Here is a 144,179-nt window from a genome sequence, read left to right as displayed (position 1 = left end):
CGCACTTCGTGGCTAAATGGTCAATGGTCATTGCCTTACTTTTACAGTTATTACACTGTTTCCGTTGTGAGAATAACCTGTCTGATCGGGGAGAGTCATTCCCATATTTCAGCCACGTTGATGACGACGATATGTCAATTTGCGGGTTGTCAAGGCGATGACTCGCTATCCTAATGCTCGTGTTTTTCGGAACACGGAGGGTATCCTGACGGCTTAACCACAGCGCGAGTCCTCCCCTGCGAGCCAGGAGGAGGGATTTTGTTCAGCTTCTTCAGTGAATTCATTGATAGGTTCAAGCTAAGGCGTCGATCGATGCACTGAAGCAGGGTAGGCCACCCATTCCTGGGTATCCTGGAAGCTCTTTTCGACACATGGGAAAAAACGGATTTAACCTATTCCTCACAGGTCGTGCGACGCAAGAATAAAAAACTTAAATAAATGATTAATGCTATGTAAATTTTTCTAAACTCGCTGTCAATCAGTGTTCTATCGTGTTAATAATTGTTTTAATCCTTTTATAAGTGTTTAAGTATTTTTCAAAATTAAAATCTGATAAAGGAAGCAGACACCGAGGCCGTTTTGTCTATCAAATGAATATTGCAACGAGATATAATTGTTTAATTTTCCAGCATGAAAATTCAAAGGAAGAGAATATGATTCAATGTCTGACTATTTCAAAGATTAGCGTAAATTTAACGGCGTCTTTGAAGTATGAACAGTACCCGTATCATCCTCAGCCAGAAAATTCTACAAGACCACGATAAGTAATTCTCGGCAAACACAGTCAAGAGCTTCGAAGATGGTCGTGGCTCTTTTTAGTGCACTTCTATAGAGAAAATAAAGAAACTCAGGACTGAATTATAATCAAATAGACTATATACTATGTAAGCGTTCAATGGTATAAGTATAATTCTTAGTAGAATTTTATAACTCGTGCCTTTTCTTGAACCGGTCGAGTCATTTGTTTGATGCTTTAAATCAGGGGTTCTCAACCTTTTTTTTACTTGTCAACCCCCTGATTTTTTTGACCCCCCTAATATTTAATCGACCCCCTTAAAAATTTTATATACAACACAGTATGATGTCGGAAAATAGAGTAGCAATCGTGCTTTTCGTTGCACAATTTTGGATAAGTCTCTTTCACTTTGATATTTTGCCAAAAAATAACTGACGTTTTTGAATTTTCATAGTATAGTTTTAAGTCTGGATTGAATTTTAAAGTAATTAATTCCTCTTGAATATTTCCTTTTTCTTCTTCTGGCTTCGACAAAAAAGGATTAATCATCCAAGATGGAATTTCTAATTTAAAAATATCTTGGAATAGGAGAATCAAATCTTTTCCTATATTTAATAAATGTTGCAAAAAGTTGTTAATATCTTCATAATCAAATGTTTGATAAATTGATTGGAATTCGGGAATTAGTTTAGATGATTTATCTTGTGTAGAAGCTTGATTATTTAGATCGCATAATTTTTTGTTTCGATCGCATTCAGTTAAATTATTTTTGTTTTTAAAAAAAAACAAATTTTGGAAAAATTATTTCAACTATAACAACATCGTTTAATTAATAAAATATTAGTAAACATAAAATGTCACCGTCCAGACCGGCCGGGGCGCCAGATCGGTCAGGTCAATTATCTAAATACAAAACAAATATTTTTCCTACAAAACATTTCATTGCAAAAAAATATTGATAATAAAAAAATAAAATCTTATTAATAAAAAAGTTCTAAAAAGTTGAAAAGATTAGCATTAATCAATGGTTTTAGTTGAATTAACTCGAGACACCCTCGAAAAAATTAGGGAGTATTTGGAATCAGGCCACCCTGATGATTCCTTGAGTTCGGAAGAAAGGGCATGAATACGGAGATATGCCAAAAAATTTAGTTTCAAGGAGAACAACACCTACATTTCTAAAAATGGCTCAAAGTTGCGTTTTTTTTGTATCGAAGACACAGAACTTAAGAAACTACAAAACAAAGGCCTTTTGATCTCTTGTTCGGAACTGATTTGGAGAAACCAAATAAAAAACTAACAAATTCTGAGGTCGTGAAAAAAAAGAAAAAAGCCCTTGAAAATATTGTAAAATCGGAAGAAAAAATGAAAAGGCGGAGAAAATGGAAATATGATGAAGTTTAAAGTGGCGATGAAATTTTAATACGCCATGATGGGGATGCAAACCCGGGTTATAGAAAATACCCATTATACGACGAGATATCTGCACAAAAATATATTGTGAAAAATAGGGATCGAGAACTCGTAACGATAATTAATGAAGAGGATGAAAAAGATCAAAGGATACATATTAGCAGAGTAAAAAAACTTTAACTGCAAATATTCATGGGGTTCGTTCTGTGTTTTTTCTCGTGCCATATTTACTTAATTGTGAAATAATTGTGCCATTGTTACAAATTCGACGCGGCCGAAGGCCGCATAGGGAAAAATATTCACATTGAATCATCCGGCCGTAGGCCGGATTGTATTTTAGAGTTTTAATGATAAAAATAGAAATTTACAACATTTTTAAAAATTAAAAATGGATTTTTCTAATAAACTTTATTGTTGAAAATTGTTTGGCTAACCTTGGTTAAAGCGTTTTTAAATAAAATGCAAAATCAATACGGTAATTATCTGGAAATGACTGGATGTTGGTTTTTTATGAACTCAGTAACTTCAATATTTTTGCAAAAATAATATTAAAATCAACAAAAGAATGACCAGAAAAAGAAAATAACTTCCGAAAGGTAGTTTTTATTAAAAATTTTATACATAACCGATCTGGCGCCCCGACCTATCTGGACGGTGACATAAAATAACCGGGAAAATACAGTCCTAAAAATATAGAACAAAATAATATCAGCATCCTTAATAACTAATTTCTCTTAAAACGAATTAACACATTATAGGTAAAAGGCAAAGAAAAAAACACCCGAACAAAGAATTAAATAACTAAACGTTATAATTCCTGATTAGCCTAAATCAGATTAATACAGAAAACCTCAGTAACAGGATCAGCAGTGATGTCAGCGTCCTCTGGTTGAGGCAAGCTGTCAGCCATTGATGGTTCAAAAATCTTATTAGACGTATCCCCCTCCGATGTAACATCTACTGAATTTTCGATATCGTCATCAATTAAAAACAACTAAAAAACACTAAAATACTTAAAAACTACTTCATTGGAAAAATCGTCATCATTCACTTGCAAACTATTTTTCAAATGTTTTTCGGCACGATTAGCAAATCCAATCGAATCACGCGGGGTATATTGAGACCTCATCATGCAGATCTGATAAAAAAACTTTAGAGTGTCCACCCACTCGGTATCATTACCACCATGAACCTACAAATTATCAACACCAAGTACATCAAAGTCACTCTTCAACTTCTTGACAAGTGAGCTATATGGATTTATTTCCAAAATCTTTTTCATTTGCATATAATATCTACCAATCCTCAATCCTTGTCTCTCACCTGGCAGTTGGATCCTGAGCCCTGTGAGCGGTCTGTGCCGTCATTATCCTCTCCATATTTCCAGTCAGTCCGTCTGTGTCGGCCACAACCACACACGACGTATTGACCAATCGGTGTGACAATTTCACTTTGGAAATCAAGACGTTAAGAATTGACTTAATTCTGTCTCCAAATTCCTTATACTCGACTTCCAACTGTGCTCTGCGCTCGGCGACTTGATCCGACTCAGATATCTCAATATCTCCTTTAGCAATATTCTGGAATCTTTTTCCCTTGTGTTCCGTCAGATGCCCCACTGCATATTCATCCACGGGATCCAACAAATATAGTATCTCATAATTCCTCCGCATAAGTCGTTCCACGAATGGGGACTTTTGGACAGTTTGGAGGGAATCTCCGCCAATGTAGTAAATTGCGGGTTGTTTCGGATCCATTCTGTCCACATAGTCATCCAGGGTTGTCATCGTCTCGTTCGAGATTGAAGAGTAGAAATGAGTTATTTTTGCAAGCCGATTTCTGTTTCCAGTGTCTTCATTAATTCCCATTTTAATTCTGAAATAAAAAACAACAAAAGCTACTGAATTCCATATTCCTTCCAAAACTCCTGTCTTTTTTCTTCTGGGAGTTTGGAAACAGTTTCAATAAATTTTCTGATTATTTTCTTTCGGATTATTTTGAGCAAGTTGCTCTCCTGCAATTGATCACGAGAGACGTTGAGTGGGAGATCGTCAGAATCGATCAAAATGACAAGAAAACGCAAATATGAAGGCATAAACTCATTATCATTGAAAATGTCTGAAATAAAAACACGGCGAACATATAACTTAAGATCAACCACCAAATGTACAAACTCTAACATTGTTCTTTGGCAAGTTTTCAAGCACAAGCTTGGAAGGGACAAAGATCATTGCCGAAAAGCTGACATCCCCCTCTGCCTTAAAGTGACTGTAGAACATGACAGGGCTGCTATCTTTTGTCAAATGCTGGTAGAATTCGTTGTATTCACTCTCCTCTACTTCACTCGGACTTAAATAATTTGTGGGGGACAAACTTTCTTTGCCAAAGAGGTTTTACCGTGTTGACATGTTTCCAATATTCTTCGGTCCTCGGTTCCTTGTTTTCAGACTCATCCGAATCGTACACGTTTTTTTTGTCGCGTAAATATATCGGAAAAGACAAGAATTGAGAGAACTTTCTACACATCGAATCCAATTTGAAGACTTCAAGGAACTCACGACTTTCCTCACGGAGGAATAGAATAATTTTAGTTCCTCGTCCCAAAGTATTCCCACTCGGATCGGGGACCACGGTGTATGAGGAGGCGTCAGATGTCCAAATGTACTGTTGGTCGTCGTTGTGTTTCGAGATGACCGCCACTTTCTCAGAAACGAGGAAAGAAGAGTAAAATCCGACCCCAAATTTTCCAATTAAGTCATTTTGGCCCTCAGTGTCAGAATTTTCAAATTTTTTGAAAAACTCTGAAGTTCCAGAGTCGGCAATGGTTCCCAAATGTTTTATGAGGTCTTCCTTAGTCATCCCAATTCCTGTGTCTCTTATTTCCAAAGTTCCAGCCTCGGGATCGGCCTATTTTATTATTATAGCGGGGAAAACTTTGATGTAAATTGCCATTTCAGTGTTTCCCTCAAGCACTTGTGGTTCTTTCAAAGAGAGAAATCTGATCTTGTCCAGGGCATCAGAAGCATTAGAGATTAGTTCTCTGAAGAAGACCTAAATGTCTAATTTCCACAAATTTGCCTCTTTGTTGCGATATAGTGAATTGATAATCAAATACATTATTCGTTCCACGTGGGCATCAAACTGCATCGACTGGCCTGACTTGCTCAGGTCAGCAAGACTTCCAAGATCGTAATTAGTACTTTGACTATTACCTGAAGAAATCAAACCTTGGTTCGCTCATTGTTCCAGTAGATGGAGGAGGGATTGGTCTCTCGATCGACTTGGATTCTTCCTGTCTGCCTAATCCTACTTCTGAATAAATTTAAATATTTATTAAGTTTATTCACCGAAGACGAGAATAATGAAGAAGAGACTTGACGACACAAAAAAGAGTGACCGCATGTGCAGACACGTATTACTCTTTATTGAATGTATTTATATTTGTTATTAAGGTTAGCCACATAATTAGATTAATTACAGTTCTAAAAACAATTAATATTATTAAACTAAGGTGTTCTATTTTCTCTCTTTTCTTGGAAATTTAAGTAATTTACTTTAATTCTTTTTTAATTTTTTTTGTTTACATATGTATCTTTTTCAAAGCTTTGGTTTTATCTAATCTCATTATTTTTAATTATTAAAAAATAATTGAATAGAATTTCTATCGATGACTTCCTGGTGGGAGAAATATTGCAAAGGCATAATCAATAACAAAGAATCTAAAACAAATTTTAGATTAATGGGAAACACTTCCAACAAAAGCGTCCCCAATGTAACTCTTAGTGGTCAACTAAATCTATCAAAAACAAATTTAAAACGCTTCCCCACTAACTTAATCGAAAACAAGGAAAATTATATACGAAACCTTGACCTTTCAGACAACAAACTTTATTCAATTCCAACCCAAATCAGTTCTCTGAAGAAATTGACAATTCTCCACCTAAATAACTGCGCTTTGACGGATCTTCCTCAAGAAATCGGATCTTTGACTTGTCTTACATACTTATCTCTGAGACAAAATCGAATTTGTCAACTTCCATCCACGTTTACGGGGTTAAAACAATTAATTTCTGTGGATCTCTCCAACAATCAGTTCGAAGACATTCCTCAAGTCTTAAACGAAGTTGAGTCTCTCGAATTTCTTGACATTTCTAGAAATGTGGTTAAAAAGGTTGATTTTTACCACAAAAATTAAAGATTGGGGATTTGAGTTGTGTTCAGGCATTGGAGGTGAAGGCGGATCATAATTTAATTAGCGAGATTGGATGGGGAGTCTCCGAGAAATGCAAAGTCAAGATTCTTCGGTTGGAGTCCAATAGACTAACAAACAAGTCATTTTCGGTGGACATGTTGGAGAAGTCATCTGTGCATACTATTCTTATTGGCGATAATCCTCTCTCTGAGGATGGCTTTCGTCGTGTGAAGGGATACCCCGAGTATGAGAAGAGATTTACCGCAAATAAAATGAAATTTTGAGAAAAATAATTATATTTTTGTCGTCTAATATTTTTAATAATATATTTTTATTGTACAACGAGCTCGGCAGCTCGCTTCGAGGACCGTGACCTAGCTCCTGCGGAGGGCCTGTTTCATAAAAAAACTATAAGTTAATGTAGATATATTGAACGACCTGGTTTGATGTAACCCTATTCTAACGTCTGTTGATAGAAGATATTTTTTGTCCGTCCTCCACGGCATATATGAAGGTAAAAGGCCCACGTGATTTACGAAGCAAGGAGTACTTCTTAGGGTTAATAGTAACTTAGGGATTGCGAAGCAGTTTTTCAATTGAAATAGGGCGGCGTGGAAATTGGTTGCCGTGAGTTTACTATAAATGGGCATGAGGTCGGAAATTTTTTCGGACAGGGTTTGGTCTACTCCCGTGTTAAATATAAGGGAGCATAAAATCCTGAAATTCGACGGCGTGGTGACTTGAGTGTTGAATAGAAGCGAGTTAAAGGAACGGAGAATATCGGGAAAATGGTGTGGGTCGTAACTGATACTCATGATTTCAAATTTGTTGAAATTTACTCCGAGACCGATGGTGTGGAAGGAGGGAATTAGGATTCTCAAATTGTCAAGGACAGATTTAAATGAGTCACTTAGGGTGGCGTCGTCCAAATATCAGACGTTAAAATAGGATGAGACGTTATCAACAGCCAAGAGGAAAAGGAGAGGGTCCAGAGGGTCACCTTGCTGTACTCCATTGCTGGACGGGGTTGTCTGTCTGATTGCCGGCAATGAAGAGGCTGGGCTGGTTGTAGGCCAAGGCGATGAGGCGGGAGATTGCTGGGCAGCGAGGGGTAACAAATTCGAAGAAAGTGTCACGACGTACAAATTTAAAAGCATTAGCCAAGTCTATCTTGATAAGAAGACAGGGCTTGTCTTGATGATCTAGTAAAGAAAGAACAAGTTTTCTTGTGGCGTGGACTGCTGCTTCGCAGCCTCCCCAACCCCTTACGCCGAGTTGTATTGGGCGTAATTCGGGTCCCAGCAACTTAATGGCTTGTCTTCATGATACTTTTGACGTCAGTCGGCGGAAGAGCCAATCCACAGCGATGGGACGAACACCGCTTTCTTTTTTTTCTGAAGGCGGTGAGATTGGCGGCAAAAAATAAGTCACGGGCATACTCGGAGATCTCTCCGTTCAAAATACGGTTCGTAAGAGCCGTTAGAGAAAATAGGAGGCGATGAGCAGCTTCAAAGGTTTGTGGAGAGAACATGTCTTTACGTGTCCGGGTCGGAGACCGTCTATACCGCCACAGCTACCGGTTGGAAAAAAATTGATTGCATCAAGTACTTCCTTTTATGAGGCAAGCAAGATTGGAAGATCGGAACGGGTGATGAGGGGGCGTTGGTCAACCAATGAATTGAGGTCCTACGCTTTGAGTTCTGTAAGGAGTTCGGAGGTTATTTCGAGGGTTTTGGAATCGGATGCCAGTACTCGCACAGCGCCAGCGACATTACCTTCAAATAGTTGGGCGTTTACATGTTCACGTAGGCGTATAGCGTCGCGGTCAATAGTCTCGTCGTTTTGTAGGACGTGGGGCTGGTGTTTCTGACTCTTCGTTTAGGCCTTCCCTGGGACACCTAACCAACTAGGGAAATCCGAGGGACAAGACATGCAGGCCGATATGTTAGCCTTAAATTTCAACGAAGTTGAAATGAGATGGATGTTATGTCCTCTGGACTTCTGGACTGTTTATAATATTTCCCTGAAGTCTTTGGATTGCTGTGAGTAGATTTCCTATGATGATATTATCAGCTAAGAGAGTGAGATGTCATCCTGGTGAGTAAGAATTGGAATGTCGCTCATATAAAGATTGAAAAGAATTGAGATAGTGATGAACCTTGAGGGAAACCATTTGGTAACAGTTTAGAAACAGAGTTTGTTCAGCCAAAGGCCTCAACGTCCACTAAAAAAGTTTGCTAGCTATATTTTGAGGTTTGGTTGAATATCTGAAGTAAAAATCTTGCGGATAAAGTTCCTTTCTGGGGACTGAATCAAACGCATTTGGTATGTCTACTGACCTAAGAGTTTTTTTCTGGATAGGCTTGGTTTTAATGCCATCGTGGATAAAGTTAAAGTTTTTTCTGTTATGAGGATGTACGTAGTCCTTTCTTAAAACCATGTCGAAACGGTAAAAGTGGGAGAGATGATTGGATCAGTTTTATTATTTGTTTCTCCAGAATTCTGGATGGGACGCATAATAAAGAGATGGGTCTATGTGAGGCAGGATTGTCCTTAGGCTTTCCGGGATTCAGAATTAAGTGGATCTGTGACATTTTCCATGTTATTGGAATGGTATTTTAGTTGATAGAATAGTTTTATATTATTGTCAGCGGTATAATGGCCACAGTAAAAAAAGTTTCATTAGAATAGTGGGGATTTTGTCAGGTTCGCATGAATTTTTATTTTTTAGTCGTATGATCACGTCGGAGAGTTCATTAGGATGTATATGGAAAGCAGGAGTTTGTCTTTTTGTTTTAATCTTTGATATCGGTGCGATTTTGATTTTTGTGTGGAATGTGACTGATTTAGCAATAGTGTTTCATTAGTCTGTTGAGGTTTGATTTGAGTATGATCTATTCATTCTTATTGGTTTTTCCAAATTTTTTAAAAGTCTCAACATTTTCCATAAACAAGAGAGGGGAAATTACTTACACCTGTTTTAAGTTGTGTGAGTTTTCTTGCTTTTAATATTCTTCACTACTTTGACCAAATTATTAGAACTTTAAATATATTTTAGATATTTGGAATCGGATGCCAGTACTCGCAAACACCCCCAAGCTCCCACCGACCTCCGTGCAACACCGACGTTAGTTTCGGCTCCGTCCAACCCGATAACCTCGTCTGAGGTTTCGGCCGCTCTCGGGTCTTTTGCGCCCAGTAGCAGCGGCGGGATAGACGGTGTAAAGGCCATCCACCTACGCGATCTCCTGAGCCCATTGACCCACGAATCCGGAAAAGACCTGCTATCTTCTGTCACTCGTCTTTGTTCGCACATTGTCTCGGGCGAGATTCCAACCGTCGCCAGAGATCTTCTTTTCTCTGCTGGCCTCATTGCCCTGTCGAAAGCCGATGGTGGCGTGAGGCCCATTGCGGTCGGTAACGTTTTCAGGAGACTCTCGGCCAAGATAATGTCCCGCAGGGTGGTTCCCCCCTCCGAGTCTGGAGTTTCTCCCTTTCCAGTACGGTGTCGGCGTCCAAGGTGCCTGCGAAATTCTCGCGCACGGCACTCGCCAACTTGTCCAGTCAAAGCCAGAAGACTGCAAGTTCATCGTGAAGCTGGACGTCAGCAACGCATTCAACTGAGTCCGCCGGGACCATCTGCTCGAAGTGGTCTCGGCACGTTGCCCCGTTCTCTTCCCAATTGTAAAGCTGGCATACAAGCTGCCTTCTGATCTATGATCAGATCATCATGTCAGAATGCGGCATTCAGCAGGGTGACCCACTGGGCCCATTGCTGTTTGCCCTCTCTGTTGACCACATTGCACGGAACCTTTCTTCCACTGTTAACTTCTGGTACCTGGACGACGTGACGATTGGTGGACCTACAGAGGTCGTTATGGAAGACGTTAAGAGAATCACTTCCGGTTTCTCCAAGATCGGACTATCTCTTAACGGCGAAAAATGCGAACTCGTAAACATTTCTCTTGCCCCCGCCGCTCTCCGCAACACATTCTCCTCTCTCAGCAGCCTGATCGTTGGGTTAAGGCTAACGCCCACCAGCGATCTAGTTATCTTGGGCTCTCCAATTTCCGCTGTTGGCATAGAAAATGCCTTATCGTCTAAATGGGACGAAATTAAACTACTCACTGATCGGATCCGTGGGCTTGGCTCGCATCTTGCGTTTTTCTTGTTGAAGAACTTTCTTTTCGTCCCCAGACTGACCTATATTCTCCGTTCCTCCCCGTGTTTCGCTGCCACAGACTCATTATCCAGAATCGATAATCTTGTCCACCAATCGCTAACATTCCACCTCAATTTGAGGTTCACTGGTGACGGTTTTACCCGTGCCAGTTTACCAACTCGCTTCGGGGGGATCGGGATCCGCTCTTGTGCGGACCTGGCCCTACCCTGCTATCTCTCATCCATGTCGGCTTCCAGGAATTCCGTTTGCTCAGTTCTACTACCCTCTCTCGAACTTAATGAGCTCTCGGAATTCTCATCTGCATGCCGTATGTGGTGCTCACTCGACCTTGATTTTCCCACGATCCCTTCAGTTCAAAGGGGCTGGGACGAAATTCTCTGCTTGAACACATTACGAAAACTCCGCTCCAAGTCGGACCAACTCCAGCTGGCCACCCTTAACTGCGCCTGTCAGCCGCACACGGGTGACTGGCTCAAAGCTCTCCCCACTCCTAGTACGGGGTTACTACTGGACGACGAATCCTTGCGGATTGGGATCAGCTTACGATTGGGTTTGGACATCTGCCAGCCCCACCCTTGCCGGTGCGGGTCCTCAATTTCGTCAAACGGCTTGCACGCCTTGTCGTGTAAGAAGAGTGCCGGGAGAATTCCCCGTCACACTCATCTGAATGACGTTGTGAGGAGGGCTCTAGAGTCGGCTGGTTTCCCTTCCACCCTAGAGCCAGTCGGCCTTTCCCGGAGCGACGGCAAGCGTCCCGACGGGATGACGACCTTTCCTTTTAGGGAAGGCAAGTCCCTGGTTTGGGATGCCACGTGTGTCGACTCTTTTTCGACGACAATGCTTCCCAGGACTGTCGCAAACCCGGGTTCCGCCAGTGCGCTGGCTGAAGAGACAAAGATGACGAAATACCGGTGTATTTCGGACGCTTTTGAGTTTGCCCCCCTCGCCTTCGAAACCTCTGGAATCGTCGGAAAGGCTGCGACTCAACTCCTCACCGCCATTGGTAGAAAAATCTACACAAAAACAAACGACCGGAGGGAGACGAGCTGGCTGTTCCAGCGAATCTCGGTTGCTGTGCTCCGCGGAAACTGCCACTCAATACGCAGCGCGGCATCGTTGAGCTGACCCTCAGGCTCTCGACAATTCCCTTAGCCACCCAATTGCTTACTTTTTTCTTTCTTTCTTTCTAAAATTAACACCTTTATCTGGTTTTAGATATTTAGAAAATATTTGATGCTTATTAAATTGAACGATAATTAAAATTTCTGACTTTATAATAAAAATAACGATTTAAATAAATAGCGCGCCTTCTTAACAATCCTTGTTGTGATTAAGTAAATTTTGTTTCATGATATAATTCTCTATTATTTTGAACTGTTTTACTTTAGTTTAATGGATAGTCTATTTTTCGGAAGATACAATATAGGAGACACGATTGGATCAGGAGCTTTCGGAAAGGTGAAGGTGGCCATTCACATGCTCACTGGAGAGCGCGTGGCAATAAAAATCATGCGAAAAAACCGACTGGGAGTAAATTCAGTTTATTCTATAAGCAGGATGAGATTAAAAGAGTAATCATAGAAGTTGAAGCTCAATCACACCTCGTACATCAAAATATTTGCAAAATTTACGAATTGATCGAAACAAAAAATCATTTCTACCTTGTTGTTGAAGTTTAAATAACAATACTCTAAATTTTTAGTATTGTGCCGGAGGAGAGCTTTTTGATTACATTGTCGAAAAAAAGAGACTTGGAGAGCCGGAGGCTCGTAGACTTTTCCGTCAAGTGATCTCTGCGGTCGGTTATATGCACCAAAACGGATACTCCCATAGAGATCTTAAACCAGTAAATCATTCTTTTCTGATTTGTAGGAAAATATTCTTCTCAGCTCACATCAAGTCATAAAATTGATAGATTTCGGACTTTGTGCGAAAAATCGAGTTGGCCTCAATCCATCCATAACTTAGAATGACGGTAAGTGGCTGGAAACTGCTTGTGGAAGCCCAGCATACGCGGCCCCGGAGATTATTTCTGGAAATAGCTACTTGGGCACATTGGTTTCTGTTTTTTGTGAACTGTAGGCTGATATTTGGAGTTTGGGCGTAATTCTCTACGCACTTATCACTGGAAAATTGCCATTTGATGAGCCTAACATCAGTAAAATGTACGGAAAGATTCTGGTTATGTTCTATATTGATATCCTAGTCGGGGGTCTTTAGTATTCCACATTTTCTATCTAAAGAGGCTGGGAATTTGATCACCTCAATGCTGAGACTGACCCCGGCAGAAAGGTTGAGTATCTCCGAGATTTGCAATCATCCGTGGCTGGTGGGTGATTATCATGAAAATGTAGAATGTGCTAGTGATTATTCGGTTTTTTGCTTTTTACCATTTAATCGGTAGATGGATGATCTGGACGAGGAATGTCTGCAATTAATGGCATGTGAACTCAATTGTAAGGTTGAAGCACTTACCCGCGTTTTAAAATTGGTTGTTTTGTTTTTTTAAACACTAGCGTAAAATGGGGTATCTGACATCTACTTATATGATTCTTTTGGACAGGAAGTGTCGTGGAAAGACATTGAGGATTAACAACCAGGCAGACATGTCCCCACAAGTGATGGTTTAGTTGTTTTGTTAATGCTAAAGGGGGAAGAGTACGCAGAACTAAAGAAGGAAGCCCTTAAAGATGTGAAACATCACGCCCCTCTCCGTCTAATGAACAGAGAAATCCACCACAAAAAAGATGTGTTTAAAGTACCACCGATTCCACAGAAGGTGCATTTTTATACCTGTAATATATCAGAAAATCGAGAATGTTTGCAATATTGTGAAAACTCGAGAACCACATGGTCCTGCTACGCCATATCCTCGTTTTACTGTGCCGGTGTCACCCTTCAAACATGTGAGTCGTTCTCGAGAGTTTTCGTCTCCTTCTCGTTCTGTGGAGACTAATGTGAATAAGACAAAAATCTCCAGTCCACGTGCTGCATCAGTAGATAGTCCACGAAGAAGGGATCCTTACTACGAGGATGAGTGCCACACTCCAACTCGTTCCCGGGTGTTGGATAGTCTGGAAAAGGGACTCAACCGTGTTGTAGATTTCCTCACACCCAGAAAGAAGCCCGCTTTGCCAGTTCTGCCCAGAAAATCAAAGGTTTGTGTCTTTTTTTAGAATTCTAGGAAAAATATAACGTTATTATGACTAACTACGTCAATCCTGATCTACTTCTTGTAAAACTGAACGATGCCGCCAAAAAAAACTTTTTGGAAGTCACTGAGACAGGGTTTGGATTTGAATAGTCGATTGGTAGATATTCTCTTCGTTGTGTATTGAGGGGAAAGCACGGGCGGATTAGTGTGGCTTTTGATTTGGAGATTATGCAGTTGGCGGAGCCTCACCGTCCTGGTGCTCACGGAGTGAGACCAAAGAGAGTGAAGGGGAATGCTTGGATGTATAAGAACATTTGTTTTGAAACTGTCAAAATGGCCCGTGATAGTTGGACCAAGGAACTGGATGTATAGACTGTTTAATTTTCTTTTTGTTTGATCAAATTTTACTTTTTGTTAAATTATGATGTAGTTTAGTTTTAGTTTCTTTAAGATACGTTTAGGGGATATTAATGGAACAAGAAAGCCAGGTTAATGTCTTATGCGGAATTGATATATAATTTGATCCTGTTTTTAATTAAATCATTAATTTCTCGGTATACGAGTTATTCATTTTTAAAAAAACAGTGTGTTTGATTCTCCAGATGGTTAAATGTGCATGCAACATGCAAAAGCATTCAAATAGGTCAGTGTTTCCCGGCCAGTGTTCTGCAACCCCCAGTGCTGCGAGAAAGATAATTATTGATGGGATCGATCGACCCCAATGTATGCTTTGTGATGCAATTTTTTTGAATTCTAATTTGCACGGGGGAATAAAAAGTTCAGGAAATTATTTCAAATTTTGAAGGCTAAAAGGGTTCGATACGATATCAAAGGAACGCTTCCGAAGCATGGATTTACTTCTATGGACAAACCGCTACTTTTAGCATCATTTCAAGTACCATATGAAATTTTAAAATCAAAGAAGTTGCATACTATTACGGAGATTCTTATTAAACTGTGTGCATTGGAAATTGTGAAAACAGTTATGGATCTAGACCCCTCATCAAAAGTGCAGCAGATTCCTTCGTCAAATAATTCCATCTCGGATAGAATTAATTTTATCAGTGAATATATTCTTAATCAAGTTGACTCGGACATAAAAATTCTTCCATCTAGATTTTAATTCAGTTGGATGAATCTACTGATGTTGATAATTGGAGTCAACTAATTGCTTTTGTTCGTTATATGCAAGAAAATTTAATTGCCGAAGAGTTTCTTTTTTGTAAACCTCTTGAAAAAGAAGCCTCTGTAAAAATGTTTTCCATATACTTGAGACTTTTTTAATGAGCATGATATTTCGTGTTTCGACGCCCAGATGACTTTCTTTCTACCGAAGGCTCTTGGAGACTCGAAAATAATACCGAGAGGTTAAAGACTAACAAATACCATTATTTATTAATAAAAATGTAAAAAAGAATGTAGAATTCTACAATTCCGAAGATATATCCAGCGAAAACGTCCAGCAAAAAGTGTCTCCGAGCAATGACTCTCGTTAAACAAATAGAAAAAACACACAGTTCAAATGCCAACAATCCCCAACCTAATTGTCCTCCAAAATAATATAGAGAAATAAAAGAAAACAATGAAATCCTTGTGGAATGCCCAGAAGGAAAAGAATAGCAGTCGACAAAAATATCAATTACTGACGGGGAAGTAGGTCTCACTCGTTTGAATAATGATTTCAATACAGATACATTGCAGACATCGAATATCAGCACTATTTGGTTTGTTTGGGAGGAGATATACCGAATAGAATTTTAAAAGCAAGAATTCTACTTTTTGTAAATAAAATAAGTAGAGAAATAAATACCCAAGTGAACCCGTTAAATATTATTCCTGGAATCCAACAAAATAAATAAACAAATTTTCGTGGCAGGAAATCTTCAGCTAATTGGGCTAATGAATTCGATAAATGGGCATCCCACAACAACAAAGAAAGTAGCATTTATTCTAATCATATTTTCGCATAAATCAATTAATTCAAAAGTTATTCTAAGTTTTGTTGGAAAATGTCTTCATAATCACGTTAGCTCAATGATCCTCGTCTCCTGGAATTTTTCTCCTCTTGGGAGAGCTTTCCACCAACGCACCATCAGCACTTTCATTCTCCGAACACAAGATTTTCCCGTTTGCTTCATCCGAAGGGTCCTCGCAAGATTGATTTGCCACTTCAGCCAACTGACTGGTTGCCGTAATGAATTCCTCTTGAGACGTATGGATTCCATGCCTATGTTCCACCACAATTGCCTCCAATGTCTTCTTCATGACAAGTCCCTGAATGTACGTTCTTGTCGGGCCTTCAACGGATAACTTCTCCATATATTTTCGCATAATATTTGAATGATTTTATAAATCAATTATTCACAAAAATTTGAGATAATTTAACTAATGATCTCACGAAGCGCTCGGCCAGTTTCGCGAATAGTGAATCACGGCGATCAACAGACGTTCCAAGAGCCAGGATGACTCTCTGGAATCGTGTCTTACTCTTGAAATCCGTCGGCCGAGGGAGCAAAGAAAGCGGAGCGTCTTGAGGCCGAAGATCCTCAAAGACTCCAAAGCGATTGGGGTGAAAAGGAGAAAATTCAAGAGGTGGCCGTTCTTGAGAATTTTGGGATCCTCGGCCAACCTCGAAGCGTGCCCAGGAGCCGAGTAATCTTCAGACAATTTCCGTTCGGGAGAGTTTCTGAGAACGATGTCTAAGAGAGAACGGGAAGCAGAGGGAGCGGATAGGAATGCCGGAGAGGCCAAATCGGAATAAAATCTCATGCCAAAGCCGTTCCAGCACACAGGTAAAGATGGCTGGGTCTAGGAAGGATTGTCAAAAGTCAGATTGCAGAGTGAGCTCGTACCGAGGCTGATGATATGGTCAAAGTTCGAAAAAAAGTCACGCCTGTGAAAACAGAGCGCATATCTCAGCGTGTAAGAGATTTTGGGGCCGTAAAAGTAGTTTCAGAGAAGGAAAAAAGTCACATGAGACTTTATGTCTATGAGCTTCTCAATCACTTTGGATAGATTCGAGATTTTGCCAGACATGAAGTTTTCAAAGGCAAAAGGACCCAAAGGAGCACCGAGAATCGTCAGATTCAGTTTGGCAGTAATTCGGGCGTCGGAAAGAATACTTTGGCATGTGGAAGTTGTGGCAATGAACAGAGTTGGATTTAGATTAATGTTCACGATTTCGGATTTGTCCGCATTTATAGATAGGCCGATGTCCGAAAGGGAAGGGAGATTAGAGCGGAGGTCGTCGAAAACGACATCAGGAAAACCACAAATAGTTGCGTCATCCAGATACCAAATGTTAATAGGGGATCGGACAGAGTAAGCGATACTATTAACGCCCTGAGCAAAAAGCACAGGGCCCAGGGGATAACCCTGCTGGACGCCGGTGGACGAAGAGATAGGAACATGGTAGAACATAAGAATGCTTGAAGAAGCATATGAGAGATGCACTAGAGAATATGCAAAAAGAACAATTTCGCGGCAGCGCTTCAGCAAGTGATGACGTCTGATGGAATTAAAGGCGTTCGAAACGTCGAGTTTAACTATGATAAACTCCTCTAACGATTCGATTAGTTAACGAATCGAATAAACTGCCGCTTCGCAGCCATTTAAGACACCGACCCCGAGTTGGGCAGGTAGAAACTCCGAGGACAAGCAGGGGACAATAGGTTGACACAGAAGCTTAGCAGAGAGCCTCCGGAAAACATTTCCCACGGCAATGGGTCTGATGCCGTTGTCCTTTTTCCCGAGGGTAGCAAGGTTAGCAGAAAAGAAGATCTCGCGTGCGAAATCAGAAGGGAATTGGAAATAAAACGGTTACGAGCGAAATCAGGAAGAGACCCGCAGGTTGCACGTTGTTGTTCTTTTCCTCTAATTTCTAATTTCTTTTTGTAATTCCTTTTCATATTAATTCTTTCTCTCTAAATCATTTCTATATCAATTTCTAATTTTCTTTCCAATCCTCAATCTTTCATTTCTGCTTCTAATTCCTTTTATATCAATTCTTTTTCTATAGTTCGTCCGATTTCATCCCCCCGCATGGTTATCTCCCATCCGGGCCCCATTGCCGTTCCCATGTGCAGATTCTGCAACGTGGTTAACAAAAGAATGAAGGGCCAACTCTGTTTTTCCTACTATCTGTTTTTTCATCTCTCTTGCATCTCCCTCCTTTGCCGCTTTTCGGAACGTATCCATGCATTCCACGCCGCATCTACTGATGCAGCACGTGGACTGGAGATTTTTGTCTTATTCACATTAGTCTTCACAGAACGAGAAGGAGTCTGCCGCAAGGCGACGAGTCCTTTTGGCACGAAACAGTTAAAAAATGAGGATCTCTTACCTTCTCTCTGGTCTTAGCGTGGCGTTATGGGGTCCAACATGTCACTTGGAACTTCCAATCAGATATGGAAACGCTCAGGAGGCACTTAATGCCTACCGAAAAATGATTTCTAAAACTCTGACCCTGGGACATCGTCGTCTCAGTTTGATCATTGTGGGCAGGCTCGTACCTTTCAGAAGAATTTACTTCGCTTGCAATATGAATCGGAGATCACGGGGGATTATATTTAACTGGCTTACCCTGGTTCTTTGGTCAATAAAATCTCTTTACAAATCTCTTCCTCCTCTTCTCTGGCACTGTAGACCTTCGGAAAAGTGCAGCGAGCATCAAACAAGACACTCTCGAGAGTCCTCTTAAGAACAGTTGACCATATAAGCCTGTAGGAACTTATCTACACCCAACTGTATTAAGTACCGCTTGTGGTATTTGGTGACCAGTCCATCCCATGTCATCATACACGGAATGACATGGACTTTGCATTGGTGCATCAGTCCTACAAGGAGGTAGCTCGTTTGCAAGGAGGTCATACTTCTTCCTTTTCTCCATTTCCACTATCTGCAAACTGTCTAAGCACGTGATGCCCACCTCCACGCTAACAATCTCCCCGATGACCCCATCGTAGATTACAATATCGGGTTTGTTGTGCTAGACAACAATCGAGGTGCGTATGTGGGTATCCACTTTAATCCACACCTTCGAGTTCTCACACACCAATTGAACTCGATGGGTTCGCAACTTTCTGAACCGCCTCAAGACATACTTATTGTAGAGCAAAAGATGGAGGAATCTCACCACCTCGTTATGCCTCCATGTGTAATCATGGTAAAGCATACTCCCGCACTTCTTGACAAAATGGTCAACGGTCATTGCCTTACTTTTACAGTGGTTACACTGTTTCCGTTGACCATTAAAAAAGTTTTTATCCTGCAAACATTTTATATTAGTAGTGAATCCTGTTTTTAGCAAATATGTACAGATTACCTTCGAGCGCGACGCTAAATTACCTTTGATTTTTGTTACAGGGGAATAATTTTTTTTAATCTATAATTTTTTTGCGAAAAGAAAATCAATCGTTTTAATTATCGTAACTGCTAATTTTGAAAATCATGATTCGCCATTGATCGCATTGCGGATAGCAAGCGAGTTACTATCGATATCCTCTGGTAAGGTCAGGTTGTTTCCCGGGAGTCATTTGTCCTCTTTCCAATGAGCTTCCCGATTGACAAATAAATCCTCATTCACTCGGGTTCAATCACGCCGCTCGTCTCTGAGGCAATAATCTCTTGATTAATAAAACAGCCAATAAAATAAAAGCAATAGGTCAAAAACACATTAAAATAATAAAACAAATTTTAATCCTTTTTAAAACGTTTTGCCTTGTTCGCAGTACCGACATGTTTTCTTTTGGCGGGAAAATCCAACCCTTTCCTGAACTTCCCCACTGACCTGACTTTTTTAGTCCGTTTCCCGTCATTTTTTTCGCTGACAGGAAATACCTGATTACTTGTATCTTCACTAAATAATAATTAAATCATAACAAACATATTTTTTGATTTTTTAGTGACATTCTTAAGTGAGACTGTCGTTATTTCATCCACCATTGATAAATGGCGTTTTTTCTCTGCTATAAAATCCCCAGACATTGAACCAATCTTCAAAATAAAAAATAAATAAATAACGGAATCACGCCTCCTTTGCTTGTTCCGCGGATTCTTTTCGCCCCTCATAGTGTCCGTGAATTTACCCAAAGAGGCAGTGGATTCACGAACAATATTCATAGTTTGTCTTATTTGCTCACTTGAGCACTTGCTCTGCTGGAAATTAGCAGGAAGAGCTATTTTTGCAAATAAATTAAAAAACCACTCTTCCCGGCTCTGGTCAAATTTGCAAGACGTTTCCGCTCATTTTTGTCGCTTCGTTCTTTTTTGAGTTTTTTTTCTTCAGAAAATTTATCCGTAAATTGACCTAAAATAAAAAAATTGCCAAACTTTGGTCATTTGGTAATTCGACGACCCACTTTTTTGGAGCTTCTTTATTTTTATCTGCCCTTTTTATCCACTGTTTGGTATCGTTGTTCCAAATTTGTTTTTCTTTTGACTTAATTCCCTTAAGTCTGGCAAATTCCTGCCATTTTGTGGGAGGTTTGGGTTCAGGGATTGGCATTTGGCGGGGAATTTTGCTCGTGCATTTTGGAAGCTTTTTTTATACGTAAAAATTATACTTGTATAAATGAAGTGTTGTCCTTTGTTATTTTTGGGAGCTAAACATGCTTAATTAAATTTTTACTTTCCAGAGTTCGTTAAAAATACGTTGAACGTCTTTTGTGGCAGATTCAAGATATTTTGTCTCGTCATGTCTTTTTTATTAAAATTATCTAAATAACTGTTCTATGTCGTAACGATTCGAGACAAGTAAATTTCCTAGGTCAAAATCCACTTCATAGTTAAAAAAATCTGTATCTGCTTGTATCACGTCACGATCAACCATGTTTTGTTAATTATAATATATTAAATGATTAAACTAAGATTAAATTATAATAAATATGTTTATAACATTTATTTTAACTTTGCTAAATCATTTTAATAAAAAAGATTAAGAACTGTACTATATTTAAAAAAATAACAAGTAAAATAGAGAAGTTAACTAAATTAGATGAGTCGCCGAGCGGATGGACAGGCAATTTCCACGTAATATCGCGAACGATATCCGCTGAAAAAGCCAGCTCGTTTCACGACTATTGTGACTCCTCCTCAAGATGATTAAACCAATCTCTGAGAGGAGTTTGAGGGCTTTGGGTCCAATTATCCCACTGGTCTCGAAAGCCAGAGGAATGAAACAGCAGGTATCGGTCAAAGAGCCATATTTTGCAGTTTTCCTAGATTCGGCAAGGGCAGATGCAGATCCAGGACGAGAAGCGGAGTCAACCAACGATGATGAGGACAATGAGTAGGGCGAACTAAGTTAAAAAAGTTAAAATTTAATAATAGTAAATAAATAATAATTTAAATGATTTTTTAACTATATTTTATTATAAATAAATGCATATTAAACATTATTATTAGGTTAAAAAGTTAAAATTTAAAATTATAAGGTTAAAATTATTTTAACCTTATATTTTTTGATATAATTTATTAATTTTTTAAATTAACAATTAATAATACATTCTGTAACAAAAATTTTTGGTTGACATGCCTAAGATAGCAAAATCGTATCAAATCAAAGCTAAAGCCATTGTTAAGGATTATCCTCAAGAATTTATGATTCTTGAGGATGGTGTATTATATTGTCGTCTCTGTTTGTGTAATATTAAATGCGAAAAAAGGCATTTTGTAAATTCTCATCGATCCTCACAGAAACATCAAAATTCATTGAGTTTATTCGAAATAAAAATTATTTTTTGTAGATTATCTGACCACATCACACCAAACAAATATTGACCAATATGCCAAAAATGATGATTGGGCTCTACAAGTAACCAGAGCATTCATTAAATCCGATATTCCGCTAAACAAACTATCTATGCCATGGCTTAGAGAATTGTTTTACGGAGGTTCTGTGCGAGTACCCTCACCATCGAAGGCTAGAAGCTGTGTCAATCAAATCGCAATTGATCAAAAATTGATAATTCAACAAAAAATTGTGTATAAAAATTTACTTTATTTCGTAGCGATCAAAAGGTTTTTGCTATTGCGGATGAAACACAAATTCGTGGCCAAAGATACGTTGCTGTGATGATTGGATCGTTAAATTCTCCTGAAACAACATATCTGATATCGTTTAAGCCCGTAGAATCTGCTCCTAACAAGAACATCATTGCTCAAATAGTCGACGATGTACTTCGGAATAATTTGGTTCAAAGGGAAAATTTCCTTTTGTTAATTTCGGATGCCGCAAATTATATGAAATCGGGTAAAATTTCATGTTTAAGTTTTAGCTGGCAAAATACTTAAAAATCTGTACCCCAAGTTATTCCATGTCACATGTACTGTTCATCTATTACACAATTGTTGTGAGAAAATAAAAGCTTCCTATCCGGAAATTGATTTGATGATTGCTACTGTACAAGCAGCAATTAACAAGAACAATACAAGAAAACGAATATTTAAAGACAGAAACATCGCCATTCCACCTCGTGTGCATTTGACAAGATGGGGGAGTTGGCTTAAGGCCGCTACTTACTATTCAGAAAATCTGATCGGAGTACAAAATATTTTCGCATCATTCGCGGATGATGGATATCTAGTTCGAACAGCCAAAGAAAGTCTTCGAAACCATGTATTAGTGAGCAGTCTATGTGACCTTATCCGAAGCTATTCAAACATTCCAGGTTTTCGAGTAAATGTCGCTATTGCAGATATTATTACGAAATTTGAAAGTACGCGCTTCACAATTGAACAGGCATATTATTGTTTAGAATCGTTGGAATTTGGGAATGACAACAAATTTATCAAAGAATACATAATTCAAAGGCTTAAAACAAACGATATTTCGAACATAATTAGAATGACTAATTCACAAATATCTCCTGCCGAGTATGCATTACTTCTGAATTGTAAGCCGACCTCTTGCTCGGTTGAAAGAACTTTCTCTCTAATAAAGAGTTTTCTAAGATCCAACCGAAATTTTCTACAAGAAAATTTAGAAAATCATGTAATTTGTATGTGCAACAAACATTTTTAGTGTTTTTATTGTTTATTTATAAAGTTAAATTTTTGGGTTAATTTTTTTAGTTTTTAGGTTAATAAAGTTAAAGTTTTTAGGTTAAAATTTTTATTTTTCAGGTTAAAAAAAAATCGCCCTAACAATGAGTCTACGCAGGTAACATCCCACACGAGTGCCATTCCCTTCCTGAACGGGAATTAAGTCGACCCGTCAGGGCGTTTTCCATCTCCACGGTCTAGTCCTATCGGTTCTAACATCGAGGGGAATCCAGCGGCGTCAAGCGCGCACTTCACAACGTCGTTCAATGAGGCGTGCCTGGGGATCCTGCCGGCACTGAGGCGACAAGAGAGAGGGTGTAAACCTCTTCTGTCAATGAGTTGTCCACATCTGCAATGGTGCGGCTGGCAAATCTCTATCCAAGCCGTAAACAGATTCCGATGCGGACCGATTCGTCGTCCAGGAACATGCCCGCTGACGAGATCGGTAACGCATTCAACCAATCTCCCGAATGCGGTTGACAAGCACAATTAATGCTTGCCAACTGAAACTGATCGGCGTGTGACCGGATATCTTCAATTGTGTGAGAACAATAAATGTTGTCCCGGTTCTTTTGAGCCGACGGAATGTCCGGGACTTTAAGCCCCCAAGAAACCCACACGTTGACACCAGCCGCATATTCCAACAACTCGCACTGTTCAGAAGAGGAAAAAAGAACAGAGTTGACGAAATTAGTTGAAGCGGACAACGATGATAGGTAACACGGAAGGGATAAGTCGCGACAAGAGCGAATACCGATGCCCCCATAACGGATGGGCAAATTAGCACGCACCATATCATCAGATTTGAGTTTTATGTTTACCAGAACCCCAAGGGCTTTGGAAACCAGATTATCCAGGTGAGATAAGTATTCTTGTTCTCGGAAGCACGGCGTAGAGCGCATGAGAAAAGTAAGTTTCGGAATAAAGAGATAGTTCTTGAGTAGACAAAGCCCCAGGTGTGATTCGAGTTTACAGATACGCGAAATGAGGATTTTTATCTCCTCTTCCTTGTTAGCCAGAGCCTTCTTAGTACCCTTACCACTGATTGAATGAATGAATGAATATGGTTTATTTATTACAATAGGTCCAAAAGAAAAGTGGCCGAGGAATTAGAGCTTAGGGGGCTTGATAACGAGAGCCACGAAGGTCTCAACTTCGGTTTTGCCCCAGGAGACTGTCTTATCTCCCTCAGCGAGTTCGAGTTTTTGCCAGGATCGCGTCAATCGTGTCAACACTCCGCTCATGCAGGTCTTCCAGCGGACTGCTGAACTTCAGGCCGAATGCCAGTTTGATGGCAAATCGTCTGGTTTTTTCGAGTTTGGCGATTAGAAGGTCCCTTTCATCAGTTTGGTACCAGCCCTCCGAGCCATAGATTATTAGTGGCTGAACACAAGTCTGGTAGATGTGTAGAAACGTTTCTGCGCTTAGACAAAAACGCCTCAGTTTTTTTAGGATTTTCGCTCCTTGTTTCCGCTTTGCATGCACATGGGGTTTGTATGACCCGGTGGGGTCTATAGTTACTCCCAGGTAACGTAGGTTCTTCGATATAATCAGGTTCCCATAATCCTCGAAAGTCGGTTTTTTGTCACGACCCATTGAAATCCAACAAATGGTACTTTTGTCCAGAGCGAGATTCAAGCCTTTACCATTGCACCAGATTTCAAGTTCCTCCAAGTACGGTTCTAGTCTGCTCCAGGACAGCCTTCTTCTGTGTCGGGGTCCCCACATCGAGACATCCGTAACCAAGATATCGTCTGCGTAGATAATTAGTCTGCTCGTAGGAAAATGTGGTTTCGGGACGTCGGCCAGAAATATATTAAAGAGCAAGGGGCTGAGAACCGATCCCTGAGGAACACCTCTCCTCAGATTCACGGCCTTCGATAGCAAATTTCCACAACGAATGAACGATTTTCTCTCGCACAAGAAGTTCTTAAGCCATCCGACAGTTTTTCCCTTACCACTGATTGGTGATCCGAGGATAATAAGGTCGTCAAAAGCGGTGATGCTCAAATGCTCAATACGATGAGCCAAAGTTGAGAAGATAGATTTAAATTCAAGTGGATTTGCAGACAGGCGGATTAGTTCAGATTTAGATCCGTTGAGAACGAGTCCGATAGAAGCAAATCCAGAAATAATTCTTGTGACATCATTTTTCACGACCTCCAAATCTCCACCAAGTGTGACGTCATCAAGATACCAAAGATTGACTTTGGAAGATAATTGAGACGCAATATGATGTACTCCTAGGGAGAACAGAAGAGGCCCCAATGGGTCACCTTGTTGAATCCCCGATTCAGACATAATAACGTTGTCAGCAAACAGGAGACAACTTGGGGAGGCATATGATAGATGTACGATGGGATATAATGAGGGAAAGCGATTACGAACAGATTCTAAAATATGATCTCGACGGATAGAATTGAATGCATTCTTGACATCCAGTTTAAGGAGGAAAGGGACTCCATTATTTTCGGAAGAAGCCAGCTGCCGTATACCGTGGGCGGCTGCTTCACAATCACCTTTCACACCTACGCCCAGTTGGATCGGCATTAAAAGTTTACTTGCTTCACAGACTACCGAATGGCAAATAATTTTAGCTCCCAGGCGTCTAAAGACACTCCCAACAGCAATGGGTCTCCACCATCACATTTGTTTAGAGCCGTCAGATTTGCGGAGAAAAGTAAATCCCTTGCGAAAGGAAGGATCTTACCAGAGATAATTCTTGTGCATAGGCGCATGATGGCCAACATTAGGCGTCTTCCCGCCTCAGCAGTTACCGGAGAAAACTGTACTTGTATTCATATATTTGTGGTTTGGCATTTGAATATCACAAAACTTTCCATAATCCTTTCTAAATGCCTCAAAAAAGAACAAAAATACCATTCTCGAATTTCTGTTTCATATTATATTCGATGAAAGACTTTATGTTATTAAGAAAAGTGGTACTCTGATGGACTAGGTAAAGAAATATTCCAAACTATAAAGAAATAGAACAATATTTATTGAAAATGCATTCATTTTAAAATTGATGACTACAATGAATTCTACTTGTGTACATGAATTTCCATTTTCATCAATAAATGCAATCATTCCAACTAAACGATCAGAAAACAGGTTATACGCACAAATTCTAAACTACTAAGCTCAATTATTATTCAAGTTGAAAGGTTTGATCTTAAAGCAGACTTTGATCATATTTGCTAATAAACACGTTGTCTTGATTCAGTTTTACTCAAAGTTGATTATCGATCGGCTTTAATAAATGGCGTTTATTCTAGCAATATAAATACGTTGACCGCTTTATTTACAAAATGAATGATTTCAATAATAATTTGTTAAAGCAAGAAACTTTGGAGAAGGATCAGAGTTCCTCTAAACAAACATCAATGGAAATCAATGAGCAGTTTTTTAAGTACAAATCAGATGCAAATTCGTCTCCATGTAGTCCGTTTCGATCCACATCTCAAAAAGACCTTTCAAAAACTATGCTTTTGTTTAAAAATAATGCTTTTTCGACTTTTTCAAACGATTTTGAGAAAAAAATTTGTTTTTTTTGATTATTCTGAATTATTTAAAGGGAATGATGATACACCTCCAACTAAAATATCCAAAGAACTTTGCCAAAGCAGAAAGCAGTTATCAAACATGACCAAAAAAACAAAAACATTAAGGTAATAATATTCTATAATTATCATTTGTGAAATGAGTTTACATTCGTAGTCTTGTAAATACAAAAAAGAAAAGGCAGGGGCCTCGAGTAGCAATAGAACGCGTGGTGGAGGAAATAAAAAAATACAAAATTCAGAATCCTTACTTATATGTAAGAGAGATCCGATCTCTTTTGATATCCAACAAAGTCTGTCCTGTGAACAAAGTGCCCAGCACAAGTACAATCAGCAGGCACTTTTCCCATTTAAATGCACAGAGTTCTCCATCAATTCTTCGGTCGCCAGAATCAGGCCAAGGAGCACCTCAAAGCGAGCAAACAAAACACAATTGACCAACAATTTGTCCCCACCGCCTCACACAAGTTTTCGCTGAATGACGAATTTGACCATTATCAGGTTAAAATTTTTTGTTAGTCGCAGTTTAAAAATTTTATGATTTTTCCATTGTATTTACAGAATTTTGAAAACCCATGGATGTTTAATTATATACCGTTTTATGAAGGATTTCCCCCGGTTGACTATAATTACTATTCAAATTTTCTAAACATGAATTACCATGAGATTTTATGTCCCTTTTCGTACGAAAACCCCTATCAACCGATTTTTCCTTACAGTTCAGAGATGTTACAGTCAAATGAAAAAACGTGGACAGATTACTACATGAATTAATAAAAAAGAAATAGTTTTTTTGCTTATTTTCATTCTTTCAAAATTAAAAAATGTTTTGTTTTTTTTGTGTTCAGATCTCTCTGATGATGACTCAGATGCAATTCTGAACTAGCAATACCAAATTTACTTAATGTGTCAGAATTCGCATTCCTCTGCAGGCGTATCACACAAATTCGGTAAATTGATTTGACATCATTTGCGAGATCTAGATATTATATACTTTTCAATGAGAGATTCAAATGATTTCAAATGGTTTCCTCCATAAACAGAAATAGTTTGACGACGTCAATTTGGAAAACCATTCGGGAGATATGGTGTGATGAAAAATCTATCGGAAGGTGACTACACCGAAAAAGAGTTCAACACCCTTATGAAGTTATACTCAAAAATCTTGCACAAGGACCATCAAAGGTCTGCTTTCCCAGTATCAGTGTGCAAAAAACTAAAACGGGAACCGGAAACAACAGTTTTTTGTGGATAACGATGTGATTTATTTATTTATTAAATCACCAAGACCACGCTAAAAACCGAACAAACGTCACGTAATTCCGATGCACTCAACCAGGGACCTCATCCTCGCTCGGTGATCTTTCCACGAGCCCACACAAGATCGCACTGGGCAGCAGGCCGTTTTTGGCGGAGCATTCGCTGACGGGCCCAGGTTCAGCTTGATGAGGTCTTCCAGAGAAGCTGCACCGGGGCATTGGCTATCATGTGACCAACGATCGGTTAATCTGAGGGCCCTTTGTTGGGCCTTCTCGATTCGCCTCCTGTTGGACCACGATAGCCGTGGACCCCATGATCCGCAAGCGTAGGCAATACAAGGTTTGAAGTACTGGCGGCAGATATTCGCCAGTACCGGGTGCGACCCGTTTTTCCATATTCCGGATAGAGTTCGTAATATGTTCAATTTTTGTTCGCATTTGCGAAGGAGGTTGTCCGCATGTGGGGAGAAACAGAGATGCATGTCGAGGGTTACTCCTAGCACCGTCTGACTCCTGCAGAAGGGAACGGATATATTATTCAGCTTTAAGTCGACTGACGTCCTTCCCAATCTTTTATCCGAACTGAAGAGGGACGTGGCGGACTTCGCCGCGTTTACCACGAGCCGGTTGTCCGTCAGCCATAGGTTCAGCCGATCCAAGTTAGCTTGGAGCCTTTCAGAGGCCTTCTGGATGTCCCGGTCCCGTGAGGCTAGTACGATGTCGTCCGCGTATGAGAGAACAATGTCATTGTTGTCGAGGGAGTGAGGGAGGTCTTCCAAAAATAGGTTGAAGAGGGCCGGCGATAAGGGGGATCCCTGAGGTACAGTATAACCTCCATTTGGGGCATCAATTTTGAAAAATTGCCCCAAAAATAGAGGTTTCCCCAAAAATGGAGGTCTGAAATTTTCTTTATTTTTATAAAAATTTTAATAGTTTTAGCATATTTTTCATTAATTTATAAATAAATAAAGTATTTTTAAGAACATTTAAACATGTTTTAAAAGAGGACCGGACACAGGAATAAATTCTTCCCTTGTCTTGGTGAAAGCCTCAAAAACAATTTTATCCAATTTTTGGGATAAAGTATGAGGAGAGCGTTGAATATTTCTGGGAAAATCTGTTTGAACAGCCCCAGTATTAAAAAAATTGAGATAATTTTTTTTAATACGTGACACAGCGCCTAAAAACTTACATTAATAAAAAACCTTTACTAATTTTGTACTTATCTACAATATCTCGTTCAGTAAGATGTTTATTTTCACTTAATTCCTTGGCAATTTTGATCTTTAACTCAAGACTAAGCTTACGAGCCATAACAACAAGAATACAAAAATTACACGAGGCTTCCAAATGAAATTTTATATAATTAATTTTAATTTTAATAGCAAATATGTATATAAATTAAAAATCCTGTGCCCCACTTAGAGGTTCCGGTAATTTCTAAATTTGGAAATTACCGCATAAAAATTATATCCTTTTCAAACTACCCCAAAAATAGAGGTTTCCCCAAAAATAGAGGTTCCCCAAGCCAGAGGTCTGCCCCAAATGGAGGTTATACTGTACTCCGTTGGGTAGAAGACGAGATTTGGACTTCAGACCACCGAGGCACACCCTTCCCCTTCGTCCACTTAGGAAGTTGGTAATCCATATTTTTAGCTTCAGAGGAAAATCGGATTGGAATATCTTTTTTGAGAGGAGCTTTTTCGAGACGGAATCGAAGGGTTTATTGATGTCGACGGAACAGAGCACGGTCTTTTGGTGCCTCGGTTTGCTGGCAAAACCGGTACAGATGAAGTTTGACAAGGATTGGAGGTACGAAGACGTGGACTTGCCTTCTTAAACCCATGTTGAAAATGTCTTTCGGGTAAGAAATCTTCTATTCTGCCAAGAACCAGTCTTTCCAGGATTTTTGACTTCGAACATAACAGGGAAATCGGCCTGAAAGATGCCGGGTCCCCTCTTGGTCTTCCAGGCTTCAGTATCGGCCTTATTAAGGCCTGTTATTAAGGATGGAAATACTTAAAATCGTTAAGTCACCATTACCCAGTGATACGGAATCTCAATAATTCTACGGCTCTGACAAAAACCTCAATCACTCTATTAATAAAAATTTTATTCTTTCACTGTGGAAAATGGCCCACCTCGCTTAATTCTACAACTAGGAAAATCTAAAAAGGAACCATGCTCTTACAGACCAGTCGCCCTACTTTATTCCATGTCGAAGTTCTTTAGAAAAACTTGTTCTCTTGAAGATCAAAGGCTATCTTTTCGACAAGCCTTTCAGCATAATTTTAAAATAGAGATTTACTCTGACAAACTTATCCACTTTGATTAATTTTGTTCAGCTTGGATTCTTACGAGAACTCGAACATCAAAAAACCGTTCTTTGTACTATTGACTTACAAAAAGTCTTCGACTCAGTATCGAGAAAAATCTTTATTCAGAAGATATTTATATCAAAAATGCCTGCAAATTTCAAGCTTTAGCTATCAAACTTCCTAAGTGGTCGGAAAGATATATGGGAAAATCGACTCGAAGGTCCGCAAGGTTCCTCGCTTTCGCCCGTTCTGTTTAACCTCTTCATCGCTAATCTGCCTCTAATGGATAATGAAAATTAAATCTGATTTCTTACGCCGATGACATCGTCATTGCTTCGAAAGCTTTGAACATCCTGGCTGCTTCATCAACGCTACAATGAAACTTGAATATATTAAATAACTGGATCACTGTTAATCGCATATCAACTTTAGGAAAGTCGGCGACTTTCCTGTTTACCTCCGATAAAAGACTTCGGAAGAAGTCAATGCGTTTTACACTAGACAAAAAAAATCAGTTTTGCCGGACCAAGAAGATTCCATGAATTATGTTCGATACTCACATGTGCTTCTCCCCTCACATCGTCAATGTCTTAATGAAACATGAAAAGGAAACCAACGTCTTAAAATGTTTCTTCGGCCTTTGGAATTTTCGAAAACACCCCATACTTGGCTGTTTATACAAGTACATCGTGCCCTGCTGCTCCTACGTATCTACGGTATGGGGTAAATCAGTTTCCTGGACCAACAAAATATAGATCGAGGTGAACCTGAAAAGAGCCTTTACCTCCACGGAGCGCTGGACTAGAGGGAGGTCCTCAGCTCCTACGAACATGGAAATCCTCATGATTTCATATGGACGAAAGTATAATGCAATCCCCGTGACCAGGGTTACACGTATAAGACGCACTTTGGTGGGCTCACGTGAGGAAAATCAGGCAAAGATGAAGACCCTCTTGAAGTATTTTAAATCATCTTTTTAGACAAGTGTTTTGTAAATTTTTGAATGTTTTTAGCACCTTAAATGCTAAATACAAGACTTTCGAGCGGAATTGTTCGCGTCGATAAAAATTCAAATTATTAATACAGTATAATTTCTCGAATCCGGCGATTTTGGGACCGACCAAAAAAATCGGTGGATTTACTGTATTTAAAATAAACAAATAGTGATGAGCAACTAGGGATTAGCTACTGGCCTATTTATGAGACATTTGTTTGCATCTCCCCAAATTTGACTTTACCCTAATTGATTTACTTTAAATAAAAAGCTTTCCTTCTTCTCAATTAAATTATTGAAGCAATCTACCGAATTGTTTTCTGACTTAGTCAATGCCGTGTCAAATTTCCTTCTAAAAACTAACTTCAATGCATATCTCTTGTTGTTAAACAGGTTAACGATGCTATCATTTACATCAAAAATTTCGCATCCATATAATCAGATTATTTTCACCAGATTTGTGAATGAAAATGGCAGTTTTCGCATTCCATCAAAATGAATTGGACCCATCAAAATTTTGGTCGCCCTTTTCTTCCTAATTGTAAATTCCATAAGTATTTTTTAATTATTTTAAAATACCACTCTAAGTCATTTCGTTTCCAGATTTTGTTTGAATTTAGATAGTAAAATTTTAGCTTGTCTATCATTTTCTTCCTAGGTCAGAAATATACTTTTTTCTGGGCACTAGGATCTTATTTAATCAACCAGTTTGATCAATCTGCTTGGATGCCACGATCTATCCGTTATTAGGATATAATCGCCATAGATAATTAAACTGCAGTCATGATTTGGTGGTTTTGGAATATCTGCCACCTAAGTGTTTCGCGGTTGAGACTCCCGGTTCCTTGGGCAGTAAGGCAATCAGCTTCGTTCAGGAGATCGGGTCCCGCATGTCTGCTATCACAGGCGACGCCCGCGAATCGAGATGGTTTTTCGAGCGGATATCCCTTGCGACAGTACGCTCTAACTCTTTCTCGATCGCGTTGGCTTCCCGCCCATGAAGCTTTTATTAATTAACTTGTAGTTATCATAAATTTAATTTAAATATAAATAATTTAACAAAAAAAAGTGTTAAATAGCTGAGGATTTGGCTGAGATCCCAGTGGGACCAATTTATTAAGTGGCAGTTTTCAATACATTGATCTTTAAAAAATTTCTGATCGAATTAAAGATGCTAAGTTTAATTTTAGCACAGCGACTCTTATCAAAAGTTCTAAATGCCATAAACTGTCAAACTGATTTTGGCCCCGAAAGTGTCCGATAAAACTAAATTTTTTTAAATAATGTATTATTTTTTATTATAATCATTATTAATTTATTCGATTAAAATAAATGTTATTAAAAATATTTGGAAATTTAAATTTATGGCACAGGTGTAGATTGTTTGCTCATATTTTGAATAGTTGCCCAAAGTAGACGATTTTGGAGTCATAAAACTAATAAAACAAGGCGCCTTTGGGTTATTATTTGGAATCTAATAAAGATCTGTATTTTTAGTATCACGGAAAAATACCCCTGAAACCCTCCTTGCAATGAAGGTAATCGACAAACAATTCATGAGAAATAAGAATATGTTTAATCAATGTAATTGAATATAAAAATATTCAAAAGTGACCCAAGAACGGGACGCTCTAGCAATAACTCGATGCTCTTTTATAGTACATTTATTTTATTCGCTACAAAACGAGAATAATGTTTATTTAGTATAAATATTCTAATATGTATTTTAAGATTATGGAATATCTCCCAGGAGGAGATCTCAGGACTCTTTTGGACAAATGTGTGACCTTTGAAGAGCCGATGACTGTTTGCTACGTCGCAGAAATATCTTTGGCCCTCGAGTACCTTCACAAACATCTTATAATTCACCGGTTTGCTCGACCTATGTAATTCAAAGAGATTTGAAACCTGAAAATATCCTCATTTCTGCCGACGGACATCTTAAATTGACAGATTTTGGACTTTCCAAAATCCAGCTTGGAAGAGGTTCAGCTGACGAAATTACTTTTGAGAAATTGTTCCTGCAGATATACTTTCGACACCAAATTCTGGAAAAAAAAGAAAAATAAACGGAATTGAACGTACGCCTGGCCAGATCCTATCGCTCACATCAAAATTAGAAACTGTTTTTTTCGCATATCAACTGTCAGGAAAATGAAGACGGAATAGGCGTCCCGCTTGATCGAATTCAATCTTATCCTCCCAATCCATCTTTGAGTCCTCTACCAATCAATTTGGAGAGAATCCGGTCTCAGGTTTTTTGTGATAATTTCACGTTTTTAGGAGAGTAAGCCTCAAAAAAATAGAACTCGGGTCTACGGGACTCCTGACTACTTGGCTCCAGAATTGTTGACGAGAGGAGGAGACGGTGGTTAGATGTATGGCTGTCATGGTAAGGGAGTGAGGTGGATTGGTGGTCACTCGGAGTTTGTACTTTTGAGTTTTTGACTGGGGAACCACCATTTTCTGGCTTGACTGTGAGTTGCGTTTTTCACAATGTATTGAACAACGGTAATATATTAGACCTGCTAATTTTCATAGAAAAGGTTGAAATTGAGCCAGGTTTGATCTCAGAAGTTGCTCAAAATTTCCTCGATAAATTTTTATGTTATGACGTGGTCGAACGGAGAAATCACGCTTCTCGTTCCAATTTTTGTTAAATTGATTTGCAGAGATTAGGACGTATTCATTTTTTAAAGAAATTAATTGGGATAACATTGAAGATATGCGTCCTCCTTATATTCCCAGACCTGACGGAATAGTTTCGGCTGATTGTTTTGTCAAAATTCCACCACTATTTGGATGCTTGGACGAAATTCAAAAGAATTCGTTATGATTTCATACAATTTTCATATTTGTAAACTTTTTTATTGTAAATTGTTGAATGGATTAAAATAGTGTTTATGATCTTTAAAATGAGCAAAATTTAAACAGTTATTTTATTATCAATAATTGGGTGAGGGTACTTGGATGGAAGCTTTATACAGTCCGACCCCCAAATGGGGCACCAAGTGCCCCAAAATGCGGGGGTGCCCCAAAAACAGGGGTTTGTTATTTTTTTAAAAATTAAACCATTAATAAACATCAAAAAACATTTTTACTAAAATATTCAGTTATTTTCTTTTTATTTGTAGAGTTTTGTCTGATATTGTTCGTCAATTTCAGCCGAAAATCAAAAAAATCTCGGAGCATACTTGGTGCAACATTAGAAATTTTTTCTTCTAAATTGTTAAGCAGATCTTTTGTTTTTGCTACGACATTTTCACTATTTTCGGTTTCTGAATATGTATCATAAACATTATTGTTCATGTCTTCGCATTCTCCATCAATTGTTTCGTTAACAACTTGATCTAAATGTTCATCTGTTAGACAGTTTTTTGTTGCATAAGAATCACGGTTCCTGTCGATTTTCTTCCAACAATTAACAATACTTTTAGCATCTATTTTCTCCCATCCTTTTGAAATTAGCATCATAACCTGACGCAAATTTAATTTACCAATAGAATGTGTAAAATCGTTTTCGAAATCTTGAAAACATAAAAATTCCATTAAGAAAGAGGAATAATAATCTTTAAAAATCTTGATTATTCCCATATCCAAAGGTTGTAAATAGGGCGTTGTATTTTTCGGCAAAAATAAAAATTCGATGTTCGAACATTCGGCAGTTTTATGGCATCCCGCATTGTCAAGTATTAATAATATTTTTCTGTTGTTTTTGCAAAACGATTCATTTATAAGTGTAAGCCAACTCATAAAAGTCTTTCCAGTCATCCATGCATTTTGAGAAGATGAATACAATAACCCAAAATCTTGAACATCAAAATTTTTTAGACACCGAGGTTTTTTATATTTTCCAATAATCAATGGATTAAGTTTTTCCCCGATTAAACTGCAGCATTTAAATCTATCAAGCCACCCATTGGAAGCTTTAAAAGAAGTAAATCCAATTTTTGAAGCTGTAACTAAGGCAATTTTTTTCAAAATAGGGCCTGAAATCGGAATTTTATCTACGCGTAGTCTTTGAAATATTTCAAAGACTTGATCATCAAATTTATCTTTATCGGCTTTAAATGTGTCATATTCCTCAGAAATAGTATTGCCGTGTTGCAAGAAAGGTACAATATTTCGTTTTATTCTTGATATTGTTCCTTTACTTGTGTTGTACTTTTTCATTAGTTGCCTCTCAGATAAATTTTTCTTCAAAATTTCTTTAGCAATCTTCAATTTAGTTTCGTAATCCATAACCACAACAATAAAAATATAAATTGAAAATAAAACAAAAAATAATTAATTTATTATAATTTTATTTTATTTTTAATTCCTTATAAATGATTTTATGGTGCCCCAAAAATTCCATAATTTTTTATCGATTTTTATTTTTTTTCTGCCAAAATGTACTTTTGGAATAAAGTGCCCCAAATTGCGGGGGTGCCCCAAAATCCGAGGGTGCCCCACCCCTGGGGTCTGCCCCATTTTGGGGTCGGACTGTAGATCGAGAAGACAAAATAGTACTTAGCTTCTAACGGAGTGAAGTTTTTACAAGTCAAGTTTGCATGGATACGGGTTATTGGAAATCATCATTGTAACTTAATTCAAACAGAATTTGTTAAACAGTGTTGTCCTAGCTAACCGTTCTGAAGAACCTGGCCACAATTTGCTGTCAAAATTCGGATAGACACTTCAAAGAAGTATCAGGTAGTTATGATTAAAAGTGTATGTATACTTGAAAACTCCTTTACCACAATTATCTTTTAAAAATGAAAAACGATTGATCTAAACAATACATCTGAACGTTAATGTATAATTAAACAAAAACATTTTACTAATGGATTGTATGAATGGTGCTTCAAATACACCTTTAAAATCAATTTATTTAAGAATTGTTTTATCACATAGTAAGTTAAGAATGCGTCAAAATTTCTATAGAAACGGCACTTTCAAACCACAAATCTCTGTTAAATTAATATCAATAAATCATTTGTTTTCTGGGATTAGATTTCTCATCGATTAACGTTCTTATTATATCAAAATAAAAATGGAAATATCGAAATAACTGGATTAATGAACCAAAATTGTGTTGGATACACAAGATCTCCGAGCCTGTCAATATTTCAAGAAAATTTGGACGACAGTCGTTTGACAGAAAAACTCCAAGACATTACTTGGTTTTATCAAATTGGTGAAAAAACTAAAAAAAATTTTCTATATGGCCTTTTGAACCGAATAAGAAACTACGACTCACTATTAAAGCTTTCCAAAATTCTAGACATTTTGATTTCTCGTGACTATGTCTATTCGATTAGTCAGCATAATTTTCGCCAACTATGTGACACACCATCCACAAGTGCAGACAGAGCAATTCCGTCAAATGCCGCAAGAATTTTAATCGAAGATACTTTTCAATGGTTTGGATCTCTACCAGGAGTGCTTCAAATAAAATTTGTAATAAAAATACTTAAAAACGTTCAATCATTTCACATTTTGTTTGTCTTGGTCAAGTTGACCTCTCTCCTCAGAAAAAGAAATAATTTTAAAAATATTAGTAAAACTTCCAAGTACCAAGACCACAGCAATCAGCAACAAAGGTATTCTCCTGTTGACTACCAATGTAGCACACGATTTGATTTGATAGGAAAGTTGCCTAATAACCTATTAAAGTATTTATTCCAAATGCTGGACAACGAGACCCTTGGGAATCTGTCTTTAGTCTCTCGTCTTTGGAACACTAAAGTAAAGGAGTTCCGAGAAGACTGCGTTGCTATGAGAAACCACAAAAAATATATTATTCTACACGTTTGTGTTGTAAAACTATTTTTTTTAGTTTTTCCCCGGTGAAGTTTATAACAAAAACTATGCAAGTTTCATAAAAATGGATATTCCGACGCATCTGGAATCAGGAGAGCGTATTTCATACAAATCAGTCGAACTGGAAGAACGGAATATATACTTCCAACCATATAATTTTATTCCATTATTCAAATGGTTCTGTTCTTTTGAAATGCCCACTTTTAGTGCAGCAGAGAGAAGTATTCTGCTGGTGTTGGTGAACAAGGAAAGGTTGTAGCAATAACCGGAAAACAAAATTCATTCAATGTGGTGAAATTTGACGAAAACTACCAAAAAGTCACTCAAATTTTTAAAGGACATGTGGGTTCGATTCGAGCGCTTTTAGTAACATCTGACGTCGTTTATTCTGCAAGCTACGACACCACAATAAGGTAATTTATAATATTTTATTTCACTAGAAAATGGGATTTAAATACTAACAAGTGCTCAAAAATATTCATTGGTCACAGAAATACGGTGAACGACATACAAAGTTCTTTTAACATAATCGTCTCTGCATCCTCTGATTGCACGTGCAAAGGTAGAATTGGATTTTCCAATACTTAAAGTTTGGGACAGTTTAACTGGAAAATGTCTTCATACTTTCCAACATTTCACACCAATTGTAAGGATTGCTGTTGACGCCGATTTTATGGCTTCCGGGGACAAGACAGGAGTTTTGAGAATATATTCGCTTCAAGATTATAAACTAAAAAAAGTATGGCCAAAATTTAGAATTTACAGATTTGTAAAGCACACAATTCAGCAATAACAGCAATCTCACTCACAGACTTATATCTGCTGACGTCATCAAGAGACTGTACGGTGAAGTGTTGGAACAAGTCAGAGTGGATGATCAGTGAAATAATGAGCCTTCCACACCCAGAGTTAGTCTGAAATATCAAATTTAGGGTGGCTGTGAGTGCTTTTCTTGTTTACTTCAGAGTGGTCACTGCCTGTTATGATGGGAAAATACGAATTTGGAATTTCCGCTCTGCTCAGTGTATAAAAGTGATTCGAGCTACTGCAAAATGTGATCCGATTAAAAAATTATACGTTTCTGAAAATAAGTAATGATCTTTAATATTTAGAAGTATTTTTATATGTACAAAAAGTGTTGTAGCACTTTTATCGTTTGAATCTGTCGAAATACGATATGACGAGGAAGAAAAAGTTTCAAAAATAGACAATCAAGACGAAGAAGCTTTGGAAAAACCAATGACACGACCATACTCTACTCTACGGTCTCACAGAATGCATTATATACAATCTGCAAATTCTGCAATTCTCCGAAATTTAAGACATTTGTCGAGTTCGAATGTCCAGGTTTGTTTATTTAATTGTCTGATTGTAATAAGTACGAGGATGAACAACTTCCTCATACGACCTTTCCTGTAAGTCATCATCCAATTGTGGACTGGCCAATAAATAGTGGTCGTAATTTGTCTAAAAAACAATCTGCAAATATAAAGCGATCGTCTTTTATAGATTATGTGGTTTTAAATCATATTGACTTTTTAAGGCTTTTGATTGTTTGAAAAAAGGACAAAACATTAATTCGTTGTCCCTGATTCATTCTATTAAGCCAATTCGCTGCAATATGATACTTAAGACTTTTACCGATGAGAACATTGACGTAAATTAATCATTTTTTGTTTTACAAAAAATTCAAAATTTATTTTTCTATGCTGAAAAGAGATCAGTATTTACTCAAAAATATTTTACTTTATTCAAGTAAATTATTAAGTCGCCGTGGTCAAGTAAAACTCGCTGGGTATCGACCAATAAGGATTTTTCTTTCTTGTAAAACTAATCAAATGACAAATATATGAAAATCAGATTGGTTACTATTATAAGGAATGGTCCATAACCACTGCCTGAACATATTTTAAGAATTGACCTTGCTGTTCCTGCAAATGACATCATGAAATCGTATTTTTGAGGCACAGACTCTTTTCTAGGAAGTCCACGTACAGCCTCCGCTAACAATACAAAATGATCTTAAAAATGTCAGAATGGGGCTAGGAAATGCAAAAGGCTTAGACAACTTTCAAAAACAAAAAATCGTAAACTCGAAAAAAGCGTTGACGGTCACAATTATCCTGGGTGCACCAACGATAAGAACTTAATTTTATTTTTAGATGTTTTTTTCTGTTTAAAACAATTTGAAATAACAATTTATATTTTTTTAATGAAATATTTTATTTTTGTTGAATAAAACAGAAGAATTAATGCCGTAGAACTTTGTGCTGGAGGGGTTTATTGAGAATCCCTTGGGGGGCCAAAGTAACAAACATCGATATACTCAAACGGGTGGACACGGACATTTTTTTTGAGGGAAAAATGGTGAAACACAAATTAGCCATTATCAGGAAATTCCTATCCAGAAAGTACCAAAATTCAACTCCGGAAAGCCGCAGACTGAACGTTTTGAAAGATGTGCAAGGAAAGTACTTAATTGAGCAGATAAAAACAAAGCTTCTTCACTATGAAAAAAGTTCCCTTTATTTATTTAATTGCTATGATGATTTGGACATTGATCTGAAGAAGTCGTCCTGGTGGTTATTGCATGGGAATAACTCTCCTAGGTCGGAGGGAATGCTGTGTATGAGTCAGCACCGCAACTTATTCTTTGACAGCGGAAGTAGTAGTCGAAACCAATACACCCCGCCAAAAATACTTTGGATCATCTTGTTATTAAATATGGCAGAATGTTGAACAGTTATGATTGCGTCGCCACAATGAGGTTGAAGGGTGCATTCACGTGGACATCTGCCGACAATATGGGATAAAACAGTCTAGGAAATTGAAGACCCACTCCGTTCACTAAACTGTCTCTATTGAGGTGATCGAAAGACAAATGGACACGACGATCAAGACGGGTTTTAAGTTAGGAATAATAATCCGGATATTTTGTCTACGACAAAGTTTGAAACATTATTATGCTTATCAAAGTTTGAATTACTTCTGAACAATCTTTAAAGCACGTTGAAGTCAAGAAATTACATAAATATAATTTCTTGGCAAGCGAATTAAATCTTTTAAATTAGCGATAATTGACAAAGAAAAAACATTTTTTTAATTTTTAGCGTTATTTAAGGGTCAATAAGTGTTGGCACGATGCCTTATTAATATTTTGTTGCATGCCCTTTTGCAACAATTACTGCTTCTAATCTTCTTTTGTATGTATCTATTAATTTAAAGCATTCTTCTTTGGAAATTTTATTCCACTCCTCACGGCAGAATGCTTTTAAGTCCACTATATTTCTAGGTCTTCGGTTTCTTACCTCTATTTTTAACGTTTTCCATAAATTTTCAATTGGGTTTAAGTCAAGAGATTGACTAGGCCATTTCAGAACATTTATTCCATTATTATTAAGCCATTCAGTAGTTATTTTAGCTTTATGTTTGGAATCGTTGTCGTGTTGAAACGTCCAATTGCTTCTTAGCTTTAATTTATTGATGGACGAAACTAAACAATTTTCCAAAATTTCGACGTACATCTTGGCACTTAATATTCCATCTATGAAAAATAGTTCACCCACTCCTTGAGACGAAAAACACCCCCATAACATTATGCTGCCTCCTCTGTGCTTTAACTGTCGGTATGGTACATTTTTGGTCATATTCTTGATTTTTTCCTCCAAATAATTAATTTAAATATTTTAGCGTGAAAAAAAAATTTCTTGTGGTGTCGTGTATGTCTGTTTTCACCAGTCTGCAAGCAAATCCTGAGGGCTCTCTTACAAAAGATATTAGAGATAACCAACAACTATTGGTAAGAAGCAAGTCTTCGGGGCTACATGATCCCCATGAAATTTGTGGAAACTCCCCTACCGAACATGTCTCACCCCATCTAATCCCTCTTAAATCGGTGATCGGTGAGGAACACTCTAACGACAAAGTCAAATGGATTTCTGTGTTGTGGAGTCAGCGAAGAGACGATTTGGCAGAATTCCTCGTGGAGGATGGAGACTTATTGCCGAATGTTTCAACGTCCGCTTTCTCACTCAAAAGAGTGTCTCTGATGTGAAAAACTTACTGAATGTAAAGCCCTGCTCTAATGGCTGTGGCAGTCGAAATAATGTGGATACCTCAGATTACTTATTGCCAAAGACAGAAATCTCCATTTATGGTAAATGCAAGGAAGAGTTTAATCTCCAAATTCAGGAACTTAAATCAATCCCACGAAATGCGAGAATGCCCACAAAGAAGATTCCGTATAAATTGCTAAAGACTGATGTTCTTGTCGCAATTAATGCAGTGATTTCGAATATATATTATCTTCTCCGCCTGCAAGCATAAATGAAATCACGGATATAATTTATGCCGGGCAATGCTCATATGAAAACATTACGAGGCAACCCCTAACAAAAAGCACATGGCTTGAGGATACGGAAAGAAAGATTTCCAAACTTAGAGAAAATCTAACTTTCGTTAATAAGTTTAATGGCCAGCAATCTAAAGACGAAAAAGAGAAGACACTGAACATTTTATGCTCGTTTGGATACAAAAATCCAGAAAGGGAGAGCTGGCACGCGTATCTAGTCTTATTGAAGATAGAGTCAAAATTATGGAGAAAAAAATCTCAACCTATCGCTCCAGAAAGTCGTTTAGACAAGATAATTTCTGTTTTGAACTAAACAGGAGAAGATTCTATCGAAGACTGAACTGTGAAAACAAAGATTCTGATTGTCAAGTCCCAGAAGATAAGTGTCTATCTTTCTGGAGGGCGTATGGAAGAAAGAGGAGAACCGTGCTCCTAAAGCTATTGTTGGTAAGCATATTACTGGAGCTGAACAGCTTCCAAGTGACGTGAAAACTGATTTTATCAAGAATGTTATCCAGTGTGTACCCAATTGGAAAGCCGCGGGTTGTGACGGAGTTTATGGATTTTTTATCAAAAAGTTCGAAGCTCTTCATGGCCATTTGTGCGATGAGATCCTTAAAATTGTGAACGGAGGCTATTCCCCTGCTGAGTGGTTTTACACAGGAGTAACATACCTCATTCCAAAAAATGAAAAGTGCCATTCCCCAAATGACTTAAGGCCGATTACCTGCATGCCTATATTGTACAAACTTGTCACTAAATGTGTGAATACAAAGCTTACAGACTATATCGAAGCGTTTAACCTTATCTCGGATAATCAGCTGGGAGCTAGAAGGCAATGCCAAGGCGCAAAGGAACAAGCACTAATAAACCAGTGTGTCAATAGTGAGTATGGAAATAACTTATTTGCAACGTGGATCGATGTCAGAAAGGCATTTGATTCTGTCAATCATGAATTCTTATGTCAAGTGCTTGATCAGTCTGGAATTCCGAATTGGATCACAAATTTTGTGAAAACTTTAATCAAAAATTGGAATGTCATTTTGACTTTGGACCGATTTCATCGGAACCAACTGAGAAGAGTGATAAACATGCAATTCTCAAGGAAAATAGCAAATTCCACCCTATAAAAGATGCAATTCGAGACCGATCTCTATGGACATCCTGGAGTCCAGATGGCGACTCTTGGACACATATTAAGACTTGACAGCCTCACTCCGCCGAATATCGCGATGGAAAACTACTTTGCCCATTCCAAAGGAGACTTCCGTGGAAGACCCAGGGTCACTCTGGCTACCACGCTAAATGAAGATCTAGCTGGAATTAATAAAAAAACTGAAAAATGGCGATGATCTCGACTCACTCAGGACGATCGCAACTGACCGGAGAGCCTGGAGACGCATGACCGGGAGAATTTCAATGGTGGCACAAGGAAAGCTTAATTAACTTATGACTTTTCCGAAAGTGCTTTATAATAATAATAATAAAATAAATCTCCACGCTACTAGTTTTTCTTATGAGTTTACCTGTTAACAAGATTCGAAAATACAACGATAGTTATCTCAACTATGGATTTTATTTTGTGATTAAAAACGGTGTGCCACATCCGCAGTGTATTATTTGCCAAAAGATTCTTTGCCCTGAATCCATGAAACCTTCATTACTTTCTCGGCATCAAGTTTCTAATCATTTCGAAACTATCGGAAAACCAAATGACTTTTTTAAGAACAAAAAAGATAATATTCGGAAAATAGACGATTCTTTCAATTTTGACATTAATTTTTTACTATCAAAACTCTCTTACATGATTTCATATCGGATCGCAAAAGCCAAAAAACCACATACAATTGGGAATAAATGGAATAGCTCGGTCGGTTTCTTCCGAACTGAATATTTGGTATCTGGACGATGCCACTATTGGCGGCTCCCCAGAGACGATTTTAAGAGACACTTTATCGTTGGCACCTGCACTTCTGAGGATTGGATTGGAGATTAACCCCACCAAATCAGAATTAGTCGGTCTCAACATTCCTGATAAACGCCTTGACGACCTATCATCGTCCCTCCGCACTGGTCTTGGTCAAGTGCGCACGACTGATGTAAATGATCTCCGGATCCTCGGATCCCCCATCCTGCCGACCGCTATTAAGACTGATCTTCTTACTAAACATTCCACGCTAACTATTTTGCTGGACCGCCTCACGTTTTTGGACAGCCACGTCGGCCTGTTTCTTGCGAGAAACTTCTTCGCCCTGCCTAAATTACTCTACTCCCTCAGAAGTGCACCTTGTTACCTACATGAGGACATTCTCACTGATCTCGGCGACTCCCTTCGTTCGAAGATCGATTCAATATGCAATGTCGAGTTCGACTCTTTGGGGTGGAGTCAAGCTTCACTCCCATACGCCACGGAGGCCTTGGAATTTGGTGCCCGAATGATGTTGCACTGCCTGCCTACCTGTCGTCACTTTCTTCATGCCAGAAACTCATGGGCACGGTTCTACTAACCGATTTTGAACATTACGTGCACTCTGAGTTATCATCGGCGGTCCTAAAGTGGCACTCGCTAGGACTGGAAATCCCAGAGGATCAGTATAAGCAATTTGTTTGGGACGAAGTCCGCCTACAATCCCGAATCCAATCTTTACGTAAATCTCTCTACCAACACCGCTTGGCCTGCTTTGAGACGGCATGTCGCCCTCACAGCGGAGCCTGGCTAAATGCCACTCCACTGCCGAGCATTGGGAACCTTCTGGACAGCGAGTCCGTACGCACTGGAATTTGTTTACGTCTCGGTCTTCGCCTATGTGAGCCACATGTCTGCCGCTGTGGCGCGAAAATCTGTCGCTTTGGATTGCACGCTCTATCGTGTAGACGCAGTGCTGGTCGCATCCCGCGTCATGCCGCTCTTAACGACCTTATCAGGAGAGCCCTGGAAGTCGCCGGAATCCCCTCCCTGCTTGAACCCTCTGGGATCGATCGGGGGGACGGAAAAAGGCCTGACGGGATAACTGTGTTTCCTTTCAACAGGGGGAAGCCTCTCACCTGGGATGCCACGTGTGTGGACTCTTTCTCGCCTCAGAACCTGCTGATGTCCGCCTCCGCTCCTGGTGATCTATTGTCACAACCGCGGAATGCAAAAAGATGCGGAAGTACTCCTCACTTACGAAGAAGTTCCAATTCCTTCCATTCGCGGTTGAGACTTCCGGTTCCTTGGGCAGTAAGGCAATCAGCTTCGTTCAGGAGATCGGGTCTCGCATGTCTGCTATCACAGGCGACGCCCGCGAATCGAGATGGTTTTTCGAGCGGATATCCCTTGCGATAGTACGCTCTAATTCTTTCTCGATCGCGTCGGCTTCCCGCCCATGAAGCTTTTAATTAATTAACTTGTAGTTATTATCAAATAGTAAAAACAATAAAAAAAAGTAAAAATATTAAGCGTAAGTTTTTGATTTTTCGTATTTAATTATAAAATCATAAAAAATGGCTTGTCCGGTTTTCGGTGACGAGGGGTGTATTTGTTATAATTGAGGCCAAAAAGTTCCATTTTGGTTTCATCTGACCATAATATGTTCATTATATATTTTAAATCTTTATTTAAAATATTCTGAGAATTTTAGTCGCGCTGATATATGGACTTTTCTTAGTAAAAGAATATGTCGTGCCCCCCTTTTATGAATTCCTTGTTTGCGCAATGTATTAGTTATCGTAGATAAACCAACTTTTATCCCACGGTCTCTAAATCATCTACCAGCTTGCTTCTAATAATTCTGAGATTATTTGCCACACTTCTTTTTATCATTGAAAAAGAACGGCTCGATATCTTTTTAGGTGCATCAGACCTCGATTTATTGCAAACATTTCCTCGTTCTTTCCAACGGACTATTTTATTCCTTACTGAGCTTTTCGGAATATTAAATTGTCTGGAAATTTGCTTGTAACTTTTTTTTCTTGGTGGGACTTGACAATCATCTGTTTTAGCTCAAAAGAATATTCCTTTCGATTTCCCATAAAGTAGTGCTAAAAACGGCTGTTTTTGTAATATCAATATTGATAATGCGTTATTAAGTGATAACAAAGCTTTTGTGAAGAAAACTTAAAAGAAATAATCTGACAAAATGACATTCTCTTATCATATGCACTTAAACTAAAACTGTAGATATAAAAGTGCCAACACTTTTTGACCCTTCAATAACGCTAAAAATTAAAAAAAATTGTTTTTTCTTTGTCAATTATCAATATTTTAAGGATTTAAAATTATTTTCTAAATCAGAATCTTTTTAATTTTTCAAAAAAAATAATTAAAAGTCAAAATACTTCATTTTATGGGTAAAAACGTAAATACTGAAATTTATTAAGTGGTGCCATGACTTTTTGGGCCCACTGTATGTCCAAACGATCGTGATTAGAAAGACATTAGAGGGCATGCGTCCGGAATACATACTCTCAGCTACGAGGGCGAATAACGTAACAAGTATTGGAATGGATGTTAGGGCAATCAATGAGCGAATGAATGGAGAAAGTACCCACCATGAGACATTAGTGGAACCTGCCAAGCACATGAACGTCTTATCCCGACACATGAGTCTGGCAGGAGGAGGCGGATCGGAAACAAAGAGGAGGAAGCTGGATTCAATATTATCTCGATAAGATATTTTCCACTCTAATTAATTTACTAATTTGTTATTAAATTTTTACTTTTTGATAATAGCAACGTTCAGTATTTTTGTCGCCTTATATAAAAGCATGAGTGGTCTGGTAATAATCTCCTTGCCTGTCCCGGATGCTCCGATTGGGTTTGACAAGTGACGCCGTCATGACATATATGGACTTATGGATGGGACGTCACGAGCTTCCTGGCGTCGTTACAGCCGCCAACAGCTAAAAGAAAACTGATGAGACAAGGACTCAATAATTTCGGATATGGCTCTAGTAAGAATAATTAACTTTCTTGTTATCTAATGAACAATTCTCTTTGTGCGACTGGTGTAAGCGAAAACTCAGTAACCTACGGGTCTGTGGATTCGCGGGCGCTTGTTGTTGGTGTTTTGTTATATAAAACCATGACCCATCTGACTCAAATGGGAAAAGTTTGATTCTCAAAATGGTATTAAACCGTAATGCTCCTTAATGAGTGAGGTTTTGTTGACTCATCGTGGACAAAGACAACAAGGATTAACTAACGTTTTTTCGTTTATGTATTAAATTGAAATAGCATTTTTAAAATGGTTAGTACACATAAAATAGCATTTAAGCAATTGCAGCTCTACGGTCAACTAAGGTTGGCGCAGAAAGGACAATTGTATAAAATCCAATCAAAATCGCTACAAAAAAAATCCACAAAAACAGCCTGTCTAAAACCATAGCGACAAATTGCCAATCTGACATGGACTAAAAAGTTTAAAAAGTAATCATACACAACTCTTTGCCTCTTCTTCCTTCATTATATCTGAGATAAATCTGACTGCTTCGATACAACTTTGAATTGATTCACTCAGCAAATTTCCCAAAATTCGATTTTTCGTTTCTTTTTCTTCGTTTTGTTTAAATTGATTTTCATAACCAATTGATCTCCGAATGGATTCTGAGTATCTAGTCTTTTGATCGATCTTATGTCGAATGCAAATATTGAGGTGTTCAACACTGTCGTTCCTTAAATTCAACGATGCTTCTGTTTCGACTCCCGTCGGAGTTGTAGTCCTGACAGGACTTGCCGGTCTCTTCCCAATTATGGAGTCTTTTTTGATATAATACCACTTTTTTAATGCCTTTATAAGCTTGTTTCGTTTTTGTTGAAATTTGTAGAGAAATCTCACAAATCCTTTGTCGTTATTGCTTGATTCAAATGATCCATAAAGTTTCTGCATTCTAAGCAACGAGGGCAACACCCACAAAAAAAGTAGTTTGACCCAAATAGGCATTCGATGTGTAGAACACGACCGGAAGTGAACGTTGAGCACAATCACTGTCAAAATGACGGAAAGTGTCACCAAAATAACAGTAAACAAAAGATATTTGCCAATGAGAGGGATCACAAGGGAGGTCGGGGGCACAATATCAGCCAAAAGAAGGATGAACACAGCCAAGGACAAAAGAATCGAAATACTCAGAGTTATCTTTTCTCCTGATCCGGCAGGGAGATAAAATACAAGGATCGTAAGAAAGGAAATGCAAACACACGGAAAGAGAAAGTTGACGAGATAAAACACTGTTTTTCTCCTTATTGTGATGTAGAAAAATATATCGATATATGGCTCGATACAGCACTCGTAGAACTTGACTTTCTTCTCTGCTGTCACTGAAAGTACTTCCCATTCGATATTCGGGTAGAATTCTGTCAAATCGATTCCATGTTCGTCTGTTTCTTTTTTAGAGAGATTATTTTCTTTGTGAATCAGATTTATCTTTGATCCGTCGTAAGTCCAGGAGCCGAATTTCCAGTAACATTCTTGAATGTCGAAAGGGAAAAACTCAACGTTGATAGGACATGAACTTTTGTAGATCGCAGCAGGTTCCCATATGATTGTTCCGTTGAAATACACCTGAGTGTTCGTTTTTAATGGGATTTCATAATTTCCATCGGCACTGTTGCGTAACAAATATGGATAACTTATTGTAAAGTCCAATATCCGGAACCCATAGGAGACGAGAAGGAATGTGCATTAACTTGATGTTTTCGTATTCTTTTGGATTCCACACCAACCTTGGATCTGTCCAACGCTTAAAAAGTAGTTTTAAATAAAAACGTGATATATTCGAAGAGTAGACGTGAGGATTTGACGTTTTTCGTCCTAAAATATAAACCGAATTCTCACCACGTCGGTGATCTGAATTAGTCTTAATCCTAATCGAACGTCGACTGGTTTGTCAAATGAGTTGTTTTCCAGTGGTCGTGCATTTCGATTATATTGACTTTGGACGATCAAAGCATCAAACAAGGCATTTTCTGCCATATTTATGCATATTCTGAAACAAAATACTAAAGTAAAGTAAATAATAATTCACCTAAAAAAACTATTTTTTCAATGAGCATATATAAATAAAATATACAGCGATGTTTAAACTAAACATATGTATAACTGACAATCGCGATTTCATTGACGTATCGACTAATTTTCGTCCCAAGAATTTTAAAAATCAAGAGATAAAATAATCAATTTAATCCACGTGTAGGAAACATATGGACCCTACAATCAATATTTCGAGAGTGAGGTTATGAAAAGATCCTGTGATTTTTATAAAAATATTTTTTTACGATAAAACTATGTTTATAATAATTTGTATAAAACTTATCTTATCAGGTTTATTAGATTAGATATCACGTGACAAAATAAGTAATTATTATTTTGATTATAATACAAAAAATATGGCGTCAATCGGCACCTTAATGGACAACGACTGTGTAAGGATTTCCGTCTCTCTCCGCCTCGGACTTCCCATTTGCAAAACACACCAGTGCCGCTGCGGTTTAAGAGTGGACCCTTATGGCCATCATCCCCTCTCCTGCTCACGTAGTGCCGGACGTTTCCCACGACACGCCGCCATCAACGACACCGTGAGCCGTGCCCTAACGACGGCGGGGTTTCCTAATGAGCTCGAACCAGTCGGGCTCGACAGAGGCGACGGTAAGCGCCCGGATGGCATGACAATCTTCCCGTTTGAAAAGGGGAAATGCCTTATCTGGGACGCCACCTGCTCCGACACTTTCTCCGCCAAGAATCTAATTGCCTCCGCTGCGGAACCGGGCTCAGTTGCAAAGCAGGCGGAACTAACAAAACAGAAGAAGTACCGGGTCCTGGCCATGAATCACCTATTCGCTGCAGTCGCGGTGGAAACCTCTGGAGTCATCGGTCCGCAGACGCTATCGTTTCTCCGTCGCCTTGGATCTAAGCTCGTGGTTGCCACGAAAGATCCCAACGAGTCGATCAGACTCTTTCAAAGGATCTCATTGGCCATCATGCGCGGGAATTGCCAGTCGATTCGCTGCGCATTTTAACTCTTTTCGTTCATTAACAATAAGTTTGCCTAAAAAAAAAAAAAAAAAAAAAAAAAAATACAAATGAAAAAGAAAATGTTGTTTTGCTTTACCTGTGATGTGGTTAAAAATGTATTTTTACGAAATTAAATGATTGAGCATTCATTTTATCAGATAAAAATTTGTTTCTAATATTGAAAAACTAATAAAAATCAAAACTTAAAGTACCAAATCGGTACTGTTGCATTTCATGAATCACGAAAATAGGCACTAAATTAATTAATGAAAATTTTTATGAATATTAGATCGAAAATTTAAAAAATTGAACTATGCCGATTTTGTAAATTTTATTTTTAAAAAAATTTGAATTTTTTACCGGCTTAGTGGTGTCACAACAATACCGACAAAATTAAATCTGAGCTATTAACGACCACCTGTCTAAAAAGATACAGTTGTTGGTTAATAAAGATGCTTATCCCTCAGTGAAAAAATCTTTATTACAATAAAAAAGGTCAGCTGGTAGTACGAAGCGTGATATTCGGCGGACAAAATTTGACGATGGCATCTATTAGCTCATCGAAGGAGTTGTCTAAATCAGGGGTTCTCAACCTTTTTAGCTCAAGGGCCAAATCGATAATTAAGATTAGCTTCGCGGGCCGCACAAAAAATATTTTATATTTTTTTATATTTTCCATTTTACTAAATATTGATTCGCATAAATATGTAGATTTATATATGCATTGTGTGTTATATTTTTGAATTTGTCTTGAGGAATTAATTCGTAAAAATTAATAATGGACGCATTTTTGAACAATGCCGCCAGTTCTATATCATGTTGTAAATTAATGAGTTCTAGTTGAAACTTTGCAGGCGCATCCTTAATTTCCACGCTGAATGGAGTTGAGAATATTCTCATTAAAGGAAGGAATTCTTTAAAATTCTAAAAATTAAATTTATATAAATTTTTTTTTTAATTTCGAAATAGAAAAGAAAATGGAACAGGAAGTCAGCTACTAGCCGCAGAGAGAATAGAGAAACTGTTCCCCCTGAGTACGGCTATTGAGACGCGCTCAAAAAGCCGATTGACCTCGCGGGGGTCGTTTCTAATCCTCCCGAGGTGACGGCCTCTCTCGGTGAGAAAACGTAGCGTGGCTGGGCCGAATGTGCCTGATGTTTCGACTGAAACAGGCACAAAGAGGAATCTGTCGGCGAGCGAGGCGTACTTGTCTTTCTTCCGGGTCTTTGCCCTCCTCGCCGCTGTGCCAATTTATATAAATGTACCCCAAAACGTGCTTCAAATTGATTAATGAAATCACCAATTATGGATATGTTTAACCTTAAGAATGAATAATTAAATTTAAACATTATTAAAAAATTAAAAAAGTTAGTTACTCTAGAGGGGCCGCAAAAAAAATCCTGGGGGCCACATGCGGCCCCGGGGGCCGCATTTGAGAACCGCTGGTCTAAATGACTCACTTGAACTATATGTTCGACACCCACTTTTATGGCACACCCATGTTGTACTCTCCTGCTGTTGGAGAAGGGTCATAAAATGTCTGTTTTGACATTTTTTTTCTTTAGGAAAGATTCCAACCTCTTGAAGGAAGGCAACTGACTCCATTTCAGTACGGGGAAGTTCATAGTCCTTCAGTTTTGCAAATTTTCGCATGACAACTGTATCATTCATCTCCACAAGCCGGTAAAAAATTCAAATTTTTTTAAAAATAAAATTTACAAAATCGGCATAGTTCAATTTTTTTTTGCTGTCCAGAACTCACCCCAATTCTTCTTTCTTGACATCTCTGAAGGAATTGGGAGGTTCCCCAAAATTCCTGCAAGTCGTCAGCCGACAAATCCAAAGAAATTGAAAAGAGAGTTTGAAAGTGTATGGCATCATCGATTGGAAAGACAAAAAGAAGTTTTTTGGGATGTTAAAATGCACAGGTCAACTTATTGGCACGCTAAAAGTTAATCAGAACCGGACTGAGACTGGACTTGAATTTGCTACCAACTGATCCCACAATTTTACGAGCTTCCTGTTGATTCTCGAACCATTGAGGTTGTGTGGTAACGTACGTGCTAAAATAAGTTCTTTTCATACATATCTTGCAAGCGGAATATCCGGGCTATGCAGCTAATAGCATGAAAAAGCTATCACAGCCTCACACTAATAGAGGTGAGACCTCAAGGCTTATAGGGTCATTTAGGCTTTATAAATAACTTCAACCAGAAACTTTCAAGAAATCTATTATATAAAGTTAAACTTGGCCCTGATTTCCCCGTGATTCCTATAGTCCAAAAAGGCTGAAACGAAGTACGGAGCGACGATGAGTGTCCCAACGAGATGATGATCTTTCCATTCAGGGAAGGCAACTTTCTGGTTTGGAACGCCACCTGTTTCGACTCATGTTTGACAACGACGCTACTGAAGATTTGCCGCAACCAGCGCTCAGCCAGTGCTCAGTTAAAGAGGACGAGATACCTGGGTATTTGAACGCTTTAATTTTGGTTTAAAAACCTTTTGCCTTAAAACCCTTAAGAATCACTGCAAGGCAGCTACTCAACTCCTCACTGAGATTGGTAGGAGAATATCCTAAAAAATAAACAACTGGAAGGACACGAGCAAACTCTTTCAGCGAATCTTCGTCCCTATGCTTTGCGGAAACTGCCATTCAATACTCAGTGCGGTGTTGTGAGCTGACCCTTAGACTCTCAACTATCCAATCAGCCACTTAATCAAACTTTGTTTACGTTATCATTTCTAAAATTTAATCATCGTGATAAAATTAAATTTGGTATTGGAAAATAATTTTTTCAAATAATTTTCTAAATTATTTATACATTATTTTAAATATTTATTAATTCTTAATAAATAGCGCAATTTGCATTCTGGTTTTTTGTGTTACATTATGTATACTAATAAACAACAAATACCTGAATTGTCATATTATCGAGATAAACTGGTATTAAAAAAATTTTAAATTTCAGTTTTCAAAATCATTTAATGAAAGACAAGAACAACTATTTGAGATCAAATCAATTCTATCAAGAATTGGTTCAGACTTAGTAATCGACGAACATCTAAAATCTCTCCACAATTCACTTCTACTTGTAAATAATCCTATTACTCTACCTTAGTCCCTTGCAAAGGAGAACTCACAGGTCATAAAATCCAAAATTTTAGAAATTCTCCAACTCATATCTACAAACCTATCTGAGCAATTTCAATTCTTTTCAGATCGTGTAATTCATATTATTTATTTGAGACAACATTTTTAATTTTAAAATCTGCGAATCGACTCAGGTCAGACGTTCTGAGGCATCACGTTGATTCATTTTCTGAAACGGTTTTGTAACTTTTTTTAATTCAAAGTGTATGGCTGAAGAACTGGTTGAGAATATTTTAAAGCTTCTAAATAAAACTGAGAATAAAGTCATCGAGGAGACAGTATTGTTTCTTGCTCGATACATGGGAAGATATCCTACGGCATTTGACGGAATTCCAAATAAGAAAATTGGATTAATTCTAAAAAAACTTACAAAGGTAATATTACAGCAAAAAAATATAAAGTATGCTGACTACTCTTCTCCCACACTCCGAAATGCTGCATTTTGTGCTATTTCCATGTTCATTGTGTGCTTTGGGGATAATAATGTGCATTCACACATAAGCGCGCTAAATCATCACAAGAAAAACAAGGTTAATTTATTTTTTTGGGTTATCCACAAAAATATATTATAATTTGTAAAATAACAATTAGATTTACGAGTTGGCAGAAATTGAAAGGAAGAAGTTAAAACCTGAATCCATTGCAATATCAAATGAGACTATTTTTGTAAATTTGGCATTTCAAATTGTAGGAGACCAATCTGGAATCGTTTAATGAATTCCCTGTCAAGGAAGCGACTCCTCTACTATATAAGTTTAGAACGAAGCTGGCTGTCGAAACAGACTTAATTTCAAACAAAATTAACGTATTTGTACTCTTTCTCATTGGCAGGATAATGTTAATGAGGATGGATTATCAAGAAAAGTATAATTCATTCGAATATAATATAGATTCGACGACTTGATCTAAGTGTAAATGATCTAGATTTTGCGGTTTTTATTTTTGTTATTTTAAGCTTACGAAATGGTGTTTTGATTTCCCTTCGAAATCCCATTTCGAGGAACTGAAAAACTACTTTTCGTCAAATTTTACACAAAAGGAAGCTGATTTGTTGTTTTCGTCTGACAGTTCCAAATCCCATCAGGCCATGTTTTCCTTAATTAATGTTGTTTTGCAATAATCAAAAAATAGGACCAAATTGGCTACAATTCTGCTGTCCACTCAGACGCTATCTTTCGATGGTTCATTTTGCAGTTATATATTTCATCGGGTGATGTGATGTGCAGTACGTATTTATATTTGGAAAAGCTAATATGTCTTCTACATGATATAAAATTTATAATGACCTCTGAGGGTATCCAGATGTTGTTTCCTCATATTGTCAAAAGGGTGTGCTTTTTGGTAGATTTTCTAGTTATTTGCTGCCGAATACGAGTTCAATTTAATGCGAGTATCGGCTATTTGTCGCCTCCTTTACACGATTTGTGATGTAAATGAAATTACAAAATACTATTTTGGTGGACTCATGTCGACCAATCAGAATGTGATAAGATGTAATGTTACGCGATAATAAATTTTAGATTGTTGTATAGAATTGACTTATTTATTACAGTCATCCTGTATTGATTTTTCGCTTAATCGTGATGATTTTGTAGACAGCATAATTCATGTACAAAGTTTATTGTGCTGTGAACAGACTCAAGTTCCTGCTATATATTTTTTATGCTTTATTCTCAATTTTTTGACAGTGGCCGAATTGGAACGACTTAGTAAAGTTTTGCGTTCTTATCGACTGGATTCGTAGGTTATTAACACTGCTATTCAATGTGGATTAGAAAGTGGGATTTTCGAGGAAGGGAATAGTCATTGCTCTTCTGTGTTTTTTAGATATCTCCAAATATTGTCAAATATCACCCACAAGTCTTTAGAATTTGATTCTGTAAAAGAACATGTTTTAATTTTACTTTCATTTATAGTTTGACTATTTCATTTCTGATATTCTCATTCGTTTTGAATTAGCTGAGAAAATTATGGATAAACTAATTTCACGACTTGTGAAAAATATTCTGGAATGTTCTAGAGATGATAATATGAAAGTGTTCTATCGAGAGTTGTTGAGATTCCTTCTGGTATACAATATTATGATAAGATTAGTATATTGTGGGCACTGGTAATGTTTCAGACGGAAGTTATATATTCGAGAGTATATGGGAGTTGAAGCCACTGCGTATTAAATCAGTGGACTTTGTCGACGTTGCTTCTACCCCAAAGGATCTTGTCTACTCTCTTTTTTTGGCTTCACTGAATTAATTTGTTTTATCATAATGTAATTCTATGCTACTTTATTTCTAATCGACGTCTTCTTTGTGCAGTAAGTCACGAATATGGATTTTTTAAAAAGTAAAGAAATATTCAAAATTAAGTAAATTACGATTTACTCCTCTATGAATAAAAATACTGCCGCATCTTGCTGACTTGAGATCTCTATGGAAACCTTGTTCATATATTCAACCAAACTGATTAAATACTATGCAAACAAGCACAGAATGCTCTCGCACTTGCGTACGCAGAGTGGCATGATTACATCGAGTGATTACCGACTACGCATTGGAATAGGCGTAGCACGCCTAATTTTAAATTAAATAATCTCAAGAACCAATATATCCTCACATCCTGGGAACTCACCAAAATTCATATTTTACGCAATTTATTACGAAATTTATTACATAATTTCAAGAACCCCCATATCCTCACATCCTGCAACCTCCCCATATTGCATAATATAAATGTTACTCAATTTATGATATAATCTCAAGTAGCCCCATATCCTAAAATTAAGAAACTTCTATAAATTGGAAAGTATATAACGCAATTTAGTACATAATCTCAAGAACCCATATATCTTTACATATAGGGACCTCCAAAAATTACGTAATATATTAGGCAATTTATTACACAATCTCAAGTACCCACTTATTCACACATCTAGAGACCTCTTAAATTGTAGTTGATATTACGCAATTAATTACATAATCTCAAGTACCCCTAAATCCTCACATCCTGGCACCTCCCCAAATTGCATAATATGTTACATAATATATTTCAAAATCTCAAGTAACCCCATATCCAACATTTAGAGACATCTCCAAATGAAAATATATAACGAAATTTATTAATTAATCTCAAGAACCCGTAAATCCTCACATCCTGGGACCTCTCCAAATTACATATTTTACGCAATTAATTACGCAAATTATTATATAGTCTAAAGAACCCCCATAGCCTCACATCCTGGACCTCCCCAAATTGCATAATATAAATGTTACTCACTCAATTTATGATATAATCTCAAGTACCCCCATATCCTAAAAATTAGAAACATCTCCAAATTGGAAAGTATATAACGCAATTTAGTACATAATCTCAAGAACCCATATATCTTTACATATAGGGACCTCCAAAAATTACGTAATATATTAGGCAATTTATTACATAATCTAAAGTACCCACTTATTCACACATCTAGAGACCTCTCTAAATTGTAGTCTCCAAAATTCATATTTTACGCAATTTATTACGCAATTTATTACATAATTTCAAGAACCCCCATATCCTCACATCCTGCAACCTCCCCATATTGCATAATATAAATGTTACTCAATTTATGATATAATCTCAAGTACCCCCATATCCTAAAATTAAGAAACCTCTCTAAATTGTAAAGTATATAACACAATTTAGTACATAATCTCAAGAACCCTAAATCATCACATCCTTGCATCTTCCCAAATTGCATAATATGTTACATAATTTATTTCAAAATCTCAAGTACCCCCATATCCAAACATTTAGAGACCTCTCCAATTGAAAATACATAACGAAATTGTTGGATTACATGGAAATTCTCCAAAATTCAAATTTTACGCTATTTATTACATAATTTCAAGAACCCCCATATCCTTACATCCTGCAACCTCACCATATTGCATAATATAAATGTTACTCAATTTATGATATAATCTCAAGTACCCCCATATCCTAAAATTAAGAAACCTCTCTAAATTGTAAAGTATATAACACAATTTAGTACATAATCTCAAGAACCCATATATCTTTACATATAGGTACCTCCAAAAATTACGTAATATATTATGCAATTTATTACACAAGAACCCCCATATCCAAACATTTAGAGACCTCTCCAAATGAAAATACATAACGAAATTGTTTAAATAATCTCAAGAACCCATATATCCTCACATCCTGGGACCTCTGGAAATTTCATATTTTAAGCAATTTATTACGCAAATTATTACATAGGCTAAAGAAAACCTAAATCCTCACATCCTGACACCTCCCCTAATTGCATAATATAATGTTACTCACTCAATTTATGATATAATTTCAAGTACCCCCATATCCTAAAATTTAGAAACATCTCCAATTGGAAAGTATATAACGCAATTTAGTACATAATCTCAAGAACCCATATATCTTTACATATAGGGACCTCCAAAAATTACGTAATATATTATGCAATTTATTACACAATCTCAAGTACCCACTTATTCACACATCTAGAGACCTCTTAAATTGTAGTTGATATTACGCAATTAATTACATAATCTCAAGTACCCCTAAATCCTCACATCCTGACACCTCTCCCAAATTGCATAATATGTTACATAATTTATTACAAAATTTCAAGTACCTCCATATCCCAACATTTAGGGACCTCTCCAATTGAAAAATATAACGCAATCTATTAAATAATCCCAAGAACCAATATATCCTCACATCCTGGAAATTCTCCAAAATTCAAATTTTACGCAATTTATTACATAATTTCAAGAACCCCCATATCCTTACATCCTGCAACCTCACCATATTGCATAATATAAATGTTACTCAATTTATGATATAATCTCAAGTACCCCCATATCCTAAAATTAAGAAACCTCTCTAAATTGGAAAGTATATAACACAATTTAGTACATAATCTCAAGAACCCATATATCTTTACATATAGGGACCTCCAAAAATTACGTAATATATTAGGCAATTTATTACATAATCTAAAGTACCCACTTATTCACACATCTAGAGACCTCTCTTAATTGTAGTATATATTACGCAATTAATTACATAATCTCAAGTCCTCACATCCTGGCACCTCCCCAAATTGCATAATATGTTACATAATTTATTACAAAATCTTAAGTAACCCCATATCCCAACATTTAGAGATCTCTCCAAATGAAAATATATAACGCAATCTATTAAATAATTTCAAGAACCAATATATCCTCACATCCTGGAAATTCTCCAAAATTGAAATTTTACGCAATTTATTACATAATTTCAAGAACCCCCATATCCTTACATCCTGCAACCTCACCATATTGCATAATATAAATGTTACTCAATTTATGATATAATCTCAAGTACCCCCATATCCTAAAATTATGAACCTCTCTAAATTGGAAAGTATATAACACAATTTAGTGCATAATCTCAAGTACCCACTTATTCACACATCTAGAGACCTCTTAAATTGTAGTTGATATTACGCAATTAATTACATAATCTCAAGTACCCCTAAATCCTCACATCCTGACACCTCTCCCAAATTGCATAATATGTTACATAATTTATTACAAAATTTCAAGTACCTCCATATCCCAACATTTAGGGACCTCTCCAATTGAAAATATATAACGCAATCTATTAAATAATCTCAAGAACCAATATATCCTCACATCCTGGAAATTCTCCAAAATTCAAATTTTACGCAATTTATTACATAATTTCAAGAACCCCCATATCCTTACATCCTGCAACCTCACCATATTGCATAATATAAATGTTACTCAATTTATGATATAATCTCAAGTACCCCCATATCCTAAAATTAAGAAACCTCTCTAAATTGGAAAGTATATAACACAATTTAGTACATAATCTCAAGAACCCATATATCTTCATATAGGGACCTCCAAAAATTACGTATATATTAGGCAATTTTTTACATAATCTAAAGTACCCACTTATTCACACATCTAGAGACCTCTCTTAATTGTAGTATATATTACGCAATTAATTACATAATCTCAAGTACCCCTAAATCCTCACATCCTGGCATTCCCCATATTGCATAATATAAATGTTACTCAATTTATGATATAATCTCAAGTACCCCCATATCCTAAAATTAAGAAACCTCTCTAAATTGTAAAGTATATAACACAATTTAGTACATAATCTCAAGAACCCTAAATCATCACATCCTTGCATCTTCCCAAATTGCATAATATGTTACATAATTTATTTCAAAATCTCAAGTACCCCCATATCCAAACATTTAGAGACCTCTCCAATTGAAAATACATAACGAAATTGTTGGATTACATGGAAATTCTCCAAAATTCAAATTTTACGCGCTATTTATTACATATTTCAAGAACCCCCATATCCTTACATCCTGCAACCTCACCATATTGCATAATATAAATGTTACTCAATTTATGATATAATCTCAAGTACCCCCATATCCTAAAATTAAGAAACCTCTCTAAATTGTAAAGTATATAACACAATTTAGTACATAATCTCAAGAACCCATATATCTTTACATATAGGTACCTCCAAAAATTACGTAATATATTATGCAATTTATTACAGAAGTACCCCCATATCCAAACATTTAGAGACCTCTCCAAATGAAAATACATAACGAAATTGTTTAAATAATCTCAAGAACCCATATATCCTCACATCCTGGGACCTCTGGAAATTTCATATTTTAAGCAATTTATTACGCAAATTATTACATAGGCTAAAGAAAACCTAAATCCTCACATCCTGACACCTCCCCTAATTGCATAATATAAATGTTACTCACTCAATTTATGATATAATTTCAAGTACCCCCATATCCTAAAATTTAGAAACATCTCCAAATTGGAAAGTATATAACGCAATTTAGTACATAATCTCAAGAACCCTTATATCTTTACATATAGGGACCTCCAAAAATTACGTAATATATTAGGCAATTTATTACACAATCTCAAGTACCCACTTATTCACACATCTAGAGACCTCTTAAATTGTAGTTGATATTACGCAATTAATTACATAATCTCAAGTACCCCTAAATCCTCACATCCTGACACTTCTCCCAAATTGCATAATATGTTACATAATTTATTACAAAATTTCAAGTACCTCCATATCCCAACATTTAGGGACCTCTCCAATTGAAAATATATAACGCAATCTATTAAATAATCCCAAGAACCAATATATCCTCACATCCTGGAAATTCTCCAAAATTCAAATTTTACGCAATTTATTACATAATTTCAAGAACCCCCATATCCTTACATCCTGCAACCTCACCATATTCCATAATATAAATGTTACTCAATTTATGATATAATCTCAAGTACCCCCATATCCTAAAATTAAGAAACCTCTCTAAATTGGAAAGTATATAACACAATTTAGTACATAATCTCAAGAACCCATATATCTTTACATATAGGGACCTCCAAAAATTACGTAATATATTAGGCAATTTATTACATAATCTAAAGTACCCACTTATTCACACATCTAGAGACCTCTCTTAATTGTAGTATATATTACGCAATTAATTACATAATCTCAAGTCCTCACATCCTGGCACCTCCCCAAATTGCATAATATGTTACATAATTTATTACAAAATCTTAAGTAACCCCATATCCCCATTTAGAGATCTCTCCAAATGAAAATATATAACGCAATCTATTAAATAATTTCAAGAACCATATATCCTCACATCCTGGAAATTCTCCAAAATTCAAATTTTACGCAATTTATTACATAATTTCAAGAACCCCCATATCCTTACATCCTGCAACCTCACCATATTGCATAATATAATGTTACTCAATTTATGATATAATCTCAAGTACCCCCATATCCTAAAATAAGAAACCTCTCTAAATTGGAAAGTATATAACACAATTTAGTGCATAATCTCAAGTACCCACTTATTCACACATCTAGAGACCTCTTAAATTGTAGTTGATATTACGCAATTAATTACATAATCTCAAGTACCCCTAAATCCTCACATCCTGACACCTCTCCCAAATTGCATAATATGTTACATAATTTATTACAAAATTTCAAGTACCCCCATATCCCAACATTTAGAGATCTCTCCAAATGAAAATATATAACGCAATCTATTAAATAATCTCAAGAACCAATATATCCTCACATCCTGGAAATTCTCCAAAATTCAAATTTTACGCAATTTATTACATATTTCAAGAACCCCCATATCCTTACATCCTGCAACCTCACCATATTGCATAATATAATGTTACTCAATTTATGATATAATCTCAAGTACCCCATATCCTAAATTAAGAAACCTCTCTAAATTGGAAAGTATATAACACAATTTAGTACATAATCTCAAGTACCCACTTACACACATCTAGAGACCTCTTAAATTGTAGTTGATATTACGCAATTAATTACATAATCTCAAGTAGACCCCTAAATCCTCACATCCTGACACCTCTCCAAATTGCATAATATGTTACATAATTTATTACAAAATTCAAGTACCTCCATATCCCAACATTTAGGGACCTCTCCAATTGAAAATATATAACGCAATCTATTAAATAATCTCAAGAACCAATATATCCTCACATCCTGGAAATTCTCCAAAATTCAAATGTTACTCAATTTATGATATAATCTCAAGTACCCCCATATCCTAAAATTAAGAAACCTCTCTAAATTGGAAAGTATATAACACAATTTAGTACATAATCTCAAGAACCCATATATCTTTACATATAGGGACCTCCAAAAATTACGTAATATATTATGCAATTTATTACACAATCTCAAGTACCCACTTATTCACACATCTAGAGACCTCTTAAATTGTAGTTGATATTACGCAATTAATTACATAATCTCAAGTACCCCTAAATCCTCACATCCTGACACCTCTCCCAAATTGCATAATATGTTACATAATTTATTACAAAATTTCAAGTACCTCCATATCCCAACATTTAGGGACCTCTCCAATTGAAAATATATAACGCAATCTATTAAATAATCTCAAGAACCAATATATCCTCACATCCTGGAAATTCTCCAAAATTCAAATTTTACGCAATTTATTACATAATTTTAAGAACCCCCATATCCTTACATTCTGCAAACTCACCATATTGCACCTAATATAAATGTTACTCAATTTATGATATAATCTCATGTACCCCCATATCCTAAAATTAAGAAACCTCTCTAAATTGGAAAGTATATAACACAATTTAGTACATAATCTCAAGAACCCATATATCTTTACATATAGGGACCTCCAAAAATTACGTAATATATTAGGCAATTTATTACATAATCTAAAGTACCCACTTATTCACACATCTAGAGACCTCTCTTAATTGTAGTATATATTACGCAATTAATTACAATCTCAAGTACCCCTAAATCCTCACATCCTGGCACCTCCCCAAATGCATAATATGTTACATAATTTATTACAAAATCTTAAGTAACCCCATATCCCAACATTTAGAGATCTCTCCAAATGAAAATATATAACGCAATCTATTAAATAATCTCAAGAACCAATATATCCTCACATCCTGGAAATTCTCCAAAATTCGAATTTTACGCAATTTATTACATAATTTCAAGAACCCCCATATCCTTACATCCTGCAACCTCACCATATTGCATAATATAAATGTTACTCAATTTATGATATAATCTCAAGTACCCCCATATCCTAAAATTAAGAAACCTCTCTAAATTGGAAAGTATATAACACAATTTAGTACATAATCTCAAGTACCCACTTATTCACACATCTAGAGACCTCTTAAATTGTAGTTGATATTACGCAATTAATTACATAATCTCAAGTACCCCTAAATCCTCACATCCTGACACCTCTCCCAAATTGCATAATATGTTACATAATTTATTACAAAATTTCAAGTACCTCCATATCCCAACATTTAGGGACCTCTCCAATTGAAAATATATAACGCAATTTATTAAATAATCTCAAGAACCAATATATCCTCACATCCTGGAAATTCTCCAAAATTCAAATGTTACTCAATTTATGATATAATCTCAAGTACCCCCATATCCTAAAATTAAGAAACCTCTCTAAATTGGAAAGTATATAACACAATTTAGTACATAATCTCAAGAACCCATATATCTTTACATAAGGGGACCTCCAAAAATTACGTAATATATTATGCAATATTACACAATCTCAAGTACCCACTTATTCACACATCTAGAGACCTCTTAAATTGTAGTTGATATTACGCAATTAATACATAATCTCAAGTACCCCTAAATCCTCACATCTGACACCTCTCACAAATTGCATAATATGTTACATTAATTTATTACAAAATTTCAAGTACCTCCATATCCCAACATTTAGGGACCTCTCCAATTGAAAATATATAACGCAATCTATTAAATAATCTCAAGAACCAATATATCCTCACATCCTGGAAATTCTCCAAAATTCAAATTTTACGCAATTTATTACATAATTTTAAGAACCCCCATATCCTTACATTCTGCAAACTCACCATATTGCATAATATAAATGTTACTCAATTTATGATATAATCTCAAGTACCCCCATATCCTAAAATTAAGAAACCTCTCTAAATTGGAAAGTAATTAACACCAATTTAGTACATAATCTCAAGAACCCATATATCTTTACATATAGGGACCTCCAATAATTACGTAATTATTAGGCAATTTATTACACAATCTCAAGTACCCACTTATTCAACATCTAGAGACCTCTTAAATTGTAGTTGATATTACGCAATTAATTACATAATCTCAAGTACCCCTAAATCCTCACATCTGACACCTCTCCCAAATTGCATAATAGTTACATAATTTATTACAAAATTTCAAGTACCTCCATATCCCAACATTTAGGGACCTCTCCAATTGAAAATATATAACGCAATCTATTATGTCGCGAGCGCAGCGCGCGACCGAGCGCTAGACGCAACTTTGACACCTAACAAGCCTATCATCAACAAATATATTTATTAATTATTTAAATTTTTAACATGATTTAAAATTAAAATTGAAATAACTTAAGTTTTCAATTTTCTTCTCTGCGAACCTGTCTGCTTTGGGGAAGAAAGACGGCGGCATCAGACCTATTGCCGTCGGGAACGTTTTTCGTCGCTTGTTTGCAAAGGTCGGATGCGCTTGTAATTCCTCTATTAGCGACGAACTCCAGCCCTTCAGTTGGGTGTGGGGGTACCTGGTGGGTGCGAGGCCTCGGTCCACGCTGCCCGGTGTTTCATTGAATCGGCTCGTCTCTCAGAGCGGCCCCAGTTATTATTAAAATTGGATGTGAAGAACGCTTTCAATTCGCTCAATAGAAAGCATCTTCTTGAGGTTTGCAAGGCCAGAATTCCTTCTCTGCTGCCCTTCATTTTTCTTTCTTATGGTAACCCGAGCCTCTTGGTTGCTGGCGATTCTTTCATTTCGTCTTCCTGTGGCGTACAGCAAGGCGATCCTTTGGGTCCTTTATTATTTGCCCTCTCGGTGGACTTTGTCGCCCGCAGGATTGCGTCCCCTCTTAATATTTGTATTTGGACGACTGTACTATTGGTGGTCCGCCCGACATTTTGCTAAACGACTTGCAATCTCTACTCCCGGCGTGTCATCTATTGGTCTTGAAATCAATTCTCTAAAATCTGAAATCGTTAATCTTAACGTCGAAGACCTCACCTTCGAAGACCTTTTTGCCCAGTTTCGTGGCCTCTTGCCCGATCTGAGGCAGACCTCTTATTCTGAACTTGAAATCCTGGGTGCCCCGATCCACCACCAATCGGTCTCTCGTATTCTCGATTCCAAGAGAAATGCTCTTGCTTCTCTTTGTGATAAACTTGTGGACATCGATCCCCATCCCGCTTTTTTTTATCCTCAAAAACTTTCTTTTGATTCCGAGGATCAATTATGTCCTAAGGAGTTCCTGTTGCTTTTCTGTTCCCTCTGCTTTGGAGTCTTTTGACGCTCTGGTGCGTTCTTCAGCCGAGATTATTTTAACGTCAAGTTCGATGATGTCGGTTGGCGTCAGGCCAAACTTCCTGTTCCTTTTGGTGGGCTTGGGCTCCGCTCGGCTCTCGACATTTCTCTTCCCGCTTTCCTTTCATCGTCTTCAGGATTGTATCTTCTTGTCCATAAGATTCTTGAAAAATCGCCCGGATCTCGTTTGGACTCTGATATTAATTCTGCACTTTTGCTTTGGAAGGAAAAAGGGCTTGAGTTCCCTTCTGATAGGTCCCTCCAACGTGAATGGGATAAAATTCTTAGTAAGCATCATGCGGACTCGTTGGAGGCTCTCCTGAACCAGCACAGACTGGCTTGTTACCGTGCCAGCCGCCAACCGCATTCTGGCTCTTGGCTTAACTGCCTTCCTTCGACCCATTTGGACACCTGTCTTGACTCCGACGCCCTCCGTTTTGGCATTTGCCTCCGCCTCGGACTTCCGATCTGTAGTCCCCACCCCTGCCGGTGCGGATCTACTATGGACGTATACGGGCTCCATGCCCTCTCCTGCAAGAAAAGCGCGGGTCGTATTCCACGCCATTCGGCGATTAACAGAATCATTCTCGACTCACTCGAAAAGGCCGGCTACCCTTCTGTCCTTGAGCCTAAGGGTCTCGACCGTGGTGACGGGAAAAGGCCGGACGGCTCTACGTTATTCTCGTTTTATTCTGGGAGACCTTTGGTCTGGGATTCCACTTGTGTGGATACCTTCTCAAAGTCTTTCATCAACGAATCGGCCTCTCTTGCTGGGTCTCGTGCTAATAAGGCTGAGCTTTCGAAGTGCCGGAAATATCAGTCTTTGATGGATGACTTTTGGTTTTGGCCAATCGTTGTCGAGACTCCGGCGTCTTTGGCTCCGGGACCCTCACTTCCCTAAAGAAATTGGGACATCTTTGTTCTTCGCGGTCCAAGGACCCTAGGGAATTTACTTTCCTCATTCAGAGGATCCTGCTGGCTGTCATGCGTGGCAACAGCTGTTCCCTCCGTCTCGCTGGGAGAATTTATTAGTTTGTTGACTTTACTTAGTAGTTGACCCTACAAAAAAAAAAAAAAAAAAAAAAAAAAAAAAAAAAAACTTAAGTTTTCCATTGAATCCCATAAAATAATTTATAAGTAGACCTTAATAGAAAAAGTAAAATCAATGAATCTGAACGCTAATTTGGTTTAGGTTGTGAGGGGGGTAATAATTTGACAGATCTCATTGCTATTTTTTCGTTTTAATCTCTAAAATTAGGTCTTCTAATCAAAAATGAACTGTGCAGACAGGCTTGCTCCTTCAGAAGATTCTTGTTTTGACTTTTTATAAATTATGAAGCATTTAGATTTTTTCTCATTATTCTAAAATATCAATTATAATTTTAAAATATATTTTTATTTATGAAATCGGTTTTAAAGCTCATTCTGCTTTGGCATCGATTTTAATTTTGTTATCGAATATATTTAATCCCAAATACAAGCCTGGGTATTTGTCAATTTATAGATTTTTTGATTGATCGGATCTAGAAATTGAGTGGTCGCTCGCTGCGCTCGCGACATATTAAATAATCTCAAGAACCAATATATCCTCACATCCTGGAAACTCTCCAAAATTCATATTTTACGCAATTGTGTACGCAATTAATACATAATCTCAAGTACCCCTAAATCCTCACATCCTGACACCTCCCCAATTGATAATATAAATGTTACTCAATTTATGATACAATATAAGTACCCCCATAACCTAAAATTTAGAAACATCTCCAAATTGGAAAGTATATAACGCAATTTAGTACATAATCTCAAGAACCCATATATCTTTACATATAGGGACCTCCAAAAATTACGTAATATATTAGGCAATTTATTACATAATCTCAAGTACCCCTAAATCCTCACATCCTGGCACCTCCCCAAATTGCATAATATGTTACATAATTTATTACAAAATCTTAAGTAACCCCATATCCCAACATTTAGAGATCTCTCCAAATGAAAATATATAACGCAATCTATTAAATAATCTCAAGAACCAATATATCCTCACATCCTGGAAATTCTCCAAAATTCAAATTTTACGCAATTTATTACATAATTTCAAGAACCCCCATATCCTTACATCCTGCAACCTCACAATATTGCATAATATAAATGTTACTCAATTTATGATATAATCTCAAGTACCCCCATATCCTAAAATTAAGAAACCTCTCTAAATTGGAAAGTATATAACACAATTTAGTACATAATCTCAAGTACCCACTTATTCACACATCTAGAGACCTTTAAATTGTAGTTGATATTACGCAATTAATTACATAATCTCAAGTACCCCTAAATCCTCACATCCTGACCCTCTCCAAATTGCATAATATGTTACATAATTTATTACAAAATTTCAAGTACCTCCATATCCCAACATTTAGGGACCTCTCCAATTGAAAATATATAACGCAATCTATTAAATAATCTCAAGAACCAATATATCCTCACATCCTGAAATTCTCCAAAATTCAAATTTACACAATTTATTACATAATTTCAAGAACCCCCATATCCTTACATCCTGCAACCTCACCATATTGCATAATATAAATGTTACTCAATTTATGATATAATCTCATGTACCCCCATATCCTAAAATTAAGAAACCTCTCTAAATTGGAAAGTATATAACACAATTTAGTACATAATCTCAAGAACCCATATATCTTTACATATAGGGACCTCCAAAAATTACGTAATATATTAGGCAATTTATTACATAATCTAAAGTACCCACTTATTCACACATCTAGAGACCTCTCTTAATTGTAGTATATATTACGCAATTAATTACATAATCTCAAGTACCCCTAAATCCTCACATCCTGGCACCTCCCCAAATTGCATAATATGTTACATAATTTATTACAAAATCTTAAGTAACCCCATATCCCAACATTTAGAGATCTCTCCAAATGAAAATATATAACGCAATCTATTAAATAATCTCAAGAACCAATATATCCTCACATCCTGGAAATTCTCCAAAATTCAAATTTACACAATTTATTACATAATTTCAAGAACCCCCATATCCTTACATCCTGCAACCTCACCATATGCATAATATAAATGTTACTCAATTTATGATATAATCTCAAGTACCCCCATATCCTAAAATTAAGAAACCTCTCTAAATTGGAAAGTATATAACACAATTTAGTACATAATCTCAAGTACCCACTTATTCACACATCTAGAGACCTCTTAAATTGTAGTTGATATTACGCAATTATTACATAATCTCAAGTACCCCTAAATCCTCACATCCTGACACCTCTCCCAAATTGCATAATATGTTACATAATTTATTACCAATTTCAAGTACCTCCATATCCCAACATTTAGGGACCTCTCCAATTGAATATATAACGCAATCTATTAAATAATCTCAAGAACAATATATCCTCACATCCTGGAAACTCTCCAAATTTATATTTTACGCAATTTGTTACGCATTAATTACATAATCTAAGTACCCCTAAATCCTCACATCCTGACACCTCCCCAAATTGATAATATAAATGTTACTCAATTTATGATACAATATTAAGTACCCCCATATCCTAAAATTTAGAAACATCTCCAAATTGGAAAGTATATAACGCAATTTAGTACATAATCAATCAAGAACCCATATATCTTTACATATAGGGACCTCCAAAAATTACGTAATATATTAGGCAATTTATTACATAATCTCAATTACGCACTTTTCACACATCTAAGACCTCTCTTAATTGTAGTATATATTACGCAATTAATTACATAATCTCAAGTACCCCTAAATCATCACATCCTGGCACCTCCCCAAATTGCATAATATGTTACATAATTTATTTCAAAATCTCAAGTACCCCCATATCCAACATTTAGAGACCTCTCCAATGAAAATACATAACGCAATTGTTAAAATAATCTCAAGAACCCATATATCCTCACATCCTGGGACCTCTGGAAATTTCATATTTTAGCATTTTTACGCATATTACATAATAAAGAAAACCTAAATCCTCACATCCTGACACCTCCCCTAATTGCATAATATAAATGTTACTCACTCAATTTATGATATAATCTCAAGTACCCCCATATCCTAAAATTTAGAAACATCTCCAAATTGGAAAGTATATAACGCAATTTAGTACATAATCTCAAGAACCCATATATCTTTACATATAGGGACCTCCAAAAATTACGTAATATATTAGGCAATTTATTACATAATCTAAAGTACCCACATATTCACACATCTAGAGACCTCTCTTAATTGTAGTATATATTACGCAATTAATTACATAATCTTAAGTACCCCTAAATCCTCACATCCTGGCACCTCCCCAAATTGCATAATATGTTACATAATTTATTACAAAATTTCAAGTACCTCCATATCCCAACATTTAGGGACCTCTCCAATTGAAAATATATAACGCAATCTATTAAATAATCTCAAGAACCAATATATCCTCACATCCTGGAAACTTTCCAAAATTCATATTTTACGCAATTTATTACATAATTTCAAGAACCCCCATATTCTTACATCCTGCAACCTCACCATATTGCATAATATAAATGTTACTCAATTTATGATATAATCTCAAGTACCCCCATATCCTAAAATTTAGAAACATCTCCAAATTGGAAAGTATATAACGCAATTTAGTACATAATCTCAAGAACCCTATACTTTACATATAGGGACCTCTAAAAATTACGTAATATATTAGGCAATTTATTACATAATCTCTAGTACCCACTTATTCACACATCTAGAGACCTCTCTAAATTGTTGTATATATTGCGCAATTAATTACATAATCTCAAGTACCCCTAAATCCTCACATCCTGCTACCTTCCCAAATTGCATAATATGTCACATAATTTATTACAAAATCTTTCCAATCTTCATCTTCTCGGTTTTGCGAGAGACTGAGCCAGGCTCGACAGCTGAAGAAGGAAGGTTGAGCTCCGAGAAAGTGTCTGAACACGTCGCATCCCATAACAGAGACTTGCCGAACTCAAACGGGAAAGTCCGGTAGGCCGTCGGGTCTTTTTCCGTCTCCCCTCGCAAGCCCGACGGGTTCGAGGATTGATGGAATCCCAGCGGCCGTGAGCCCCCTCTGAATAACGTCGTTAAGTGCTGCATGGCGTGCTGCGCGCCCTGCACTGCGACGACAGGAAAGGGGATGTAGACCAAAACGGTCAATGACAGCACCACAACGACATTTGTGTATTTCGCAGATTTCCAATCCAAGACGCAATGATAAACCAATTCGTAGGCAATCTTTGTCTAGTAGGTTACCGGTGGAAGGGACAGGGAGAGCATCCAGCCAGGCCCCACTCCCTGTGCAGCAGCCTGCGCGGAGACATGCAAGTCTGTGCTGATCGAAATTTTTGCGTAGATGTACGTCAAGAGCTTCACAAGAAATGGCATCCCATTGAGCTTGGATACACGGGTCACTGGGTCTTTTGTTGTACAATGAATCCCAAAGGTCCAGAGCGGCCACGTGATCAACTGACATTTTTCGTTCGGGAAGGTTTCTGAGAACGATGTCAGTGAGGGCACGGGATGATGCCAGGGACGAGAGGAAGGCAGGAAGAGCCAGATAAACGGGCGAACGAAGGCCAATCCCCCCGAGATTAACAGGCAGGGAAGATTGAAGCCACCCCAGAGCGTCGAAATGGATGTTGCACAGATACTCGGCTCCAGACTTCAAGATAGAATCGATATCGGATAACAGATTAGGCATGCGAAAACAAGGAGAACTCCTTAGGGTGTACAAAAGCCTCGGAGTTGAGAAATAGTTACGCAGAAGAAAGAACCCGACGTGGGCATCAATGAGGGAAAGCCGTTCGATCATGTTTGACAGATTGCTTGCCTTGGCGATGAGCGTTTGTGAGAGGGCCTCGTGACCAATTGGCGAACCAAGGATTACAAGGTCCTTTGTTTCTGATACCCGCGCGCCTTTTAGAATAGGTTCCAGGGCGTCCAGAGTTTCGGCAAAAAAATCGGAAGGAATATTCAGATTTAGGACTTCGGACTTGCTTGAGTTTATCTCCAGACCGATGGATGAAAGGGCCGGGATAATGCTCCGCAGGTCGTCTAAGACAGAGCGGGGAGGTCCACAAATCGTCGCGTCGTCCAAGTACCAGATATTTACCGGAGAGCGGACAGAATGAGCGACGGAGTTGACACACATAGCAAATAGGAAAGGCCCCAGGGGATCTCCCTGTTGCACTCCGGTCGATGAGACGATAAAGGAATCGCCAAACAGGAGGAGGCTGGGTTGTGAGTACGAAAGGTCGACCAGAGGATAAGCGGAGGGGGCGAGAGAAAGGCAGGTCTCGAGCAAATGATCCCGTCTCACTGTGTTAAACGCATTTGATATGTCCAGTTTAACTAAAAGATATTCCAATGAAGAATCCATAAGTTCTCTTACGGCATGGGCAGCCGATTCACACCCTCCACTGACGCCGACGCCCAATTGGACTGGCAAAAATTTCGGGACCAACTCGGGGATCACAACGTGGCAAACGAGCTTTCCGGCCAATCTGCGGAAAACATTACCCACGGCGATCGGCCTGACCCCGTTATCTTTTTTACCCAAAGCAGTGAGATTAGCCGAGAAGAAAATCGCCCGGGCAAAATCCGGTAAATTCCCACCGATAAGACGGTTACAGAGATTGGTGATAGATTCCAAGAGGAGACGGCCTGCCTCAGCAGTAAGAGGTGAAGTCAAGTCTTTAATGTGTCCGGGCTTCAGCCCATCTATACCCCCACTGCTGCTTGAGGAAAAACTTTTCAGTGCCTTCTCAACCTGTGAAGCGGTAACCAGCAGTTGCGGAAGGGCGGTCGTATCGACAGCGGGTTAAGTGCGGGAGTTTACTGGAGGACTGGGGTGCTTGGATCTCAAATTAGACAATGCGGAAGGAGATGGGGACAAAAGCCGGTTAGAGGAGGCAACAAGTGTTACAGCTCCGCGGACGTCGCCGTCCAACAGCTTGCTGTTCACCTTACGACGGAGGTAAATGCAATCGGAGGAAGTTTTAGTGTTAACCACAGAAGGGGCGACACATTTGTGAGAGTCAGAGTGGAGGGAATCGAACTGGGAGGGAAACAGAGAAGTACAATGATCGAATAGGGCGAGTTGCTGTTTAATAATCGATGCGGGAGAAAGTTTTTTAGACTCGCTGTCGGGCCGGGAGGGTTGGATCCCAATACCGAAAACAGCAAAACCAAAAAGGAGTAACCAGTCAGACTGGTCATTAGATGACAAAGCTCGGTTTATAGCTGTGGACAAAGAGATAGCAGCTTGAATCCTCGCTGCCTTCGGTATCCGTGCCGGAATTTGGCGGTTACAGCGAGAAGAATAGATGAATCTTAAAGCATCTTCGGCTGACGGAGATGGACTTTCAGCAGGGATTTCCGGCGGACTGTTGGCCGAACGGGGAACAAGAACGACAAACAGGGCAGTTCCAGGTTATGAGAGAAGCTGAAACGCGCCTGGAAAGTCGAACACACGAAAGGTGGAAGAAACTGTTGCAGCCAGAACAGTATCTACCTTTCTTCCGATCGTTGCTAGTTTTGCATGAAGAGCAAATAGCCATCGTAGGAAAGAAATAGAAAAGAAAGATGGAAATGTATAAAAAAGAAATAGAAAAGAAAGAAGAAAGAAGTTCAGAAAGAAATGAAATAAAGAAATGGAAGAGATAGAAGGACAAATAAAATGAAAGAAAAAGAAATGATAAATGGAGAGATAAAATGAAAGAAAAAGATAAGATAGGTTGACAAATATACTGAAAAAGTGCACCACAACAACAACGTGCAACGTGCAAATTTTTTTTTAAGCAAATTATTACTCAATTTATTTCATAATCTCAATTACATATGTCGAAAATTCTGTACACGCTCCACTGCCTGCCATGCTACTCGCATCCAGACATTCTGTCTTACTTGGAAAAATCATTGAAATCCTGCACGGAAGCAGTTCTGAACATTTCCTTTGACGAAATCGGTTGGACTCAAGCAAAACTTCCCGTCAGGTTCGGAGGGATCGGTCTTCGCTCGCCGAAAGATCTGGCTCCACATGCACATTTCTCTTCAATTTCCAGAAGCCGGCAACTCGTCCTAGTGGTTCTACTCCCCTTCAACGAACTCTCTCTGGAGTTGCCGACCGCCGACCTCCTGGAATTCTGGACTGACGCTAACCTACTTCTTCCGTCCGACATGTCCGTGCAACGGGAATGGGATGAAATCTGGGCCGCCGACTCGTTTTGGAAGATGAAACCAGAGCTAGACCAACACCGGCTAGCGTGCCTACTCTCGGCCGCACATCCTCACAGCGATGCATGGCTCGGCGCCTACCCATCTACATCAACAGGAACCTTTTTGGATGACGACTGCCTGAGGATTGGGATCTCCCTTCGGCTTGGCCTCAACATATGCAGCATCCACCGATGCCGATGTGGAGCCAAAGTCGACGCTAAAGGGCTCCACCCTCTCTCGTGTCGCAGGAGCGCCGGTCGAGGTCCCGCCACGCCTCGCTAAATGACGTTCCTTCAGAGATTCTGAAAAATTCCGGGCTTCCTGAATGGATATCAAAGTTTATAATGTCAATAATTCCAAATTGGAAGGTCTCCCTCAAATTAGGAAAAGAAGAATTAAATTAATTTTTTTAATTACGTCAATTTTGTCTATTTTTAAATTATTAAACAGTTTTACCACATTCAAAAATTATTGATTATATTCTGAAATTTGTGAATTCTCAAATTATCAGCAAAAAATGACCAAAAATAGCGAATTTGCGAGTATTCACTGTATCAGATTAAGACACGTTCGGGACATGTAAAATAATTAATATGAATTTTTTTGACGTGGTGTAGTGTAATCACTATTTTCAACACAGAGTCAGTGCAATGAAGATTAATGAGGTAAATAAGAAAAACAGCCATTCGTGCGAAAAATGCAACATAATTAACACGAGAAAGAGAACGATCACTTGTTCAGCGTGCTCAAGGCTCTTTCACATGTCATCCGTAGGAGTTTCTAAGAAAGCCCTTACTAACATTTCCCATTGGGACTGTCATCGATGCTTTCCAGCTGGCACTGCCCCCTTCAATCAAACTGCTTGCACTGTGCCGTTGGATCACGAACGCCTACTTGACACGATTTCTAAATGGTCATCCTCAAGACACATCCTCATAGGGATTCCCAGAGGAGCTCGTTTAACCGCTGCCGACTGCCTTTCAGCCAGCATTGAAAGCTCGTTATCATCGAACGACATCAGTTACTGGATCCGCCTGCTTTGTTTTGCCCGTTGTGTTTGGGTTTACCTTCTGGTTCTACGAATCGTGGTAGATCTTTTTCATCGTCCGACAAAGAAAACATACGCCTGTTTGATTCCGAACTTACAGTGATCGATCCCCCATTACAACCGGCTACTGTGAAGAGTCATCGAAAGATACCAAAGGATACACTTTCTGAAGAGATACATTTACGGAGGACTATTCATTCTAAATTATTGGAAGGAGGAATACACTCGGCTTTGAGAGTGCTCTCCAGTGATAGTCCATTCCTGAAGCCTTCAATTGAGACTCATGAAGCTCTCCTGGATCGACATCCGGCTGCTCAAAGCGACTCTCGAATTCCACCTCTCCCAGGGATTCTTCAGCCATTGTTTATCTCGGACGATGACATTAAAGCCGGAATTTTATCCTTCGCTCCAAGCAGCGGGACGGGTCTAGACGGGCTGCGACCAGGACATCTTAAGGACCTAATCTCGCCGGACACTGGAAACTCGAGATCACGGTTTCTTTCGTCGATCTGTTCTTTTATCAACAGAATGCTCTTATCTTTCGTCAAACCTGTACTACTCTACAATTCCTCACCATGGGGCATTTCTGATTCAGATTTAAAGAACCTTGATTCTTTCCACAGAAAACAGCTTCGTTCCCTGAACTGCCTACACTGGCCGAAGAAAATCAGCAACTCAACTATTTACAAGATCAGCAACTCGAGGCCAATTAGTCGGGATATTGTCAATGGTCACTGGAAACTATTTGGACACATCTTGAGGATGGATCCAAATTCACCTTCCTATGTGACCATGCAAGAATACTTCCTATCAGATGACGTAAAATTTCGAGGACGACCCAGAACAACCCTACCGGTTGTTCTGCAAGACGACTTGAGGCTTTTAAAGAAAACCCTGAAGACCTGTGATGATCTCGACGAACTTCGGATACTGGCCCAAAACCGCAGAAGTTGGAAATTGTTGGTACAGAAGGCCGTATCGTGTGTGGCACGTGTAGGAATATAACTCTTTCTATTTATGTCCCTACGGAATGTGCTATAATAATATCTCAGTGATGCTCCAGATAGCTGAAATAAGGATACAAAGTGCAATAAAATACAATATAACCAGCTACATAACAAAATTGGAGAGCCTTCTCTCTTCTTCTCTCCAGCGGAACTCGTAGAAACAATTAAAAACGAATTCCAAAATGTCTCTGCTAAAATAAATACAAAATAGGGTTATATTTATTCGCTAAAAAATTCACCAAAAGTTCTCAATTTTCAAAGAATAGATGGATCAATGAAATATAATCAATCATTGACAATTCTTTTACTGAAATATTTGCTGTAAAATTAATGGCAAAGAACACAAATTAGTGACTCAAATTTTAGGATGAAAATTATGAATCCTCAGTTAGAGATGGTAGGAAGGTTGTAGAGGAGGTTACACATGTTAATATTGTCGATAAACATTTCTTTTGAGAGGACAAGTAAATGAGTTAAACAGCGCAACGCATTTGACGAACTACTAGATGCCATTGTGGCCTTTTGGCTTCCGAAAAAAATTTGACGCACAACTAATTAAATAGTTGTTTTTTAATTATTTTTTTATGTTGCCTGAACAGGAATGCATTCTCTAACAGTTTATGCTCTTCTTTACATTCCTTCAATTTTTTGGTAGCATCCGCGCACAACTCTTTCAACTGACACCAACGCTCATGCAATTCAATATTCCGACCAGTCAAAAGGCAGGAATCAACCTCCAATGTTTTCGGCTTTAAATTTTTCAACTCTTTTCCGAGTTGTTCTATCGTGATCTCACTTTGCTTGCACTGCGAGGAGAGAAGTTGGGCTTTGTCCTCTATGCACAAATATATTGTTTCCCACCTTCTTGTCTTAAACGGGATTGTGCTTCTAACAATTGTTGAGAAATCAACTTTATTTGACGTTCTTTCTCGTTTACCTGCACTTCAAGTTGCTCCAACTGCACCTATTTCTTGAAGGGCCAAAAAATTAGTACATTTCGGCGAGAAATGACAGATTGGAGTAAATCACGGAGACAGATGTCGTCCTTGGACTCGACTGTCTCATTCACCTCCAAAGAAACTACAAAATGAATACAAAAACAACGAAAGGGATGTACACAAAGTTCCCCAATGGCCCAAAGCGAGGGTTTGACGGAATCAGTCTCATCGTAAAGGGTGGGAAGGACACCACCGAGCAGAGTGTAATCTTCCATACTCAACAGAGAGAGACTCTCGTTAATTTTATACAAAATTGACTCGGAGACAGAAGAAGGAAGTAATGTCAAAAGCAATACGAGTAAATAAGGAATAGTATACAATATAATACAGAATTTAAGCTAAAACAGTCGTCGTGGCTCAGAAGGTCAAACACACAATCCAATTCCACAGGGGAATCCTCGAAGACTGAAAAATGAATAAAGAGCAAACCATGCTCCAAATATTCTTTCACGTACTCTTGTCTTTTAATGAGTGCCGTATTTGTGGTGGTAGTGTCACAACTGGTGAAAATAAAAGTATTACATAATGTCGACTAATCGGATGAAGACTGTATAATCACTTAGTCTGCAGTGGGTGACTATCTCGACGTCTGTAAGAATAGATGCCTGTGTTTATTATCACGCTAATATCACCCAGTGGTAGAATGATCGCATTTTCTTGATGTAATTTATTATTGATGTTCGTTTATTTTAAATTTAATTTTAGCTTAACAAAAATGGTTAAAATATATACTCAAAAATTGAACAAATTTCAATACAAAAGCAAAAAATTTGTATAATTTAATGATGGCTTGTTTTACTAAGAGTGAATTTAACAAAAAATAAAAATGAATGTTTATTTAATTATTAAAATTTCAAGTCATTCGATTTTAACATGCTCCCTACTTTCAATCGAATTGAGTATTCCATTCTTATAAAGCAGGGGTCGGCAGAATTTCGACTTCACGGGCCGGATTATAAAAAATTATTGGTCTGCGGGCCGGATATTTTTTTACTTATTTAGGGCTAATATTAATTAATTGAATAAAACTTTATCCAAACAACGTGTAAATTTTATTTTAAATGAATTTGCTGTTTAATTTTTCATATACTGTCATTTGTCCTTCTTTCAATCGACTACTTTGGATTGTTCGGGAGTTCATCGATATTGGGTGCATAGGTCGTGGACGCTAAAATTAAAACAACATTAAGATGATTTTTTTTTTTTGAATTTAGACAGTTTATAAGGTAAAGAAATCACTAATTAAGAGGCGGAACATGATTATCAGTAATTTAAGATGATTATCAGTAATTTCTGTTCTATGATTGTTTTTCGTGTTTTTCATTTTTAAAAATAACTGTTCGCAAACAAAATTACTTTCAAATAAACATATCATTTTTTTGGAATGGTTTACGGTACATATGTAGTAGTTGGCGGCCACTTTTTAGCGAATTTTAAAAAAACTATATTTTTTTTAGTTAAAAAAAATATATAATTAAAAATAATACAATATAAAAATAATAAAATCCCACGCTACTTTAATTTAAATGAGAAGTGAGGTCAATCTATTCAATCTACCCACAAATATGTCAGAAGCTATCAATTTCATGCAATCCAGAGGAATCATCCCAAAAAAATCATCCCAAAAAAAAGATAATTTTTTTTTAATTTTGAACGTGACCGATCTGGCACCCCGGCCGGTCTGGACGGTGACATTTATTAATAAAAAGACTAGAGAAAACTGGTCATTGCCTCTGACTATGGCTATGGATATTCGTTCGGTTAAATACCGGTGCTTAGACGGATCGCCGGTAACCTTTTCCATTAGTGAGCCAATCCGCAGGAGTAGGCTCCGAGTAGAAGGTTCCTTGTATTCCTGACGTCTCAACAGTCAAGGGGACAAACACTCTGTCATTTCCAATTTTAGCGTATTTCTCACTCTTTATCTTCCGTTTCTCTCCCATTTAAAATCTACCGCTATGCTCTCGTCGAAGGACGCTTCTAAACGTTTACGGTCTCTGATTAACTCCTGTCTAATGTCGCATGATGTCAGCGCGGCTGTTCGTCTCTTGTCATCTTCCGATTCTGTCCGTACAATCACCCCCGATGTTGCTCGCATTCTCAAGGAAAAGCACCCTATTAGAAAACCAGTAACCTTTGATATGGCCCATTCCTCCTGTTTTCCCTTTTCTGTTTCTTCCAAACAACTTCTGGACGTCTTAAACTTTTTTAGGGGTAACAGTAGCAAAGGTATCGACGGTCTCCGCCCTATTCATTTGAGAGACTTAATTTCCGCAACTGGTGATACCGGGAATCACCTCTTGAATGCTTGCACTAACTTGTGCAATTTATTTCTAAGCGGCAAAATTTCTGACCATGCTAGAATTCTGTTCTTTTCCGCGAATCTTACAGCTTTGGGCAAGAAAGATGGTGGTATCAGGCCTATTCCTGTTGGAAATGTCTTTCGTCGTTTATTTGCGAAAATCTGTTGCAAGTCCGTTATCCCTTCTATTGGCGAGCAACTGCAGCCCATTCATTTGGGTGTGGGTGTTCCTGGCGGCTGCGAGTCTTTTGTCTATGCCTGTCGTTGTTTTATTCACGCTTCTATTCGTTCCAATATTCCCCTTGCCTTATTGAAACTGGATGTAACTAATGCTTTCAATTCTCTGGACCGTGGCTATTTGTTGGAGGTCTGTCAAGACCGTGTTCCACACTTGCTTCCTTTTATCTCACTTTCGTACTCGCTTCCATCACTTTTAATCGCCGGCGGTTTTTTCATTTCTTCGTCCTGTGGCGTCCAACAGGGTGATCCTTTGGGACCATTACTTTTCGCTCTTGCCGTGGATCCCATTGCCCGGGTTAATGAATCACTCCTTAATCTCTGGTATCTCGACGATTGCACCCTGGGCGGTCCACCTGGTGTTTTGTTGAAGGACCTGGCCATTCTAATTTCGGCGTTATCCGACATTAATTCCAGCAAGTCTGAGATTGTCAATTTCTCTGTTGAGCCATCCCTGTTTAAGAACTTCTTCTCTCTTTTCTGTGGACTCCTTCCTGAGTTGAGACAGACACTTCTGTCTGATCTGGAAATTCTGGGGTCACCGATTCTCGCCGACTCAGCTACACGAATCCTCCTCGCCAAAAAAATCTTATCGCATCTCTTTGTGAAAAACTTTCTATCATTGATCCTCATCCTTCATTCTACATCCGCAAGAATTATCTTTTGATCCCAAAAATTATTTATATCCTGAGGAGCTCTCCTTGTTTTTATGTCACGCAAGTGCTGGAATCATATGATAAATTCGTTCGAGTTCTGCGGAGAAAATTCTTAATGTGCATTTCGACGATATTGCCTGGTGTCAGGCTAAACTTCCTTGAGTCACGGGGGTCTGGGCCTCCGTTCCAGTATTGATTTGGCTCTTCCTGCCTTTCTTTTTTCGGCGTCTGGATCATATCTCCTTGTCCAAAAGATTCTGGAAAAAACTACTGAATCATCGTTGGACTCTGATATCGATTCGACCCTTGCACTTTGGAAACAAAATTTCTCTGAAGTCCCTTCCGATATCTTTTCTCAGCGAGATTGGGACAAAACTCGACCAACACAGACTGTCTTGTTTCCGTTCCGCCTGTCAGCCATACTCAGGCTCCTGGCTGAATGTACTTTTTTCTCCGCTTTTGGATACTGTTCTCGATAAGGATTCACTCCGTTTGGGACGTCATGTGTGCCGACTCTTTCGCCAAGGAAGCCTTGAATTCCACGGCTTGTCGCCCCGGTTCGTCGGCCGAGAAGGCCGAATTCGCGAAATTAACGAAATACAAGGATTTGCGCGACCGATTTAGGTTTTGAACAATTGCCGTCGAGACTTCCTATGTTTTGGGGGCCAAGACGTTTGCTCACCTTAAGAAACTTGGCCGTCTGTGCAACTATCGCTCCCGAGATCCCAGGAAATTTATATTCCTTATTCAGAGGATCTCGCTGGCTGTTTTACGCGGGAATTGTCTTTCAATTCTGCGAGCCAGTACTTAATAGCTAGATTTTTTTAACAATTTCCATTAAATAAAAAAAATTTTAACAAAAAAAATCTATTACATCAAAGTTAACTAAGGTCAATTATTGACAATTAATAAATGATAATTTTTTTTGAAGAAATATGAATTTATTTGTTACAAAAAAAGAATTTTCTTGGCAAGAGAGTTAAACCTTAACCCCAAGAGAGTTTTCTTGGCTCCTGGAACGTCTGTCGATTGCTGTGATCCGAGGGAACGGCTTCGCCATTCGCGAGGCTGGCCGGGTGTCTCGTGATGCCTTTAATTAACTTATTAATTTCTTTCTTGTTTAAAAAAAAAATTCGGTCAAGTGTTGAAAGCTTCATGGACGGGAAGCCGACGCGATCGAGAAAGAATTAGACGCGATCGAGAAAGAATAATAATTAACAATTATTTAAGTCCTCTTGAATTTTTTTAGTCGCCTTGAATCAACTTTCTTAATAGACCTAGCACTTTGACAAAATTGTTAGACAATTTCTCGACAATAGTTACTGGATCCCCATACGGATGTTCAAATTTTTTTAATCGAAGAGAAGGATTCGTCCCATAATCTTTTTATACACGAACCTTTAAGTAATTAAAAATAGAATACAATATGTCCAACATCTAACTCATATTTTGATCGATGGACTCCCATTTTCCTATTCATTCTTCTATAATATGAAGACTCCAAATTCATCCTCTCAAAATTAAATTGTACTCATCATTTTTACTAATAAATAACAATAAAAAACCTTTATTATAAATGTCTGGATTTTCTCCAACTTCCAATTCTTCCATATCAAAACGTTTTGGATTTTCCTTAACACCTGATTGCCCAAATTATTTCGAAACTTAATTTATAATTTTTTTAATAAAGTGAATCAATTTATGATAATTATGTATATTTATAATTTTTCGGCCCCAAGACACTCCGCTTCCTTCGCTCGCTCGGTCGACGGATTTCAAGGACTAGTCACGATCCAAGAGAGTTTTCTTGGCTCCTGGAACGTCTGTCGATTGCTGTGATCCGAGGGAACGGCTTCGCCATTTGCGAGGCTGGCCGGGTGTCTCGTGAGGCCTTTAATTTACTTAGCTATCTTTAATTTCTTTTTTGAAGTTTGTTATATATTTATCATGACAGATGCTGGCAGCTGTCAAATCACCTGTCATCGCTCTCAGCGCTCGCGACAGACTATTTCGAAGCTGGGGGTCATCGTTTCTGTGGGCGACCAAGAAATACTCTCCCAGGTACGCTGGATAGAGACCTAAAGAGGGCTCGTAAAGAATTGAAAGCCGGGGACGATCTCGATGCACTACGGGACGTTGCCCAAGATCGCGGGAAATGGAATAGACTAATTACTCTTATTGTTTCCTGTGCTGCACAAGCTTTGTCATGATCCATGGCATCGCAAAAGTGCCTATAATAATATATTGCGTAATATAATAACCAATGGCGATCGGTCCCTACGTGGGAGGAGATCTACACGTTAGATGCCTCTACTGTACTCGTACTACATTCAACTGACTCTCTTCGACGTCATGAGTTAAACGCTATATTAATTTGTTCTTTCTTCTCGGCATCCTTCCTATTATTTCAGACTAAAGCTTCACAATACGTCTTCTTAAAATGTGAGACATACAGTGAATCCTCGCAAATTGGCCATTTTTGGTACATAGAGATTTTATGGCCAATTTGAGAAAATGGCCAATTTGAAAAAAATCAATATTTAAAAAATAAAATAAACACGTTTAAATTTTATAAAATAAAATTCAATCCCTAATTCCTTTTTATTTGCTCTTTTTACATTTTCTTTGTATTTTCTTATTGCAGTAATCAGCGAAACATCATTCTCATTTTCTGCATTACAGTAAAGTTGCCTTTCTATTCTAGTTAATGTCTTTGCAATATCTTTTCTATCGAGTGGATATATGATTTTTGTCTCTTCGTCGCTAATTTCAGACTCTTGATCCTCTTGTAAACAATTTTCGTTTATATCTTGATCTTCTGTGTTTTCGATATTTAGAAAATCTTCGCTCATTAGAGGATCGAAAATGTCAGTTCTTTCAATTTCAGTCTCATAATGTTCAATTAATGTATTTTCGTGATTAGATTCATTTAAAATCTTAAAACAATTTTGAATAGTTTCAGTAGATACGTCATCCCAAGCCATATTAACAAACAAAATTGCATCTTTTAATGTCAATTTTTTGTATGAATTGTATACAGAAATATTTCAGTCTCCAGCAAATCAGTTAAGTACTGTAGCTTTCTTCTCATGAAATGAGTCTTGAAGGTTTTTATAATTCCAATATCCATTGGTTGTAGTAATCCAGTAGAATTTTTAGGAAAAAATAAAATCTTAATACAATCCAAGTTTTGAGGAATAGAATGTGCAGGACAGTGGTCTATTAGCAATAAAATTTTCTTCTTTTTAATTTTAAGCTGGAGATCAAAGCTAATAATCCAATCAATAAAAATAGATCCAGTCATCCAAGCTTTCTGTGAGCTATAATATGAGACAAGACATCCATAGTCAAAATTTTTAAAACATCTAGGCATTTTTGGTTTTCCAATCATCACAGGTTTCAATTTATGACTTCCGGTCATGTTTGAACAAAGCATAATAGACACACGGTCTTTAAAATTTTGTATCCTTGGAATCGGTTTCTGCATACGCTTTTCGATGGAATAAGCTTGTAGTATAATGCAGTTTCATCCAAATTATAAATTAGATCAGGCTTATACGATTTAGAAATTTCTTTAAATTCTTCACGAAAAGAATTAATGTCAACTACTTTATCTGTTCGCATCTCTCCATGTAATTTTAGCATTCTAAAACCGTGTCTCTTTTTGAATTTTGCCAGAAATCCATTATAATTTTTAAAGTTACTAAGTTGTAGCTCTTCGGCAAAATGCGCAGCCTTACACGATATTAAGGAATCATTCAAAAAACCACCTAAAAATGGTTTTCAATTAATACCTTTAGACTCTATTGTATCCATCCATTCGATCAATTTTTCTTCAAGCGTAGGAAATTTTGGTTTGTGAGCAGCTTTATACGAATTTTGATAGATTTTCGAATCCCGTAAAATAGAGTCTTTATTAAGCAGTAGATTATTGATCGTCTTTCTCGAGATCGTCTTGTGGAATAAATGTGAGAATCTGTCAGCCAGAAGCTGACACGAAACACTGTCATTTTCTTCCTTGTAGTTTATAATTTGTGTTTTTTCAAGAAAAGTGAGCCGAGTATAACGTCCACGAGAAATTTTATAAGACACTAGCTCGGCAGCTCGCTTCGCTCACCGCGACCTAGCTCCTGCGGAGGGCCTGTTTCATCAAACAACTATAAGTTTATGTAGATGTATAAAACTACCTGGTTAAATGTAACCCTATTCTATCGCCTGTTGATAAACGATGTTTGTCGTCCGTCCTTCCTTGGCATATATGAATAAATTTTCTCTTCTGCCTACCCTCGAGCATCCCACATACAGCTGTCCATGTAAAAAGCACTCACTCTCTAAAAATAACCCAACTACCTTTAATGACTGTCCCTGGGCCTTGTTTATTGTCATTGCACACTTTTTTTTTCATTTTTTGTGGTTTATTTTTTTTTATATTTGATTTTTTCATTTTTCCTTTGTAATTTCCTTTTTTTTCTCTTTTTGTTTTTTACTGGCGGAAATGGGGCAGGGGGAGATGCGGCAGGCGGAAATGCGGCAGGCAAGAAAGCGACACACAAAAAAGCGACACACAAAAAAGATTTAATTAATTACCTTATTAAGCTGACCGTTTTTTCTTCAGCTTCGTTTTTCCTCCTTCGGTTATCTATTTAAAAAATTATTTTTGAATAATAAAAAAGTTTAGGAAAAGAGGCATACCGAAAATAAATTCTATCTTTACGAAAAACTCAAGTAAATAGTTAATATTTTTACGCAAATTCTTCTGATTGCGCTGTCAATTGGTGGTAAATTGTGTTAATGGTTGTGCTAATGTGGTTTCAACTATCAAAGTGTTTTTCAAAATCTGTTAATTGCACACTCTATTCAAGGTCGTGCGTCAATTGGTGGTAAATTGTGTTAATGATTGTGCTAATGTGGTTTCAACTATCAAAGTGGTTTTTCAAAATCTGTTAATTGCACACTCTATTCAAAGTCGTGCAATCTGTGATTGCACATTCTGTCAAAGTCAAATATGATAATAGCTTTAATTTTGATTCATGGTCAATAATGATATATGCATTTAATTTTAAAGAGAAAAACATAGGATGAATTGAATTTCTTTATCGCGAATAATTGGGAGTTCATCATTGTTAATATTCTCGCTGTCGTTTTCATCAAGGATATTCTTAATACGTGAGATTTTTGCCTTGAAGGTTTTAATGGACCTCATCATGAATGTCGAGGACATTCGCGTTGTTCATTTTAATCAAAATGCAGAAAATAATTTTTTGATTTTTTAAGGGAAAGGTTTTAAGGACTTCATCATGTAAGTCGAGGACATTGTAGTTGTTCATTTTAACCAAAATGCAGAAAATTTTTTTTTAATTTTTTTTGGGGGGGAAGGTTTTAAGGACTTCATCATGTAAGTTGAGGACATTGTAGTTGTTCATTTTAACAAAATGCAGAAAATTTTTTTTTAATTTTTTTGGGGGGAAGGTTTTAAGGACTTCATCATGTAAGTCGAGGACATTGTAGTTGTTCATTTTAACCAAAATGCAGAAAATTTTTTTTTAATTTTTTTGGGGGGGAAGGTTTTAAGGACTTCATCATGTAAGTCGAGGACATTGTAGTTGTTCATTTTAACCAAAATGCAGAAAATTTTTTTTTAATTTTTTTGGGGGGAAGGTTTTAAGGACTTCATCATGTAAGTCGAGGACATTGTAGTTGTTCATTTTAACCAAAATGCAGAAAATTTTTTTTAATTTTTTTGGGGGGGAAGGTTTTAAGGACTTCATCATGTAAGTCGAGGACATTGTAGTTGTTCATTTTAACCAAAATGCAGAAAATTTTTTTTTAATTTTTTTGGGGGGGAAGGTTTTAAGGACTTCATCATGTAAGTCGAGGACATTGTAGTTGTTCATTTTAACCAAAATGCAGAAAATTTTTTTTAATTTTTTTGGGGGGAAGGTTTTAAGGACTTCATCATGTAAGTCGAGGACATTGTAGTTGTTCATTTTAACCAAAATGCAGAAAATTTTTTTTAATTTTTTTGGGGGGGAAGGTTTTAAGGACCTCATCATGTAAGTCGAGGACATCGTAGTTGTTCATTTTAACCAAAATGCAGAAAATTTTTTTTTAATTTTTTTTGGGGGGGAAGGTTTTAAGGACCTCATCATGTAAGTCGAGGACATCGTAGTTGTTCATTTTGACCAAAACGCAGAAAAATTTTTTTTAATTTTTTTTGGGGGGAAGGTTTTAAGGACCTCATCATGTAAGTCGAGGACATCGTATTGCCAATTTGAAGTTGGTGTGCACACACAGACAGACAGACAGACACACAGACAGACACACAGACAGACAGACAGACAGACACACACCATACCATTTTATTATTAAGATGTGATTAAAAAAATAGTTTATTTTCTAATTAAAAAAAATAATAATTCAAAAATTGTGGCCAATTTGAGAATTGGCCAATTTACTAAGAAAATTAATTTTTTTCTTAGTAAATTGTGAAAAAATTGGCCAATTTAAAAATTGGCCAATTTGCGAGGTGGCCAATTTGCGAGGATTCACTGTATAATGAAAATTAAGATATCATTATGAAGTTCTCCACGTGCTTGGAACCAATCCACCTGATTTTTTAAAGGAAAATCGTCAATTATATTAACTTGTTTGACTTTTCTACAATCTTAAACTAAGCTTTCACAATTCTTCGTCTTAAGATTTAAGACCTACTCCGAAAATCAGAAAATCAATGCTCAAGTTCAACTCGTGTGTGCCAACAATCGACCTATTTATTTTCTGATTTTTATAGAGTGTCTCACATCTTGAGACGACGTACCACGAATCTTTAGTTTTTGATGGTAGAATAAATGTCGAATTGGTCGATAAGTTAATATTGTCGAAAAGCACGTGAGACTGTTTCCCTAAAAAAAATCATGTTGATTGGTTCCACATACGTGGAGATCTCGCATATTTATTTTCTAATTTCTATTACAGGTCTTACATCTTAAGACCACGTCAAGTGGATCCTTAGTTTGAGATAAAACGAAGGATGTAAATGACACCGAACAAGTTAATATTTTCTAGGGGACTGTTTTCGTGAAAAAAACGGGTCGATTAATTTTACACACGTGGAGAGCTTGCATATTTATTTTCTCTTGTCTATAGTAGTTTTCACGTCTTAAGGCCAAGTCAAATGATTAACGTCCTAGTTTGAGATTTTTTTTCATGTCGGTGTTGACAACATTTCTCCAAGACCATCCGGATCGTGGGGACAGAAGATTCTTGCGAGTTTTCTAGCCTTCCGTCAAGTTGTACTCCATAAGCTAGTTTCAATCCGAAACGTTTTGTTTTTTCCAACTGTTCGACAAGGTAGTCACTCTAGCCATATGTGAGGACTGGCTGTAGACATGTTTTGTGGACGTAGATGTAAGTTTCCGGATCCAGATGGAACTGGTTAAGCTTCTGAGGATTCTAACGCTCTTCTTCCTCTGTTTAGCTACGTGGTCGGCGCACGAACCACAGAAGTTGACTATTACTCCGAAATAGTCTAGATTCAAACTCTTGAAAAGATCCATATCATAACCACTCATAGCATAGGAATACGTAGCTGCACAACGTGTTCCTCTTCGCGTCCATGAAATGGTGCTCTTCTCGATGGCTATGGTCAAGCCCTTCTCAGCAGTCCACTTCTTTAACTCGGCAATGTACGACTTCAATCGTCTCCAAGACTGTGATATCCTTTTCGAGGTATCCATAACCAGGATATCATCAGTGTAGATGACAAGCTTGCCAGTACATACAGACGGCAGGGGAATGTCCGACAAGACGAGGTTGAAAAGAAGTGGACTCAAAATTATCTTATAAGTAAAAAAATATTTTCTTGATTATAGAATGGAAATCATATAATTAATAATAACTATTATTTCTATCTTGTTGTAGTATTGTGTATCAATGTCGAAATTCAAGATTTTATTAGAAAATGGAGAAGTATCCGAGGCAGACTCTGAATCCAATAAGAACGAACTAGACTATAAAATCTCATTAAAAACCGAATCAGAGAAACGCGGACAAAATGACTTTTCTGCAGAATTGTTAGCAAGGAAGGTAATCCGTGCCAAGCAAATGAGGATTGAGCGTCGTGGATTTTTCCGTGACATTCCTTTGTCTGAAAACTCAGAGAGCGAGACTGAAATTGGTATAGTTTTTAAATCGTTAGATCTGATTAGAAAAAAAGGAAGAGGGCGACAACAGCGAGGACAGTCCCGAAGAGATTGTTGCTGAAGAGATTGTTGCCGAAGAGATTGCTGTCCCTCAAAAAAAATTCCCAGAAAAAAAACTCGCGTCGTATTTCCCGGCAATTCAGGGGTGTCGGTTTGTGGAAGAGTATGAAAACCTGTCTCGGGTGGAGGAGGGGAGTTACGGAGTGGTCTTCCAGGCACGTGACAAAACCACGGGCGAGTTGGTGGCTTTGAAGCGACTCAAGATGGAGAATGAAAAGGATGGATTTCCGATAACCTCTCTTCGTGAGGTATCTACTTTGTTGAAAGCCCCCCACGAGAACATTGTGGGAGTGCGGGAAATTGTGGTGGGGTCACATATGGATCGAATATACGTGGTTATGGATTTCGTCCAAAGTGACCTAAAGTCGCTAATCGAGGCTCGCAAGTCACCCTTTAGGATTGGAGAAGTCAAGTGCATTTTAAGGCAACTGCTTACCGCCGTGGCCCACCTGCACGATAACTGGATCCTCCACCGGGACATTAAGACTTCAAACATACTCATCACTGACCGGGGGGTCCTCAAGTTGGGTGACTTTGGTTCCGCCCGAGAATATGGTTCTCCCCTTAAGAACTACACGCCAGTCATTGTGACTCTGTGGTATCGGTCTCCCGAGTTGTTGTTGGGGATCAAGGTATGTGTGTGTTTTTTATTCAAGAAATATTCGACAAAGGTTGATGTGTGGTCTGTTGGTTGTGTGTTTGCTGAATTGCTGCTCATGAGACCCCTCTGGACCTCCAGGTCGGAGATTGATCAACTTCACGCAATCTTTAAGGTTGTATTGATCAAGTAGTTGAAGGACCTTGGCTCTCCGAACGAGAAGATTTGGCCGGGGTTCACCGAGTTGGAAGGAGTGAAGATGATTAAAATTCCGGACTATCGCTATAACTCATTGCGGAACAGGTTTGGGAACTACCTTACTGTGAATGGATTCAATTTGCTCAATTCTTTTTTTCGCTATTCTCCAGAAAAACGTATTTCCGCTCAGGATGCTCTTACTCATGATTACTTCACTGATGAGCCTCGCCCTGTCCACCCTTCGATGATGCAGGTTGACCGGTCTACCCTGCGCTAAGTTACGAGTGTCCAAATTTGATTTATTTTGAATATTTAATATTCGGGTATTATTTCTTTTTCGGAGAGCGATCTTTCTTCGATATTGTGGATGAAGTCTGTCGTGGTGATTCCGGCGACCTCCGATGCTTCGAATGCGACGGAGGCAAAAAGATGTTGGCCTGCGAGAGTTTAGTATTTGTTGGTAGATTAAATATACTTTTTGTAATAATAAAACTTTAAAGTATAAACATTGTATTCTTAGTTTTAGTTTCCAAGGCTAAAATATTATTTTTCTACACGTTCGGATTTGATTGAACTTTTACATGGAAAATCACAGCGATAAATCGAACAAAGATCAGCAACTGCAGGGAAATAAGCTCAAATGCTTTCTTCGTCACAGGGGAAAATCTCAGAAACGGCAAGTTGACTTATCCAGGATCAGTCCTGATGATCCGAAATTTCAAGCTCTTCTTTTGTCTTTTAATGTTACTTGGATAACACTGGATAAGTGTAATCTTGAAGAATTTCCATATATCATAACTAGGGCAATTTTTTTTTTAACCTAAAAACTTCGATTTTTTAACCTAAAAATTTTAACTTTTTAACCTAAAAATAACCAAATTTTAACCTATAAAACAAAATTTTAACCTAACAAATTTTAACTTAAGAATCATTTATTATACAAACATATAACATAATTCTCTATATTTTCAATATTAAAATTTCTGTTATCCCTCATAAAGTTTTTAATTTGAGAGAAGCATCGTTCTATGGAAGAGGATGAAGGCTGACACTTTAAAAGCATACAATATTCTTCAGGAGAAATTGATGAATTTGTCATTCTTATAATTTGACATAAATCATTTTTTTGTAATCGTTCATTCAAATATTTTTCAATTATATCTGATTCGTCGTCAAATTTTAAATTCTTTAGCTCATTGTAAGCTAACTCTATTGAGGAGTGAGAACTTTCAAATTTGCACAATAATTCTGCTATTATTAAACTAGTTTTACCTGGAATTGTCGAATAATTTCTAACAATAGAACTTAAGCTTTTTACTAGAGATTCATCTCTTAGGCTATTTTTTGCAGCCTGAACAATGATTCCATCATCAGGAATTGTTTTGAAAATGTTTATCACATGTATTAAATTTTTTGCATAATAAAATGCAGCAGTTAGCCAAGTACCCCATCTAGTTAAAACTACATGAGGTGGAATTCCAATTTCATTAAATAGTCGTTTTCTCTTGTTATTTTTTGTATTGCCGCTTGAATTGATGCAATAAGAGAATCAATTTCAGGATAAATAGTCCTGATTTTCATTGAACAATTATGCATCAGATGAGCAAACAAGTTACGTGAAATAACCTTGGATATAAAAGCTTAAGAACTTTTCCAGCTATAATTATATGTTAAATTAAAACCTGCTAGCATATATTTAGCGGAATCTGTTATTAGGAGAAGGAAATTTTGTCTTTCAATTAAAACGCATTTAATCGTATCGTCAACAATTTGAATAATTGTTTCTTTGGTAGAAGTTTTATCAATTTTTACGAAAGAAATCAAATAAGTTTTATCGGGATTTTTAAGTATCCCCATTAAAACTGCAACAAATTTTTGACTACGAATAGTGACCTCGTCACTTATGGCGAATACAAGTTGATTTCTAAAAAATTATATATTCATGAACCTAAACTTTTCTTGAAATAATACAATATATTCAGTTTTCAATTGTTTAACGCACATTCTTGCTTTGTATTGGGAAGAAGAGGCAAAGAAGTATTCTTGAATAAATTCTTTAGAGGAGGCATAGTCAATTTATGCAAGGTATATCGCATTGAATAAATGCTTTAGTGACTTGCATTGACCAGTCATCATTGGGTAACTCGTCCAAACAAGGCTGATAGAAATTATTCTCTAAAAATTATATTAATTTGTAAAAACTTAATAAATTTGAGTGCTTCTTCGATTCTCGGTGAGAATTCACAAAATGCTTTTTCTCACACCTGACTGTGCATAAGCAAAGTTGACATTGCAACTCGCCATTCTCTCGTAATAAAAACTCCAGCGGATATTCAATAACAATTTTTTTTGCCTTAAAATACATTGTTTTTGCAGTTCTTGGCATACTAAACACCCACGCGCTATTTTAAATAAAGTTAAAATTTTTAACTTTATAAAAAAATTTTTTTAACTTTTTTAACTTTATTTTTTTCTTTAATAAGTAACTATTTCATTTAAAAAATACTTTATTTTTACTTTTAAGCCAAAATACACATTTTCATATATTTTAACTTTTTTAACTTAAATTGCCCTAATCATAACAATATTGCCTTGTCTGAAATACGTTTCACTCAAAATTTAACAAAATTTGGATAACTCCACGAGAAATAAAAATCATGCTAAACGTGGAGACTATTATACTTGATTCTAACAAACTAAACACATTCCCAAGTTGTTTTTGGGTTGCTTTCCAAAATTATTGAAATTGTTGAAAAACAACGAAATTACCGAGTTCTCTGCACTATAAAAGAACTGTCAAATTAAATCGTTAGATATTTCTAGCAATAAGTTAAACTTATTTCCAGAATATGTATTATTTTCTGTTCACGATAGGTGCTGAGTTTTACTCCGCTGGAAAACTTGCTTTTGAGGAACAACAACAGTGGCGATTCAATTCCAGAAAATTTTGGAAATCTTGGACATTTACAGGTAGAAGTTGATTATTAAAAACTATAGGCACTATTTTGCAAACTGCAGCCTGACGCAGTTCCCTTCTGCCATAAGAGGCATTCTCAATTTGAATGGACTGAAGAAGCTAACCAAGACCTTTCCTCCTGGTTCGCTGCGGTTACGCCGACAGGATGCCCCCCGTGTTCTGAACAACACGAGCATCAGAGTAGCGAGTTATTGCTACCCTTGCAAGTTAGGAAGATATTTAGTAGGCATTTCTCTGCAAATCGTGTTGTCCTCCTTGCGGACCGTAGAGTGACCCGAAAGAGTTATGTACAGTCAACTGTTCTTAAGAGGACTCTGGAGAGTGTCTCGTTTGACGCTTGCCGACTAATAAAATTACTCTTTGTTTTTCTCAACTAATAAAATTGATTTGTTTACTCTGCAGAATCTTTTTGATGAAATCACCCAGATGCCTGCCCCAAAGAGTAGATGGAGAGAAAACATTGCCGCAAGGAAAGCCGAGCTGGAAGCGCTGACTGGGCACATTCTGAATGTGAGCAATGGGGTCAAGGGCAAGACTCCCCCCTTGGTGCGTACTTTACTTCGTCGGGGACGAGCTGCCAAATGGGACCTCAACGAGTTGAGGCGTGTCCGGGCAGAGAGGGAGGAGCTGATTCTCGTTTATCAGAAGAAGCTCTCAACTCATGAGTCTCGGTGTCAGCGCAGGCGGGAGAACAACCTGTTTGAATTTAATCGCAGGGTGTTCTATCGTCGGTTACACGGAGAGACGAAGGAGGGTACCCAGCAAAAGGCCGAAATGCTTGACACATGGGGGAGTATGTGAAAAGCACGTCCTCGCAAGGGTGTGTCGTTTCCGTTTTTTGGACCCGATGCTCCCTTGATGACCGAGTCTTGTGGTGTCTCTGATATCCGCAAGAAGTTCGATGAAGCAGTAACCCGTCTCTCTGACTGGAAGACACCTGGGGTCGATAAGGTGTATAATTTCTTTATAAAAAATTGCAAACCTATCCATGATTGCATGTGTCGAGCAATCGAACAGTTTACACTAGACCCTGGCTCGATTCCAGAGTGGTTATGTACTGGGGTCACTTATTTGATCCCTAAAGTAGATAACCCTTCCGTTCCGACAGATTATCGTCCGATAACCTGTATGCCCAACCTGTACAAGTTGATGACTAAGGTGGTGGCTACTGAGGTCAGAGATTTCGTGGAGGTGAATGGAATTCTTTTCGAGAACCAGTTAGGTACTCGGCGGGATTGCCAGGGAGCTAAGGAGCAGGCACTGATCAACAAATGCCTCGCGAGAGCCCATGGAAACTCACTAGTGTCGATGTGGGTGGATGTGAAGAAGGCATATGACTCAGTTGATCATGCCTACCTCGTTGAGTGTCTGCGAAGGCTTAAGTTGCCAATGTGGTTTATCAAATTTGTTGCAACTGTGATGGACAGGTGAAACGTGCATCTACATTACAACAAATGCGATATAGGCGAGGTTAAGCTAGAGAGGGGCATATTACAGGGCGAGTGAGTACGATGAAATGAACCTTATTGTCCGAAGAGTACTCCGAGAGAATCACGTCCACGTGTTGGCAAGCAATAAGGAGAGATTGTACTTGTCTCGCGGGCAGCTAGGACGTGGACTAAGTAACATCGTACACTTAAGTGAGGGAATTCTTACTAAGATGCACGACACCTTGTGGAGTGGGTCGAGTGTATCCCAAAGGAAGGCTGCCATCCTTGCTGCTGAAAAAGCGCGTGGTACACACCTAGGGACCATAAAAGGCCATGTGTCGGCTAAGTATGGTCTAGGTGCTACCCAAGTTAATGTGAAGGAGTTGATCAAACTTCAAAAGGAGTCTTTAATTAAAAAGATCAACTTAAAAGTCCTTCACAAGACTCTCTTTAGCAGCCTGGACAACCCGCACATTGGCATATCGTCGTCATCAACGTGGCTGAAATATGGGAATAACTCTCCCCGATCAGAAGGGTTGTTTTCATATTTGCAGGATAGAAACTTTTTTAATGGTCAACGGAAACAGTGTAACCACTGTAAGAGTAAGGCAATGACCGTTGACCATTTAGCCACGAAGTGCGGGAGTATGCTTTACCATGATTACACATGGAGGCATAACGAGGTGGTGAGGTCCCTCCATCTTTTGCTCTGCAATAAGTATGGCTTGAGGCGGTCCAGAAAGTTGCGAACCTATCGAGTTCAATCGATGTGTGAGAACTCGCGGGTGTGCATTAAGGTGGATACCCCCATACGCACCTCGATTGTTGTCCAGCACAACAGACCCGATATTGTGGTCCACGATAAGGTCACCGGGGAGATTGTTATCGTGGAGGTGGGCATCACGTGCCTAGACCGTTTGCAGATAGTGGAAGTGGAGAAAAGGAGGAAGTATGACCTCCTTGCAAACGAGCTAGGACTGATGCACCAGTCCATCCCATGTCATCACACACGGGATACCTGTTCTTAAGAGGACTCTGGAAAGTGTCTCGTTTGATGCTCGCCGATCCAGCCCTTTCCTGACGTTTAGTCAGCGAGAGGCGCTGGACTGCACCTTCTCGAAGGTCTACAGTGCCAGAGAAGAGGAGGAAGAAGGGGAGGAGGTGCGTGGAGTGCCACCTTCTGCTCACTTCGAAGGCTCTGGACTTAGTTAGTAAAATTACTTAGTTAGTTTCTTTTTTTAATAAAGGGGTCATCTGCAGAATCTTTTACAGCTCTCAAGAGAAGTCAGAATTGTTTGTATCATGTAATTTAAATCATTTGATTTTAATCAACAATTAAAACATGATTTAAATCATAAAAAAAATAAAAATCTTTAAATTTTTTAAATGTCTGAAGAAAGCGTGGATTCTTTGTGGGCTTATTTTGATCGTATTATTCTGGAAAGACGGAAGCCGTGCCAGATGTCGCATTAACCACCTTTCACTTACTTGCGAATTTGATCGACCCGACAAGTGGGAAATCTCTTTCAAATGTTGAGATTGACATTGCATGAGTTATTGTGCTCAAATTATGAATATGTCCGACTCTGATTAATTTCAGAGCAAAGTGATCCATTTAAACAATACATGTTTGTCCGAATTTATTGAGTAAAGTATCACCTATAGCTTGGTGGGAGTCGAATTCATACCAGTTACTTCAAGTAATTTCACTCAAATTCTTGGAGCAGTTGCTTGACAGGTGGAATAGAAGAATCTTTTCAACATTCGATTTTACATTCAAATGTACGCAATAGGCTGGGGATCGAAAAGCAGCCAAACTTGTTTCCATTTACAAGCTTTTAAATAAACGATTTCCATTGTTTTTGTTTTTTATTTAGTCGCTTTGAAATATTTTTTATTTATTCAAAAGAAAGAAAGCGTAATGCAAACTAAGTTAAGTGATCCCGGTGGACATAAGGAAATACGATAGATCGTTCTGCGTGGCCGTTTTTCAGTGTTTAGTACAAAGAAGTTTCTCTGATAAGCCAGGTGGAAAGGGTCTTTTGAAATAAAGTCATTTAATCAAAAAAATCTGATTTAAATCAAAAAAATCGTGATTAAATCAAAAAAATCAGATTTTTTTGAAAAAAATCATGATTTTTAACAACCTGGTTTGTATACTATGAATGTTTAAAATATTGTAATTAGAAAAAAATTCATTAAACAGATCCAAATGTTAGAACCAAATAATAATCTAAATTAATTTGTTATTTAAATCTGAAGTATTAGTTAGTCGTGTGGATAAATCCGTTAATCAGAAACGAGTCTTTTTAATATTTGCCCACTCGACTGCAGGTTTATTTTTTTATTTCTGGTTAAGAAAATATATCTAAACTTTCCTCTTTGAACTACAAACCTCTTTCTAATTAAAACTCCGACGAACATTATAATCGATGTCAAAGACACCAGTATAATAAGAACTTTGGTGAAAGTTAATTTATTAATTGTGGTAAGAATTCCATTTTTGTTGTTGTTTCTAGTGTTTTCCTTTGCAGGACTCTCTGAAAAGTAAGATGTCTAAAATATTACGTATAAATATTGAGTCCGATTGTCTCCCATATTTCCATTCCGCATAACATGTGACAGTTGCCGAATTTGAATTTTCAGAGAAATAGGAATCTTGAATGAACAACTCCCTTTTGACAGTCGCCACTCTGATCGAATGTTCGGATGAGAATACTTAGTAATTATAAAATAATACAATTTTGACCCTTTTTGATAAACCAGGCTATTTTTACTGGATAGGAAAAATTTGAATGTTTACAATCAACAATAAATCCAGAGGTAATTCGATGCACACTCAAGCAAATGTTAAATGATCCTAAACTACTCAATCAGCCAAGGAAACCTAAATATTTTGTATAAAAAAATAGAGTACGCCCTTTGTTGACTGAAGGAGCACACCAGTGCTTCCCCTCATAGTTTATTAAGCTTGAATCAGTCGTGACTATTCCTTTACTCGTGTAGTAAGATACATTAGCACTATTTATTATCAGTCAATTAAAATACAATTCCACGTTTGAAAAAATACAAAAAACTTGATTTTTAATGTCGAGTCCAGGAATCAACCAAAAAACATGCTCATTACTTTGCGGGAAAAGTGGTTTTATTTCTCGCTTGACTTTAAAAGAGTAGTCAACTCAAATAAAGTACAATTGTGGCTTTCGGTGATGATCAAATAAACGATTCTTTCCATCAAAACAACACCACTGGCCATGACTCGACATTCGATGACGCCGCTGTCGCCGGAATCAGTTCTGGTGATAAAGAAAGAATCTTGCTTTTACTTTACTAAAGGATACCTGAAGTCGTGAACATTCTTTGCTTGTCATATTTAAGTTTTATTTTAAGTTCGTAGGTTGTACCCATAGTTTTATGCATTGGACATTCAAAGACCACCGAGTCTCCGATATCCTTCAATAAGACTGTAGAATCGAAATCTTTTTCGGTGTCTAAAAAAGTCAACATTAAACTAGGACACGTTTAAATACGGTGATTTCCGGTACCAAAAGGGTACCACAACTATCTTCTCTTACAAAGCTGTATATTCCCGCCAGAAAGGGAGAATTCGACATGAACAACAACCGACCATCTTCTACCTGGCTCAAATCATGTGAGTACAGAGAAAGATTTTTAACATTGATCATATCCTTTATCCAAGTATATTTTCTATTAGTAATAAAAACGTCACAAGAATACACTTCTTTACTGTCAGAATATATAAATGGAACATATATTTCTGAGCCAGAATGAGCCACAGTACTGTTCGGGAGTGACCAATTCTCCCAGACATGGCATTCTACCACTAGAAAAATAAAATGAACTTGAATGATATTCTTGGAGGTACAAGAATAACAAAATCCAACTCATTAACGCCGATAACGATTATTCGATGACTTATACTCAGTGGAATACGTGATTGATTAGTCTGTTCTAATTTGGGACGTTTAGTTGCACAGTGTGAAACGTCAGCGCGCCTCTTCCGATGAATAATAAGACGGCAAATTAGGTAATTAATGAGGTACATCTCAGCAAGACGAATTGCCCTAACATCATTAATCAAACAATAATAATGGGTAATACTGGCTAATTGAATTAATGACCAGCTTACTAGATAGGCTTTTTAAACTTTATTTTAAAATAACGAGTATTGAACAAGAAAAATTCAAGTTTTTTTGTATTAAATAAAACAAGAATATTGAGCTTTCACAGTGAAATAGTACATAAGTACATTTATCTTTTATTACTAACTTTGAATACAACAGGCTCCCTCATTTTTTGCCGACTATAATTTTGAAAAGCAACGAAACTGGTGTTTGAGGGAGAAAAGAAATACGAGGACGCAATATAGGTGTTTCTATTACGGCCATTAAATTGAGTGGCGATGTTGTTAAAAGTCTGAGTTTTCCTAGCTTTTTTGTTTAACTGTCAAGGGTTTGATTGAGTCAATTTTAGTTGTTTGATAAAGCTGAATAAATTCCCCAGATAGTAAGACATAGGTAATGAACCTCAACGATTGATTTGATTAAAGTACAACAAGAAGACGTCTGCGTAGCCAGAGGCACTTATGTGCCAAAGGTTTCGCTTATAGTAACCACACAGTTTTGCAAACAACAAGAGAGAGAACGAGTAAGTTAGTTATTCTAATAATCCAGAAGAAATTAAGTTTCTCATGTCTCTCTAATGTCTTTTATTTTGTTCATTGGCGTACGGCTAGTTTCTTAGACTAGACAAAGCTAAAGACGTCCCATCCAAGTCCATCCAGTGCCTCAAATCCGTGTGATAGGATGTCTATGACGGTGTCACTTATCAAGTACAGGCAACTTCTGGGAATGGAATCCGGAACCAAGATTTTAGGAACAGATTTGATTAAAGTGACTTGGTTTATTCTATATTTATAAACAGTATTTGTCTTAAGAACAGAAGACTAAAAATTGAATAAGAGTAATTAGAAATAAATAGTAAAACCAGGATCAATCAAACGATACCAGGAAAGCAACCCACCTCTGATACTGGAAAATTCAAATCTTTTGAACTCCTCAAGGGATGACAAATAAGAGGTAACTCTTTCGGAGTCAACTCCTCTCTTACAAATGACATATACAGGCACATCTCCCAAATCGTTCAGCTCAGTCAATAAATCCGAACGCACAGTAGGCAAATATATAGTCGAATGGGAGATATTTATCAAATTCCCACATGGTAAACTACATATCTCAAGTTCTACAGGATTCCTCACGTCTAAAAGGACATGTCTGACCCCAGCGTCCCGTAATTTAAAATAGTCCTTGAGATAATGATGCAGAACTGGATACCTCAACTGATATCCCTCGGGAATACACACAAGTCTGAGAATGAAAAACATAATCCTACAGTCTCAAAAACGCATTCTCGCAATTCGGTGATCGATGGCATGTCTCCGCAAACAAGACAGTTCTTCTGACGCCTTCGGAGTTTATATTTTTTGAATTCAGAGGAGAGCCCGTCATAAGTAAGCATGAATCCAGTCAGGGACTCTAATAGTAGAGTAAACAAGAAACCTCCGCAATGAGAAACGACTTTAATGGCTTCTGTGGCCTGTAAGGTTCCCATAACACCTGTTATAGTAGGAAATATTCCGTTCTCAGCGCACGTACCCGAAGACAAAGAGGAGGGAACTGGGTGGAGACAACGATAGCAGGGACCGCCGTTGTTATAGACAGAAAGTTGTCCTTCAAATCCAAGAGCAGAAGCGGAAACGAGAGGCCTACCGAATAGCACGCAGGCGTCATTCAGCAAATATCGAGTGGCCACAGTGTCAGTACAATCCAGAACAACATCGAACTGCGGGACAAGACGAGAAGCGTTCTCAGTACTGAAGGCCTCCTTGAATATGACGATCTCTGCCTCCGAGTTTATCCTAAAAAATTAAATGACGAGACTCAAACAAAGCAAGCCGATCTCTGGCACAAATTACTTTGGCATTCCCGACTTGGTCTTCTGAGAAAAGAGTCTGTCGGGGGAGATTTGAGAGAGACACACAGTCAAAGTCAATCAATCCAATGGTTCCTGAATCATTCAAAGCAATTACCCACGCCAGACGAAACGAGGTGAAGGGCGGCCGGGCACCCGAGACCTCCGACTCCCACAATTAACATTTTCGCATTGCGCAAAGACCTTTGTTCTAATTTGAATAAAATAACAAATCTTACTTGAAATCCCGAAATCTGGGAGTATCAACTGGCGACCGTAACGAACATGATCCATTTTAAAGTTAATATTAATTTAATATGACTTATATTTATTATTTAAATTAATCATTTCAATACATTGTTGGACACATTAACATGTCGGTGAAGGAGAACACAATATATTACTTATTATTCCCGAATATATCTCTCAATATCTCAGATGAACTGGCTTACCTGTCTGATCTCTGCTGCAGACTTGTCGAATCAGCAAGAACAATATATTCCGGGTATATTTGGCAATGTGACGGATTCAACCTCGTTCCAAGGATTTTTGGATCCACCCATGAGCTCACGAACGACTGTAAAACGATTAGACATAGTTTAATACACTACATTGAGAATCCCTAGACTTCAGGATCCCACATTTATATGGAAGGACCACGTATGACGACAACGTGGAGGATGAGTGGCTGATTGTGTACATTTTGAAAGAAATATGTCTCCCTCAAATGACAATCAAGTATGTACGTATGTTTATAGACTGAATATATGATTCCGACGGGGAGTTTCTCCTCATTGAGGCCGCAGAGCACATTCCTCATTGGTTAGAGCCTGCGACTGCTCTCAATCGGGTTGACCTGAGTTGTAAGATCGAAGGTTTTCCTCTCGAGGGGAGGACTCCACATTGTTCCAAGATCTGTCGATGCGAGCGATTTAAGTAAAGTCCTTGGTCTTGGTCGAGCTGACGAGACATTGGCCTCTCCTCAAGTTCAGAATGCAATTTTTGCTCGACTTAACCAGTAGTGTCCCTTTCCTAAAACCAGATTCCCTGACAAAATACAAGCTAGTCGTCATCACTGCACGTGTTATGTACCGTCTCAAATCGTTGGGTTACTGAATCATGATCCACAATTATTATCCGTGTTTGTCCGTATGTTTGCAGGGAGGGACAAACTTCAGTTGATCAAAGTACTGTCGGTATATCATTCGTAGGCTGAGTCTTTTATAAAGCAGCATTTCTCTTCGAATGACCGAATAATGCACAGAGTATTTCTATGATGCCACAATAGATATGTTTTTCCCGCTGTCTATTTGCTCAGTTGACTAAGGACAAATTCCTTCCCCCCGTTCGGTCTGGCTGGTGTTCAGACGTACCTGACAATAGACAACGATCATATGATATTGGACTTAAATTGGTATTGTTTTTTGATAATTGGAGGCATTTGGTGCTGGGATATACATGACCGGAGATCCCCAGTCACATTACAGTGATCATTCACAGCAATACTGGGATGTGCTTACTCAGGCGGGATACTTTCAGGTATGTCTCATCACTGAGTTGTAAGGGAGAGATGGAGGGGAGTTCGTTTTATTGTGAATTGAAGGAAGCAGCTGAGGAGTTTTACTGGAGAGGGAATTTGAAGGGAATTTTGGTGCTGAGTCCTCAGAAGTGCTTCGAATTGATGAAGAATGAGAACTGCGAGTTGGGGGAGTGTGGAGAGGACGACGATGAAAGTTGGCTCAACATTGACAGAGAACAGTTCGAGGACATTCTCAGATCGAGCACTGCACAAAACGTGGTCCCCAATGCAGTGCAACACTTTGTAAACACTCAGTCAGAGTTCGATGGAGTCATCCCTACCGACGAGTCCTGTTTCTTAACATTGTTTAGTCTTGATTTGGACGAGGAAATGATAAAGCAGTCAGTCCGGAGACTGTTGGGGGATTGGGACACGGACGAGGACATGGAAGGACTATTTGAACAAATGGACGACGAACTAGGAGATACCAAGATGAGTAAGAGTTTTAGGCAGTCTGAGGTTTTTGTGTTTCGAAGAAAGTTAGGGAGAGGTCGATGTTGAAGATAACCTCGTTGATGGATTTCTTGAGTCTTTTGTGAGTCAAAATGGCGATTGTGGGCCAGTGGAGACTTTGATGAAGCAGTTGGGAATGGATCATACATTTTACTCATCCTAGTCTCATTGATTGTTTACTGTATATGATTATTTTTTGTTATTGAGTTTTTGATAATTGTCGAGGTAATTCCCTTAGAAGGGATACCCACGTCTATTCAAGTGAGGACTCTAATGTGATTTATCAAGACAGCGAAAGAGGCCTCTAATGGTTCTATGGCGAAGATGGTAACAATGTACGAGTCTCCTGAACCAAATTATTAATAGCACTAAAAATAACCCAACATTAGTTAGGTGATTTTATTCTTTCTTCGCGTGAGTTTTGTAAGACAAGATGGTGGGGATGTTATACATTTGTACTTTTATAAGTGCTACCTGAAGGTTATTGAAACATAACAGAAATTATTATTTCATAGCTTTTTTGGTATTTGTTAATTAATCTTTATAATATAAAGTGCAATAAAATAATAATAGTTCGATAACGAATCTTTTGTTGTGTTGTGTAGCCAGCAAAATGAAATTGTGCGAGGACTTGAACATGTTGGTCGGAAATCGCTACAAACTCATAAGGAAAATAGGAAGTGGGTCATTTGGACTAATCTACTTGGCAATTAACATAATAAGCGGGGATGAAGTGGCAGTCAAGTTGGAGAGCATTTCCACAGCCCACCCACAGTTGGACATGGAATACCGAATGTATAAGATCTTGGGAGAAGAGTTGGGAATCCCTGGAATGAGAGGATTTCTAATCCAAAAAGGGTATAACATAATGGTGATGGATTTGCTTGGACCTTCAATAGAGGAGTTGCTAAACTACTGTTCCCGGAGACTGAGTTTAAAGTCAGTCTTAATGCTGAGCGAACAGTTCATAAGTCGAATTGAGTTCATTCATTCAAAGAAAGTCATCCACAGAGATATTAAACCGGACAACTTTGTGATGGGAAGTGGACGGAACATCAGTCAGGTGTACATCATTGACTTTGGTCTGTCCAAAAAGTACATGAATACTGTGGGCGTACATATCCCGTATCGAGACAACAAGAACTTAACGGGGACTGCTAGATATGCTAGCATCAATGCTCATATGGGGATAGAACAAAGTAGAAGGGACGACCTCGAGTCACTCGCCTACATTCTCATTTACTTGGCTAAGGGACATCTGCCTTGGCAAGGACTCAGTGCACAGAATAAAAAACAGAAATATCAACGAATTTCTGAAAAGAAAATATCAACTTCAGTCGAAACCCTTTGCCAGGGTCTTCCGAGTGAGTTTGCAGTGTTTCTCAACTACTGTCGTTCTCTTCGATTTGACGAAACTCCGGACTATTACTACATTCATCAACTCTTTAGAGTTCTTTTTGTCAATAGAGGCTACAACAATGATGCAAGATATGACTGGAACATACTTAAAGCAAGAAAGAATCAGATTTGATTTATTATTTTTAACAATTTTTAAACAACTTGGTCTTATTGAAATTTTAAACAAACTTGGTCTTTCATTCTCGCATTTTTTGTAGCTTAAACTATTCACTCAAGGATACGATTACTAAGAAACTCAAAGCATCCCAAAGAAGAGAATAGGAAAAGCAAAACAAAACGCTTGGAAAAGAAAAATCTGCCCAACGCAAATGAAATGCTCTCAAAAAGTTCAGAGCAGAAAAGTCAACCTGAATTAAGTAAACTCATGAAATTCTACGCCGGAATCAGCCACAAGAATCATCTAAAGATAAACTCATATTATGTAAACAATAAACCAAAGAAATCAAACACACCTACCTATATATCCCCTGCTAAAGTTGCAGCGGTGATTACCAGTACAAAATCATCCCTAGACCAGATTTGACTCCAACAACCTTGCTAAAGCATCTTGGTCCCATCGGAATTGATGCAGAAACAAACATTTTCAACTATTCCGTTAACCAGAATCAAATACCAAATATATGGAAAAATTCTCTTATACGCCCAATTCTCAAGCCGGGCCGACCGAAGAACGTCCCCTCCTCCTATAGACTCATCTCACTTTTATGTTCAATTGCAAAGATTCTTGAAAAACTAACTCTCGATTTGATCATCTATATTCTCTTCCTTACATACATCCAACATGGTTTCAGGATTAATTTCTTTATTTCGACATATCTCAACACATTAACCCAGTTTATAACGGAAGGTTTTTGCAACTAGTTGGCTATATAAAAACAGGATGAACATCTCACCCAAAAAATCGTCCCCTACCTTATTTACGAAACGACAATTGGCTATGTCTGCGCCGCACGTTCCCGGCTCTCGGCACTCTCTACAAACAATTCATCGAAACGACAATTGGCTATGTCTGCGCCGCATAGGGAATTAATCTCTCATGGTCCAACCGCCTTAAAATTGAGACTACACTATGCCGAGCCGCGGCTAGCATAATACAAATTTCTAATTTGAACAACATTATTCCAAGTCCGCTGGACCACCTAATTAAGAAAGATAGAAGGGTTTCTTAGCTATTCAACAGAACTCACTGTCAAAAGACCATCATATGTCAATTAGCAACCAGAAGCACATCACCCCGATTCAATTCCTTACGAAAACTGTTCTCCGTCTGTTCCGCACTTGCGTTAGGTCCAGAGTCTAACATCGGGAAAAGCTGATAAAGATCTTGAAGATTATTGGAATTACCTAATTAATTACTCTAATTAACTGTTAGTGATTCTTGGGTTAAATAAAAAACCCAGGATCAAAGAAATTATTAGCAGATACTCGAGAACTCAGCTGGACAATGATATATTGTTATTAAAAACACGCTCACATATCCAAAGGATGTAAATTAACTAAGGTCCCGTTTGTGCCACACGCTTTGAGATTCTATTCATCAAACTTTTTCATCGGATAAATTAGTACTTCTAATTTGAGCCCAAAGTATCGAGGTCTTGCTGGAATAAAATTCTGAATAATAAAATTCTTTATCAAACTTGCAAAATTTTCAAAATCTTTTTTTCTTGTACAAGACAAGGATTCTCAATATCACAACGAAGCTAAATCTGAGCAACACAAAATTCAAAGACGTTTTTCATTTATAAATGGGTGTCAAAGAAATTTTCAATTTGAAAACAATAGCGCGACATCATGAGAACCCCCATTCCACCGACATAATTATACAGACACAAATCTTTAAACTATTTACCAACACAGCATAATATACACTTTGATTCCTCAGCACTTTCAAATGTTCTCTCAAACAATCTCAAGTTACACAAGAGGGAAAATATATACTGGACAATTTCACTTTTCACAAAATCTTTACATGAACATAAAACGCTGCCAACTTCCAGAAAACCTAAAAAGATCCCCAATATCCGCAAAAACTAGAACAAAAAAATTAAAAAAAAGTAAAACTTTATCACAGTACGAGCAATCGACTAAATTCGATAATCTAGAAAACCCACATCCACAAAAATGCACTTCATTGTACAGACTTTAGTCTCAGCAAATTGCTCAAATAATCCAGTTATTGAACAGTGAATAGAAATCGCCAAAACTCTACAGCATTTATGCGTGGATGGTTAATGAACGCCGGGTACATACAAGTTACCGAAGCTGGGGTAACTAAAACCGCGAAAAAATAAGTTACAATAATATAGAGGAAGTAAGAAGTGAATAATCGAAGAGGACAGAAGCATTATTAGAAAGAAAGCAGACAAAAGAAAGAACAAATCAATAACGCCCACGAGGAGACCTGCTTGAAGAAGACCGCCTCGAACGACTGGAATGAAAAGGCACAAAACCTGCTCTCAGGAGATCGACGACGACGAGAAGATCTATGGCGCCGACGATACGAACCAGATGAAGAAGTATCACTGTAAGATCGACCACGGCCTCTCCTTCTACTGTCAGATCTACAAATAAATAAAGATGGCAACCTCGATCGCCTTAGTCGCCCCCTGCGGTCTGGACTTCTTCCACGAGAATTAGACCGACGCCGCGGAGACCTGTCAAAGAATTAAACTCATCAGAAGAGTAGTCGTCGATGATCGGCGATACTAGAATAACAGCCTACTAGTTCTAATACGCTACTGAAAATAAGCTAATGTGACTAGTGACCACTGCGCAAGGTTAGTACCCTGATCTGTCACAGTCGTACGCATAGTGGCCTCTTTCATTGCATTTATAACAACGATCATTCGGATTGAATGCTTTTCTGTCCATTCGACCATTTGAACCACCCTTGTTGGATCGACCCGTTGAATGCTCTACACGAACACGCACTCCACATATTGATCTAGAGATTAGAGAGGGCACTCACGATCCGTCTAATTTGCGAATAGCGTCATCGGCATCACGAGGGTCATCAAATTCAACAAATGCAAATCCCGGTGGGTTTCGAGCCACCCATACATTTCTTACTGTTCCATATTTATTGAATGCAGACTGGATTTCGCTTTCAGAAGCATCACGAGGAAGATCGCCAATAAATACCTTAGATTGGTTTCTTTAAAAATAATTATAAATAACAACCTAAAATCACCCATTTCCAACGGAAATAGAAACAAAAATAATTTATTAATAAGAAATTCGTAGGTAGACCGCCTAAAAATAATAAAAATGAATATTAATAATTTTATATTCAGTTTTAATTATCTTGTTGTTATGACCATGCCTGTTTTTGACAAGCTGAACAGAAACCTTTCTAACAACCAATCTTTTTTTTATAAAGATAGATTTTAATTGACAACAAAAATCGTTAAGTCCCAGCGGCGAGGACGCAGTGTGGTGCCCCGAACAATGGCCAGGCCGATGCGCTGGCGGAACCAGAGGCCCTCTCTCGTGTCCTTGAGCCTCCTCCCAATGGACTGCCCGACCTCGTTGAGGAACGAGTCAGTCTCCTTTCCCGCAGCTCCAGCGGTCCCAAGGGCGATTGCCGTAACGCGGTAGCGGTCCGCGAGCGAAGAATATTTTTGTATTTTGATCTTTTCGGCGTGGTTTGCAGCCGAACAAGGGTTTGCGGCGGAAGAATGGATCCTCAACGGTATCCACAACGGTAACATCCCATACGAGGGCCTTCCCCGACGAGTACGGGAATATTGTCATCCCGTCAGGCCTTTTGCCATCTCCCCGATCGAGTCCGACCGGTTCGAGGAGGCACGAATGGCCCGCCAATTCGAGACCGGCCTTCACGATTTAATTGAGGGCCTTGTGTCTGTGTTCCCTGCCTGCGCTTCTCTAAGGAAAGTGGGTGCAGTCCCTTTTCGTCAACGTCCTCACCGCATCTGCAGCGGTGTTTTGCACAAACATCCAGGCCGAGACGGTGAGCCACTCCGATGCGTATGGCAGCATCGTCTAGCAACGTCCCGATGCTGTAGAGAGGAAGAGCATTCAGCCAGCTGCCAGAGTGAGGGGCGGATGCCGCACGAAGGCATGCCAGGCGGTGTTGATCAAGGGTTGCAGAGAGCTCAGACACACGCGCTCGGCATGCAATAGAGTCCCAGGCACGTTGGGAGGAGAAATCTTCGGGCCTCTCAAAGGAGCGATCCCAGTAGTAAGCCCATCCGAAAAAGTACCGTCCAGGCAAGATCCGAAAGATTTGAGTAGGATCTCAGAGGCCAGGTTGTTGCACATCGAAAGGGAGGATAGATATGCCAGAAGTGCCAAATCGGATGCAGTGCGGATTCCCGCACCTCCGAATCTCAGTGGGAGCGAGCATTGGGCCCATCCCGGGCCATCGAGGTGGACATTGAGGACGGATTCCGCAGTCTTTTTCAGGATTGCGTCGTATGCAACGAGTAGGTCCATATGCAGGAAGCAGGGATTGCTCCTGAGGGTGAAAATGAGTTTCGGCAGATGAATGCTGTTCTTCAGGAGGAAAAAGGCAGTGTGCGAGTCCAAGATAGATAGGTTTGTTGAAAGTCTTTGGAAGTATTCGGTTTTGGCAGAAAGCACGCATCGGAGCTTCGTGTCGGACAGGGATCCCCCGAGAAAGGTGACGTCATCGATTGGGGTAACGTTCGCGCCAGGCAGGGTTGCTCTGAGGCGGGCCACTGCGGATTGGAAGTGTTCAACCAATCTATGTTCATTTTGCCTGGTTACTAATAATCAACTTGGAACACGAAGAATGTTCCAGAAAGCGAAGGAACAGTCCTCGCACTCTATTTTGTTCCAACGTCTAAAGAATACTATTGTTGATGTGAATGATTTTTTGGTTGGCTAATCCACGGAAACAATCCCTCCAGACTAAAGCAAGCCTGTGGCTCATGCAAGAGTGAAGAACAGGGTGAAGACATACATTGGTGTTGCGGAAGACGTTATTGAGCATGCAAACCGAAACAAGGCACGAGTTCGATGCCTGGTAAGGAGGTAGCCCCTGAATCTAGACTGAGCGTTAACATGGATCTGCCCATCCGTGCACTGAATGTGGGCCATAAGAAGGTGAGTTTAATGTAATCATAAATAAAAATAGCACGGTGTTATTATTTTCAACAAAGTATTTGCTTTAGTCGATGATTTAAAACTTATTTCAAATTACAAAAATTTTATTGTAAAAATGATGCAAGATGTTACATAATATTTTAAAGCAGTATGACAAGAGTGACTAACCTTTATAACCGGCGAGCTACTTTTTATATTGCAATTTTCTGCCGATTGACTTATTATTGGGCTTATCACGGGAGCAATAGTATTTTATAGCCCCGCATAGGCAGGAACGCACTTTATTTTAAGTAAAAAAAGTTAGTAAAAGCCAGTGCTAAAAATAATTACTTAAGTAATTAATAATTATAGAGATTTTTCTATACCCAATCCTAAATCATATTATAATTAAATAAATTTAATTAATATCAATAATGGTAAATCACATATTATTGTTTTAGATTAAAACTATTTTGTGTTGTGAGACTAATGACAGACACATTAGAAAACGGCGAATACAACGAAATAAAGGAATGTGATATTAAATAATTTAAACAGGCCGTCAAAGAATTGTTTCCCAGAGCCAACGTCGGATTTTCTCAGTATCCCGACCAGTTCATTGTGAACCCCACTAAGTCCGGGTTTATATTTAACATTCTCTGTGTGGGTATTGATATTAATGATGTAATAAATAGGGGCGGTTGGAATAGGGAAGACAACACTAGTCAGGTCGCTGTTTGGCTTAAAGGAAGAACGAATTAAATCTGTTGATTCGTGCATATCCGAATGTTCATATGGTTGTGTCAGTATTATGATACAGATCTCCGCGAAGGGGGAACACTGCTCCATCTTACCATAAGTGAAACAGTGGGGTATGGACAGAGTCCTACTGAAGAGTATATTATCTTAAACATTTTCAGCATTGAGATGGTCTGTGATTATATCGACAACCAGCACGGCAAGTTTCTCCAGGAAGAATTGAGCATTCAACGCTCTTCCACACAGTTCCGCGATTCCCGACTGCATTGCTGTCTCTACTTCATTCCTCCGTCTACGCGAAAGTATGTGTGCTTATCATATTAGTTCTCTCCGTAAATTCGATCTGAAGGCTATGCAAGCGCTGTCAAATCGTGTTAATCTTGTCCCAATCATCGCCAAATCCGATTCACTGACCCGAGCAGAATTACAGTCCCTCAAATCCTCAGTTCTCCTCAGTCTTAGATCAGCAAAAATTCCAATTTTCAATTTTATCAACAAATCAGACGGAAAGGAATGTTCATTGAATGTAGCATAATAAACTGATAAAAAGACATTTCTACCATTTGCAGTGGTGGGGAGTCTGAATGGGGTCAAAGTCGGTCACCGGTGTGTGTTGGGGAGGAAGTATCCCTGGGGAGTTGTGCAGGGTAACACCTCGGTATATTTCCGTAGTGGAAAACGAAGGGCATAATGACTTTGTGCGACTGAGGGAGGGTGTGATCAGGACGAATATGCAAAACCTGATAGACTCAACACATGAAATATATGAGTACTACAGAACTTCGAAGCTGGAACTGTTTGGTTGTGACAGTGGTCTGAGGTTTCCGTGGTTGTGAGTGTGTAGTGTCCATCAAATGTACGCCCAGAAGAAGTCCGATTTAATCAATGACATGCGAATAAAGGAATCTGATCTTAGGAACGCGTTTATGAATAAGATCAAGGATAAGGAGAGAGAGCTAAAATCACAAGAGAAGGAGGTGTCTTTTTCGTGTCAAATATTTAGTTGTACGACAAATATCAGGACCTGGAATCAAATCACAAAACTGAGACGCAGCAATTGGATACATTGTATAACCAATTGGACGAAGAGGTGAATAATTTCCGTGAGTTAAAGAGCACTTATGAGGCAAGCCTTTATAGATATTTTTAGACTAAAATTAAAAAGAAAAAGTGATAGCTTTGAATGTTTTCGTTTTTTGGGAATTTTTTGTTATTGATTGAGTTTTTTCTTTTTAAAATTAATTATTCGGAGGTGAGTAGTGTATGGCGAAATATCAGTTACGGCTAAAGTCAAAAGGATCATGTTTTCTTAAAAAAATTATAAACGGAATCTTTAGATCCTTTTCCTGTAAATTTTAGATAATATCGCTTTTCAAAGTTGTATAATAAAAATAAATTTACCGACAAAATCTACAACTCATGACAGAAGAAAAACCTGGAACATTAATTCTTCAACAGAAAGATCGCAGAAAGAGTAGTGTTCTATAACTAATCTTGCCAGTGTCTTATGAGACAGATTTGGACGAGTTCTAGTCCCAACTATGACCACCATCCGCATTTCAACGGTACTGTGGTTATACAGTACTATACATTACCTGCAAATAAATAAGAACTCATCCAACACACCCGACCGTTCACACTCAGTTATAACAAGAGCAATGGGTGTTTTAATTAATTGGCATAGCCGTCTGATATGAAAGAAACACGGGTTTTTCACGTTTTGGTCGATTTGGGGAGATTCCGTTGATGTAAGCTGCCTCCATATACAACTCATAATCATTTTAAGAGTCGTACACTCAGTAGGTGTTATGATCACGATTTTACAGGGCATAACTTGGACAGAATCAATGATACAAGACTGATCGGACATGCCTACAGTAATTTAACAATATTACTTGTGTTTATGATCAGCATTGGAAGGTTTTGCATGTTAAATGTGACCGAATTCCAAAAAGACAGAAGTTTGCTTGTTAGTTCAGACTCACATTCCGAACGAATAGCCTCACATACAACAATTTTGATACCTGAACTTGGTTAGTTACTTGTAAAAGTGTTTCCTTTACTACTTTCCAATATACTCCTGAATGTGTTGTTTTCCTGTCTTTATCTGGTGATAGATATTCAAAAGTAATAATCACCCTTAGTATTTGATCTGCTATTCTTCGAGTAGAAGTAACAGCCCTTGATATTAATCACAAATGACACACCTTCCGAAGTTCATGATATTATATATTTTTATTCTTTTTTAAATTATATGATCACAGTCAATTAAATGGATTATTTTTAGAAAGAAAATAGGTATTGCATTCCCCATGAGACTTTCAACGATCTATCTTCTTTCTCCAGATCAAACTCGAGCTGGCTGTGAAATCCACTTGTTTCAGTAATCAAATTCGTGGAACAAAAAACGATTAAAACAGGCGTTGCAGCAAAGGTAGATAGGTTGATTTTATTCCAAGAAAACAGAAAAAACGTCAAGATAATTAATTAAACGAAACAGCTTAATTAAAAAAAATTTTCATCAAGAAAAAAGTTAGAAATAAAAACAAGCATGATCTGCGAGCATTGTCAAAAAACGGCTAGATCCCGGCCAAGCGGATAGCATGCGTTTTGCCGCGCACGATTGTAAGCGAGATCCTCTGTTTCAACCAAAAGGATTCGTGTGCATCCATTTTTCCAAGCAATAAGGAGGCCGACATCTTTCAGAAATTTTGATGTTCACGGCCTGAAGGCTTTCGAGGTTTCGAATGCATGAAGGACAAAGGAATGTTGGGTGTAAGTTTTCTTTTTTTATCGATTTTGTGGGGTTCCACCCATGCCGCGGCCGATCGAGGAGAAAATGCGGATGAGAGTATCCCGGATGAGGACCAAGTGTCTGTACACGTAGCGTCCGAAATGAGGCATCTGCCATTGCTGTATGAAAAGGTTGTCATCTCATTCCAGGGTGTGCTGTCCCCCTTGTTTTAGTGCATTCGGGAGGCCTATAGAATTGGGTGTTCTCGAGGTGATGTCGTAATGCTCCATGGTGAAGCGAGCGGTCTCAGCTTAGGCGGCACGAGAGGGAGTGCAGACCTTTCACATTCACTATACCACCGCATTGGTACCGTGCGGCGTGCGGATATCAAGACATAATTGGAGAGCAACTCTGAATAAATATGATAGCTCAAAACATGAGAAAAGGACTGAGTTTTATTTATTTGTTAAAATAGATTCCTACTACTATAACTCATAAAAAGTAGTGAATAGAAGATATCAGGGGAATCTTCGAGCTACTAAAAACCAAACGACAATGCAGGTTCAGTAGCTTCTAAATATAGATTTTTAAAATAAAAAAGTCTAAAATTAATTAAAAAAATTGATTTTTGTAACACAATCAGTCTTCCAACTGTAGAATTTGACGAATCCCAAATACATGAGATTTCCAACAGCCTTCGTAAACCTAATTCTTCAAATATATATTCCATATAACCGAGGAGACTGATCGTCTGAATCGGCGAGTTGAGAAGAAGTAGTGGATATTATATCTAAAAATGCCTGAGGGTGATATAAACCATATACCTCACGCCAATCATACAAATTGATTAACGAGCCACATTCCATGTATAGATTGTAAAGTATGCAAATATCTGGAAGTTGGTAATCAACCATTCGAGTATTAATACTTTTACAATCCTAATATAATACATAGAGCTAAACACGTTAATGTAAAAATGGGGCTTGGGCAAGGAGCTGGCTACTTTGTTCCTTAATTGCGGACGGATAATCTGACGCCAACTTGATTCGTCGTCAAAATAAAACAGTTCATGGAAAACAAAAGTTGTCGGATCTACCAAAAAGGTGCTAAATAATGCAAAATGTGAGTTGTACCAGAAAAGTTCATTCAGATTATCAACGACTGCTCCCACAAAATTCGACTCAGCTCCAGAACTTAGTTCCATCAAAGAACTGTACAAAATAACAAAAGAGGGATGTTTGAATGAATCTGGCCGGTCCATTATCTCCGAGCAAACGTTAATAATACCGGATAGACATTCTCGCATCTGATCAATGCTCAAACACCTTTATTATACTCCACCCAAATACCTGGCAAGTTGAATAATAAGTTTGTACGACTCACAATCATGTACAGACCTGGCGTAGTACATGGAAATCCAGTCACTAAACTATGGAGTCATATATAACATTACATCGGGTGGAAGGTAACGGAGAACCCTTCCCAATGCTTTGATGGCGACTATGTTGGCAGTATGTACGGACTTGAAGTCGTCCAAATGCTGGCGAACAACATTCTATGATTATCTGCATTACTCTACTCGGAAATAGCCGTCGTCAGTCAGCAAGAGTCGCCTGCAAGCTAGGTTGTGTTTTTCTACGAATGGCCTGAACGAGGGCAATCTCCTGAGTGTCTCTGGTGGCCCGTCCTCTGAGAGAATGAGCAGTGAAGAATGATCGAGTGACATGACATGTCTAATAAGAAAATACTATACGTATCTACATGAGAATAACCTTAACAAGACGAGAAATGTAAGAAAGTGAAGAACACTCAAAACGATGCTCCTTAAGAATATCAATCAATATACGCTTTCCCAACCAGAACGAACAGTTCGACAAAATCTACAACTCATGACAGAAGAAAAACCTGGAACATTAATTCTTCAACAGAAAGATCGCAGAAAGAGTAGTGTTCTATAACTAATCTTGCCAGTGTCTTATGAGACAGATTTGGACGAGTTCTAGTCCCAACTATGACCACCATCCGCATTTCAACGGTACTGTGGTTATACAGTACTATACATTACCTGCAAATAAATAAGAACTCATCCAACACACCCGACCGTTCACACTCAGTTATAACAAGAGCAATGGGTGTTTTAATTAATTGGCATAGCCGTCTGATATGAAAGAAACACGGGTTTTTCACGTTTTGGTCGATTTGGGGAGATTCCGTTGATGTAAGCTGCCTCCATATACAACTCATAATCATTTTAAGAGTCGTACACTCAGTAGGTGTTATGATCACGATTTTACAGGGCATAACTTGGACAGAATCAATGATACAAGACTGATCGGACATGCCTACAGTAATTTAACAATATTACTTGTGTTTATGATCAGCATTGGAAGGTTTTGCATGTTAAATGTGACCGAATTCCAAAAAGACAGAAGTTTGCTTGTTAGTTCAGACTCACATTCCGAACGAATAGCCTCACATACAACAATTTTGATACCTGAACTTGGTTAGTTACTTGTAAAAGTGTTTCCTTTACTACTTTCCAATATACTCCTGAATGTGTTGTTTTCCTGTCTTTATCTGGTGATAGATATTCAAAAGTAATGATCACCCTTAGTATTTGATCTGCTATTCTTCGAGTAGAAGTAACAGCCCTTGATATTAATCACAAATGACACACCTTAGCGAAGTTCATGATATTATATATTTTTATTGTTTTTTTAAATTATATGATCACAGTCAATTAAATGGATTATTTTTAGAAAGAAAATAGGTATTGCATTGCCCATGACACTTTAAACGATCTATCTTCTTTCTCCAGATCAAACTCGAGCTGGCTGTGAAATCCACTTGTTTCAGTAATCAAATTCGTGGAACAAAAAACGATTAAAACAGGCGTTGCAGCAAAGGTAGATAGGTTGATTTTATTCCAAGAAAACAGAAAAAACGTCAAGATAATTAATTAAACGAAACAATTTCAAAACGAATTTTGATGGCACATTAGCTCTTTTGAAATACATCCTAGCAACTATCGAGAAAATAGAATTTATTAATCTGGTGTAGGGATCTCATAATTCACCCAGTCAATGATATGATTACTCAGACTAAGCTTAAATGCTAGTTTAAACAAGTAACGTTAAGTCTTCCAATTGTGAGACGAAATTCTACTACTGCATAGAGGCGTGTAGGAAGGGCAACTGTACTAGTATCTATTTGCAATCGATTCACTGCAATACCTGTGCCCCAGCAATATTTGAGGTTCTGGTTAAAGAAATATACAAATCGTTCCGGCATTTCTGAGGAAGGATTATATGTTGAAATCGTGCTTGCGGCGTACGCATAAGATCATAAGCCTGGCTCACCGAAAGATCGCGTGTCTTTGACAAATACACTGTCCGCTCCCGGACTGGAGTCCCCCAAGGTGACCCTTTCGGACCCTTACTATTTGCTCTGTCAATCGACGAGGTGGCTTTTAATGTTAAGACACCTTTAAACTTCTGGTACCTCGACAATGCCACTATTAAGGGGCCTGCTGATGTGGTCTTGGGTGATTTATCTAAAATTGTTTCTGCCCTGTCAAAAATGGGGCCGATAGTCAACACCGAAGATCTCAAAGCAATTGGAGTAAAAATAAGCGAATTCGAGTCTTGCGTACTTGAGAATCTTGCGATCCTCGGTCGGGCTCGAAGCGTGCCCAGGATCGACAGCAGACAGGGTAAGATTTCAGCACGAGTACGTGTCTGAGCAGGTGGAGCCCCAAATAAAAGATTTCCCTGCTCGTAAGGGAAGGTGGTCATGTTTTCTGGACGTTTATCGTCTTCTCTATCCAGCCCAACCGGTTTGAGGATTGACGGGACACCCGCAGAAGCGAGGGCTTTCTGAATGATTGCGTTTGTTCACTGTGGCGAGGGACACGACCAGCACTCCGACGGCAAGCGAGAGGGTACAAACCGTACTCGTCAACGGTTTCCCAGACAAGGAGGGAGAATGCGATCCTTAAGCAATCGTTGTCCACTATTCCCGATTGAAAAGAGAGCGAAAGCCTTTAACCAAACACCCTTGTTTTGGGAACGAGCTCAGATAAGCAAGCGATTCGGTGTTGATTGAAAACAGAGGCCAGGTCTTCGAAAGTTTCTTGACACAAATCTCGTCCCACTGTCGTTAAATAGATGGAGAATTGGGCAGCCTCAAACCAAACCGAGCTTCCCACCGACGAGAAGATATGCGAAAGAAATCATTAATTATTTGTCATATTTATTTAAAATTTTTTTAATTTAATTTAGGCGGGAATGGTTTGTTGTTGTGTTTTGTGTAATTTCAGTCAAAGAAAAAAGGACTTAGTTTTGATGAAAAAAGAAATCGAATGCTTGAATTTTTTCACGAAAAAGTAATTCAACAAATTGATCTCAACAGAAAGAATTCTTTCAATTAAAAGAAATAGAAAAACTATGTCAAAAAGAAAAAGGAATTTCATCAATGGTTGCCAAAGAAATTTTGATGAGCCTCGTCAGTGATTCCCTTGTGGAAACAGAAAAAATAGGGACAGGGGTATATTTTTGGTCTTTCCCAAGCCACAATGCTTTGATGGTAGCTATTGTCATTTCATCTTAAGCTAAGCAGTAAATGCGATAAACTAAAATTGGATATTCAAAAACACCAAGACAAAATAGCCTTCCTCAACCAAAAAAGCGAGAACCTGGCATCTGTCCGTCAAAACTCAGTAATAATGCTATAAAGTGACAAAAGGATGAGAGGAACCATTTATTAGGGGTGTTAGATGAATTGACCCAGCGAAGAAGAATGTTAGAGAATGAACTTGAAAAGTACAGCGATTGTGACCCAGTCATGTTCGATAAATTGAAGGACGACGTGATTTTAGTAAAACGGGCAGTCGATCGATGGACCGGTTGATAGATCTGCATATTTCTTAGACAATATGTTTGCCTTGCAGTGTTGGATGCGTAGAAAATATGATATCGACACCAAGTCGTTTGCTGCTCAATTTGGAGTTCCTGACGATTTTGACTATGTTGAGTAGTTCTAACAAATTTTCAATGTTTTAATAATAAGAAATTTTTTAATGTTTCATGTTGTTTGCTATCTTGATTCTGGTCCTTTAAAAGAACCTAAATCTCAAAACTTACTTGAATATTCATAATTGGTTGCCAGTCCTCTATTGAGAGTCATTTGGATTTTCTTTCTTCCACCGTTAGTGTTGCTTTTGTGACAACTCAGCTGGTTTTGTTCAAATCTACCGGTCACTTTAGTGAAATTTGACCAGAACTACTCGGTTATTCATCTTTTCTCTATTTGTTATTATTAATAATAAGCACACCTCAAAAAACGTTAGAACAGTAATCTGCCTGTGCCACCTGCTCCAGGATACGTTTTGTTAATCGTTTCCAGTTCTCTTTGTTCCGCGAAATTTCTCTCAAGAGCTCAAGATAGTCTGACGATGTAAACCCTTTCCCGATTAAATTTAGGTTTTGATGTAGAATGGTTGGTAGAATAATTTGTGGTCTTTTCCAGAAAGTCGATTCCGGATGAGGTCCGTAGTGGTTTTCCATCCTGAGATTAGCGAAAGTGTTCCTGTCCATTTTTAAGATGTGAGCGAATAAACAATATCTGTTACTTCTTATTTATCCGTCCAGGCCTTTAGCCAGAAAATTCTTAAAATGTATCTGAGCTGAATTCTATGAAATAAGTTCAGACTTTCTATTTTATGTATTGTGAGTGCCCAGGTAAAGCAGTTGTACATTAAGACTGGTTTAACGAACATGTTGTATAATTTGATTTTTAAAGAAGCAGATATTTTTTACCGTTAAGCGATAGGACGTTTCTGTTTGATTTCTGTTTTCCCAACCGAATAAATAGTTGAGTGGAGGGAAGTAGATAACGAATTATTTGAATGCAATCTTTCTCGAATAGTAATGCTAATAATTGTATTATCTTGACTCTGCTTATTGAGTCAAGTATTTTAGTCAAATACTTTAGATAAACCGATTCCCATTATATGATACTCCTCTTTATATTTTTGACATGCTGCACACATTCATTTGTGACTCCAAAAGGCATCGGAAGTTAATTTTCTAGAGACAAATCCATTTTGGCTAGCTCCAATATTCAATGTAGTGGGGTTTTTATTATTTCCGAAGAGATTACCAATTCTATTGAGGGTCGTGGATTCCTTTGAAGGTTTTGGGAATGGTTGCAGTCGTATTATTAGTCACTGATTTTATTTTGTTTACGAGTTTATTCCACAAAGTTTCAGTAGGTAGATTGAGATTAATCTGTTCTATGGTTTTTAATATTATAGCGAAATAGTTAGTTCTTTTTTTAAGTCCGAATATTTTTTGAACGTAACAAGAAAGAAAAAAAGAAACAAACATTAGCCAAAACCGGCTTGCGAAATTAAGAGACAATTCCCTCGTAAAACGGCCAGCAAAATCCTCTCAATAAGGAATGTAAATTTTCTGGCATCTCTAGAACAATGGGTGCACAAACGACCAAGTTTCATAAGACGAGCAAGAGTCTTGGCACCGAAAACACAGGACATCTCTATGACAATTGCCCAAAAGCAAAAGAGTTTGCAAAAATGACCATACTTCGACAGTTTCATAGATTCGGCCTTTTCAGCCGACGAACCGGGTCGTCAAGCAGTAGAATTCAAAGCTCCCTTGGCGAAAGGGTCAGCACAGGTGACATCCCAAACAAGCTGTTTTCCGAATTCAAATGCGAATAGCGTACAGCCATCAGAACGTTTTGGTTCTTCAAAGGCAAGGCCTGTCGGTTCCAGAACTGTAGGGAAATCTGGTCTTTCATGTGTTTTGTGGATTAGTTAATTGATTTCAGTGTGCTAAAGAGATCGGCTGGCATTTATTCTACAAGAGAGAGGATGGAGCCCAAAAGCGTCAACCTTACTACCACAACGGTAAGGGTGAGGTCTGCAAACAGAAAGTCCGAGGCGATTACAGATACTCAAACGGAGTTAATTCCTATCGAAGAGAGTATCCGAATGCAGAGTACATTAAGCCAGGAGCCTGAGTATAGCTGACAGGCGGTACAGATACAGGCCAATCTGTGTTAATCGAGGAGCGGTTCCAAGTAAGCTGAAGATTGGCGGAAAAAAATTTTATTCCAATCCCGCCCAGAAGTGACATCGGAAGGGAGTTCAGTATGATTTTGTTTCCAGGCGGAGTCAATATCAAAGTCCAAAGTTGATTAGGGTGATTTTTAAAGTAACCTATGGACAAGAAGATACAATCCTGAAAAAAGAAGTTTAGCCTTACACTAACCAACCTCCACAATGATCTATCAAAATAAAAGTAATGATGGGCGCAATCTTTGATTTAATTTGAAATAATCGCTTTGACTAAAATTACTATAATTAACAATTTATTGAACAATAAACACATTTTGACACCACACTTCCCACTTCACTACGTGCTAAGTTAGGTTATCAAATTAAGTCGTGTCCGACCCTTGGAGATTTCATAAGCAAGTTTTCTCCACCTCTCCCGGTACTGCATTTGGTCCTTAAGCAAATATCTGTGCTTTTCAATATATTGTTCATTTGCAGGAAAGCACTCCGTCCATGGAAATTCTCCTTTTGATTTCCAAGCCTCCGTCACCATTCCGATTAATTAGACATCTTAGAAAGACACCACTTTCGCAAGTATGATTAAAAAATCAAGTTTCTTGTTTAAATAACTTAATTGAAACATTAGATATTTTAATAATATTAATTATATTTCAATTGAAGAAAATTTTCTTTTTATCGTGTGTGGTGGATGAGGTAGTTAGTGTTTCTTGTGAGTAATTTTTTAAGAAAATGCCAACCAGATCCGCTTTACGATGGACCTAATTACATCCATCATATACTATCAATAACAGAAAATCCTCTTGAAACCATAACAGAGTTACAAAACTCTATGACAACCACCATCTCTTGCCAGACCGCCCTTCTCGGTCTAACCGATAAACTACAAATGAGAAGGTATAATAGAATTGACGAAATATCAAAGATCTGACATAAATTATATCATATTTGACATTTTACATACCCGCTTATTGAACAAAATATGCTCTATTGGGAACGAGAAAGATATTAACGGAAGTTTGAAGCTTCAAAAGTTTTCAAAGAAGTATATTAGATGCCTGAAAATCAAAGAACTACAAAAAATACTCATAAATGCGATTGCTAGGCAAGAAAATCCCTCTAAACAACAAATTGAAATTCTGGCCCAAGATTATGACAGTTTTAAAGAGATTTGTCCTTTGGAGTTGAAAAGACTTGTGTGGCAGAAGGATTCGAATGCAATATTTCGAGAAGAGATTCAGCCCTTGCTGTTGGACTATGTTGCCCAACAAAGAACTCGAATGTTGTCCATTCCACATGATTTGGTTTTCATAATTAATTTAAATCTCAGGCATTCATTAAACAAGTTGTGTCCAACACATTTCCACAAGTTATTCAGCTTTGTGATTTGATCGGGAATAATTACAAATTATACCAGATTGCGATTGATTGCATGATGGATGAATATGTCAAAACTGGCGATACTTTATACGCCACTCTTCGTTGTCAGTTACTTCTTGAATTGTCTAAAAGAAATGTTTATTATTCGCATTTCTATTTTAGATTAAGGATATAACGAGTTCCGATTGCTGCCATTCCCTAGTACGTAAGCTGAGGTTGGACGTCGACATCGACAGACTGTCACTCATTAGTCATGTTTCGGACAGTTCTGTCGAGTATATAATATTTTTCTATTACGTAGGGTAGCTTTCATATTGTCTGACGTCTACAACTACCACGCACTCCTCAGTGCCATTATTCGGTCCCTCGATAACTTCAAAGGCAAACTACCTCGGGTATTTAATGCCTCCTCATCTTTAGGATTGTAAATATTTGTGTGACCTTGTCTCCATTTTTGTATTCGCCTCCAACTCACAGACCTTCATTTTAAAGAAGAAATACCCTTTCGAACAAGTTGGTGTTTCGTTTTCATTTTCAGTCTAAGGTGATAATAACTCAGACTCTCCCGCTTATTTGCATTCTCAACGATGAAATCAAAATAAAATTAAAAAGCATTTCACTTCAGAAAAAGAATTCCACTTTGATTTTATGCCCGGAAAAGAACTCTGGGAGTCAAAAAATGATAAAGAATGTGGAGATTCCCGCGCAGCTTTTGTCTCTATGCAAAAACGACATATCTACGAGACGACTGCTTTATGGATTTATCGAAAATAAGCTGAGCAACAAAACATCTCCTCATGTTATAATTGACCTTTTCAATGCACTCCCTCGTTTTTTGTCGTTCGGGGTATTTGATTTGGCCTTGCTCCAACTTATGCTCCATTCCTCATTCACTAACTTTATATTACATAACAGAGTGGCCAGCGACAATTTCTCGAGTTGCGTATTTAACATCCTGATGCCTGTATTTGTCGTATATATTTTGGCAGATGACTGGGGATCAGCTGAGTCCTTCTATGTTTTCGATTGCCGTGCAAATCATTCACAAATTCGGACAATTTATTAATTCTGCAACCCTCCCGAGGCTTGTAGCCTTCTTCATAACCAACAAACATTTGGTTACTTATAAGTTGTTATTATTTAGTACCCATTCCCTGCCCAAGACTTACAAAACGTTATTGATAATCTTAAACTAAAAATTTGACTTTGTATCTAATTAGCTTTTTTATCGTAAGATCAAAATGACCTCATTTATTTTAAATACTTTTTGAATAAGGTACTCAGTCTGTACACAATGTCTTTTTTATCAAAAACAGGCAATAGGTACAAACGAATATTTTTTCATATTGGCCGTTTTAACATAGTGACGAATTTTTTTTTTTTTTAACTGGAAATAAATACAATTTTGATCATAATTGCAAGCTGCGTTACAGTTTTTAATATCTATCATCACAAGTCTTGTTGAATAGAAATTCTCTATCTTAAAAAACTAGGAATTTATCAATATTTGGGCACAAGAAAAATTTTGTTATCTTTTTATTTACTACGAATTGGGAATTTCATTTATGCTATAAATAATAATACTGAGGAGTACATTCATGTAAATAAAATTTGATTAATTGTTTATCCTTACGGATGAACTATCATTATTTTATGATTATATTTTCGTTCTATATAATCAGTAGTTTTCAACATTCAACATCAGGGTTCTCCACTATCTCCACTTTTATTCAATCTCATGATGAACGACATACCACAGCCAGCAGGGGACAACGATCTGTTATTACTATATGCAGATGATATTATCGTCGCATCAAGGGATGTGAGCATAATAAAAGCAACGGATAGAATACAGGATAACCTCAACAATCATGGCTATATAAAAACGAACTGGAGGCAAGTCCGGAAAAATCTATTTTGACTCTGTTTACGAAAAACAGAAGGCTTGGGAAAGTCTCAATTGAAGCGAAGTTAGACGGGGAAATTATACCGCAGAGCAAAACCCAGAAGATTCTTGGTGTTACATTCGACACCTTTCTAACCTTTTCAACCCACGTCGAAAATGTAGTTATGGCGGGTTCAAGAAAGATTAACTTCCTGAATGCCTTCCTGAAGAACGCAGGAGAATGCAAATGCCTATATGGCCTAAACAACATATATAATCAATACATGGAACCTACGATCGGCTATGCGTGCGGAATCTGGGGAACAAACTTAAGCGCAAACAATCAATCAAAAATCGACAAAATTCGGTTGAAAGCGGCAAACCTGCTAAATATTTTCTCCATTTTCAGTTCAAGTTTGACACTTTTTATACCAATTTTGAAAATGCGACATTCAATTTTGACAATGCAACATTCAATTTTGACAATGCAACATTCAATTTTGACAATGCAATAATCAATATTGACATTTTTTACATCGGTTTTGACAATGCGATATTCAATTTTGACATTTTTTAGATCAATTTTGACAATGCAACATTCAATTTTGAAAGCGGCAAACCTGCTAAATATTTCCCCAAACTTGTGAAGCCGGTCAGCACCTCCTATCGTCCCTAACGGCTCTTACGAACCGAATTTTGAACGGAGAAATCTCCGAGTATGCCCGCGACCTATTTTTTGCCGCTAATCTCACTGCCCTGAGGAAAAAGGAAAGCGGTGTCCGTTCCATCGCCGTGGGTTGCCTCTTCCGCCGTCTGGCGTCGAAGGTAGCTTGCAGACAAGCCATCAAATTGCTGGGGTCCGAATTACGCCCAATACAACTCGGCGTAGGAGTTCGGGGTGGCTGCGAAGCAGCAGTCCACGCCACGAGGAAGTTTGTGATTGCCTCTCAAGATCGGCAAGACAAGCCTTGTCTTCTTATCAAGATAGACTTGGCTAATGCTTTCAACTGTGTGCGTCATGACACTTTTTTCGAATCCGCTACCCGTCGCTGTCCAGCAATCTCCCGTCTCGTCGCGTTGGCCTACGGCCAGCCCAGCCTCCTTGTCGCTGGTAATCAGACAATCCCGTCTAGTAATGGAGTACAGCAAGGTGACCCTTTGGGCCCTCTCCTTTTCGCTCTGGCTGTGGATAACGTTGCCAGGAATGTATCATCCAAATTCAACGTTTGGTACTTGGACGACGCCACCATAGGTGTTACATCTGAATCCGTTCTTGATGACCTGAGAATCATAATCCCTTCATTGCACGCCATTGGTCTCGAAGTCAATTCTAATAAATCTGAAATCATAAACATCAGTTACGACCCGCACCATTTTTCCGATATTCTTCGTTCCTTCAACTTGCTTTTATCGAACATTCAAGTCACCACGCCATCGAATCTCAAGATTTTGGGCTCCCCCATATTCAACACTGGAGTGGATCAAACTCTGTCCGAAAAAACCTCGAATCTCATATCTATGTCCAGTAAGCTCACGACAATTGATTCCCATGCGGCTTTATTTCTATTGAAGAATTGCTTCGCGATCCCCAAGCTAATGTTCACCCTCCGAAGTGCCCCCTGTTTTACAAATCACGTGGGCCTCTTCAGCTTCGACCGTGCCCTCAGGGCATGCCTCGAAGCAATTTGTAATGCCCCGTTTGATGACCTCGGCTGGGAGCAGGCAATCCTCCCGGTTAACCACGGTGGCATCGGTGTGCGCTCTGCCGCCGATCTTTCCCTGCCAGCATTTCTTTCCTCTGTTCACGCCACCAGCTCTCTGGTCCACGAGATTCTCCAATCCGCTATTGAATCCCCCGTGGACACTGAGTTCTCTTCGGCTGTCAGATGCTGGTCCGCTAATGGTCTCAAAGCTCCTGATGATTCGACCAAACAGCGGCAGTGGGACGGAATTTATTCGGACCACAAGTTTTTCCTCCTCAAGTGTAAACTTGATCAACCCCGCCTGAGCTGCCTGCTTGCTGGGTCCCAAAAGTATTCGGGAGCCTGGCTGACAGCTATCCCAATGGTGTCAGTCGGGACATTACTGAATAACGAATGCCTCCGCATCGCAGTCTCTCTGCGCTTGGGATTAAACATCTGCCGTGAACATCAATGCCGCTGCGGCCAGATGATTGACACCCTAGGACTGCACCCGCTATCCTGCCGGCGTAGCGCTGGACGTTTCCCTCGACACTCTGGGCTTAATGATGTGGTGAGCCGCGCGCTGGCATCTGCGGGATTCCCTAATGTGCTGGAACCAGTCGGGTTGGATCGCGGGGATGGAAAGCGCCCAGATGGCATGACAACATTTCCCTTCGATCACGGGAAATGCCTCATCTGGGACGCGACATGCTCCGACACATTCTCCCCGCATAACCTGATCTCTTCAGTTGCTGAGCCCGGCTCAGCGGCAAGACATGCGGAGGTCACAAAAACAAGAAAATACTCGTACCTGGCTAGAAACCACATTTTTGCGCCAGTAGCCGTGGAGACATCCGGGGTCATCGGCCCAGAATCGCTTTCTTTCCTTCGTCGGCTGGGGTCGAAGATTGCCAGACGAAACAAGGATCCCAACGAGACTCGTCATCTTTTCCAAAGAGTCTCGTTGGCGATCGTCCGAGGGAACTGCCAGGCCATCTTATGAAGTTCAAAATAACTGCATTAGAGAATAACTAGACAAGAACTCTTTTTAGTTAATAGTTTTCACAAAAAAAAAATTTTGACAATGCAATAAGCAATATTGACATTTTTTACATCGGTTTTGACAATGCGATATTCAATTTTGACATTTTTTAGATCAATTTTGACAAATATTTTTATAACGGACACACATAAGGACTTTTCTATGCGGCTAAATCAAGATGAGAGTTAATAAAGACAATTTATTAATCAGGTCAGGTTAATGGAATCCCAATCGTGCAATAATTTTTTCTGCATTTCTGTAAAAATTCCGTATTTTCTCGCGAGTTAGATTTGTCATAGAATATTCTAAGGAATTTTGTAATAATAGTGCTCGAAATTCCGTCAGCGTTCCATTTCCTGCTGCATGAACATCGTTATGAGGATTATTGTGATTGGATGAATATGTCTTAATCTCAGCCTTGATGATCGAAAAACAGCCTTCGCATGGATTTAGCTGCGGAGAATATGGTGCATCAAATCTTCGAATTGTATGTTCTACTCTCACGCCTTCAAAATTTCCTTGTTTTTTATGGATTAGAGCATTATCCATATAAATAATAATTTCCTCTCCAGCTAAACTGTCCGATAATGCCGTCATAAAATTGCAAAATTTCGATTTTATAGATCCAATGTGTGATTCAAATCTCACAATTGTTCTATTGTCATCAATTGCCAAAATAACGTTAAGATTCACTCCTTTGCTTGCTCTTACTGGAACTATTGCACGTGATCCTGTAAAGGATCGGCCGAATTTTTTTAACGTAAAAAGATTAAAATTTGTTTCGTCCAAATGTATTTTTCTATTTGTATTACGTTGATAATCCAATGAAAATATTTTTCTTTTTTCTATATTTTCCGGACTATTCCTAGAAATTGGTTCTCTTCGCAGCATTTTGTAGGTAGTCAATCGCCCATCAAGTCGGTTATATATTGTCGCAATACAAACTTTATTATTTACCAATTTTCGTAATTCCTTCAATGTTATCGATGGATTATTCTCAATTGTTTCAATTATCAAATTCATATCATCATCCGTAAGTTTTATCGTAGCATCCCTTCTACCTCCACATTTACAAAGATACGGATTTCCACTTTTACAATGGCTATAGCTGTTGTCCTCTTGACACCAAGATCGCGAGCAAGCTGTATATAATCACCGCCCTCTTCATCCTTATTTATAAGTGCTCTTCTTGTAGCTTCTGACACTCTTGAATTTGTTCTTGACATAAAATTCGTACAGGGACGGCGAATCAGAAAATATAAAATAAATGACAAATCGGCAAAAGTCAAAATTGATGTAAAAAGTGTCAAAATTGAATGCCGCATTGTCAAATTTGAATATCGCATTGTCAAAACCGATTTAAAAAATGTCAATATTGCTTATTGCATTGTCAAAATTGATGCAAAAAATATCAAAATTGAATGTCGCATTTTCAAAATTGGTATAAAAAATGTCAAACTTGAACTGAAAATGGTATAGTCATAGATCCTTTTTCCATAACCATAATTTTTCTTCAAACTACTGAACAAATTTTGTCTGAAACAGTAAAAATCATTTAACAAAATTGGAGCTATGTCTAGAACTGATTCTTCCAATTCATTCACTTTTGTTACTACTTCTTTGACCGTATAGTCTGTTTATTTTGCATACCACTGTAAAAAATTTCTTCATTATCGCTGCTTCGTCTACAACTTGTTCTATAACATCATCCGTCAGATTATCAGAAACAACAAATATTTCATTGCCGAAAGTATTATCCCAACAATTTGTAATTATTTCGGAGGATACATTTTGCCACGATTTCGATACTATTATCAATGATTGGCGTAAATTAATTTTTTTTAAGTAAGTCGCAGTAAAAATCTTCTTCATTTATACAACAAATAAATTCGATTAACGCCTTCGAATAATTATCTTTAAAAGCTTTGATTATCCCATTATCCAATGGTTGAAGAATTGGAGTTGTATTTTTGGGTAAAAACAGCAATTCGATATTTGAGAGCAATTTATTTTCATGACACGAAGCGTTATCAAGAATTATTAAAATTTTTCTCTTTTCCATTTTCATTCGTTCATTCAGTAAGAATAACCATTGAATAAAAATATCTCTTGTCATTCAGGCATTTTTGGAAGATGAGTACATAGCACCATAATCCTCAGGGTTAAAATTTCTGAAACATCTGGGATTTTTAAATTTCCCGATTATTAAAGGAGCAAATTTTTGGCCTGAATAACTGCAGCAAAAGAGCAAAGAAATTTTTTCCTTATTTATTTTAGACCCTGAGGCTTTTTTATTTTTGTGTACGAATGATTTTTTTGGGGTCTTTTTTATAAAAAGACAAGTTTCATCAATTTTAAAGATATTATTTTTTCCAAATTGATCAATTTTTTCATGGAAAACTTTTAAAAATGATTGAATTCCATCACGATTAGAGTTTTTTTCGCCGCTAAGGATTTTGAATTTGAGTTCATGTCTTTTTTTAAAATTCATTAACCAACCATTCGATGCTTTAAAGCTTGTAATGTTCAATTTACCGGCAATTTTCAAACCTTAAAACAATGTGAGAAAAAGTAAAATTACCAATTTTTTTGATAAGAGGACCAGAAACTGGAACATTTTGGAGCCGTAATTGTTGAAAAACGTCGAGAACTTTACTATCCAATGTTTTAAAAATATCGTCAGTTTTTGTTTCAGTCCGAAAATTTGGAATAATGTTCCCACAGGTTATTTGCGGCCTAATCGTTTTTTTTTATTCGAGCAATTGTGCCAATGCTCGTTTCATATTTTTGAGCAAGTACTCTGTGTGAATGACTTTTTAGTTGTCGAGCAATTTCAACCTTTTTCTCGTAACTGAGACTCATAATGATTTGGCGTGGAGTTTTTTTTAATCCAAATTAATTAATTTTTTTAATGACTAGAAATAAATAATAATAAATTTTGTTCCAAATCGAGGTTTTCATTTAAAAGGAATTATTTATTCTAGGCAGAGATCCTACAAAGTGTTCCAAAAACTGAGGTGTTCCAGCCCCGAGGTCTGTTCCAAATCGAGGTCGGACTGTAGATTACTTTTTTGGTTTTTCGAAAATTCTATCAATAATAATACTGAGAAGCCTTAATAATTTTTTTATTAATTTGAATTTTTTTAATAAAAAGAAATTTTTAATAAAAATCTAGCTATTAAGTACTGGCTCGGAGCCTTAATTATCTTAAAGCTGAAAGTCAACAGTATAAACAAATCGTTTCTGAATATTTTATTTCGAAATTTATGGTTTTTCAGAACTTCTTGACATAAAATAGACTCATCGTCCAAGACCGAATATTGAGGATGACATCAAAACCAATTGCCTGAATGTTGCTGACACACAATTAATCACATTTGTTTAAAGTCGTCAGATTTGCGGAAAAAGTAAATCTCTTACAGTGTTTAATACCGATTTTAAACGTGCTCACTCATGCTTTTATCTATTTGTCAAATACATTAAATATGCAGTTAAAAGACAGTAAAGTTGAAACTATCGAAATTGTTCGATAAAAAGGAGAGTAAGTAATCTGCCTATCATTGTTTTGTCCTGGCAGAGAATAAGAGGCTTAATAATAGCCTTATCTCGAAAGCAATAGTACTTTAGAGCCTCGCATACTTGCGTGTGATGAGATTGCGCAGTGAGTATCAGATGATGACAGCGTCACTCGTCAAACCATTTTAACATTGTAGATGCGAGGAATTTTCAAACCCGCGACATATATCACTCTAGCCCGACCCCTAACCACTGTGCTACCCAGAGTTTGAAACGCTTGTCTGGTTTCTCAGAATTTCCCAACTAAATCGGGAGGAATTGTGATTGATAATTAACCATTTCATGTTTATTGATGACTTTTCGCTAGTCTTTAAAAACCTCGTTTCAATGGAAAAAAACTATGCTACTTCATGCAGACCATTTGACTAAAAAACTAGCTACTAACATTCCCGTTTGAAATACTCAAATTCTTAAAGGGATTTCAAACATCAAGTATCTTGGTGTTGTAGATAGTTCACTGTATTTAATCGTTCTCGAAATAAGGAAGTGCGTAGTGGAAACTTTCGTAGTAAGGCAGAAGCTTTAACATGCTTATCAGGCAGCATAGATTTCCTAAAATGAGAAATCAAAGAAAGAGTGTCGATGAGTTAAAAAAATTACCCTTAAATTAGTAAATTATGTTATTGTAATCTAGTTATCTTCATTTTCTACCTCCTCTTTGTTATTCTGTGGATCTATCGGATTGTGTTGATCTGTATGGTCAATTTTGATCTCTAAACGAGCGTCTTGTAATGTCTTTATGGCTTCCGATATGAGTTTTGCTCCCGTACTGTCGTTTAAAGCATTAGACAGATTAAATGCCGATTCGTAATATTCAAGAGCGTCTCTATAATTATCATTTTTTTCTAGATTAACTGAAAGCGTAAAAATACCAGAAATTTTGCCTAGAATAACTGCGCTGTTGAGCATCCATTCGCCGTTGTATATTGATTTGGCGAGCTCAAATGATTTTTTTGCAAAATTTTCGGCTTCTTGAAAATTTCCAAGCTCGTAGTGACAGCGTGAACTTTCGTGGATTGCCCAAATCTCTTGTATGACAGTTTCAGACTCCTTTTTCCTGTCAAGTTTTAGCAGTTTTGTTAGACTGAAAAGTTACAAACTATAAAATAACTTTTTGAGTGCATTAGCAAATTGACCTGCCATCATTTGACATATAACAAGGCATTCAAGTATACGCGACTGTGAGTCCTTCATCTCACTTTTTATATGTTCAAAAATCCATAAATACCTATTTTCAAGCCACTTTAACATTTGAGTGTAATTTTCCTCCGCACAATCATAATTTCTTAGCTCAAACGCAGAACTTGCAATCAGGTTGTAAATAGCGGAAAAGGTATTTGTTTTGTCTTTAATTGACTCCCGAGGGTAGGAATCGACAAAACTTAGCAAGTCCTCTGCCGATTTCTGAACTTGCTGGTATTTGCTTTTTTCAAACTCTAAACTATTTTTTTTGAAATTGTCACGTTTTGTTAGTTTTGAAATTTTGTTGCTAATTATAAGATCGAGATCTTTTTCCTTGCAGGAATCATTTCTTCCACGCATAAACATTTTTCTTTCTCGTTCGCGGGCATAAATCGGTTTATGTTGCAACCAAAAATCTGCTCGTTCGGTGAGATATCGAAGGCAGGCGGTGACAGTGTTGAGAATTTCAACTCCACTTTCTGTGTTCCGTGAACAAATGTCTGCTTTATATACAAAATAGACCACCCCCGTCCCGCAACAACCCTTCCAGATATTCTTTATCGTCGTAAAGTTCTTCTAATAACTGTTTAGACAGTCTGGGATTCTCGTATCTGATTTTGCGTTTATCTGCGGATTTCAGATTGTTTAAACCAGGAAGTTTCTTAAAATTATATCAGTTTCTTACATTAAACTTATCCTGAGAGTAATAATCTCCTCCAGACACTGTTTTTAATGATATTGCATCAGGGACTATAGTGCTTAGAAGGCACGTGGTAACCTCCGACACTGTTTTCTATAGCCTCTGACGCCTTCTTGATTCCCAAAGAGAATTCCTCAACTTCTGGTCGCAGATTATGTCCTCTATGATAGTAAACCAATGCCATTTCAAAGTTTCCAATTTGATAATAGCATTCTGCTTTCATATAGAGCGCCTAAGCTGGGAGGACAGGGAAAAACTTTATGAAAGTCACTAGTTGTCTGTAGGACTAAATCCGTGTCCTTCAATGCCAAATCATTCTGTCCATCTTTCAGGTAGCATTGAGCGCGGGAAATAAGGCAGTATGGATCATCAGGTTTTAGTTCTAGTGACTATTTGAGTGCCAATGTTGAATTAGTTACATTTGTAAAAGAAGCAATGGCCTTTTGATACATTGCCTTTCTGTACAAATCCTCCGCTTCCGACCGATAAACTTCATAGGAACTCACAGGCGCCTTTTCGGTTATGCTTCCGACTTCACTCATTGCAAGTATCTTAGTGATAAAAATACAAACCAGCATTTTAAAAAATCAATCGCATTATCAACTTTTTATTAGTTGAATTTTCGACATTTAATTTATACGATGCACTGTCGTCCGATTCTCATGAAGCTTGGTTTAAACTCTTCTGCTTTGCTCCCTTATGCTTGGGGTCTCGTACCGTTCGATTGCGGGATGGCCGACAGGTATCACCAGCCCAGCGGATTAAAGACGCTTGTTCCTGTTTTGTTCATTCAGATTTTGACCCGGACTGGCTGTCTGTTGGCCTCTTATTTCCAAACCCCAGAACGTGGAGTCCTGTGCCTCTACGCACGACACGGATTGTTCTTTCATGATACGGGCAGTTAAAAGTAAACTTATGCAAGGGGACGTCAGTGGGGCAGTCCGGGTGATCTCTTCAAACACGCCCGTGGCGCCTCCTTCAGAGGCCGTGTACTTGGAATTGTGCCACAAGCATCCTAGTGCCCCTGAAAATCTTCGATTAACGTCCAATCCGTGCTCGGCCGATGTCCCCATACGACTAACTCCGAGGTCTCAGCTGCTTTGTCGTCCTTCCCGCTCAGCAGCAGTGGAGGCATTGACAGAATAAAGCCCATACATCTGAGGGACCTTATATCTCCTTTGACTGCCGACTCGGGCCGTGCTCTCCTGGATTCGATCAATCGGCTTTGCTCTCGAATGTCACGGGCGCCATCCCTGCTGTTGCGAGGGATCTCCTATTTTCGGCCAATCTAACAGCTCTCCGTAAGAGTGATGGCGGTTTACGGCCAATTGCAGTGGTAATGTCTTCAGACGCCTTGCTGCCAAAATAATGTCACGTCGTGTTATTCCGCAATTGTGTCGGGAATTCTTGCCATTCCAGTTCGGCCTTCCGGAGATTCCTTCAATACAGAAGAGTTGGGATGTCATCTGGTGCACACACCTGTTGGAGAGTCTTCGCACGCGAGTCGACAGTTGGAACTGGCTTCTTTGAACTGTGCCTGTCAGCCTCACTCAGGAGACTGGCTAAACGCACTTCCGTTGGCGTCCAATGGTCTGCTTATGGAAGACGAAACTATACGTATCGGAGTGTGTCTTCGACTTGGACTTGAAATCTGCCAACCTCACCGTTGTCGCTGTGGTTTTTTGATTCCTTCGAACGGTTTACACGCATTGTCCTGTAGGAGGAGTGCTGGCCGATTTCCCCGCCACGTCCTCCTCAATGAAGTGGTGAAAAGGGCTTTGGATTCTGCGGGATTCCCATCGACCCTTGAACCTATTGGGCTCTGCCGCAGTGACGGAAAGCGTCCTGACTATATTCCCCTTTAGAGGAGGAAGGTCTCTTGTTTGGGATGTAACTTGCGTCGACTCCTTTTCAGATACTGTGCTCACAGGAACAGCCAGTACACCAGGCTACGCATGTGCGCTGGCAGAAGAAAGGAAGTTGACGAAGTACGCTGTGCTTCCGAACGTCGTTGAGTTTGTCCCCCTAGCCTTTGAGACCTCCGGTGTGGTTGGAAAGAAGGTAGAAAATCTGTTACGGGTTGTGGGAGGAAGAATCTCACAGAATACAAATGACCGAGGGAGACGAGCTGGCTTTTCCAGCGCATCTCGGTTGCAATTCTTCGCGGGAACTGCCTCTCTATCCGCAGTGCTTCGTCGTCGGACTAACCCTCAAGTTCACGACATTAATTCTCTATTAATTAATTTGACTGTATTTACATTGTAGTTACCACATAAAAAAAAAAAAAAAAAAAAATTTATACGATTATTACTTTGGTATACAAGCGTTATAAACAGGCATTCCTAATCTCGTTAATGTGTTTTGATGACTCAAAAGTTAATAAATGCGGTTCAATATGAAAGCTAAATAAAAAAGTTTTTGTTTAATGTTGCCCACGTTACCTATAGATTGGCTAATCTTCTATAACTTTTATTTTTAGATCGTAACTTTAAAACTCTTTAAACATAAAACCAGCCAAATCCAGAGATGAGAAAAACTAAGAAGCCCTCCTCTTATCATAAATGGAAAGAGATTGGTCAACATGTGGAATTGGATCCTCTCTGAAAGGGCTCTGAGTATATCCATTCGAATACAAAAACAGACGCTTCGTCGCCTCAAAAGTCAAAAACATTACTCCTGCATAAGGCACGACCTAAAAACTCAAAAATCGACAGTACCTTGACAAGATTGGCCAATGTGCCCTTCCACAACCCAAGAATTCCATATCTGCGAATAGTCTGTCTGAACCCATCAACCATTCCGTTGAATTCCACATCAGTCCCTCCTCCCGTGATGAAGGAACTTTGAGCCTTCTGTAAAAAACATCAAAAACCTGAAGTTTTTTCCGGATCGTATCAAACGGGAAACTCACAGTCTGAGCAAACGCTCCCGCCAAACAACCATCAACAAAATTATAGACAGGGCTGCGATTCTCCGTGCTTCCATACAGCATTTTGACATTTTCATAGGCGTAAAAGGTGGCCGCAGTGAAAGGAATGACTCCTGGAAATAAATAGGCAACGAGGACCAATTACTGATGTCCCCAAACCCTTGTAAATAGCAAATATTCCCTCTTCTCGGGAAATGACTTTGAAAGCGTCCAAAATTCCTTTATATTTTGCCCTGCTCAGGTCAGCATGCTGTGCTGTGAGTCTTGTCTTGACCATATCAAGAGGATATGTTAAAATCACGGCAGAAACTCCGGAGAGTGCTCCACTGACTGAGACCAACAAAGAGCCGACCTTTGAGTTATTTTGACTCAGGATTTGCTTTGATCTTTCATAAACTGCAAATTGGATTGCGTAATAAGGAAAGCCTCTGAGACAGGCGATTAAATTGCCTTTATAAAATGCTTTTATTCCTTCGTTTTTGTATTGGTTTATAAACGTCCGAGTCATTCCGGAGGCCGCATCGGCAGTCCCTACTTGTTGCAGAGTTTTCACAACGTCCAGAGGCGAGCAGACAGTTCTGCACACAACTCCTGCATTTCCCCCGCAGATGAAATTTTGTACGAAAGTTAGTCGTTTATCTTGTTTAGGCATCACTAAAGAGTAATGGGACCGCAAATTTAACAATTAATTTAAAATTTATATAAATTAACGGATCAATAAAATAATAATTTAAAAATCATTTTGAATGCGACCCCTGGCAAAATCAATAAAAACGGAGAAATCTGTTTAGAAAATGACTTATTTTTGTAGTTATTAAGTTTATTATTCAAAAGTATGGAAGGGAAAAACAATTAGGATTCGCCAGTGGCTACACCGCGAATAGCAAACGAGTTACCTCGCAGGGTTGCTATAAAATATATCTATAGTATAGATCAGTGATTCTCAAGCTTCTTTACTCAGGGGCCGCAAATTAAAAAAAATTACAGGGACCGCAAATAATTTTTAACAATTATTTATTAACTAAATAATCAAAATTAGGTTTAATTCTACTAGTTGAAGTACGTAAAAAATCACATAGATGAGTATCAGTCAATCTGCTGCGAAACTTTGTTTTAATTCGGACAAGTTTACTAAATGTCGATTCGCAGACATATGTTGATCCAAATATCGCTAAATTTTTTTTTGCATTATTGACTAGATCGGTTCTCTGGAATTCTCGAATAAAAGTCAATTATTGAAATGTTGCTAACAAACTTTTCAGTTTAACATCATTTTGCAAATCAATCAATTTCAGTCGGTAAATGCCGGAAACCTCCTCACTTTTCATAATATCTATACTATAAATATTGTAAGAACAGGTTACGTCTCATACGAGACACTTCTCTTCGCAGAATAGGAAGACCGTCATTTCATCGGGACGCTTGCCGTCTCCACGATAAAGACCAGTGGGCTCTAAAACCGAACGAAAGCCCCGGAATTAAGATCTCATTTGACGACGCTGTTCCAACTGGACTGTATTGGGGTACGTCCAGCGCTTAGCCGGCACTAAAGAGTGTGGAGACCATCGGAGTCTATCAACTGTCCGCATTTGGACGGATGAGGTGGCAAAGAGGGATTCTGAGTCGTAGACAAGTACCGAGTCAAACTGACGAATTATTCAAGAGTAAACCGGCTGAGAATATTGGGACAGAATACCTATTTTGTTAGATTGAAATTTATCAAAATTTATAGTATTTTTTAATTTATTCTTATTAAAATTAATTAAACAAATTTTAAATAATATTGATGTCGTATGAAAGCCCTGTCTCCGCTTACTTTTTGACGAATCTAATAGTCTGTTATTCTTTTTATTTCCTGACAATAAACGAATTCAACTACGTCGGACATGACTTGAACAAACTTCCACAAGCTGGGATACTATACTTTTGCTCATATTTTGGATATTTAGTTATTCAGGCATATTTTTAACTATTATGTTAATTAGACAGGCTCCATTTCAATTAATTGGTCCTTCTCGGTATCCCTTACAATGAAGTTGTCAATAGTCTGTATAGGACTAATAAATGTGCTCCTTGTCCTGTTAGAACTCCCATTACTACTGCGGGGAGTTCTCTGTTTATCTTATTCGCTTCTGGTCGGAGCAGGTATGACAAAAATGGTTAAAAATAAGTGAACATTCTGGTTATAGAACTATGCAAAAAACGATGGCTTATTAGACTATCCGATTTCTTGGCTCAGTCCCTCGCAATAATTGTAAAATGTGCATTTTTACTGGTAGACCTACTCTTATCTTCCCCCAGAAAGTGTCGTTCTGCTATTTGGTCTGTTAGTCTTGCTTTGGGGCGTTTCTTGGCTGTGGGTTGAGGATGATGTCATCATGCGCGGAAATAAAGTCATCCTGGAACGATTTTCTCTATTCAATCCACGTGCTTTAATTACTGTGTTCATGTTGGTGTCTGTGAACGTAAACAAGATTTTGTTTACCTATTGGATGCCGTATTACTTAAATTATGTGTTGCACTATCATCGGTCCCAACTGGTTGTGCTACTACTTCCGGTCTTGGCTTCTTTCGTCTTTTCTTTGGGTTTTTTGTGGTTTTTGGATTCCAGTTCCTCTGCAGATCCACAATTTTTCACTGGCTGTTATTCTGAAGTTGGCAATTCCGGGAATTGTTATTTTTCTGTTTCCTTTTTTTCACCATATATATCACATTGCAATGTAGGCTGGTATATTTTATTCACAGTGCCATCTCGTTTCTTTCTGCTTTGGCTGGCCTGGACATTTCGTCATTTTATCAGCTGGATAGTTCAAACCTTATACATTTGATGGTTATTCTGGTTTTTTATGTTTTTGTAGTCTGTTGGTTTGACCCTCGTGCATGTTGTTGTATTGCCATATGTTGTGCTGCAGCTGAGTGGTCGGTGGGCCCCCGTCTTCACTCTTGTGTCGCTGCTTTCATTTTCATCGGCGGTCATTGCACTTGTATATTCTAATTTCAGTGTAAATGTGTGAATATCTGTTAATAACAGTTTATTTCTTTCTTTTCCTATTGATAGTCCAAACTTTCTGTAAGTCGTTGACCAGAAATGAATGAACAGCGAAGCCTAAACCGCAATGTTTACATGATGAGGTCATTATGTCGCGAACTACGCTGGCGACCAGAGCGACCTTCATTGTTGACAGGGTGACCTACATAGTTTGGCACTAATTACTGACTCAAGATAATTGCTAAAAATTCTAAAAACTTAACATTTTTTAACTCTATTCATAGTAACTATCTTGGTTTCATTTCGTAATTCGATCTAAATGTTAGGAAAGACAACTAACCATTAATCTGTTATTAGACATTATATTTCTTACTTTTCTCTTTTCTTCATGTGGGGATTTAATTCTGTGTAGATTCAAAGACGGATTCGTCCCACAATCTTTTATGATTCGAACCTAAACTGTTATTATTTAATTATACCTCATTCTCTATTTCAAAATCATATTTTGACCTGTGTACTCCCATCTTTTTATTCATTCTTTTAAAATAATATGAATTCATGTCTGGAGGAGTGAAATTAAAAATTTTATTATTCGTTTCTAAAAATAAATACATCGTAAATTTACCATTAAGTTCATCTTCGACAAACAATGCCTCATTATTTTTATCTAAATTATTACAGTGGTCGTCAAAAAAATTGCTCACCAATGTTTATGTCTTTATATAGCATTATTCTAATTTATTTTTTTTGTAAACATATTTAAGTAGCTCCTGGCTTAACTGCCTTCCCACGACCCATTTGGATACCTGCCTCGACTCCGATGCCCTCCGTTTTGGAATATGCCTTCGTCTCGGACTACCGATTTGTAATCCCCACCCCTGCCGGTGTGGATCAACGATGGACACATACGGGCTCCATGCCCTTTCCTGCAAGAAAAGCGCAGGTCGCATACCTCGTCATTCGGCTCTTAACAAGATCATTCTCCATGCCCTCGAAAAGGCAGGGTATCCTTCTGTCCTTGAGTCAATCGGTCTTGACCGTGGTGATGGAAAAAGGCCTGATGGCTCGACGTTGTTCGCTTTCGACGCTGGTAAACCACTAGTTTGGGATGCCACGTGTGTTGATTCCTTCTCTAAGTCGGCCATCAACGAATCCGCCTCTCTGCCCGGGTCCCGTGCTAATAGGGCTGAACATACAAAATCCGAAAAATACCAGGGCTTGTTAGACGGCTTTTGGTTTTGGCCAATTGTTGTTGAGACTTCGTGCGTCTTTGGCACAATGACAGTTGATCATCTAAAGAAACTTGGCCACCTCTGTTCTTTACGCTCCAAGGATCCTAGGGAATTTACATTCATAATCCAAAGGATCCTGTTGGCCGTTGTGCGTGGGAACAGCTGTTCCATTCGGCTTGCTGGCCGATTAATTTCTGATTAATTTAGCTTTCCATATTTTTAATAAATAGTCACTGACATCAAAAAAAAAAGTAGTATTTTATTATTATACCTTAATTTTTATAATAAAATTTTTCTTTTTTATTTACAAACTTAAACAAAAACAAAAAATTGCAAGACAAAAAACATTAGCACAAATTTGGAAATCTCATTATCAGTAATTAATATGTCCTCCCCTTGCTAAATATAAAGAATAACTCCTTTTTCTCATTGAATTTACTAAGTTTTGTAAAAAACTTTTAGGAATTGACTGCCAAATTTTCATAATATTTGTCTTGTCACTCGTCAACCCTCTTCGCATTACTAAAATGCTTGGAAGCCTTCGTTTCGACCGCAACAGTAACAGCGGAATTCGAACCCGGAGCCGGCAGGAACTGCTAGAGGGCCGTTACCACTGCGCCATTGCGGCCACTAGACGATATACAGCCCCAAATCATAACTCTCCCTACTCCGAACTTAACAGTCGGCAGCAAATGTGCATTTTTTAACTCCGTTTTATTTTTTCTGTAAACAAGCTGATGTTTTCTGTTGTTAAAAACATCGAACATTTACTCATCTGAGAATATCACCGATTTCCATGTACTATCAGATATCGATAAAAATCGTAGTGACGCAGACCATCTCGAAATAATATTTTTTGAGAAAGCAATGGCTTTCTTTTTGCTACACGACAATATACCCCATTTTTATTCAAAGTTCTCAGAATTGTCCTAGGGGAAACATCAATATTGAAAGTTTCTTTAGTTTTGTTGGACAAATCCACTGCCAACAATGTAGGATGTGATTCGGTTTCATTACATAAAAATTGTATTTGGGGGGAACTTAGTTTCGGAAAACATCCTGAGCCCGGTTTCCGATGCAGTGTTCCAAATTCTCGAAATTTTCGAATATTAAATGAAATTGTGGAATACGGCAAATTAAGTATTTTTGAGATTTCTCTGATTGATTTACCCTCTTTAAAGTACGCAATAATCATCCCTTTTTTAAATTCAGTTAACTGTTTCTTGGGAGAACGTGGCATATGCACTAACAAGAAAAGTGAGCAATGTTTTTTGTCACGAGATTTAAATTTTTATGCTTTAATTTCCTTATATTGAAATAAAATCGCATAAATAAATTAATATACTTAAAAATTAGAATAGAAAATGAAGCGTAAGATGAAATTTTTTATTAATTTGTCAATAAAAGAATGAAAAAATGGCTGAGCAATTTTTTTTGACGAGCACTGTAAATAAGATTATAACCTGGTATTTCATGAATCACAGTGTTAATTCCAGAAATACCCCTAAACTTTTTGAAGGGGGTCTCATTGATCGCCGAGTGGTGTGTCGTATTATAGGAAAAAGTTACTTTCTCTAAAAATTGTTTCCAATTTTTATTTCCTTCTTTATCCATCAGTTTTGCCATAACCAGTGTCAATGTTGGATAAAAGCTTTTAATTACACCCTAATTTATTTCAAATTTATAAACTTGTGACTGGAGATTGTTTGGTCTTCTATAAACATTTTTGATTTTATTTTCTCCTCATAGTTGATCCATCAGTTTATTTTTGAGAATAGTAAATATGGACAAAATTAGGCTAGAATTCGACTATTATTGCCCTGCGGTTTCTTATAAATTCCAGTAAATATCCATTTTTGATTTATATCTAGAAAGTACTTAACTAATTAATAGTCTAGCTAAGTTCTGAACTTTCGAAGTGAACAAGGGGTGGCTCTTCTTTCTTTCCCCTCTTTTTCTCTGGGTCTGTAGACTTTCGTCATGGTGCAGTCCAGCGCCTCTCGCTCACTAAATGTCAGGAAAGGGCTGGATCGGCGAGCATCAAACGAGACACTCGCCAGAGTCCTATTAAGAACAGTTGACTGTATATAATAAGCCTGTAGAGACTTATCAACACCTAAATGTTTTAATTACTTCTTGTACTTGTAATTCTTTTCCTATTATGACTTTGAACAGACAATCAAGCACTGTATGAGAAGATTAAAAATCATAGGACTCATACAAAAAAGAACAACACGTACGGGCACTATTGAGAATTTGGGCTCTCGAAAGATCAAACATTGACAGTGACCAGCTACAAATGTATGAGAATTCTCAATAGTTCTTATTTCAGAAAATACAATCGAATTGTTAAATGCTTGCATTTTTGCAGCAAATTTATAATTAGGAAGACCAAAGGCTTATAACATACTTCGCTATTCTACTGTGGCAAATGAGTGTCAAAATATGAATGGATACGACAATCAGATCCGATGTAAAAAATAACAAACTAAATATCTTGACGATACAATCATGTTTATAGAGATACAATCTGATTTCATCGAAGTAATTAGTTAATTGGTCTAGCAGACAACATTATTTAAATAATATATGTTTTATTAATAGAACATATAAATTAATAAAAATTTGATATTATTTTGTGTTGTTGTGATGATGGACACAGAACGGAATGAAGAAGTGGCTAAAAAAGGTTGCACATATGTCTGCGGAGGTTAGCCTATAACTAACTATATCAGCTTGCAATCGTGAGAATGAAGTAAGGCTATCGGCCCCAATCAGATGCAGAGAATGTGGGCATCGAATATTGTATAAAAAGCGAACTCCTAGACGTATAATTTACTCACTTATTTAATAGTCGCTGTTTTTGATGCACGATGACTTTTATTTTTGATCTCGTTTTTTTATTTTTCACTATAAATATCTGTCTTTAACATTCACGCTTATAGATTGGGTTAGTTACTCAATTAGTATTTTTAACATAAGACAGCGGTCCATCTGTGTGTCAGATGACATCAGGAGTAGATCTGTCAGCTCTAAACACACTTTGCCCTAGCGACAGAAAATTTTCCACCTTGGTTTTTATCTTCTCTAGTGTTGCCAGTTTGATAAGGCCCTTTCTGTTTTCCGGTTTCTGCAGTTGAATTAGCCATCTTTTGCCGAGGTCTAATGGGGTGTTCTTTTTAAATGTTTGTTCAGGATGTCTGCAATAGTTTCTGGAAGCTTCATTGGCACAGATTTTACTAGTCAGGTGGGGTGTTATCTTTTCCCCCAGACCTCCCGGTTTTGAGTTCTTTGTTGGATCCAATACTTCATAAGTGTTTATTGGCGATCTTAGTGTTCCTAGTTTGTATCCTGATTCATCCTTCCAGTTAACTATTTTGTATTAAAGCTCAGATATAGCCTCTGCTTTACTTTTATTGTCAATGACGGCAGTTCCCGTGTGTTTTGCTTCCAGACTTTGATTGTGTTTTGCTTCTTTTTTTGTTTAGCAGTCTCATAGCGATAAACATTTTTGTCTCATCTTTTTGCTTTACTATTTTTTGGAGTTGCTTTTCAATTTTGTTGTACATCCCGATTTTTGTATTTTCTATATATTTAGTAATATCTGGTTGCGTAATTTTCCAAGTTACTTGACATTGTGAATGTCAACACGAACGAACTTTCCTTTCGGAAGTGGATGACCGAATTCGACAAACTGCTACCTGGATGCACCTTCCCCCTCAAAGAGGACTTGATTTTTCTTGGATCTTCTATTTTTGAAAGTGGTATCAAAGCTGTTATGAAGACTAAAATTTCGGAATTTTCCCTTCTCTCTAAAAAATTACGTTGTGTGGATAGCCACATTGGGCTCTTTTTAATGAGGAACTGTCTATCTATTCCGAAGTTAACATACCTTTTGAGGACGGCCCAATGCTATCAGGAAACAGATCTTCTTGAAGACTATTCCGAGCATATGAGAGCTTGCACTGAGGATATCCTCAAAGTTAGCTTCGATACGCAGTCGTGGAGACAGGCGACTCTTCCAATTTCCCTGGGAGGGATCGGCTTGATCACCCCGGCAGATTCAGCGCACGGCGCATATTTTTCCTCAGTACTCTCGTCCAGAGATATGATCGACACTGTTCTTTTTCAAATAAACGAACAGAGGAAATCATTTGCTGTGGATGATTGCGTCGCCGTATGGGAAAAGCTGGGATTTCCATTGCCATCTGATGTGACCTGCCAATCGGAGTGGACGTCGAAAGTCCACGCCAATACGTTTTCATGCCTAAAGGAAACCATGGACCAGAGAAGGTTGGCTTGTTTACAAGCGGGCAGCCAGCCCCTAAGCGGCGCGTGGCTAAACTGTTACCCTTGTAATACAACTGGCTGCCTTCTTAATGATGAAACCGTAAGAATTGGAGTTTGTCTGCGCCTCGGTTTACGCGTCTATGAAAAACATCAATGCCGGTGCGGCATGTGGACTGACGAGTATGGATATCACTCCCTCTCATGTCGAAACGGAATTGGACGTTCCTCACGGCATTCCGAACTGAACCAGATCATCTGTCGATCTCTTCGAACTGCTGGATTCCACACACAATTGGAACCTGCAGGGATTTTCGTAGAGGACGGCAGAAGACCCGATGGGATGACCACATTTCCATTTCAGAGGGGAAAGTGTCTGGTTTGGGACGTCACGTGTGTGAACTCCTTCTCCAATCAGAACATCAAATTATGCATCGAGAATCCTGGAGCCCCGTCTGAACGGGCAGAGAAGAGAAAAGCTGAGAAATACGCTGGAATTCGGAATGGGAGAGTGTTTGTCCCCCTGGCTGTTGAGACGTCAGGAATACAGGGGCCTTCTACTCGGACCCTACTCCAGCGCATTGCCTCATTAATCGAAAGGGTTACCGGCGACCCGTGTGAGCACCGGTATTTAATCGAAAGAATATCTATAGCAATAGTCAGAGGCAATACTCTGGCTATCTGCCAATGACTATTTCTCTTTTGGTTTTTTATTATAATAAAAAAGTTACTTTACAGTTTCCCGTCGATCCTCGAGCCGGTTGGGCTGGACCGAGGAGACAGCAAACGCCCAGACGGCATGACCACCTTTCGTTATGAGCAGGGAAAATCCTTTATTTGGGACTCCTCTGACACGTTTTCGCGCGGAAATCTCGCCCTGTCCGCCATCAATTCTGGGCACGTTTCGAGGCTAATCAAGTATCGCAAGATTCTCAAGTACGGGCACCTCTCGAATTCTCTCCTTTTCACCCCAATCGCTTTAGAGTCTTCAAGAATCTTCAACCCCAGGACGCTCCGCTTCCCTCGGCCGACGGATATCTAAAGTAAGACACGATTCCAGAGAGTCATCCTGGCTTTTGAACGTCTGTAGATCGCTGTGATCAGCGGGAATGGCTTCGCTATTCGCGAGGCGGGCCGAGCGCCTCGTAAGACCATTAGTTAAATTATCTCATATGTGATCAATATAATATTATCTGAAGCTGTTATTAAAGGGTAGATAAAGACCTTTGGCATTCCTGCCTTTTCAGATCCCGCACACACGCTTGCCTCTCAGCCACAAGCTAAGACTTACCGCCTTATCTGCCACCCAAACATTATCTTCTCTAGGACCTCAGGGAGGCCTTTTAAGGACAATTTCTGGGCGTCAGAGAGCTCCTCTCGCCATCCTAAGCCATGGGGTAGCCGGATGGTTTGTCTACTAACGTTTTACTTAACAAAAAACTGTTGGTCGGTGCCCAGAAAAGTACCTACTGAACTAGATTTTTTCAAAATGTCTTCATTCCATCCTATATTACGGAGGATTTTGTGAATGTCAAAAACTCTAGTCACTGGCTGTCCAAAGGCAATAACTCTCCACGATCTGAACGCTTATTCTGTCTCGTGCAAAATAGAAATTTATTCTTTGCAGAACATAACTCAATGTGTTCCCACTGCATAAGATAAAAGAAGACCGTCGATCACTGTGCCACTAGATTTGAGAAGATGTTACATGAGGATTATGTCAGGAGGCACGATGAAGTAGTGAGATGCATCCACTTTCATTTTTGTCGAAATTTTGGACTCAAAAATGATATAAAACTCGAAACACACTCGGTAGAATCTGTATCGTCGAATGAGAAGGTTGAAATCAGAGTGAACACATTTATAAAGACCGACATCGTCGTGGAACATAACTAGCCAGAAATGTCTCTTTTCGACAAGATAAGGAATCAAATTTTGTTGGTGGAAGTTGGGATACATCTTCCCAAAATTTACATCAAGTGGAGATCGAAAAATGAGGAAATAAGACCTCCTATCCAAAGAGCTGGAATTAATCCATCATGCGAAAGTGAAAATAGTGCCTATTGAAGTGATTAAGACTTTGTGCAATAGAGTTGCGTCACTAACTCAACCGACAATGTCTATGCTAACTGGGCAATGGAATCGACCAGGATGTCTATGCTAACTGGGCAATGGAATCGACCAGGATGTCTATGCTAACTGGGCAATGGAATCATATTACGCAAAGGACGAAGATCTGCGTCCCGAGGACGCCCACGAAATACATTACCTATTGTAATCTCAAAAGAACTACAACGCGTTAAAAGACAACTGAAAAATGGAGACGACCTAGATACTCTCAGGAGTATAGCATACAACCGCACATCATGGAAAATTATGACCGAAAAGATAGTCTCATATGTGGCACATGTGGGAACTTAATTAGTTTAAATTACATTATGTTCCTATGACAGTGCTAATAATAATAATAATAATAACCTAAAGACCCATTATCAATCTAATGATCTATCATACAATTATTTCGAAGGTATTAAGTTGTTTATTAACCAAGAAGGTCCAATGCGTGTTTCAAAGCTAAATGAATTGCGAAAAAAATTATCTGCGTTACAAACTCATTTCACACAAAATCATAATCGAAGTACTGCATTAGTCAGTAAACTATATCAGAGGTCATCCCCTCAACCACTGGCAGTTTAGTAAACTGCTGACAGATATGAATAATCAGTTCAGCGACATTCCTTTTTATACTCCAGTCCGCTGGTTATCTTTATTTATTTATTTATTAAACACCAAGACCACAGTTAAGACCGAACTAATTAGCGTGTGATCCCGACGCACTTCGACGGAGATCCTCCGGAAAGGTTCAATCCTATGCAAAGTGCATCGTCCTGCGACGACGATGTCCCAGGGGGTAGGAGAGCTATTGGTCCTTTTTCGGTGAGCATTAGGTGCCCCCTCGGCGTTTCCAAATCCAGTCGAAATCTCCAAGTGAATTTGGTGGACCACGTAACGCCTTTCTAAGGCCGGATAGGAAGGAGATCCTTTTTGACATACTGTGTCGTGCCAGATGTACTCGTCAGCTCACGGGCAAAGGAACTTCGACGAGATTAACCCCGACTACAAAGTAGCCTCTTCTGGATTCGAACCCACGACGGCTGAATTCCAGTATCCAGGACATACTCTTCATCACTTCACAAAGTTGTTAAAAGATTTTATTTGTTGAGATCGGAAATAATTTTATTTATGGAGATGAAAGGGCAAAACACAGACGGAATGAAAAGTCAATCTTGAAACAAAGATTTGGCATTTGCAGTGGATATTACCACACATATGAACGACCTTAATTTAGAATTGCAGGGTAAAGACAAGCTCATAACTCAGTTGTCAGATCATATCAAGTGTTTTATTTTGAAAATAAAATTATGGAAGTTTCAGCTATTAAATGAAGATTTATCTCATTTTCCTACGTACAAAGAGCTCAGGAGTACTGTTGATGTACAGTCTGTACCAAAACATTATAATACTCGTAAATTTAGTTAAAATATAACTCTATTTTCACAAATATCCATTTTTATGACTTAATATTTTACATCCAAATTCAATATACTTAAGGCTAAATATTTGGAGGTTGGAATACCTGATTTCTTTGCATATCTTCCTGGAAAGTTTAAAAACTTTAAAAAGTATGCAACAAAAATCATTGCTATGTTTGGTTCGACATATGTATGTGAACAACTTTTTTCATTTATGAAATTGACAAAAACTGCTCAAAGAACAAGACTAACTGATGAACATTTATCCTCTTTAATAAAAGACGGAACTACACGAATAGCTCAGCCTGACATATCAAAAATTGTATCTAAAAAAGATGTCAATCCTCTGGAAGCAGCTCTTACAAAAATTAAAGGGCGATAATTGAATAATTTAGTTTCTCT

General features: G+C 38.1%; 8 protein-coding genes and 2 long non-coding RNA genes across 10 annotated transcripts; 3 read left to right on the top strand and 7 right to left on the bottom strand.

Moving 5' to 3' along the window:
- Positions 1-2,906: 2,906 nt before the first annotated feature.
- Positions 2,907-3,440, bottom strand: LOC115229540. The gene is made up of 3 exons (XR_003883342.2): positions 3,174-3,440; positions 3,000-3,143; positions 2,907-2,966 (listed from the first exon to the last, which is right to left on the bottom strand). It is a non-coding gene; the product is annotated as an uncharacterized LOC115229540 (long non-coding RNA).
- A 28-nt stretch (positions 3,441-3,468) lies between these two features.
- LOC115229535 (endoplasmin-like) lies at positions 3,469-4,017 on the bottom strand. The gene has a single exon (XM_029799867.1). The coding sequence runs from the start codon at positions 4,015-4,017 to the stop codon at positions 3,469-3,471; it is 549 nt and encodes a 182-aa protein (XP_029655727.1).
- Positions 4,018-46,421: 42,404 nt separating this feature from the next.
- Positions 46,422-47,963, bottom strand: LOC115229534 (acetylcholine receptor subunit alpha-like 1). The gene is given in 3 exon segments (XM_029799866.1): positions 46,422-47,624; positions 47,626-47,734; positions 47,767-47,963. Coding segments are annotated over 3 exon segments (1,509 nt in total).
- Positions 47,964-86,730: 38,767 nt separating this feature from the next.
- On the top strand, positions 86,731-91,633 carry LOC115229533 (cyclin-dependent kinase 11B-like). The gene is given in 4 exon segments (XM_029799864.1): positions 86,731-86,974; positions 87,006-88,108; positions 90,730-90,825; positions 91,235-91,633. Coding segments are annotated over 4 exon segments (1,842 nt in total).
- A 715-nt stretch (positions 91,634-92,348) lies between these two features.
- LOC115229532 lies at positions 92,349-93,913 on the top strand. Its single transcript, XM_029799863.1, has 2 exons — positions 92,349-93,155; positions 93,863-93,913. Exons 1-2 carry the CDS (start codon positions 92,349-92,351, stop codon positions 93,911-93,913), a joined length of 858 nt encoding a protein of 285 aa, XP_029655723.1.
- Positions 93,914-100,898: 6,985 nt separating this feature from the next.
- LOC115229531 (casein kinase I-like) lies at positions 100,899-101,816 on the top strand. The gene has a single exon (XM_036499236.1). The coding sequence runs from the start codon at positions 100,899-100,901 to the stop codon at positions 101,814-101,816; it is 918 nt and encodes a 305-aa protein (XP_036355129.1).
- Positions 101,817-103,347: 1,531 nt separating this feature from the next.
- LOC115229541 lies at positions 103,348-104,642 on the bottom strand. Its single transcript, XR_003883343.2, has 4 exons — positions 104,490-104,642; positions 104,001-104,358; positions 103,766-103,966; positions 103,348-103,734 (listed from the first exon to the last, which is right to left on the bottom strand). It is a non-coding gene; the product is annotated as an uncharacterized LOC115229541 (long non-coding RNA).
- A 26-nt stretch (positions 104,643-104,668) lies between these two features.
- LOC115229529 lies at positions 104,669-106,310 on the bottom strand. Its single transcript, XM_029799862.1, has 2 exons — positions 106,045-106,310; positions 104,669-104,858 (listed from the first exon to the last, which is right to left on the bottom strand). The coding sequence occupies exons 1-2, from the start codon at positions 106,308-106,310 to the stop codon at positions 104,669-104,671; spliced, it is 456 nt and encodes a 151-aa protein (XP_029655722.1).
- A 21,245-nt stretch (positions 106,311-127,555) lies between these two features.
- Positions 127,556-129,036, bottom strand: LOC115229528 (tetratricopeptide repeat protein 25-like; the record flags this gene model as incomplete). Its single annotated transcript, XM_029799861.1, has 3 exons — positions 127,556-128,009; positions 128,154-128,586; positions 128,886-129,036. Coding segments are annotated over 3 exons (1,038 nt in total), but the record flags the coding sequence as incomplete, so codon positions are not given.
- Positions 129,037-131,533: 2,497 nt separating this feature from the next.
- LOC115229527 (solute carrier family 25 member 43-like) lies at positions 131,534-132,397 on the bottom strand. The gene has a single exon (XM_029799860.2). It carries the CDS (start codon positions 132,386-132,388, stop codon positions 131,810-131,812), a length of 579 nt encoding a protein of 192 aa, XP_029655720.2. The 5' UTR covers positions 132,389-132,397; the 3' UTR covers positions 131,534-131,809.
- Between the last annotated feature and the right edge of the window lie 11,782 nt (positions 132,398-144,179).

Source organism: Octopus sinensis, unplaced genomic scaffold (assembly GCF_006345805.1).
Source record: "Octopus sinensis unplaced genomic scaffold, ASM634580v1 Contig12956, whole genome shotgun sequence".
NCBI lineage: Eukaryota > Metazoa > Mollusca > Cephalopoda > Octopoda > Octopodidae > Octopus > Octopus sinensis.
This window is presented reverse-complemented; position numbering and strand designations above follow the sequence as displayed.

Excerpts from the sequence above, each read along its gene's own strand:
- LOC115229527 (XM_029799860.2), bottom strand. The coding sequence starts at position 132,388 with ATGCCTAAACAAGATAAACGACTAACTTTCGTACAAAATTTCATCTGC.
- LOC115229531 (XM_036499236.1), top strand. The coding sequence starts at position 100,899 with ATGAAATTGTGCGAGGACTTGAACATGTTGGTCGGAAATCGCTACAAA.
- LOC115229532 (XM_029799863.1), top strand. The coding sequence starts at position 92,349 with ATGAACCTTATTGTCCGAAGAGTACTCCGAGAGAATCACGTCCACGTG. Across the intron at positions 93,156-93,862 it reads GGGAGATTGTTATCGTGGAG|AGCAAAGTGATCCATTTAAA; the intron begins GTGGGCATCACG and ends GATTAATTTCAG.
- LOC115229529 (XM_029799862.1), bottom strand. The coding sequence starts at position 106,310 with ATGCGTGCTTTCTGCCAAAACCGAATACTTCCAAAGACTTTCAACAAA. Across the intron at positions 104,859-106,044 it reads GCTCCCACTGAGATTCGGAG|AAACCAATCTAAGGTATTTA; the intron begins GTGCGGGAATCC and ends TTATTTTTAAAG.
- LOC115229535 (XM_029799867.1), bottom strand. The coding sequence starts at position 4,017 with ATGGGAATTAATGAAGACACTGGAAACAGAAATCGGCTTGCAAAAATA.